This window comes from Gobius niger, assembly GCF_951799975.1.
Source record: "Gobius niger genome assembly, chromosome: 6".
NCBI lineage: Eukaryota > Metazoa > Chordata > Actinopteri > Gobiiformes > Gobiidae > Gobius > Gobius niger.
Window position 1 is genome coordinate 25,261,851 of NC_136857.1, and position 133,370 is coordinate 25,395,220.

Consider the following 133,370-nt stretch of genomic DNA (forward strand, 5'->3'; position numbering starts at 1 on the left):
TAATTACGACACCACCTGAAGGCAGCATCACTCACAACATTTATTTTACGTTTCAGTGAGATGGTGAATAAATCAACAAATTGGGATATCTGGGAACACGACACATATACGTATAAATAAACAATAGAGACCAGAATAAAAAGAAGAACATGAATAAAAGTATGATGCACGTTCGCCACGCTGCGCTGTGATTGGCTGACGCGAGGGGCCAAGCACAGTTCAGCCCCGCCCACACGCCGTGTCATCCGTGTTGAAATAGAAAAGGACCGAGACTTCTGCCAGTGCACCTCCACCCTTCCGTGCAGCATGAATGCAACTTCACTCACCGGAATAACCTTGTCGATTCCACTATTAAACGCGCCATAGGGTCTCCTGCACGCTCTCCTGCACGCCGACCTCACTGCGGAAGTTCACGCCGTTTGTTTTTCCCTCGAACTGTTGGTTAGCATTAGCCTGTTAGCTTCTGTCTTGTGCAGGACTTGGCTCCACCGCACACGGGAATATTTCAACAGTGCAAAACCGGACTTGCCGCATTTTTCGAAGTCCTCGCAAACCCGGGGATATGCAGCAGCGAAGCCACTATCAGATGTTTGCGTAGTTTGCACGCAGGGGTTTGTTGCAGTCTCTCGGTCACAAGGAAGTGCACGGACGCGGATGCTGCAGCGCAAACTAGCTGTTAGCATTTGTTGGCTGCATTGATTCATTGTGTGCGAGTTATTGGGGGGGGGGTTTCCGTTCATCATAAAGAATAGGCATTGCTTCGGATATCAGTATCAAAGAAACCTGTGCCATTTTGTTTTTTCTTTTTCTTTGCAAGACCAGAAGAAGAACTGGCCAAAATGATTCCTGAAACGGCACCGAAAGAAGATGTGTATGTCGCCTCTGCAAAGTTTAGTAAAAATGCCCTCGTCCCAAGCTTTGAGAAATACAAAGAAATGTACATGAAGTCGATCGAAAACCCAGACGGTAAGTCTCTCAGATGTTATTGAGTAAAGAGGATTAGATGGCTATAATGTAGAAATGCTTACTTCTCATTCATTCAGCTGCACCAACATTCATTGGCTAACAAGTAAGACTGTTATCCTGTGATTACTTTAGCGCAATATTTCTGCTTGAAGCAATTAAAAGTACTTGATTAAATTGATGATTTATTACATTGATTTATTTTAAACCCCGATTTGATGGACTGAACTTGATCGATGCAAGCTAGTGTAGCCATCGCTGGAATTACTATTGATTGAACAAGGAAGGAATTTCCCCAGTGTGTCATGAACCAAGTACATTACTTAAAATTAAGCAAAAGGAATATTGGCCACTGTGGAGCTGTTTCTAGACAGTTAATTCCACAGATGTTGGAACCTAACCTATTTATTCAGTGTTTAGGCGTCTGTCGGATACATCTATGGCATAATAAGACTTTTTTTTTTATGCCACTGGTGTAGATTTTATTGAAGGGGTGACACGTTCATCTGGAAACCAGAACAAAAAAATCTAATCTTGACTATAACATGTTTAATTATTACAATGGCTCAATGTTTCTCCCTAGATTTATTTGGAAAATTGTCATTTCAAGTGCCTTTTTCTCAAAATGCATTTTTCTTTCACGTTGGTATATTTTGAAGTTTTTTTGTAAGGGATTTTTTTAATATCTAATTCCTAGCCTGATTTATTGAGTTTTGAATTTTTGAACAAATAGGGCAACGAAATAAAATCAATTTAAACATGGCTCAATCCATTATTCAGATTTCGTTGCCGAAAATATGGGGATTTTTGGGCATAAAATTTGTCATATACTTATATGAAAACATAAAATGACCACAAACAACCTTGCAATACATTTTTTCCCATCATATTCATGGCAGTAATCTACAGCAAAAGTTCCGAATTGATATCTTTGAATTTGAAAAATGCCCCTATTCACTTGCAGTGTCTCGCCATGACCAATTCAAAATGTGTGCGTGTGTCAGAGCTTGTCAGGTGGTTATTGAGTGTTTTAGGTTTTTTCCTTTGGGAAGAATTAACTGTCATTCGTTGTACACAGGTATGAAAGTTCTTGAAAGCGTGTGTAAAGTGGTCTGGCAGGTTTGTCCTGAATGAGCTGGACACTGGCTGCTGGACTCTGGACTGTGTGTGGGTTAGTCATATTTATGGCTTCCAGTAGACCGGTATTGTGAGTCATTGAGGGATGACGTTATAATGAACCACTGAAGATTGTTGGGCTGATGTTGAGAAATACTCAAATGTACAACAAGAACCATGCTAGGGGTTCTATGTGTCTGTAGAGGAGGGGTAGTGATGTAAGAGCCCTACAGATTTGCTCCACTTTGTGAATCTAAAAAAGACGGATGAATCAATATTAACTGTTATGTTTAATGCCCTTTCTTTTAATCCTGTGCAGAGTTCTGGGGCGACATTGCCAAAGACTTTTTCTGGAAGTCCAAGCACAGCGGGGACTTTCTGAGCTACAACTTTGACGTGACCAAGGGAGAGATTTTCGTCAAATTCATGGAGGGAGCCACCACCAACATCTGCTACAACCTCCTTGACCGCAACGTCCACGAGAAGAACCTGGGCAACAAAGTGGCCTTTTACTGGTGAGCTACAGGCCGTGTTCATACTCCACGCTAATGTTTTTGACCATAACATAGCCATGTTTAGCCAGCAGTAATCAAAGAGACCTTACAGTGCTGCTTTGGAGATGTATATTGTTGGAGGTGCTGCATGCAGGGTGATCATGATGAACATGGTTTTGTTTTTTTGCGTGTTCCAAAATAGTAGCCAGGCTAACGCCAGACTGCTGTGTGCGGTCGAATCATTTTAAACTGCACAGCAGTATGGGGACCATGGCTGAAATTTTCTGGCGGACCAATCACATCACGAGGAAGGACGGCAAGACGTTTGTTTACGAATAAATAAATAAAAAGTTTATTTACAGATCCAGCAAGACAGCAGCAGACCCAACGCCATTTTCGATCAAGCTTTAGACCGTGTTCTAAATAGTTTAGCTTCAAAGTTTACAGCGGGTACGATATCTGATACGATTGGCTGTGGCTTCGTGCAGACACATATGATAGACATTCATAGCGCCCAATAAACGGCTATGAACCATCATGAACCACGCCTCTCCTATGAGAAAATGAATTGGTGATCCGCAGACTAAATTTCACTTGTGATTTTAGTCTGGCATTAGCCAGGTTTCCAAAATAGTGTTATCCCTTGGTTAAATTTGTCTCCGACTGGTGCACGGTGTGCTCTGTGAAGGCATTGCAGGGATGTTGCCAGCCCCGTGCACAGGCCGAGGATCAGGAATAGAACGCGCCATTGCACGCAACTGCTCTGTATGGCAAACTGGTCCTGCTACGCAAAGATATCACATACCTTTGTCTAAGGTTGAATGATTTTGGAAAAAAAAAAACATTTATGTTTAAGATTTGTTTCATGTTCATGTAAATATTTAACATGCGGCATTAAAATAAAGAGACACTGAAGTGTTTCCGTGCTAGAAAGACAGAATAATCAGCTGCATTTCAGAACCGGCTCGTAGTTCTATACTACAGGGTTTATATAAGATCTCATGGATGTCTTGTTGTTGGAAACCCATTCCATTTTGAAATTTTGTATCGTTTGTGATCAAGTGTGCAACCCTTCATTTTTAATTTTGTGTGTTTTTATGAAGCTGATTACATCTTTGTGCTTGTGTCTACCTGTCATGCCTAAGTGTCTACAGTACATGCAGAATTATTAACTTATATTTAAACATCAGTTTATATAAGCATAGATATATTAAAGTGATAGTCTCATCAAATTTTTGTAAAGTCCCCCCTTCCTGGATCTCAGCAACTAATCAGTCTAGTATCCTCCCACGTTGACCAATGAGACGTGCTTTTCCTGTGAACCAGCCTGTCGGGTCCGATCAGGAGGGAGGGGAAGAGCTTGATCGTTTACTTTGATCGCTGACTTTTGAAAATTCTGTTCCTGCTCTCCTCATTTTTCTAAACAAAGAAGGGCTTTCTGGTTCCTTTCAAATTTCACTCTGTCTCCTGCCTTTGCAAACTTACAGACGATCACTTTAATTGAATACTGGAGCATGCGTCCCATCAAAACAATGAATTTAGATGATTAAAATAAAGATTACTCACGTGCCAATGAGCTGCCTAAGAATGCTCCAGAACACAGGAAATATGTTATTTTAAAATAAAATTCCCAGGGGAGGACCCCAGGTTTTGTTCTGTTTCCTACGAGACATGCACAAGCTGTGACTTCAGACTCAAACGAGAGTGGTTTACGCCGACTACATTATTTGATAATGTAGGGATGTGCATGGCAAAAAAGGAACAAACACGACAATGCACTGGGGAAGGTTTAATTTGCGCTTGTAAAATGTCCTGGCAAAGGATCCTGGGTAAAGTGTGCGGAACATGTTTAAGATCTACAAGTTTCCTAATTTACTTCCTTGAAATTCTTATCCTCCCATTGAATGTTTTTGACTTTCTTTGTCCTTATGGAGACAAAATTGCCCAAACCTCTTGCACTGTATGTTGAATAATTTTTAACAGAAATCATTTAAAGCTTTGTTTATTTGCCCATTCGGTTTCTTTTTCAGTAAATTCAACAGTGCTGCTGCCGGGTGGACTTGAGTTGGCTTTGGATTACAGCCAGAACAAGATCAATTTGGCAAACGATTCAAATTCTAATTTTACTCTTTGGGTAGTAATGTGAATAAATTTCCATTATATTTTTTCCCCTATTGAAAATTCTGTACGTCCACGTACATTTGAAGACATGCCCAGGAACCTTGAATTTTGAGAGAAGACATAATATGAGCTTAACTGATTTCAGAACTTGTTTTTAGAGGTCTTTTATGCTTCTGTCCCTGTGGAGACTAGATATCATTGTAATAAAGTAATTGCAGCTTAGACGACTTGCTAATTGTGACCATTCTTCACAGATTTAGATGAGTATTACGCAACCAGCATTTTAAGCCCCTATATATTTTACCACAATAGGAGAAGACGTTAAGGGATTCTGTGAATGAATGGTGACGCTCTCCTCTTCACTCCTTTGTTTCCCATCTCTTGCTCTTTTGTGCGCTCTCACTTTCTCTACTACAAGTGGATAGCTGCTGTGGTTTCAGTTTTCTTTGAGGCTGTCCCCAAGTAGGTTAAGTTTTCAGTTTCATGTTTGTTTTGTTTATGTTTTGATAATAGGTAGCATGATATCAAAATAAAGGTCTGGTAAAATAGCACAACCATTCTAATGCAGAACAACCTTTGCGGTTGCGATTACATTTCCCATTCTGTGCATGTATTCAGTATTGCATAGACACTGTCACTTATAAGCTCCGGTCTCCAAGAGGCCGTTAAACCAGTTTATCACTTCAGGCACTTTATCCTGAGTCTGTTCTCTTTGTCCCCATGTCTCCCTTGTCCTGTATATTTGCTTCTACTATTACTTCACTCGCAGCAAAAAAAGAATGGTGCGTGTTACAAATGAGGACGGACCAGCACGACAGCACTTAAGGATATTGGGCTTTTAAGTAAAGAATGGCAGAATTTAGTCCAATAGGGGAAAGTGGTTCGTGGCTGAACTGTGTAAGAGCTTTTGGTGCTTTGACATAACATAGTAAATGGAATCATAAGCAGAAGGTCGACCGATGTGGGTTTTTCAAAGGCCGATGCTGATTTTTTGGGGATTTTTATTGGCTTGCCCGATATTATCAACTGATGTTTTTGGCCTATTTTTCCAAGTGTCTGTAAAACATAAATACTTGGCCACTCCAGCAGTGGCGATTTTATTTTATTACTTTAGGTGATTCAATCATACTTTCTGTCCCTGCTTTGATTAATTGCCGTTAGCATTAGCATGTTGCTGTTAGCAGTAGTGTTGCTAGCAGCAGCATTTTGTGCAGCGATCAAAAATACCATTGTAATTCTCTCCACGTTCTGTGCTTCAAAATGACCATATTCACTGAGGTTTGATGACTTATATTTAAAGCAATACTAAGTAACTTGTTTACCTTAATAATACATCCTTTCCTTAGTCCCTCTGAGGGCAAGTGTTAATCATCTCCCCCTGGTGTCTCTGGAAAACCATGATTGCAACTTGACTGCCCCCGGACCGGAGGTACCATTACACCCTAGTAGAATCACAAAGAAGAAGCTAACAGGCTAACGGGCAAAGCTAACTGCGGGCTAGTGCCACTTTGAGCAGTATTTACAGCCAGGTTTGAGTGAAAACAATTATTTCCATTGTGTAACTGGATGTACAATATCCCTCTCTCTCTCCGCCTTTTCTGTCAGCGTAATATTAACTCTCAAAAAATCACAACTTGCTACGACGCCTGCCGTTGCACTTATGGCCTCTAGGGGCAAGACTTACTTAGTACTGTTTTAACAAGCTTGTAGCTAACCCAATTTTCATTACAATGTTTCTCTGTTCCCCTGAGGCCTAGGAAGTTGTGGGAGGACTCGTTTTAAAGCCCTGGCTTTACTCTTTCCAATGCCAATATTGTAAAATCCCAAAATATCGGCCCGATACATCTAATCATATGATCTTGCTTTAAAACGCTACAGGGTTTGAAACCTGCTATGACCCTGGAGAAAGAGGTTCATTTTAATGAAATCAAATTGCTGTCTATGGTCTGGAGTATGGAGGGTTTACCTTGTCATCGTGAGTATGGTCCAAATGGAGTGTTTTGTGAGTGGTTTTGGTCAGTGCATGGAGTCTCGAATGCCAATGCCCCTATTCGTTCTATTCGTTCTATTCGTTCTATTCGTTCTATTCGTTCATTAACTTTTCCTTAACCTTGAGAACGTAGCATGCGTGAGTGGAGTTGAGCCTGCATTTGAACTGAAACTCTTATTAAAATCAATGTGCACTTTGTAGCACAACTGAAGAGTATTGTCAGGCAGAAACAGCGGAAATTGAATTAATAAATGCTAGCCCAATTTGCAAAACCGCAGAAACACTTGAATGCTTTATGCAAAGCTGTGTAGACAATGCCACCCATTGTACATAAATGTTAACTGGATATGGCTTTTTTGTTGTGTTTGCAGGCTAAGGTCAGAGAGATATCTGAAGCCAGTCTAGAAGTAGCCCTCTACTGTTGTGTGTATTATTAGCCTTAGCTGTCCTTGTATGCTGTTATTATCACCCTGGGTTTGCAAATAGACTGGCACACTGACCGCTGGTTCATGCAAGAAATAGATGGTGCAATTCCATGATATATCTACCAATAGTAGCTTCTGCTGTCACTTACCGTATTATTAGTCTGTGCCTCTAGAGCTCAGCCATCCTGAACACAAGGCTCTTGACTCTCATGCATTGATGGTCTTATCTAGCTCTTTCCCTTGCTGTATTCTATGAACGTGACGCAGTGTATGAAGCCAGGCTGATTGTCAGGATCACCTGGCTGGTGGATTCATATATTCTACATGTTTTTAGTGGTAGGGGAAACCGGAGTTCCCGGAGGAAACCTGTGCAGATGCATTGGGAACAGGCAGACCTTCTAGCTGTGATGCACGAGGGCTAGCCGTTGTGCCACCATGTGTTTTGGTTCTTCAATGTGTATAGAGGGCAGATTCAGATGAACTCGTTGAAACGTGCAGCACGGATCCTACAGAGATTTTGGATGTGATGAAGAGAAAGTGGTGCGTTCCACATGTAGAACCGGCTCTCTTTGAGCCCATGCCTATCACAGTCCCAGTGAATACGAGCCATGTTATGGCTACATTTTGCACAGTGAGTTGTTGGCGTGCAAATTATCCCATACCCACTTTCTGAGGAACAGGTTCTGTCTGGCTCTAACTCACGAGGGCTGACTTTAGGCATAAAATGAGCCTGATAAGAGCCTGCCAGAGTTCACGCTGAGGTATTCATTATAATAATGTCATAAATATCTTTGTGGCTGAGCACTGACTTAGTCTGTCAAAAAATAAAATTTACATTGATACTGGATTGAGCACGGGAATTGAATTTAGGTTGCAGTGTTTCATTTTTTCTGCTTTTGCTTTTGTATGCACAGTACTGCTGAAAACAAACACATGCTGTAATTTGGAAAGTGATTATTATACAGCTCAATTGAGTGGAAATGCCCTAATTGTTCCATGTCATGGTAGAGTTGTACATTTATCTTATTAGTAGCATTAGTGTGAAAGCAGTCAGACCCCACTCATGGGTCATGGCGACCTCAGAGCTATGTGTGCAACCGGACCAACCGCTCAGCAACAAAGAAGGCACAGTAATGCTAGCTACTAACTTCATACATTCTAAAACTCGCCAACGTTATGCAAGAAGTGGAAGGTGGGGCTAGTCTGTGTGCCAAGTTGTTGGGAAATACACTGAAATCATGTTGCTGCACAAATGACTGAAAGTGTGAAAGCTGGATGTTTTGTGTTTTCACCATTCTGCAGATAGTGCAGTAAGATACAAGTTTCTTCTTAAATGAGTTTCCCTGGCAGTTCTGTAATTTGTACATCTTCCCATTGATTCAAGCTAATATAAACAGCAGGCTTGTCTGATCATGTAGCTGTCCAAATGTCATTTATTATCATGCACAAAAGTCAACTGTCTTTTGTGTTACAATGTTGTTCCCTCATCCAAATCCAATATCCGGAGTTGTGTTTTGACTGAGTCATTTATGCATGCAATCGCAGCAACTATTAAAAGGTGGGGTATTATGTTTTTTTTACTGAAATAACTATGCTACCCACAATTGTTTGGAAAATTCAGCAAATATCAAAAACAACTTAAAAGAATTTTCCCTCATAGCAACACTGTTCCTTCTCTTTAAGAAACTCCGTGCCTGTCTGGCACGCTCATGCGCATTCACCCTTCAGTACGTTGTTTTTTAAATTTCTACTTTTTTATGTGTATAGAAATGAGCACAGACAACATAAGCCAGGGGTTTCTTACAAAAGTCTTTTAAATCGATCAATTAAAAGCTAAATCTGCAGGGGAGCGTGCTGTGGGTTGAACTGAGGAAGAGAACATGGGAGGGGCCTCATCCCCAGGCGGAGCCTCGTCCCCTCCAGCAAAGATTTCAAAGAGTACTCAAAAATACATTAATCAATCTGAGCAATACTGGAGGTATGTTTTTCAGGAGGGAATGACACACTAACATAATAAAAAGCTTAAAGTGATTTTTACATAATACACCCCCTTTAAAGTATTGTGATGCCACCCTTGTTTTGTAAAGTACTGTACAGAACCAACCAGTTTCTACATGGCCACTCCCTTAGCCCTACCTGACCAGAAACCCCTCTGCTGAACACGAGTGTCATAACCCTCTGTCTGATCTGCACGCCCACAAAATATGACACTCAATCGTTTTAGCTGGTCTTCGCTTTGCCTTTTTTATTTTCCCAGTTCGAGTGTCTTTTGATTTGAACTGACAGTTGAGGTGACGCTCACTTGGTCCAGGGCTGTGCTTAGTAATGTGGATGGGCAGAGATGTCACAGCCCATTTCCCTCTCAGTCCATTGTTATCTAATTACCGTAATACCATGTCCTTACAAAGCTCTGAGGCCTTGCTTTGTAACTGACTCTGAAGGTGACCCAAACGGCAATGACAAAAAGGGAGCTATTTTGAAGTGCCTTGCATAATCTGGCTGAAATGTACTTGTTTGAGGAGAAGTTTGTTGCGGCTGCTTTACTACTTTGACAGCACTGGAGGCTATGGATGTTTCAAGAATATTGCTCCGTACAATTTCCAAGACCCAAATTGCCTTTGTCTAATTTATGGATTCAGGGAAATTTAATGTTAAAACCATAACATTTCAGTACTGTTCCGCAGATTGTGGCCGTCAGCTGAAGCCATGTGAACATCATAATTTACTCACTGACTCACACACCACATAAACAAGGTGGGCTTAGTGTCAGGTGGAGAGATGCAACAACTGTATGCCTGGTCAACATTTTGTCTCGGCCTGTGTTTTTGCATGTGTTTTATGCCAGGCGTCCCTCCTGAGACCCCTTGGAGTATCTCAGCATCTCAGTTTCTGACCTTGTTGATGCTCAACATACAAATCTAAACAAGTTAGTTTTAAATGTCACGGTGCAAAAGACAATATACAATAAAACAAATGTATACGGGCTGCAGAGAGAGGGAAGCTTCCTGACAGCCTGATGGTAAATGAGGCAGTCCTTCAGTCAGTTGAACCTGGCACAGATGGAGACTACGCAGTCTAATCCTTGATTTCTAGGACTAAAGGGGCTAAACATGCATAGAAAACTCAACTGAACCATCAAAACTACATGTTAGTAGGGATGTCCCGATCAGGATTTTTGGCCCCCGATCCGAGTCCGAGTCATTTGATTTTGAGAATTGCCCGATACAGAGTCCCGATCCGATATCTAATACATTATTTTAAAAATTAAGAAAAAAAACTATATTATTCAACTTGTTTTCATTCATGGTTTTGGATATAGAGAGTAACTCTACTGTGTCTGTTTTTTCTCAGGTAAGCAAGACTATTAGTCTTTACAGCGTAATATAGTTTTACACAGAGAGGCTGATCTAAAATCCCATTCGTTATTAAATGTGTTTGTTGATTGGCAATGAAAACAAAACTGCAATGTAAAAAACTCTGTGGCAGCACAGAAAAAAACACTGCAGTAATGTGGCAATATATTTGGCCAAAAGCTAAATGTGCCATGTTAAACTGATTACAGTCTCTTTAATAAGTAGATGTTGGGTGACCACATTTCCCAGCCTGAAAACCGGGACGGGGTCGAGGTCCGTGCACCGTCCACCGAGCTGTGCACGCGCGCCGTTCGCCGTGGCTTGAGCGCGGGTCACCTACTGTGGGCGTGTACAGAGTGTGTGTGTTTGACTAAAGGTTTAAGACAACCAGGAGTGACAACAAGTGCTTCAGTTCTCCTCCTGAACATAGCGCGGGGAAAAGTGAAGAGAGGAGGCAGTGGTTTTCAGGTTATAGAGACGAAGTTTCCCCTCGTCTTTCAGCGTTTGAGCACGTATGAGCGCAGCGGGCCATCACGGACTTTTAAACATCTCCGCAGAAAAGCGAGGGTCTCTCTGCTCAGTGCGGGTCTGAGTAGGCATGGTTTAATCACATGTAGCGGTAATAGCGATGAAAACAGCTGTACTTCTTACCGCTCTCTCCCCGCCCTGTCTTCCTGTCCGTTCTCACTCCTCTCTCCTTGCTTAGCCTACAGTAAACTCTGCACGCGTTATCGGAGATGTTGTTATTGTTCTCCTGCGCTGGCACTTGTGTGGATTTGGGGATTTCTCAGACGAAGGGGGGACACGGACTGTCCGATGGTGTGAGTGGTTTGACGCAGCAGGTGGAGTGAGTGACATAGGCGCTGGGACAGAGGGAAAGGACAGAAAGTGGTTCACGGTAGCTCGAAATCTGATCAAAAGTAACGAGAATGGACACGCATAAATATCCGAGTCCTGATAGGGAGGTGTTGTCCGATTCCGATCGAGTCTGTAACCACGTGATCGGGCCCGATTTCCGATCACGTGATCGGATCGGGACATCCCTACATGTTGGTGCTAGATTTAGCCCCCCTCTCCAAGCAAAAGTAGATATTAGGTAGTGGACCAGTGGGATTCCTCAAGGATCGATCCTGGGACCCCTCGTATTCACTCTATACATGCTTCCATTGGGTCGGCTAATACAGACCAATAATGTGTGCAACCACAAATGTTCTTTGACTTAAATGTTTGACTTAACAATACTGACTGGCAGTGTTTGTTTGTCTGCAGGGAAGGCAATGAGCCCGGTGATGAGCTGACTGTGACCTACAGAGAGCTGCTGCAGAAAGTCTGTCAGTTTGCCAACGTCCTCAAGTCACAAGGTAATTTATACGCTTGCTTCAAAATACCTTGCCTGCCGCAGATCATCTGTTTTTGATTTTTTACACATTTTGTCAATCCAAAATAAATTTGTGCAAACTAGGGGTGAAGAAGGGCGACCGTGTGTCCATCTACATGCCCATGGCGGTCGAGCTGGTGGTCGCTATGTTGGCCTGTGTGCGCATCGGAGCAGTTCACTCCATAGTGGTGAGACATTATCAAGACAATGTTATGATGTCACTGGCATATATTTAGTGTATCCATGGGTGACGGCCACAAACTGTCAAGAACCAAGAAGAAAATAACCCTTACCTACAATCCGGCGTGGCGTGTTTACATGCATGAGACCCATATGTGTTCATTAACATGCACTGTCCCGACCAAATAAAGCAAATTAACGGGAGATCTTCCCATTCCCAGACAAACTTTTTGTTTTTTTCTCATTTGAATGTGGCTCTACTCATGAATTAGCAGCAAGACATATGCAAATCTTTAAAAATGAATCCAGTTTGACTTGTTAAAAAGGTGTATTGTAATTCATACTGTTCACTTTATTCTTTTTTTAGTTTGCTGGTTTCTCCGCTGAGTCGCTGTGTGAAAGAATCATGGACTCCGAGTGCTCGCTGCTCATAACAGCAGGTGAGGAAAAACTCAAGAAATTGCACAACTTCTTATGTACGAGAATTTTGTGCTGTAGCTGGTATCTTTATAAATGAGAATAAATAATGGAATTCATTCATTATTTACTGTAATAGCTTGACAGGAGGTTAGTTGTTTGATGGGCTTGTGTTGCCTTAATGTTTGCAACTTTGTTTTGAATGATTAGCCCCATTTATCTCTTATTTCAATAGTACTTCTATATTGGAGAGTCGTATAGAGTTCAGACAAAGTGCTGAGTTGTAGCCCCTCATTAAAGTCCTATTAGGCGGATTAGGGTCTGGGTCTGTAAACCTGTTAATCCCGTGGCTAAGGGGCTGGGCAAAAACAACATTTCATGCAGAAACCCACAGTAATCCAGTCTCATCTGTATTTAGACCTAATGACATGATTGTTTTTTTGCGCTGAATGTCAAATTATGAATCGTTATGTCTTGATAGCTCAATATTGTGTGTGTGTCCAACCATGACCGGTCTTCTTCGTACAATAAGACTTAAGGCCTGAAACACACACTCAAACGGTAAGTAAAGTTCATATGCCGGTTTACAGGCTACATAGGAACACAGGCTTATTTAGTCTTTGAGTCACGTTTCTGAAGCATGAAGATGCCAGTGTGTTACAGCAGGGCCATGGGTATATTCTCTCATTTCACACTGGGCTAAATACAGCAGTTTGGTGTCCTGTGATGGCATAAAATGATGCAAATACAAGTTGTGAGTAGAGGTCGGCTGACTGATATAAGATAAGATAAGATAAGATGGTACTTTATTGATCTCACAGATGGAGAAATTGCATTCGATGAGAGAGCATCCGGCAGCAGCACCCATTCAGTGCGCACCACTCTTTTTTTTTTTTTTTATTCTTTGGTGATATATCAGACCCATATTTGGGTATTTTACTTTTACTATGGGCTGATCTGACATCTATTGAAAAAAGCCATTTGTGGCATTAAAATTATTTTGGGGGTCTTAAAATGGCATCAAAAAGCAATACATTTTGCTTGCTACTTCCTGTATAAACCCTGGTTTATGATTTGAGACAATAGTCTATATATTATTACCTTTTCATTTTTACTTACTAGGAGGTCAATACAATATTAACATACGAGTCACACTAATCTCCTATTCTGTGGTCGGTTGACCTGCTCTGTATAGGTGTAACTCCAGTGTGGCTTGAATGAAAATCCAAGTTCCAAAAATGCCTCAACTTTCTATACTATTCCTCTCCTTGATTGAAGTGTTTGGGAAACTTTAACTTAACAGTTCTAAACACAGATTGCAAAAGCAAATTAAATTCATGGTCTTCTTACTGCGCACAACAGATGACCCACCCACCTCCGCCTTCCTATTCTTAGCACAAATGCAATAATACGACGTGTGTCCTCTCTTACCTGCCTGCTTTATATCAATTAATGTCTTGGCTTTTCAGACGGCTTCTACAGAGGAGACAAACTGATCAACCTGAAGCTTTTAGCCGACGACGCACTTCAGAAATGCAAGGACAAGTATGGCACAGTCTTCTTGGCAAAGGCTGGTTTGAATTCGATAAATGTTGAATTGGTAGTGGGAGTAACGTACATGTCCTTGGCCTGTTTCCAGAGGGTTCACGGTGAGGAAGTGTATCATGCTCAAGCACTTGTCCAAAGAAATAGAAGAAGGGTCGCAGTCGCCGCCAGCCAAACGCTCCTGTCCTGATCTGCAGGTAAATTCAATATACAAATGAAACACACTTTTGTCATTGAACAAAGTTTTAGTAAATTATAAGTTGAGTTTAAGTTTTATTCAAATACAGTGGGATTTATAGACTTTTACTTTTTTTTGCTGCTTTTACTTTTTTTTTTTCTTCCCTTAGCTTTTACTTTACTATTTGCGTTTGAGTAAAAGAGTTGTGTGCGATGTCCATGTTCGCATTGGAACCAAAAGTCAAAAAGCTTTTGTTGGTTAGCATGATCGCTTTAACCAACTGAGCTACTTGTCCCACCAATCAAAAATATTGCAGATAGATATGCCCAACATCACACGTGGAATATTTTGTGAAATCTCTAACATAAACTTAAATATTTGTTTCCAAGCTTGTCTAATTTTTACAAGAGGTTGTTAATCATTTGCATTGACTCACCGTTACTCTGCAGCGGCACAGACTCTATTTGAGTTTCCTTTGCATCAGAGTGGCACCGTTCTGACAAAGATTTCTTAAACTTAAGTGAACTGGAAAGTCTGATGCACTGGATTCTTTCTGTTGTTTCATTCGGTGGTGAACACTGAATAAAGTGTGAACTCGTAGTCCATTCATTTAGAACAGGAAGTTATTTTAATTCATATAGAATAGTAATTAATGCCCACATAAATAATCTGTATACTTCCATTTGTTAAGTAATATAATGCAGGCTGCTTGTTTCTGCTCAAAATTATGTAATTTATACAAATATGCAAATGTACATTACATTTCAAGCAATACAAAACATGCTCCTAATGACCAGCTATACACAGAAAATGCTAGATTGCAGTGTGTAATCAAAGAATGGCTTTGGATGAGGACCTAACCTACTGTAATCACGTATGGCTGCTTTAAGTCAACATCTCCATGGAGACGAGCAGGACACGTACCCACTCCCTATAAAGTTAGTCTGGTTTTAGGGGAGGCGAGCCGTTCATATTTTAAACTTGTATTTCAACAATAAAAATGTGTGTAATAAATATAAATGCTTGAATTTTATTCTATTTATTGGGTAAAAATGTTACGCGGTGTAGCTTTAAGATAATTCAAAACATAACCACTAAAATTTTACACTTTTGTTGTTTTTGTATTTCATCAACATGGCCACTGTATTTTGCTACATCTCTCACTTGGAGATGTTATTATTGTTGTATCTTATTGTTTTCATGCGTCTTCAACCCTCCTGTGCCTCCATGTTGGGTTGAAGATGTCATGGTACTCCCTTGATTTGGTTTTTTCATCATCATTTTGGGTTAACCTCTTTCCTATCATTAACCTGTGCTCCTCCTCCTCCTCCTTGTTTCCGTGGCAGCAGGAGGGTCAAACAGGCAGAGTAAAGAAAAGGCGCCCGGTCCCCCAGGTATTATGTAACCCCATAACGACTTGTTTTGGTTTCTGCCTTTTTCGACAACGAATTCACTCTGAATCTGCCCCACACTCACTGCTGTCTCGTAAAATGAACACATCTCTATTTGTTCTTTCCAGTGCATGGTTTGTCACATTTCTGGATATTGTCACTTCACGTTGTTCATTTTACCAAAATGGCAGTTTTATTCCTCTGATTTCAGACCATTCGGCAGTTTCTGAGAGCATAAAAGTACAGCATTTGAATTGTTTTATTTCACTGTGAAGTTATTTCAGAGTAAAGTAGGTTTGAATCTATTAATTTAATTAAGTGGATAGTTACATTAATTAAACAACAAAAATGTACCCTATTGTGCTTTCAGCTGCTGCCTTTTCCGTCTGAAATGGGAGGGATAAATGTGTATTTAACAGTAGTCATAGTAGTCGTAGTAGCAGCAGTAGCATTAACATTTTCTCTTTGTCTTGTGACTGTGTCTGAATGTACAACATTCTTAACTATTTACTTGTATCGTGTGGACTTATGTGACCCTTCCCTCCAGAAGAGACCAAAAATCAGGAGTCCTTTTTCTCACAACTTGGCGTGCAACATGAACCTTTAGCGTCTTAGTCTCTCATTGACTCCTTTTTAAGCACTCTTCCTCTTACGTATTTATATGGCTTCTCCAGGATGTGAGCTTTTACTTATGCATTGTTTGCTCTCATAAAATACCCGCTGCATAAAGTAGAGCTGTAAAACTACTGCTTGAAGGGTTTAAGACTGAATACACTCTTATCCACAGTAAACCATTGAGTGTGTAGGTTTTTTTTTTTAAATTGCAGTTTTAAAGCAACAAGAAATACACCTGGGGTCTTTTTATTTAAAAGCCATACTGCATAACATTTCACCAAGGTGGGCAGACTCAGGCCCGGGGGCCAAACGCGGGGGCCAAACGCGGCCCATCTAGGCCTTCTATCCAGCCGATAAACTTTCTAATCCCCAAATGCATTGGCTAAAAGGATTGAACAACACCGATATAATTTCACTCACATAAAGGAATGTAATTCACCCCTAGCAAGCGCAAAAACCCAATGTGACCCATGCATCAAAAAGTTTGCCCATACAGGACCCAGTGATTGGAATAAAAATGCAAATACATATGATGATGCCGGTGTTTTTATTGGTAACAATACTTCAAAACATGTGTCTGAGTGGACTCACCTCAGTTATAAGACCCGCGACCCACTCTATGATCTGAGCCACTGAGCCTGACTCCTTTACTGGAAGCAGGGCATCATCAGCTCGGTTTGTGTTCTGTCTTTATTGAGATGATGTGCTGCTAAAAAAAAGCAATGTAGGTGTCTTTTATTATCATCAGGGAAGAGTCCAGTGGTTCTTGTTGTGACAATCAATGCACCTTGAATGTTTCAAACAAAAATCATCAGTACATTTCGAAAAATACCCATCTCTTGCATTTCTTATGTCAGTCAATAAACTTCGAAATGACCAGTGATCCAGGTCTCGTTTTATTGTATTTAAGAGTGCTAAATGTCTAACACTTTTCACTAATGGTTTGTCTTACTCTTTCCTTACTCTTTTCTAGCCAGTTTTGGGAGCATGTTTTGTCATACTTACTTTCTTCCACTCGAGTGTCTTAGATTGTTGTTTTTAATTCAGGGCATTTGTGAGTTTTGTCCCATGTGTGTCCCCGTAGCTCCCATGGAACCCGGAGGTGGACCTGTGCTGGCACACACTGGTTAAAGGCGCTTCTGACGAGTGTGAGCCGGAGTGGTGTGACTCTGAAGACCCGCTGTTTATTCTCTACACAAGCGGCTCCACTGGCAAACCTAAGGTAGAGTTCAGTCCTTTTCTAGCTTACATGGGATTTGCACAATAACACATTTTGGAGTCAAATAAATCAAAGTAAATTTTGAATGCTTACCGGCAGTGTTCCTTCTAAGCTGCACACGTGAGCAATTGTGCACTCCTCCCATGTTTTCTGCTCACTGCAATTCTGAGAATAGCTGTTAAATAGCTTATTAAACGTCCTAATGGTCAAACTTAGTAGACTGAACCATTGTCCGAGAGTAGTGCGAGACTGGCAGTGTCATCTGAGTATTTGAAGTATGTGGTTGTGTGGATGAAGGGCTTGTGTAAAGAAAGGGGCTGAGAACACAGCCCTGGGGGACTCTGGTGTTGTTGAATAGAGTGAATGAGGTGACTGAATATATCCTGACAGCCTGTGGTCCATTGCTTAGAAAACTGTGAATCCAGTGGATGTGTGTTTTTAAGTTATAAAATGCAAAATGTCCATGAGATTGATTTGCACCGCCCTTTTTTGGTTTTTGGCCAACTTCCTGTTAGCCAGTATAGTAACTATTTCGTGTAACTTTATCACCTGCGCTATGACGGTAAACTTTGCACTGCCAATGTTGACATGTTGATATTTCATATCCTGATCTAATTTTACTAGTTATATATTTTTATTCATTGTACATAAGATGCCTCTATTTACTATTCCTTGTTTGAACATTACCATAACTCTAACTATTTGCACCCCCTGAATGTTCCTTGAGAGCTGTTGTAACAAGAGATGAATAAAGTCCCATCTTATCTTTTATTTTACTATTTGTTGGTATTAATGTTCGCCTTTAGCTTTATAAACAGATGGCTCCTGAGGCGAGGTTTAACAACCTGTGTAAAGGTTTTATTACTTTGTTTTCTGCCACGTCCGGTTAAGATATTTATTTATTTCAACAAGAAACGGCTAACTCTCCATAGGAATATACACGAGCACAGGAAACTGTCGTTGCCCTTGGAAAATGGCAGAAAGTTGCTATGCAGAATTCCATGCACAAAGCCTTTCCACTTAAATCCATGTTTCTAGTGAATGTTACTTCTCATGCTAAGGTTGAATCCCCTTTGTTTTGTCCAGGGCGTCCTGCACACAGTGAGTGGCTACATGCTGTACGCTGCCACCACCTTCAAACTGGTGTTCGACTATCAGCCCGACGACGTGTACTGGTGCACGGCGGACATCGGCTGGATCACCGGTCACTCCTACATCACTTACGGACCACTGGCCAACGGAGCCACCAGCGTCCTGGTCAGTACGGCTTCATGTAAAAGGACTGTTTTGCCATTTCAGTGTTTTGCTTGCAATCACGTACGGTACAGCCTCTCAGCGACATTATTTTATCTGTACATACATTGTGACCCCAACACTTGCAGAATTAAATAAAGTTTAGGAACTATTAATATATTTTTTCTATTATTGAGACATCATGTTTAAGATCTATGTACCAGTGTTATTTTATTAGGAGAAGGTAAAATTCTCAGAAACCATGTCAACTTTTGGGACTCTTCACCTTTTGACATCGCACCAATAACAAATTATTGATAACATTAGACTGAAACCTGACACATAACCGCCAACAATAACACATTTCACTCTTGGATTTTAACCATTCAAGTCAAGTCTCTTCAATGCTTATTTTGTCATAAGATTTGTTTATTTTTTGGACAAAAGTGTGGTGTTTTTAAATGTACAGGGTCAGACGGTGTGATTGTCATACTACAGTAGAGTGGAGAATACACTCGATAAGAAATGAATGACATGACACTGTGGTTAGTGAAGCTTTTAAGCTGCCAAATTATGAGGAACATTTTTCATTGTGGAACTAGGAGCGGTGAGTCATTGTGAACCCTGCCACCTTTTACTGTTTTATTTCCTTTATCCAGACGTGAGCTAATCCTGTTCAGATAAACCCACTATATGTGTGTCAAGTCATTGCTGCTGTGTCAAACCACCCCCATGTCATTTATGTCGTAAATAGTGATATCAAGATTAACCGGTCTTACTATTACCGCGGTTATAAAAGCTGTAGGTTAACTGTAAGACTTTTAAGGCCTACAGTAAACAGTCTTGTGAGCTGTAGTGCATATTTCTGTGCCACTCACTGGTAAAGGCTGAAGAAACGGCGTCCAGTTTTAAAATCACCTTAAATCATCAAAAGTGCAGAGAGCAAAGAACATATCCAAAAGAAGAGTCCCCAAAGAACATGATTCTTTAGGGACTCTTCTTTTGAGTATGTTCTTTGGGGACAAAACAACTTAAAGCAGTACTAAGTAACTTATTTACCTTAATAAATCCTTTCCGTAGTCCCTGTGGGGGTAATACAAGTGTTTATGGGATGATTGGAGGGTCTTTCATCTCCCCCTTGTGTCTCTGGCCAGAAAACCATGTTTGCAACTTGACTGCCACCGGACCAGAGCAACCAATACACACTAATGTAATCACGAAGAAGAAGCTAACATGCTAACGGGCAAAGCTAACTGCGGGCTAACGTCACTTTAAACAGTATTTACAGCCAAGTTTGAGTGAAAAAAAAATATTTCCGTTGTATAATTGGATGCACAGTAACCCTCTCTCCCTTCGCCTTTCCTGTCAGCGTAGTATTTACTCTCCAAGACAATTAATAAATTAAAAAATCGTAACTTGCTACTACACCTGCAGTTGCGCTTATGGCCTCTAGGGGGAAGAGTTACTTAGTACTGCTTTAAAAATATCCATATGATGTTAACATTTAGTCAGTACTGTAAAGGTTTGGCGAAATTCTCAGTATTTTCTCCCTTACTTTTTGATAATCGTGAATAATTGTATAATCGCAGTATTTTTCCTCAGAACAACCGTGACTCCAAAATTTGAAATGGTGACATCCCGTAGTCGTATTTTCCGGTGGTTCTGAACTGAGGAATTTGATTTGTGAATTGTGAATTGTATTTTGAAATTGCGATGATTGATTTGTGTGGTGGTGTGCGTTTTAGTTCGAGGGGCTGCCCACTTACCCTGACGTGGGGCGGATGTGGGAGATCGTGGACAAGTATCACGTGACCAAGTTTTACACAGCCCCCACTGCCATCAGGCTGCTCATGAAGTACGGCACCGAACCAGTGCAGAAGTGAGTAATCTTCAAGAACCACTATTCCTCTTATTATTCTTGTGATATTTAATGACATTTAATCAATTCATGAGGAGAAGATGCTCAAACATTAAACTTAAATTTTATCGAAGGCATTATCCAATCACACCATGTCTGCATAGCATTAATGGACATACAACGTCAAAAGTAGAGAGAACTACTTCTAAGAACTCCCTTGAAAGTGCTTATCTAATCTAGTCCAAATGGAGCTTATCAGTCTCGCCTTGAACAGTCTCGCCTTGAACAAATTGTATGTTTAGTTCCTGAAACATGCAATTTAAATTTGAATTTGATTTAGAATAGGATTTTGACCTGGATAAAAGGAGGCAAATTCACGTAATTGTAACATAATTTTCTCCTTATATTGAAATGAATTTTTTTGCAGTGTTGTAGTAGTATTTTTGTTTATTTTTTCTGCAGACACAAGCGTGACTCCCTGAAGGTGCTGGGCACAGTGGGGGAGCCCATCAACCCTGAGGCGTGGCAGTGGTACTACAACGTGGTCGGGGAGAAGAGGTGTCCAATCGTCGACACCTTCTGGCAAACTGAAACTGTGAGTAAAACGTACAGAGTTTGTAAAAGTTGTCTTTAAGGTGATGCTCAAATTATTTAATATAGACGTTTTCTGGGAATGCATGAATGCAAATAAATAAATAATTCTGTGACGCGTTATCGTAGAGTAATCAGTGCAGAATTTTTACCAGTTGAAAAAGGAAACTGATTTGTATTTGTGTGTCTTACTGCCATAATGAAATAACCATAATTGAGAGAGGTCTGAGAACATTCTGTGCACTGTGTTGGCTATTTCGAGCCTTGTCTGCCCTCTGGTGGCTCTCGCTGTGAGCTGCACCTCCTTCACAAGATTTAAACAGTGATCTCACTCCAATTAAACTTCAAATGCAAATGTAAAGATGACAAGCTTCAGGTTTATAGCTTCATTTTCAACAGCTGCAATATTGTGTTTTTCAGGGCGGACATGTACTGACGCCGCTTCCTGCAGCCACGCCGATGAAACCTGGATCAGCGGTGAGTTTGAATTTACAAAGAAGTAAACGAAATTCTCAACTCGAGCACTAATTTCAAGTTTCCTTTTCAGACGTTTCCTTTCTTTGGCGTCGTGCCAGCCGTCTTGAACGAGTCGGGAGAGGAGCTGGAGGGACCAAGTGAAGGATATCTGGTCAGGAACTTTTTACTTTTCAAATGCAGCGTTATATATTTAGAACTTTCAACTCTTAACAATTGTTGTTGTTGTTTTGTACTTCATTTCAGGTGTTCAAGCAGCCGTGGCCCGGTATCATGAGGACGGTGTACGGAAACCAGCAAAGATTTGAAACCACGTATTTTAAGAAGTTTCCTGGATACTATGTCACAGGAGACGGTAGGAGAATGAATTTGACTATAAAACGATGACAAAAATGTTAATTAAAAAGAAATAATGTCAATCTTGTGTCTCACAGGTTGCAGGAGAGATAAAGACGGTTACTACTGGATTACAGGGAGGATAGACGACATGCTGAATGTGTCGGGTAAGGCACAAATGATGCATTTATAAAAACATTCCTTTGCTGCGTTTCATTTGGAAATTCCACATATACAAGGTAGTTTATGTAAAAGATGATTAACACGAGCAAGTACGAATTTTTAGTATCACCTGATGAGCACTATCAAAGATGATGCCTGTTGTATGAAATTGTTATGATTCCCACATATTGTCATAGTGGTTGGGGATGTCCACATCCAATATTTTGACACTTCATGCTGGCAGATGCTGATCTGATATAGTCGATATTATGAAATATTGGATATTATATTATATTTGATACTAGCTGAGACCCGGCCTTCGGCCGGGCCTCGCTAGGCTCCACATTTGATATTCTAAGATTATGAGTGATTACAAAGAAATGTCCAACCCGTCACACAGTTCAGCTGTAGCCCAGTGGTTCCCAAGCCATTCCAAAAACTATGGCCACTACAAATGTGTAAAATAATGAATGCTAAAAATAATTTCAAACAAACAGCAATTGGAGTGTTTGATGCACCCGTGCTCCTTTCTTATTAACTACAACGACAATATGTTCGCTAAACTCAGGGAGTAGAATTCAAGAGACAGTGGAATAATTATGGATAAATATTAGTGGTTCAGCTCTAACGGTTTGGTTCACGGTGCAGGACCGGTGGTTTGTGCATGACGGTAGTTTACAATCAAAATAATAATAAGTAGGTTTTGAACTGAAATAGCCTAATGATCGTTGTTAGACAGTATTTATAACCTTACAATAAAATTGGCAATGCTTTCCAAGCTGCTTTAGAATAAAATGTACCTCTGGGCTCACAATACGTGAAAGCAAAATAGAAAAGAAATGGTCCAGCAGCAAAGTAAAAAAAAAGAAAAAAACTACGCAGTGCAGGCCTTGCGCTCGTTAAGTGGTACTTTCATTTTCGCTTTTACTCACACGGAGGATAAGTCAGTCGGAGCAGCGCGTTTGATTAGAGGCTCGTGTTTGAGCAGGTTTTGGGCAATGTTTTGCGTGTACTTTTTTTCGGAGACAAAGCTTTGGAGACTGAATGCGGCCAGGATTGGATCTTACGCACTGGATCTATAATGAACCACAGCAGTGACCACAGCCTCGGTCACACACACACACACACATCGCCCTGTTTGGATGCGCGCACACGCACGGCAGTCAGATCTCGTGCACTCGCGTTGTTGTGACGGCGGATCAGCCCCCAGCACCAACCACGCACAAACTCACTACTGTCACCAGGCTTCCTGGTGTTCCCAAACGGTCTCCCATCCCAGTCCTAACCAGGCCCGTCCCTGCTTAGCTTCAAAGTCGGTATGGGAAATAAACATGGCGGCGCCCAGGCGGCGGCCATTGAGATTGCGTTTTCTATTATAGATATTAGTCTATTACAGCCCTTTCTTTAAATATGTAAGAAGTTTTGGATTTTGCTTTGAATGTTAAATTGGAAGGTATTCTTGGGTAATATAAAGGCTAAAAGGGGCATTTTACATTAATACAAAAGCAGTTTTATATTTCAGCATTGTAAACCCCTTGACTAAACAACAGCAAAGCAGTAGATATTATAATTTCAGCTCTATCTGATTCTAAAGGCCATTCAGGTCTATTATTTTTAGGGCCTGTAAAAGACATAAACACGGGACCACATGGCTAATTATTCTGCATAAGCAAAAGTGCGCAGCTACGAGAACACCACCTCCGCTGTTTGACTCAATTCTTTCTGGCTCCTCTGTAAAAGCTAATGACAGCACTGTGAAGGTAACAAGGACGTTTTCCCCGCCATTGATATGTTTTTAGTGGCTGCTGAGGGTCCTCAGTGAGTGTCTAACCTGCAGGTGTTAGTGGAGGTTAGCGGTAGTAGCTTAGCGATAGCATTGTGTCTGCGGTCCAGAATCTGCAGCTCCAGCCCATTGACAGTGGATTTCTAAATATACTGTCAATGCTCCAGCCAGCAGGTTTACCACAATGGTGAACCTGCTGGCTGGAGCTGCTGCAGACTCGGGACTGCAGATTCTTTTGGGGGATTGGATCGAACCCAGTCATTGAATCTCTCTAAATGCCTGGATCAGCTACTGATACCAATACTGAATATCAGATCAGTGGTACAGCAAGCAGTGGTTCTCAAACCTTTCACACCACGAATCACCTCATAATATAATGTTTGACAGTAAGACAAGTATTGAATTGTTACTGTATGTTGTGATTCTAATAATGGCTAATTTGGCTGCTAAAACGTAAGGTAATTTACCAGATGTAGCTTACAGAGCTGCGGCTTATTTGTTAATGAACCTTATACCCTCTCTCTCAGGGCACTTGTTGAGCACAGCAGAAGTGGAGTCGGCGTTGGTGGAGCATGAGTTCGTGGCAGAGGCAGCGGTGGTGGGACGCCCTCACCCAGTCAAAGGAGAGAGCCTGTACTGCTTCGTCACCCTGACAGAGGGGGTCAGCTTCTGCCGCACTCTGGAGGTCGAGCTCAGGAATTTAGGTACCAAACGATTCCCGGACGTGTGGGGCGCATCGGTGTTTGATCGGACTTGTCTAATATCATGTTGTTTTTTGCAGTGAGGGAAAAGATTGGTGCCATAGCAACGCCAGACTACATCCAGAATGCACCGGGGCTCCCCAAAACGAGATCCGGTATGTGCAGTATTTACATTTGTAGACACCGTACTAGAGAAATATGTATGTTTACGTTTACGAACCGGGAGGGAGACAAGGAGAGAGATGGAAAAGGGCTTTGGTGGTGCCTGTCCGGTAAACTTGACCAGTGTCTGGGTCGGGTTGGGACTCGGGGTCCAATAAAGGCCAGGTTCTGGGTTGGGGATCCCTGGTCTAGCGGGCTGACGGACAAAACCAAACCTAAACATTGAAACTACACATGCAAATTCCCATACCGTGTTTTTCTTCCATTTTAGGTAAAATAATGCGTCGCGTGTTGAGGAAAATCGCGAACGGTGAGCGGGAGCTGGGGGACATCTCCACGCTGGCAGACTCCTCTGTGGTGGAGCAGCTTTTCCAGAACAGATCCTGCACTGCGTGATGCCCCCCCCTTTCCCTTCTGGACACTCACGGGGACCTACAGCTACAGCTGGCCACAGAGGTTTCAGAGGAAGGAAGCGCGGTCCGGTTTGCTCCTGACCAAGATGGCCGACGAATAGCTGTGTCCTTATTTCAAAACGTGTATTATTGACTGAAAGCATTACCAGCGTTGAGCCTGGTATTTCACCTATTAACGCAGAAAGGAATAATACTTTGCTGATTTTTAACAAAGTCCATGCAAAGACTTGCGGGCTATTCAGGTAAAAAAAGACAATGCAATCGTATCTAAGAAGAAGCTACAGTGCTGTGCAAGAGTTTTAGGCAGGCAAGTTGTGATATTCTGCTAAATACATATTTTTAACTAGCCATGGTATAATGGGGTTTGCACTCGTATTTTGGCTCATGCAAATACTGTATTTCAACTTCAGAGGTCCTGGTCCTTCAGTTTTTTCATAGTTCCTTCATATTTAATTGTTAATCGTGGTCCAAATTTATTCCTAGCTTTCCTAACAAATTAGTAATGCCCCGTTTTGCTACTTTCAGAGAGCAATACTGTCACAGTAATGTAAAGAACAACTTCCCTGTTAGTGCATGATGGATGAAAAGGCTTTATAATTATATGCGCAGTAGGGCTGAAACAACTAATCGATTAATCGACAACTAATCGATTACTAAAATAGTTGTCAACTATTTCAGTAATCGATTAATCGTTTTCTAGTGAACACAGACTAAAATAGAGCAAAAATGACATGACAATTATGTATTTTGGATGAAAACCTACTTTATTTTTAAAGTTAGGGTCTGCAGTGTTTTGTACATTGTAAATTTCATAAATATCTGTCTTTGCCTCGTCCAATCAGAAAGCAGAATTAGCCTCCTACAAATGTTTACTTTAAGTTTACTCCATCAACATGTCCTCAAGCGGCGCCACTTTAGCTTTATGTGGTCAAAATTAAAAAAAAAATACAATTTCCAAGCACCTTTCACAGCCAAGCGATTAATTGATTAATCGATTAATCGTGAAAATGATCGGTAGATAAATCGATTATCAAAATAATCGTTAGCTGCAGCCCTAATGCGCAGTGCCCACAAATGTTTGCCTTTGCAATATAATATAACTAATTTTATTCCATTCCATTACTTTAAAGCCTCTTGATAATTGTTGTTCACTGTCACGCAGCTACATCTTAGCATCATGTTGACCGTAGCCGTTCTAATTAATTTCAACATGTTTCACTCCCCACTGTCGCCAACAGAAGGCGACAGACATTGAGTCTAAGCGTCCAAATGGAAAACCACGGAAAAGCGGCATAAAATACGAATGCAAATGTACAAACATCCTAGACTAGCTTAAATGCTAGCTTTTGCACTTGCGGGAGCTTCAGTTTTGGCTAAAGTCTGTTGTTACACATGTCGAAATGCTACAAACCTCTCCCGAGATGTTGGCTAAAACTCTCGCACAGTCCTGTACCTGCGCACGGCTAACGCTAACTTGTTTGAGCGTTGAGGCCGTTTTCAGTTAGCCTACGGGCTAATGCTAGGAGAAATGCTAGGTGAAGCCCTCTTGCCCTTTGCTTCCCTTTGCAAAATGCCATAGAACTGATGTAAACACTGAAGTTGAGCTTAAAACGTGCTAGTTTTATTTCTATGGATTTTTTTGGTTCTTTTTAGGTAAATATGTAGCTTCGTGCCATGTTTTTGTCGCATTTTTTTAAATATAGGATTTGTTCCTTCTGTTCATGTGTCTGCATGTTAATATATCATGACCGTAAGTGAATGTCTAGCTTTACACAGCCCGAACTTTTATTAAGCCTTGGATAATTTCAAGAAATGTGGTCATTGCAACAAAAATGCTGATTAAAGACGTGTTTGTCAAGCATCGTTTATGGCTAAAGATAAATAACAAAATCACAGAGATACTGGATTAACCGTCGGCTTCACAGCAATTTTGACCTATACACGAGTTTCAGGTTATATAATCCATATTAGGACTGTGGCCATAGCGTTAAAGCAATTGAGTCAAAAGTCCTCCAGTATCCGGTATCAGCTCTGCCTTCATAACAATTGTACAGCAGTTCTAACTGAAAAATATGTAAGTCTATCCATGGATTTCTATTTTGCGATTGATAAATGTTAATATTTCCGTGTACACGAGAAATCTGCAGCTAAAAAAAATCGTTTCCCCCGATTCAAAAGGTACTTGAATAATTGCCGTGAATTATAACAGCCCTTCTTTGTAGACTTTTCCCACCCCATTGTGTTCCACTGTCCGTCATTGTGCCAACCCATGTAACAGTCAAACCAGCTTTGATTCACTGATCTGTAAAGCCATCGTTTATGTATCTGAGTTTGGGTGAAGGAATGAGCTTTGTTTGTTTTTTTGTCTGTTCATTTGCGGTTTGCGATGTCTCGATGCCATGTTTGTATCAAAGTGATTGCATCAACAGTAAAAAGACTTAACTACTGCCTCTAATGTGTTGTTCCAGTCATTCAACAACTTTCTGAAGAAGTTGTACATTTATCACAACCTTTACTTGAGTTCTAGATGCACCACACATAAAAGTAGGCCGAATAAAATGGCTTAAATGTGACATTATGCAAATAATGTTGCACAGCAGCCTCACTATGGCTTTAATTAACTACATGAGGCTCGTCACCATGATTATGTAAAACTATGGGCTAATTACTACTGTATAGATTTTGTTTTGTTTTGAAGTGTTTGAGGCTTTTGATCAAATTGATAAATTGATCAAAACAATGTTTCTCATCTTCCCTGGGGTTGGTGAACCTTTTTGCACAGAGACCCACTTATCTGCACTTAAGGGTGGGCCCCACAGCAAGTTAACATTTATTACAACTAAAATTCCCCATTTATCTTAATGTATTTAATGCCAGAAAAGGCAGCTTTTATAATTGATTCTGTTGTTGTGCAAGCTTCAATCATGTCATATTCTGTCATTGATATTTTATAGGCAATCATTTCCGAAAGATATGGTTGGAATGACTTGGGAAATTTCTAAGGAATTTGCTGAATTTTTAGCGTTTTTCAACAGTATTTGGTCACTGATGTGTGTAATAATCTTACTCAAAATCATCAAACTGACATTTCCACTTGTGACACTAAACACCGCCTTATATATGATCAGACTTTCCAAGTACCACCTCATTTGACCCTCCCACCAGGCCAAGATCAAAAACAAATCAGGACTGAATAATGTTTATCTCCAATTAAAATGAATAGAAGATGAATGAAATTGAAGATGACCCTGAGCGAAGAAGCTTCAGCACCACCAGACGACGGTACATACCACAGTTTGAGAACCTCTGGTCTATAGCCTATTACACCTGCTTATACTCCCCAGACTGCATTTACTTTTGAGGTACCAAGCAAGACAAGTTACACTAGCATTAACCAAAGGTTTTTTTTCGATATCAGAATGTTAACATTTATTTATGTGTCGTGTGTCTGAGTCACTTACAAAACACAAATCAATGCTTTCATTGTTTTAAATAATATATGCTCAGTTAAGCTAATCCTGGTATTTTTCAGTCATACTATTGTGGCTCACAATGCAATAAATGAATTAATTCAGTTGCAAAAATGTTTAGGTCAGTCCAGTTCTCACTATCCCCACACGGTGGCATCAAACACCACTTCACTGGCTAAACTCCTGATAACAGAATCTGACCTGTTCTGCAGTGATCCATGAATGAACTATGTGAGCCGATAGTGCATCTGCAATATCCATTGACCCATCCTTTCCTGGTGCTTGTTTTCCCATGGTGCACAGCTCCTGTGCCCTCCAGCGCTTTGCTGTGCCAGGGCTAGTGAACATCAGGCAGCGGCATTAGTCACCGCTGTTATGTAACTGTTATGTGTGTTTAGTATGAGCGCGGTGGTGGTTGATAAGTGTAATGTTATGTTGAGGGGATGGGGTTAAAAGAAGGGTGTAGTGTCTTTGTTGTGTTCTACAAATGTGTGAATGAGGAATAGAAAGATTCAAATATTTTGTCATATTGTAGACGTGCCCTTTAAAATACTGTTTCACAATGATCAGAATTTCATAGAGTTTTGTCATTTTACTATTAATTGCGGCATGAAATACAGCATGACATGTTGAAGTGAGTGAAATCACTCATACTCCAATCATGTATGCACTGCAGCTCCACCAACACATCGTAAATCTGACATTTTTAATTTTAAATGCCTGCATATAGCTAATGCAATGTGGACACATCCAAGAATAGCAGAGATTGACTTAAAGTATTTTGTAGCATATTGCTACAATGGTGATAATCTGTTTAAAAGACAATTATTTTAAACATCAGAAATGTAATCGCGAGTAAAAAAATACTTAAAATCTTTAAAATATTACTCTTGCTTTAAAAAAGGCGATTTGAACTTTATATAGGTTTATACTACTATTAACCGCTCAACCCCCACTTAAACCGTGCGGATTTTCTCCAGTTCGGCTTTATCCAAATCAAAAATCTTCTTGACTGGAGAACACACAGCCTATAGGTCAGTGTAACGCCTCATTTGAAAGCTAAGACCTTCAAAACTATTCTGGTAATATGTGTAAGATATGAGTGAGTAAAACACAAGTCACAGGTGGTGGATGTCAGGTAAGAAGGAAGAGTCAGATCTGACCATGTTGTTGGGTCACTTACACCATATTTAACCGAGGCCCTGTTTCTGTAATATGGGGTGACCTCTAGGGGGAGATAGATTCCGCTATATATCTATTCAATATATCTTTCCCCTCCAATTCCACCCTCCTTCAGCTCTCTCCCAGCTCCTATTATTACCCTGCAATGCCATGTCTGCAGCCCCATCTAACCCAATGTGGCATTAGCCGCCCCCCCCCTGTCCGATTACCTCGCAGTGATTGGCCGTGTCTCGCCCTCACGCCTCCCCTCATTGGCCGTTGACACTTTGTTATGAAACATCCGTAGTGGATTATTTTCTCCTGGCTGATCCCTAGCAGTGACACTATCCAGGCAGGATCAGACCACCACACACCGGTGGCACCGAAAGGGCTAAATATACCCCATGACAGGGTAATCCCCCCTCGCCCACACACACATCATGGCAGATCATAACGCGGTGATTTACTGAGCTACTAATGAGCCCCGGAAAGGGATAAACACAGTGGAATAGATACAATGGAAGCCCAGCTAATGGAATTGGAGTCTGTCAACCACCGGAGTACAAGGTTGATAGGGTGATAGAAAGGCCTCGCACAGTCTGGGAATCAAACTTGCTTCCGTCTGTGAGAATCCTGATTACATAGTGGGAATAATAGCTTCTTAACCCCCACCTGAACAAAAAATAAATAAAAAACACAAGTCTAAAGACACGAAAACATGACAGAAAATGGACAAAAACACAGACAACGCAACTTAAGAAACCCCGAACAATTTTGTAGGTCTTAGCTTTCAAATGAGGCATTACACTGGCCTATTAGAATATGATGTTGTTTGCAGATGATTTTGTACAGCAAGCGGTTGCTGGTTGGCATGTTTGCTTGGTGAATACTGCAACCTGATTTTCTTTCTCGCTTTGCGTTGCATGTGACCTAACACGGAGTTTTGGTGGGACCACTCCGTGAGAATTTAAAGGAATCAATAGTATTTTTTAGATATCTTTAAACAGGTATTGAGAGTGTGATTGTATTTTGGAACATTTTCTTGGGTATATTCTATGCTGGAAGGCCAGACAAGAATATTAATGTGTTTTTGTTTCCACCCTATAATGCATTGCAGGTCCTGCTGCTTCAAATCTGACTGAAGTCATTATTGTATGTTCTTGTGTTCAGTGTTGTTTGTATGTAGGCTTCGTGGAGAAAAGGAAAACAAGGAATCCAAGTTGTTTTTCTGTCTAGTTTAGCTTAGTAGAGATGCTAGTCTTTATCAACTAATTCTAAACGTGTTAGTTTAATTTTAGTCAGCAAAATATTATTTCGACTAAAATTGTAAAGATGAAATGGTTTAGGGCAGGGGTGTCCAAACTTTTTTCCTGTGGGGCCGCTGAAGCGTACACAGGGTGAAGGGCCATAGATCGGTGGTTAGTGCCGCAAAACCTTTGACTAGCAGAGGTTTAAATTGCGTCCCACACCTTTATTTATGCTCAAAACCTTCATGCCAGCTCTGTCTCACAGTAAAAGGTTAGTTGTTTGGTTAGAATTGTGTAGAATTATTACATTTCAAATAAAAAGGACTATCTCTGATGATGTGTCCCGATTCAGCAAGAAGGCAGAGGGCCACCAAAAATTGGTCTGAGGGCCGCATTTGGCCCCCGGGCCGCACTTTGGACACCCCTGGTTTAGGGTTAGGTTTAGGTTTAGGCTTAGGTTTGGGGTTTGGGGTTTGGGGTTAGTGTTAACATTTGTAAATTGCAATTTCGATTTGATTACTTTGTTATGAAATTCTTATCATTGTCAAAGATGTAATACGCATTTGATGAATATAGGGACTTGTATCATTAACCTCTTAACCCCACCTTAACTGAGGGCATTTTCTCTAGTTCGGCTTTACCCAAATCTAAAAGCTTCTTGACTGGAGAGTTTATCCTAGAGGCCAGTGTTACTGCCTCATTTGAAAGCTAAGACCGACAACACTGAGCTAAGATTGTTCCTTGTGTCGTTGCTGTGTCACTGCTTCTTTGTCACGTTTCTCTTATGTTTTTTGTGGCTATTCTTTGCCACGTTTTTGTGACTTTTTTGTTGAGTTCGGGAATGTGACGTCATATCGCTAAGCATTATGGGATTAGCAGCAATTGTAAACTAATGGAGATTTTAGAAGTTAAATTACTGGAGTTATTGTTCACATTAAAACACTTGGACACCACAGTGAGTTAGATGTATTTACCAGCAGTAACTCAGCCGCTAACGGAGCTGTTCCACGGCTATTTTCTCCACTTTTTATACTGTTTTTAGCTAATGTTAATCAATGGAAATGTATGCTAACAGCTGCAAAGATGGCCGATCTCCATGGTAACTGTAGACCTTCCTGAACTCTATTATCTTGTCTATTTTGGTGTCCTTTTTGTGTTGCCTTTTTGTCACGCTTTTATCTCTATTTTGTCACGTTTTTGTCGTGTTTTCATCCTCGTCTACGTCTTGTTTTTGACATGTTTTTTTTTTTTTTTTCAAGAAGCTTTTAGATTTGGGTAAAGCGGAAGTGGAGAAAATGCGTCAGCTGTTAAAGTGGGAGCTAGCAGGTTATTGTGTTTCTAAATGAGGTCATGGTGAGTAAATCCCGTGTTTTTACAGTACACTACGCTGCAGTTTCCTCTTATTTACATTCTCCTCGTGGGCGTTTACAACCGCGGCCTGCGTCGTGACGTCACCCGCTCTGCACCAATCCCGCCGTGGCTGGGCGTAGAGCGCTCTCACGCCGGGTAAAAGGGATTTGACAGCGGCTGCTCCCGGTCCTGGCGGGGGAGCTGCTTATCCCGTCTGTGTCGGCTTCGGAAGGTGGGGAGGAGGAGGGGGGACACACAAAGCCATGGCTGCGGCCGCTACCTGCGAGCAGCCCGGCGTCCCCGTGAGCGGCAAGAACCGACGGAACCGCGAGACCTCCAAGCGCAGGCAAGCCGCTCTTTTGTTCCTCAGTAACATCTCCCTGGACGGACGGCCCGTTCAGAGTAGTACCCAGCATGAGGGCGACCGTGGTGGCAACAACAGCAGCGGCAGCGTGTGCAACAACAACAACTACGGGACTTTTGCGTCAGACGTGCTCGCCGCTTCTCCCTCTGCCGCAAGGGTCCTGCACATACCGCCGATCCTGGTGCTCCCGTCGGACTCAGCGGGTCAGGGCGATGCGGAGGTGCTGCTGGGCCGTCGCCGCGGATCGTTCCCGTCGCCCGGGGACAGCACTCACCTCCTGTCCGCCTCTCCCTCCAACGCCAGCCTGCTGCCCTCGCCCCTGGGACCTCGCAAGTCGTCCACGCTGCTGTCGGTGCAGAGCTGCAACTCGGTGTCCTCCTCCGACACGAGACAGAGGTAAAAAAAAAAAAAAAGTTACAGATGAGCTGCAGATGTTTACTGGCTTGGAGTTTTTAAAGCTTGTTTTTTGATGGTTCGCATTGTTAATACACGTGGTGTTACTATCTTACGACGTCTTATTTCTGACACTGTGGTGATGACAAAGTGACGCACACAGTTTTGGAAAGTTTCTCCAGTGATGCGTTTGTATTGGACGTGTGAAAGCGTGTCCTTTAATGAGCTACAAGTATGTTTCCAATGAAGTGCGTTTTTTAAAAGTGAAATTTAAGCTTGAAACATCCGACTTAACCGAGCACATGTTCTCCAGTTCGGCTTTACTCAAATCGAAAAGCTTCTCGACCGGAGTTTAAAGTCTGTAGGCCAGTGTGTAACGCCTTATTTGAAAGCTAAGACCTACAAAACTGTTTTTTTTTTCTCGCGTTATCTGGTGCGGTGTCTCTTTTTTTGTCCCTTTTTGATGCCCTTTTTTGTTGTTTTGTTTTTTGTTTTTGTCATCGCTTTTTTGTCGCCTGTTTTGTAGTGTTCTCCCCCCCCCCCCTTTTTGTTGTTTTTTGGTGCGTTCTCATCCTCGTTTACGTCCAGGGGCGGACTGGCCATATGTCCATTCTGGAAGAGCACAGAAGGGCCACTGGCTCTAAGGGCCACCGGTCCCGCCTCAACCGAGCTTTACCCAAATCTAAAAAGAAAAGCATCAAAATAGCGAGAAAAAGAGGATGAAAAGAAAACAAAAATGTGCTGGAAAAGCGACCAAAAAGTGACAAAAAATGTGATGAAGAAAAAACAAAAATATGAGAAAAATGACGTGACAAAAAGTTACCATCACTTTTGTAGGCCTTAGCTTTCAAACTAGGTGTTGCATTGTTGCTCTCCAGTCGGGAAGCTTTTAGATTTGGGTAAAGCCCAGTTTAAAAAAAAAATATGAATCTAAAAGGAATGCCGTGGAGTATGGTGTACCACAAGGTTCAGTTTTGGGACCATCATTATTTATTATTTATATTAATGATTTTGCTTCTGTTTCTACGACCACCTTTCCAGTTCTTTTTGCTGATGATACCAATAAAAAATAAAAAATAATAATAAAAAGTCGACCTGGAGAAAATGCACTCGGTTAAGGCGGGTGGTTAGAGGTTAAAATATGTATTTGTGGAAGTGCACAATTACGCTAATTTGGGCCAGGCTGGTCAGAGTCCAGGGCTGTTTTTCAGTCCCAGTCCACCCCTGTTTACGTCTCGTTTTTGTTGCTATTTTGACGTTGTTATTTACGAGAGAAGCTTTTCGATTTTATTAGACTCAAACTGGAGAAAATGTGCTTGGTTAAGCCGGGGGTTAAAAGGTTAAAATATCATTAAATAATGTGTTGAGGCAAAAAGGGACAATTAAAGCGAGAGACTGGGCTGGTCAGGATTTCATATTGGCCTGGAGCGCTCTCTACAGGCAGTAGTGGGAGTGACGGCATGCGAGACGGCATAACTGCTCACAACGGGTCACGTGACGGGTCATTCGCTCCCAAAATGTTTGTGCTCTGCCTATGACGCAAGAAAATCAAGGAAATAATGAGTGGGGCACTTTAGCAGTAGAAGAAGAAGCAACCAAAATGAACAGGGTTATAGACAGACGGCATCTTGTCATAGAAGGGGGCGTGGCTTCGCCGAGGGGGAAAATAGAATCTTCAGAGAAACACAATTTTTCACTCTTTTAAGCCATTTTCTGGTAGAACATGAACTTATTTATCACATAAATAAAGTCAAGTGTTAATCGGGTCCATATGGATATTTTCTCACAGCACATTGTTCAGTAGAAGTGAAAAAAAACGGCAGTTGTAGCTCGCTCTAGCTAACTGTTAGCATTAGCCCGATACTAACATGCAGCATCAAGTTAGCATTCTCCGTTTTTTATGTATTTATGGGCTGTTGAACCACTTTGCTCCTCTCCATGTCTTTGTATCTTTCTTTAGTAGAAAACTATATTCATAATTCAGCAAATGTTAAAGTAGTTTTTGATAATTAGAGAAAGTTTAGATTTTTCTTCAAATTGTTTTCCCCCTTAACTGTTTTCAAACATGACCATATATGGGCGGTTCCAGAGATGCCGTCTGTATCTATTCAAAACTGCAAGGAAAGAAGCGAAATACTACTTCAGATGATTTTGATGAGGGAATGACATTACAACATGCTTAAAAAAAAGGAGATTTTTCACCAGTTGTCAAGTTTAAAGCCTGTTAAATACATAGTGTATATAGTTAACACATGTGGTATTACTGGCTTACAGCACAGTCTTTCCTCATTTCTTAAATGATGTGGATGACGGTGCTCTGACACATAGTTTGGAAAGTTGGCTGTTTCTCCAGTGATGCATTTCTATATTAGACGTGTGAAAGCTTGTCGTCTAATAGGCCATAGTCTCCAATTAATATCTCACTGTTCAAAAAGTCTATAGTTTTGCAAAAGATAAACTTTGTTGAGCTTCCAAAAAAGGTTCTCTTATGAAAAACATATCTGTGGTTTTGTTTTGTTCCACGTTTGAGTCAAATTTCATCTTTTTCCTTTTCAAGAACCCGAAATGCTCTTGCAGCGGCTTAATAAACCAGTTTGTCTTAGGGCTGTGGGTAAGCAATGTCAAAGGGGCTCCACCGGTTTTCATTCTTGTCGTGGAGTGAAATCGGTTTTGCCCTTTCGTGTTGTGTCTGCAGACCTTTTTGAGGGTCCACCGCGTTTCGCCTGCAGTGTATTATGAGTGACCGTGAACCCGGAAGTTGCATCGATGCTAAAAACAATTGGCCAAGTGGAGGCTGATATTGTTTACATTATTGGGTCACCCTTCTACTGGAAAACTATGAAACAGGCTTATAATCTGATCGCCCAGAAAAATAGACACTAGGAAATAGGAATTTGTTAGGAAAAGGGAATACATTTGGAGCGGATCAGGCCTGACCATAAAAAATCTCAATCTCAATTTTTTTGTTTGTTTAAAAACTGGAAAAATAGTAGCCTTTAAGCATCTGGAAAGGTACAATGCATTATTATTATTATTATTATGTTTCAAAAGCATAATTGTCACGGCCAATGTTTACGTCAGATGTCTTACATTTTGTAGCCTGGCCATCCATACTATTTACTGGTTATTCTAAACGGGGGATTTCGAATATATTTCAAATATAAAGAATCTAAGCGAGTTTAGCTGGTCAGGCTATCCTTTTTGACGATGTAATATTTGTTTGTTAGTGCTAGTTGTTGTGTTTCTATGGGTGACCTCACCAGCATCACTGTCGTGCAGAATTTGGTTCCATGTTAGAGATTTCATTTACAAATTGATGGGTCAACAAACATACAAAATACTAGGGCTGGGACAGAATATCTGATCACATCGCATTCCTTTGGCTGCAATACAGAGTATCGATACTTTATCAAGTATCGCATTTTTTTCAGTACTTGTGCTGTGAGGCATTGTTATCCTTCACTCCTTAGTTTTCCAGTAACAGTTACACGGCACTTCGTTACATTTTGTGTTAATGCACTTTTCAATATCAACACTTGAATAAATGTCAAATGGCTTTTGATTTATAAACTTTGGACACATGACTGTAAGTAAGTAAACGTATTACTCATTATCATAATTACTTACTGTATCGCAATACTTATCAGAGTTAAAATACTCCATGGTGGTACAAAAAAATAAATTTCTACAAGAAAGTAAGTCAGGTGCACCAGATTCCAAACCAGAACCCACAATAGCATAACTGTTAAAACGTCTCCAGGAGGTGGGGGCGTTCCTAGGAGGACTCAGGCAAACCTATCCATGAAATGGCCGCCATCAGAGTTTTTACAGATTACTCAAAAATACGTGAATGTGCCAAGGAAACACTTCAGGCATGTTTTTAATGAGGGAATGACATAATAACATGATGCAAAGCTTGAAAAAGTCAATTTTGCATAATACCCCCCCTTTAAGAACTGAATTGCAAAACACGGTGTAAACACATTCCTTTATGACTACAAATCGCATGCCCCGGGAGTTATTTCATTTTGAAACCTTTAAAACATTTTCAAACAGCACTTTGCGACTGATTTTCTGGCACAACAACTGTACATGTCAGTGCATGCCACCGTTACAAATAACCTTTAAAGTCATCGGTGAAGTTACTTTATAGTGAGAGCTGGAGGCAGGCGGGTGACTCATCAGACTTAGTTTGTGACAAAAGGCTTCTGTAAGTGGAACTATGTGTTACACATTAAGAGGTAACATCATATGTGTGTAAGTGCTTGTTCATACTGTTGTTATAGTCAGTGAGTGCTACATGCCAATGACATAATGTGTGAACAATAGACATAGCAATACAGTTACGTTTGGATGCAGAGAGTATTGCTTAAGGAAAAAAAGATGGTTTATTATGGAAAATTGGCTATTTAGTGCTTTCATTCTACCACTGTGTAATGACGTTCCCTTGTAAAATTAATAAATAAATAAGTGTGTTTTGAGATGCATCATGTACATGTAATTTGCAGCAGATGTCGCACCATTATACAGCGTTTCCTAATCAAAGGAATGTAGAATACATTAAAATTGTGAACAAGATGTGCTTTAAATTATAACAAATACTTGAGAAAAGCCTTTTACCCCCCTGCTTGAATAAAGCCTGAGTATTTTCAAAAGCATTATTGACAAAATTGATGATGCCGGGCCCGGGAGAGGGATTAAGCTTTACTGCCTGCTGTGCTGGGCTTGTTTTTGCAGGCTCTATTTGTTTTTATTGTCGAGCTACAGTAATTGTCAGACTTAGACATTTCACTGTAAAGCGTGTGTTTGAAGTCAGTCTTTTAAGTTTTGAATCAATATTGTGCTGTTTTTCATACCTGGGGTGGCCGTTGTTTGTGGAGATGAAAATGTGTTGTTTTCCAGAGTTTCTCTTCTGACTCTTGAATGCGTCTTTTGTATCTATTGCTAGTTTTAATAAAGTTTGATTTGGCAACTATGGCTTCCATGCTGTACCCATTGCAGCTTATTGTAATGGCGGTTATTTGTTTTCGTAGTAGGCACTATTTTTAGCAGTACACTCCGGTTTGCTATCAGAAAGCTGGGAAACATGTGCATGAACTCATCCCCAGGAAGAATCAGTATAGCATCCCCTTAGAATTATAATGTTGGACCTGCGTTCTGAATATTTAGGCCTGTCAAAATAACATAATGTAAAGTTCAATATACTGAGGCAGGAAACTAGCGTAATAAGCGATATTATTATTGAAGACCTTGTAATGCAAAAGAAACTCGAAAGCTTAAAAATGACAGCTTTGTTTGAAAAGGACTGAATCTTAAAATACACCTTACTATGGATAAAAAATAAATTACTAGGCCTTTCAAATAAAGGAGGAATAATACAAGTCTATTGATTTTGGGTTTGGGTTTTGGGGGTTGTGGCCCGAAAATGTTGGGAACCCCAAATTGTTTGAATGAAAAATCGATATAGTAGTTTATGTGACAGCCCTTAGGTTTATCGGTAATAGTTTTGTCCATTTATAAAAACAAAATGGATATGGGTAATGTGTTTTTCCTCATAAAAACCTCAAACAATGCACCAAACATTAATGTCGTGTACAGAATAAGTCCAAGAACAAGAATAACTCAATTTTGAGCAAAATGTCAGATAGCAACAAACCAAGGCCGAAATCTTCGCCTTGGATTTGGGGGCAAGACGATGACGCACTATTCGACATCAGCTTGTAGTTTGTTTACGGATCCAACATGACAGCAGGAGACGCAAAGCCATCTTTCGATCAAACATACGTCATCGGGTACAACTGATACGATTGGCTATGGATACGTGCAGACGCATAGATAGACATTCGTAGCGCCCAGTAAACGGCTATGGACAATCGTAAACCACACCTCTTCTACGAGAAAATGAATCAGTGGTTCATTAGCCATGCCCTGATAGAACCTAATTCGAAGGGGATATGGCGCCTTTGCTTTCCGTCCAGGTTCAATTGTTTTAAGGGTTTCTGGTAGGTGTTCACTGCTCCATGGTTGCACATATGCATATATTCCATCCAGAACACATCCCCTCTAATATTAAATTGTTTTGTTTTGCATAAAAAGTTCCATAATGTGCCTTTTAATATTGTCTGTGTTCTGACTTAAATGTTTATGTTTAAGGAATTATCTGACACAGGAACTGGTGGCCTTACACGGTTAAAGTGAGGAAGTGACAGCCACAAACTGCCAGTGAGAAACCACGGCACCACATGAAACCAAGACGGTTAGCAGCTGCCGGCGCCGTCGACTGCTTAGACAAAAGACGTGCAGGTGCTCAGAATAAAAGATCTTATGTTAATTTTCCTCCATTAAATTTACTTTTTAAGTCTCATTCTGCTGAAATAACAGAACTGTACCAATTTACTCTAGTTAAGCAACAAATATGTTAGTCTTCAGCAGTAAGAACTGGATTGCGCCCCCTGCTGGCCTGTTGTATAGCTACAGGCATTTAATTTCAGTTACTAAAATACCAAGGTTGAGGTGTCCAAAAGTAATTTAAATGGCCTGAGTGAAGCATTTGTACAACCTAAATGATAATATTTCAAATTCTTCTTTGGTTTACTTGAAAATTAACGGGGAATTTGTTCACAAGTCCAGTCTCTTTGATTGGTTAGAATTGGATGGACCTCCCTTGTACTCACTTTGTGCTTGTAAACACTTTCTCGACAAGTACCTGCCACGCCATGTTTACTCTCCGTAAAAGGGGAACACATGTGAAGCCCTGCCAACTTTTTTTCCCCTCTAATGTTGACTCTACTTCCGACTTGTAAACTGGTCCAGAGGTTGGCTTAGGGTTTGTTTTTATGTGCTTGTGTCTCTCGTATGAACACGTAGGTGGAGCTCTGCTTCTTTCTACCCATGCAATCAGGACAGGCAAAATGTACTTGGTTATTTGTTAACTTTACTTTTAAATTGGGGGGTTTGCCACTGGGAGTAAGTCGCACCCAGACGCAGGGAGAACATTGGAACTCCACATTTAAGCCTCTTTCAGTGGGAGGAAATAGTATGTGAACCCTTAGGAATTTCTTAAATTTCATAAAATGTGGTCTAATCTTTAATGAAACCACAAGATTGAGTAAACAGTGTCTGCTTGAACTAATACCACCCAAACAATTACATGTTAAAGAGGGGGTATTATGCTTTTTTCAATCACATAGCACCAGTCTATAGCGCACTACAATGATGACGAAACCTTCTGTTGGTCTGTAAATGCAGTAAATTAGAATAACTGCCTTGTATAAAATTGCTCTCTCAAAATGGCTGTAGCGAATGTCTTGAAATAGGCCTCTGTCTCTTTAAGAACCTCTGAATCTTTCCGACACGCCCCCTCCACACGCTGTCTGTGGCATCAGCGGGGAGGGGGTTCTGCTGAGGAGCAGTGGTTGGTTACTCGGCTGGTGACGAAAGCTCGGAGGCGTCTCCAGGAGGTGGGGGCGTTCCTAGGAGGACTCAGGCAAACCTATCCCTAAAATGGCCGCCATCAGAGTTTTTACAGATTACTCAAAAATATGTGAATGTGCCAAGGCAACATTTCAGGCATGTTTTTAATGAGGGAATGACATAATAACATGATGTAAAGCTTGAAAAAGTTGATTATGCATAATACCCAACCTTTAACATATTTTTTATTGAGCACAACATGAACACATTCTCAGGACAGGGAGGAATAAGTGAGTACACCCTTATATTCAATGGCCGGTTGACCCTCCTTTGGCAGCAATAGCTTCATCCATCATTCCTGTAGTTGCAGATTAGGCGCTCACAACGATCAGGGTGAATCTTGGACCGTTCCTCTTTACAAAACTGCTGCAGTTCAGTAAGATTTCTGGGATGTCTGGTGTGAATGGCTTTCTTTAGGTCACGCCACAGCATCTCAATCAGGTTTAGGTCAGGACTTTAACTGGGCCATTTCAGAACACGTATTTTATTCTTCTGAAACCATTCTGAAGTTGATCTGCTTTTCTGCTTTGGGTCATTGCCTTTCCTGCAAAATATCTTGTGAATTTATTTTTCTATTGATGATAGCACGTTGTCCAGTCCCTGAGGCGACAAAACAGCCCCACACCATGATTCTCCCTGCACCATGCTTCACAGTGGGGATGGGGTTTTGGTGTTGGTTTGCTGTTGCTGCTCCATTCTTCCTCCACGCATGACGTTGTGTGTTCCTCCCAAACTATTCAACTTTGGTTTCATCAGTATTCCAGGAACTGAGCATTGAGCCTTCTTGCTGTGCGAGCGACAACAATGTTAGCCACTCAGCCACTGTGCTGCTTGGGAAACTGCTGCTTGGGTATTTTACAGTTAGAGGACGACTGTGGATTGATGCACTGCCGATATTTTTGGCTGATATTTTGAAAATGTCTCATCTATAATCATCTATAATACAGATTCAGCTGAAGATCATGACCATACTGCTCATGAAAGGTATATTTTGACAGCAAAGTGACCATATCTTGGAAATCTGAAAGTGAGTGTCTAGTTTAGATGCTCGTTTTAGTATCTGGGTCTTGATTATTATTTGTGACAACTCTAAGTACAGTATTTTTCCGGTCATGTATGCTCTATTTGGTTTTGTTTTTCCGGTGTTTGTGTATTTTATGTACAAAGCACTTTGGTCTGCCAAGTGTTGTTGTTAAGTGCTCTAGAAATCGAATTGAAACGGGTGTGATACAGCCACAAACTACCGACGTCAGTGGCTCTAATTTCAAAGGCGTGCCCATCCCGCGCTCGTCATTCCTGTACTCCTGCAATTCTCTTTCAGTAAAAAAATTCAAGCTGACCTACAGAGCCGTTACTCATTAGTGCGGAGGAATGATTTAGGTACAGTCAAACGTTTGTGCGCAAGAGCTCATTAAAGATGCATGAGTCTGGCTGCAGCGGCTTTGTAACAACACTGCTCTGACTTTAATGTTTGTTTCAGAGTGACATTTAGTGGACGTGGCGTGGGTGGATTCCCTGAGCGGAGAAAGCCTCTGCCTGTTACCTACAGGAGAGGAGGTGTGATTCGCGAGCCGCTTGTCGTATTGCAGCTACATGCAAATGCAGTCATATATGTGAAAATACAGAGTCTGAAAACTGATGTTTTAGTGAAATACTGCAGGGCTAAAACTCTAAACAAGATGAGTCAGAAAGATCACATCCCCTTTTGTTAAAGGTTTGCTGATATCTTTTTTCTTTTTTATGTATTTACTGTCACCTGTGAGGCCTGTGTGATCATTGCAAACACTTCAAAGACAATTGCAGTTTGATTTATTTTGGAGAATGGTTGAAATAGGTTTATGTGTTTACCTGTGTGAATAAACACGTTTGACAGTAGAATTGTTCTTGGCTTTACGCCGTGTTTGTCCCTAACACAGCGTTTTATTATAATATAATAACATTTTTTATTGCCCTAAACCTTAGTCATTATTTTTTCATTTGTTATTTATTCATTCGTTTGAGCAGAAAAGTATTTGAAACATTTTTTTGCAGATGAAAAAAACAAAACTATTGTGCTCAAAAGGAGTAGGAAGATGTCAATCAATCCATCAATGGTTTTGTATAGCCCAATGTTACAACAGGAGGTGACTCACGGGACTGCACCAAGCATTACGGCAATATAACAGAACAGTAAAAAAGTTGTCCCTTATTCATAGTAACATCACATGAACTTTCAGCATACACCCATACAAGAAACAGATGCATGATGAGTCTATGCTTGTGCATTAATGTAAATCGTTTATAATTGTACAAAAAGGGTTCATCGTTTAAATAAATGCACCATAATGGTACTTAAGATTTATACCAAGGCACATCTCTTTTCACCTCTCTATTCCATTCTGACCATATAAAAATATACACATATATTATACACACACTTCAATATCACTCAGCCCTGCTGTACCAAACAGAGGAACAATAGAGAGCATCCTGACCAGCTCCATCACTATGTGGCACGGCACCAGCACTGCCTCCTGCCGAAGGAACCTCCAGCACATCGTGAGAGCAGTGGAGAAGATCTGCGGAGCCCCTCTCCCCTCTATTAAGAAGTACTTGACCCCCCCCCGTAAAGCCATCAAAATCGTCAGGGACCCTTCGCACCCATCACACAGTCTCTTTAAGGTCATGCCTTAAGGGAGGAGACTGCGGAATCTACGGGTCAGTCCCAGTCGACTGTGGAACTGTTTTGTACACAGGGCCATCGGGAAGCTGAACTCCCTAACCTCCGTCCCACCCCTCTTCCCCCTCCCTCCACAATCAAGGATGAGAGAAACATAATTTCAAACCATTCACATGGTTTGACAAATAAAAAATATTTAATCTTGAATCTTGAACCATTACTTTGGCAAAGGTAATAAAGCCAGACGAGCCGGCCCATCCTTGTTCCCTCAGACATACTGTATGTACCACCTGCTTCTTCTCTCAGTGATTCCATGTTTGTTTGCCTGGGCGTGTGATTGTATAAACATGCCTCTCCAGGGAAAGTAGCGGTCCACCCCTCTCCACACCCTTTAAATGCAGACAAAAGATCCGTCCAGCTCAACTGCACATACGCACCCTTAACAAACCGGATTTCTACTAACAGATTCGCTCATTTTGGTCTCTTGATTTCATTTCCTGTCAGACAAAAGGCGTATTTCTCATTTTGGCTTGTAGTGACCCAAATAGTTACTTTAGTAAAGTAGCAAAGTGTACACTCCTGCTTGTATATTGGATGATGTCCCTATGCTTCCTTGTGTCTTAGCAGTTACAGGAGGTATTAAGGACTTTGAACACTTTGCTGTGACGAGAACAGAGCAAATGGGTCATTGGGAGTATCTAATTTAGGCCTGTTTTAATGTTCTAAAACTATGTCGACCGAATTTTATTGCATTTCAATTTGACCCGCTTTATTTTAAGAGGGAATTTGTTAATACTTTCAAACGTATCTTGATCACGATCCTTTTGCTATATCCGTCTAAAACGACTTATTGAATGTTTCACTTGGTTTTACCTCCATCTACGTATTTTTCACTGCTGTCCCTTATACCTTCCTCTTCTCGCTCCCCATGAAAACGGTTCTGGATGTAGTGGACTGTTGAGGAGGTACAGTATGTATAAAAAGAGTCATGGGAGATTCAAAGATTATTCAAATTTCAGTTAGCTTTATTGTCAAGAGGGAATCAATTGTGTTGCTCCTAAACCTTTGGTGTGAAAAGACAACAGTTAAGATAACCCTGCTCGCGCCGCTGCTCGAAAACCAGTCAGATGGGCCCTATCCAGATCATTGTTGTGTCAAAATACGACAATCTGAAACATTGGACTGAGAAGAGCGCAGTCCCGCTTGACTCTGATGGCCTCGACAAGTTTGGACAGGCGGCCATTGTTTACTGTCTAACGTTTTCTGTCATCCCACTTGTAGTTGTTGAGACCTGGAGCAGATCTCTCTATGTAGTTTTCTTAAAGTTAGGGTTGCATCAGTCACAATACACATATTGTTATTGTTTTTATTCACTTGTTGTGGTATTGGACTGGTACTCGGTATGGGATGAGAAAAACTGGTATCGCCGCAACACTACATAAAGTGATACTCTGTAAGTTCGCAAAGTGAGGAGAGATAGAGTGAAATTGGAAAGTAAACAATCAAATGCCTCCGCTCTAACCCAAAAGCCCTTATGTGTTCCAGGCAACTGGTAACTGGTAAATTTCCCACTAACCACTTGGGAAAATGCCTTGGAAAGCCACTAGATGTAAGGAGAGCAGTAACAGAAAAGTAAACTATCAAGCTCCTCCCCCTCCTCTCCTAATTGGACCTGACAGGCTTGTTCACAGGAAAACCCCGTCTCATTGGATGATGTGGGAGGGAGGGACTTTACAAAAATCGACAACATTCCCAAAACATCCCAAGGACATACAGACCTACAAAATCACAACAATTACATTTTTACCATGAAAATATAACTGAAAATGTATTTAGAAGTTAGTTGATGGAGAGGCTCATGGTGGTGGATGCGCAGTACAGAATTGGCAGCCTGAAGGAGAGGACAGAGAATGACCGGTTGAGCTAATTCTTTGAGTGGCGAATGACTTGTCCACTCTGACCCAATGACCTTTTTGTTACTGTGTCATGAGTGATCCTCTTCTCTTTAAGACACACGCACGCACGCACGCACACAAGTGCACAGTAATCTTTCACATCCTGTTTGCACAACTATGTGACATTTAGGTATCTCTAAATGGAGCCGCAAGTTAGCCACTATCCACTTATAAGCATGACCTGTCGGCTGATAGAAATGAAAGAATCCGTAGATCTATTTTAAATCATGATCAAGTTTTGACTGTTTAAATTGTCGTCAACTTGCGCAGATTCTGCTTTATATGGGTTCTATAGTCGTACATCTTTGTTTAGTTATGTTTCTATAGGCTTAAGGTTTTAAAGTGTATATTTCAGGTAATAATAAATGAATGATTTTGCTCACTACTAGAACAGATTGATTTCTACAGTAGTAGTACTTGCTCATTCGGCAAATTTAGTATGATTGATTGACTGCGGAATTCTTCCGCAGTCAATTATTGGTTTTCATGTTCTTTATTATTATTCCTCTTCCATCTTTTTCCCGATTTTCTCCAGCTTTCAGCACCTTCATGCTTTGTGCAATTTATGCAAGTTATGCATCAAAATGTTCCGCATGTTGAGGAGAAGGGTGCTATTACTTTTGGGACTTCTGCAACTTACGTTTTTTCCGCAATCGGCCGAAATTGACATATAATGGGGCTGCCGCAAATCCATGCTTTTCTGCACTTTTTTCTGCATTTTATGCAATTTCTGCACTTTGTGCATGTTCAGCTTATGCAACTTGTGGGTTTTGAGAAAAAATTGCCTTCTGCAGATTTCCAGTTTTTTTATACGAGAGTTTGAAATGTTTGCATTGGTGTGTATGGGGGAATCCAGCCAATGGGGAAACTCCAGGACTTTCAGCCATTTGTGCAGCTTCTGCCAATCAAGCCCTGAGGCCATTTCAACAGTTTGACCAGTTTATGGAATATTAACAATTTAAGCAAATTAACCACTTTATGCATTTTAAACCGTTTATGCAAATTAACCCATTCATGCATTTTACCACTTTATGCAGTTTATGCAACATGACATTTTATGGATTTTACCAGTTTATGCAAATTTGATTATGCAATTTGAAGAGTTTATGCAATTTCTGCATTCGCTTCCCGCATTTCCGCAGTCAATCGCAATGGCGCAGCCATTGCATTTCTAGTTATTAGTATTACCAGATCTGGTTTTATATTAGAAAGTAACATAAATGAGTGTTTATTTTTGAAGTAATAGTTCATATTGTCAACCTCATAGCAAGTCTCAAGACTGGAGTCTGGAGTGACTTAGACAGAAACAAAAGCAGCAATACAAAGCTTTATTGACACACATGAATATAGGTTATTGTGCTCAGAAGACATAGTAGGTGTTTATGTTAATAAGCTTGAGCTGGTTAGATGAGTGTTAGGGATGTCTGGACACTGGTGGTGCAATGAGAGGCTGGAGAAGGATGACCGATGGGCAGAGGCAGTGACGGGGTAGAGGTGGGTTGCAGCACCGCTGGCTTGCAGACGAGGTCGTGAAGGAAAAGGGTTGAATCCCGGAATCCTGGGCAATAGTTGGCTGAAGCGGAGGTGTGGCTGGCGCAGAGCTGTCGGAACATATTTTGGTTAGGGGGGCTGAGGGACAAGATCGCCCACAAACATGCCTTTTCTGTGCTTATTCCCTATTTATGTTTGTAATTTTCTGGTCAAACTGAGATTTTTGTTTCATCCTGCTCTTTTAACACTGCTGTATCCATGAGTATCATTGGTTATATGTCCTCTGCCAATTAGAAAACTTGTTACAACCAAAGAAAAAACCTCGATGTGATCTTCATGAGGGTTTACAACTGTTTTCCAATTGTCTCCAAAACCGTAAAACACAGCTTTGGCAAATATGCTTAGAGTTATACAAAGAGCACTTTTTTTTAATTTTACATATACCACAGTTTAGCCTTTGACTGAAATACTGACTTTGGTGAGTAATTGGTGTTTCCAGCAGCAGAAGGAGTTGCTTAATCTGGTGATGTAAGTGGTAGCTGCTAACTGCTGTGTAATCTGTAATCTGTGGACACGAGCCACTGTGCTGACACTCTGCAGGACTGAACGCTCTGCTGTGGTTTGTGTGTTTGTTTGTGCGTGCTTGCGTGCCGCTGCCGGGGATTAGAATGTGGTGGAATTAAAGGCTGCAAGAGGAAGATTGGAAAACATCACGAGAAACGGGTGCTTGAGGAAAGGGCCTTGCTTTGAAGATAGGGCTTGCAATAAATTAGAAAAAAAAATCGCAATTGTGTTTTCCTATAGCGCATTGACTGTGTCGGGTGAATAATTAAGTTGGAGATTTGTTTTTGTTTTTTTTTGCTTCTAGATTTAGGCGATGAACCAAAACCAGTTCATTTCTGGGTAAATAATCTGTTCTCAAACTGTGTTGTGTGAAATGTCGTCATCATGGGTTTAATTGATTAGTTAGGGTAAAATAAATGTGCGAATAAGCGTAAATGTGGCATATGTTGGAGTTTACAAACCTATTTATTAATTGTGTTTTGGTTAATAATTATGTTTAACAATGTTTCATGATTATTACTGGTAAAAAAATAAAAGCATGTTTACAATATTGTTGAAATCGCTACGACGACGCAAAGCCGGTGGTTAACAGTTGATCATTAATCGTTAAATCGATAAAGTTTCCAATCAATCGGTTAATGAAAGTGAGCAGAATGTGCTTCCCTACTCTTTGGTGAAAATGTCTCCTGAATCTGCCCACAGCTTTTGTGTTCTCAAACCAAACTCCAAAATGTACTTGAATGTTAAGATCTTTAAATACCTGCAGGGCTTATAACCCCACAATCATTGTAGGTCAGACCTCTACAAACGTTCTTGTGTATTAGTTTAGTAGTTCATCTCTCAGTTCTTCAGCCGGCTCTAAAGTAATAATGTTCTTGGAAAGGTACAGGTATCGGGGTGTTACTAAGGGGCGTGGCCTAGCAAGGAGAAACAAAGCAGACTATAAGCACAGTTAGCAAACAGAAATAAAGTCAAGTCAACATCGAGTCATCATGAATGTTTTTGCAGAGCAGACTGTCCAGTAAAAGTGAGAAAACAACACTTGAAGATATGCTGCGTTCCAGGAAACTGGTACAATGTCAGACCTACGGCTATAGGAAAAATGCCATGGAACGAAGCTCAAAGATGTAATTGCAACATGTTTAATACGAGCGATCGCGACGTCGTCACATCCGTTGGCCGTGGTCGGCATTTTACATTTTCAGATTATTATGATTATTATTATTATTTTATTAAAATCCTATAATCAGCAAAAACAATGTCCATAAACAGGGCGTTGCTTCTCTTGCGCTGTAACAGATCCATCATTTTATAAAACCGAGTTAGAGGCCTGGATGCATCAGCTGGTGCCGACCATTCACCAAAACATCCGGCGAATATTTGGGAAGTAAACAATAACAGCGATTGCTCGTATCGGAGTTGTCCAGACTGCTCTGAGTTCAGATACGAGATGAAGAAGGCAGCAAAGACGGCCTCCAGCGGAGAAATGTAGCTAATAAAACTTTTTAAAAAACACTGCATCACTGAAGTGAATATTACCTTAAAGGGACTAGATGCAAGTTGGTCATGTTATACTCACTACTGCCACCTCAGGTCTTACGCATAACTGCAGCTTCTATATTAAGCTTGTGCATGACGGACCCGAATAAACACCTTTTTGAGTGACAGTGCAGGATTTTAGAGGCAGTTGTGGTGAACAGGTCTGAGCTCATTCTACACATTAGGACATGGCTGGAACATGTAGGGGGAGGAAAATACTTGGTTTTAACATTTTAAACTTCGTATTGCCCCTTTAAGTACCATGTTTTCAATCATATCTGGTTTAGAGAATCGTTCATTTAACATCTTATTAGTTAACCTTTTGTAGCGTTAGCCGCTTTGTTTACATACGAGCTTATTCAGGTGAGACTCTCTGAGGTCGTAATTCGTCATGTTCAAGTGGGAAAAACCCCAGTTGCCTGGAATGCAGCATTGGTCTTTAGCTTGTAACATGAAGCTAACGTTTGCATTATGGTTCGGAAAATACAGCATTTGTTAAAGTAGTGGTGGAGCAGTCGGTGAAAGAGTTCTTCTTAATTTTCCCCCTTAACGGTGGCCCATTTGTGGACCTTCCCTAAGATGCAGTCTATCTATAAAAATCGCATTACAGGCGGAGCAGGCCCTCAAAACTCAAAAGTAGATGAATCCATCTGACAACTGCAACACAGACCCCATTGTTTATTCAAATTATACAAACACCATTCTCTACCACAAAAGTGAAGTACTAGATTCATTCTCGATCTTTCTGCGAACTGCCTTGGTGACCACAGCGAGAGATGTGTGAAATAGCTGTGATAATGAGAACGATAATAATGTGCGGTGCCGTGGGCTGAGGACGTTTGCACATCTCGACTTTGCAGTGACACTGTTTTCTCGACGGATTGTGACTCAGAGAGAAGCAGACAAAAGCCATGGTGTAATAACGTTGCTCTTTTTAAAAAATAGTCTTCTGTCAGCATCTACTTATTTTTTTTCGGTTATATTTTACTGTCAAACCAAGAAACTGTTATTGTTGTTGCAAATTCCAGTTTTGAAAGTTTTGTTCCCCCTTGTCCTTGGCTTGAAAATGTGGGATTGTTTTCTAAACTCTGGTCCACCACGCGCTAGTGGACTGGTAAAGTAGTTTCTGAATAATGTTGTGATTGGATTTCCAATTTATTGTTTGCTGTCAGGTTATAGAACACAAGAGAAGACACATATTGTGTGCACGGAGAAACCTACACAACTGCCCAGTTAATATAAAAATCCCATGCCTTTTAGAACATGTTTAAGCCATACAGGGTTATTTATGGAGATATTGTCTAGTGTTGTCAGGATGCTAACATTTAAAACTCTATTTTGATCAAGAAACAAGCAATACTCTTTACCAATTTGGATGTAACAGCAAAAAAACATCAATGTATTAGACCAAAATGATGCATGAAAAGTCTAATTTTGTCCAAAGCCGGTTATAACAAGCTGCAATATTCATGGCCCTATAAAGTGGGTTACGGTTGTCTACTCAGATGTTTTTTTGTGTGATTCAAATTGAAATGTTGCTACGATTACAGTAAATTATGCAGCCCTGCTCTTGTTTTACTTCTTGGTACTTCTGGATTTCTTCCTAATCTCCTCCAAACAGAAGTAAACAGTGCCTTGCGAGCCCTGGCCTTCTTTGCCTTCAATTTAGCCTTACATGTCAAAAGGCCGCAGTGTATTTGATGTTCTTCTTTTCTGCTTTACGATAAGGAAGGGGGGGGGGGGCTGTGTTACAGACAGGGAGGGCCAGGTCGTGCTGAGACTACTCAATGGTACAGCAAAGAAATGGAAGCGGTTGTATTTTCTGGACATTTAGTTCACTTGCAATGTCTTCAGGAAATAAAAATGATAGTTTTTTTTCTGCTCAGGGGAAGGTGAGCTCAGCTGCTGTGAGGCTGTGAGTGCCAGATGAAAGGGCAGTAGCCAAACCCGATGCAAATGTGATGCAAACGCGGTAATCTCTGGTTTTCTCATCTACTAGAAACGGGGCTTTTGAACAGAGGCAAAGATCAACGTATGAGTGCGATTTGGAGGAGGTAATGCTTTAGCGCAGCAAAATGAATCGAGCAATATCGCGGAGGAAATACAGTAGGCCCTCCTCGGCAAATAAAAACTGAACACATCACGCCTGAAGCAAAACCTGTTGCTGTGCCCCTTTGTCCTGTCTTCATTGAACCTAGTCGAGCAGCTGGACTCTTTGCGTTAAAGTGTTCAGCCTCACCCAGCTGATGTATAACACCAAGTCTATATTCTCAGAAGTTCCATTGTAACATCCTGTATACTCATCTTCTCTCAAAAGCTAATTGGTTTTAGGCTTCTGTGCCATATTCTCCCGAGCTGGTCTTCTTTTCTCACTTGTTAGTGTTTCAAGTTGGAAAATATTTCACCAACCACTGCACACCGTATCAAGTGCACATTAGTTCAACACAACACAACACAAAAAAAATCCCCGCTAAAATCAGTTCAACACATCTTAAAGCAGTGCATACGATTTTTTTTTTTGTTATCATAAAGCCACCATACTCTAATTCTAAGCTGTCAGGGAAACGGTATTTTTCCATTCCCGCAGTGAAAAGTTCCCAGCGTCTGGTTCTCAGAGCAGACAGAGATAATGAGTCAGATCTCGAGTTTAGATACTGCACTGCTGGAGACTGGAGTTAGCTTTTACCAGTGAGTTCAAATGAGCTGCTGTTTACTGTGGGCTATGACAACAAGCTGCTAATGTGCATTCCTTTCAAGAACCCATAATGCGGCATACTGACATTCTATGACCCGCTGAAATTGATAAACATTCATTAATTAGGAGATTTGAATGGTCAGAACTATTTAGGCTACCTGACTCCACGGGCTCTTTTTAAAAACCTGCTAATCCTGTAGTTAAGACCTTTGTTCTGAAATGTATGTGATTCTTGTATAACTAAAGTTGTTTTGAAGTTCTCTTAATTCTTTTTGACCGTGAATGTTCCATCCCATTTAAGGGGAGACACTACAGGCAAAACTCAATTTTTTCAGTTTTCAGGTTTTGGGCCAAATTGGTCTCTGAACATATAAGCTTTCACCTGGAAACAGAAAATATGACTAATCTTCACAATAACTTGTTTAAATATTGCGCTGATTCAATGTTTGCCCATAGACTTATATGGGACAATGCAATTTCAAGGGCCTTTTTCTCAAAACACATTTTTCTGTCATTGTGGCGACACTATGTCCACGTCAGTCGGACCGAAAGACTTCACATTTTCCAGCCTTGGACTGAACAATACTTGGAAGATTTTTTCAGAGGGATTTTTTATTATTTAATCCCTAAGCACCATTTATTGAGTTTTGAATGTCAAAAAATAAGGTGAAAATTAAATTTTAGCTAATTTTTCCACTAAATTTTTTTTTATTATTTATTATTTTAAAACTAAGATATCCAAAATCCCCTCTGAAAAAGTCTTGGTAACTCATTTGTCAATAAAATGAAACCATAAATTTGAATGTAGCTCTATCCGTTATTCAGATTTCGTCGCCGAAAAGATGGGAAATTTGGGGCATTTTTAGGCATAAAACACCTTTTATGCCATGACATTTATGCCAGTGATCTACAGCAACAGTTTCAAATTGATATCTGTAAATATACATTTTTTCCCTATTCACCTGCAATGTCTCGCCTTAAGACAGGAAATAAAAACATTCATTTTGACGTTTGTAGATGGTGGGGGGAAATGGTTTTTTTTTTTTGAATAGCCTATATTTAAAAAAGATGCTTAAAAGCCTTTTACAACAGGTCGAATGCTAACTTTAGCTCTGCTGCTAGCGCAAATGTCCAAACCTTAAGATATTGCTGTATTAAGTTAAGTTATACTTTATTAATCTCTGTAGAGAAATTAGTTAGTTTTCTGCATTTGACCCATCCTCAATGTCGCATGGCGACCTGTAGGAGCAGTGAGCTGCCAGCGTGGGCCAGCGCTCGGGGACCCATCTCCATGATGTGGAGCCAGGCTGGTGGTCAGAAACACCTGGCTGAAGGATTGACCTATTGCACATGTTTTTATCACTAGCCTATGCAGACACGGGGAGAACATGGAAACTCCTCACAGAAAGGCCCCGTTCAGGACCTTCGAGCTGTGAGGCACGAGCAGTAACCGCTGTGCCCGCATATTAGCCGACTTGTTTGTTCGTACATCTTTCTCCTTAACAAAGTCGGAAGATTTATTGTTTGATATCCACTGTTTATCTATTTCACGCTGCAACAAGTGGAAACCTGGCTTTGATCAGACTTGTCCTTATCATAAACACGCTGCTTCCCCTCTTTTTTGTTGTTGTCACCGAATAAAGTCAGGCTCATTAGCGTTACAGCGGCACTTACAATTCATGAATTTGATTATATTCTTGTTATCGTTGGTCACTTACATTTCAGAAGACCAGTCGAAGGCCATTGTAATGTTTTCCTAATTACGGTGTTTATCCATTGGGGACGTTCCCATTCCCACGAAAGGGATACATTCAGGAAAAAATCCAGAACATTCCAGAGCCCTGTGGAATGGCAGTTCTTGTGGAAATAGGGTGAGAATAGTAACTGCATTTATTTGAAACACTAGAAGAAAAACAGGCGAGGGGAAATAAAAGCACTGGATATTAATAGCTGCATTTGACAGAAGACATTTTTTGTGGTTGCTCTACTTTTCCTGGGCAGTTTGATATTTTGATCTAAAGTTGACTAAACAAACGGATTCAAACGGCACAATGTTTCCCTTAGTAACAAAATTTCCATGTGGAATCCAAACATAAGAATGTAGTTCCGATGATCCTTTTATAAAACCTTTCTGATTGATGCATGAGATTGTTTTTTGTCAATATTCTGCATCTAATTATAGACATTGCTTCAGTTATTATTATTTTTTAACGTGAACCGAGCACATTATCTCCAGTTTGGCATCTAAAAGCCTCTTGAAAAAAAAAAAGTAAAAACTGCGACGACAAACTGATGAAAACGCATTTAAAAAGTGTTAAAAAAGCAACAAAAAAACAACCAAAACCTACAAAAACACAACTAAAAGGGCTCACTTCTTTATATAGTAGTTGGTCTAACTGCCTTAATCTCTTAACCCCCGCCTTAACCAAGTGAATTTTCTCCAGTGACAGCCTATAAGCCAGTGTAATGCCTCATTTGAAAGCTAAGACCTACAAAACTAATCTAAACTGATTTTTTTTCCGTGTTGTTGCAGCCTTTTTTGACATTTATTAGGCCCGAGCGGCTGGCGTCGCAAGGGCCTATTGTAATCGCAATCGCAATGCAGTGCGCGCAGCTGTTTTTGAGTGTTTGAGAGGAGGGGAGCGCTTCACGCTCGTTTTATGTGCGCTTCGCGCACTTTGGGGGAGTGTGCTGAGCGAAGCGGAAAACCATCTCATATGCAGAGTCAGTGTCAGGGATGAACATCCCAGCTCTGATGGCCAAGGTCCATCAGGGCTGGCCCTTCGCCAGCCCTGATGGCGAAGGTCGGGCCTAAAAATCTGACCTTTCTCTAACTATTCAGAAAGTACTTTAACAAATGCTGTACATTTTTCCTCATGTTTATGTCACAAATCTACAGCAAAAGATTCATGTTGATATCTCTAAATGTAATTGTTTTCCCTGTTCATCTGCAGCATCTCACCTTAAATATAAAATTAATGATATTGTGACTTTTGTGAAGCGTCTCATCAATATGATTAAAAAAACAGGTTTATAACATATCAAACCTGGGTGTTCACCTCAACAATAAACTGGACTGGTGAATGAAAAAGGTGATTCATTGATTTTCATGTCAATCACTTAAGACCACATTACAGAGTCGTACAGTGTTTGTGCAGGAGACTGTGAGGAGGGCAGTAATATCACACTGACTGAGAGAGTGGGGGAAGAGTTATCAAGTACAAGGACAAGTCGAGGGTATGCAGGATTTTTGTCCATATTTTATTCCATCACCTTATTCTAATGTGTATGTGTAACGAGGTAATTTCTCCTCAAAGGAACTTGGATAATTGCTTGGATAAGTAAACCCTAACCCCCTTCAACCCTAAGCAAAATTTTAAAATATGCTTCAGTTTGCAGATATAGGGTGATACAAATTCATACACCACGCTCCAAATTATTATGCAAATTGTATTTCAGTGTCAAAAGTTTTATGTCTCAGGGCTCTTTGAATCACTGACATCAATCTCAGAGACCTGGGATGATTAGTTTTCAGGTTAAGCCCAGTTAAGGGAAAAACTACTGAAAAAGGACGTTCCACATTATTAAGCAAATCATCATTTTCAAGCAATAAGGGAAAGAAAAAGGGTCTCTCTGCTGATGGAAAGCGTGAAATAGTTGAATGCCTTGGTCTAGGTATGAAAACCTTCGATATTTCATGAAAAATGAAGCATAATCATCGAACTGATAAGAGATTTGGGGATGATTCAGACACACACGGGTTTGTGCAGATAAAGGCACAATGAGGACGGTTTCTGCCAGACAAATACATCAGATGAATAGAACAGCAGCTACAAAACAATTATTTGAAGCTGCTGGTGCCTCTGGAGTCTCCCAAACATCAAGGTGTAGGACCCTCCAGAGGCTGCAGTTGTGCATAAACCTTCTATCCGGGCCTCCCCTAAACGGTTAATTGAAGCTGAAGCAGAAACGGCTGCAGTGGCCATCTTAGGTACTTTGGTAAAGTCAATCTGGAGAAATGTGCTCAGTTCAGGTGAGGGTTAAGAGGTCAATACATGTTATAGTAGTGTAGTTTATTTCAGATAAGTTTGAGAGAGGGGAGGGGTGGAGAAATACTGGAACTAAAGTATAATAGTAAGTTAAGACCATGTTTAAGCCCACAGATTTTGTCATCTGCAATTATTCCCTATTTAGAACAGATTGGTTGAAAACTAAAAATACCATCCACACAACATCTGTCGAACGAGCTAAACGGAGCCCACAGCAGGCGGAACCAATAGCGGGTGAAATTGTTTCCGCGGCCTGATAAAGAGGAGCATTAAGCCTGTGTGTTGTTGACTGAACTCACAGCAGATGCTTCCAATAGTCCCTGTATCTAAATCATAGCAGCTTTATGATCACGTGGTTCAGTTGTGTAACAGAGTCAAATCTTCAAACGTTTTTCTTTTTTTTTTTTTAGGTTGAAAGTTGGGTTAGTTCAAGGTAAATCCTGCTTTAATCCTACGTCGCATTTTGCAGAATCCAGGTTCAGTGATTGTCTTAATCTTTTGCACACACGTGAATTTGTCGATTTATTTTTAAGCATGGACTTACTTTGCACTGAAAGGTCAGAGGTTGACTCTACTTTTAACCTCTTAGCCCCGAGCATTTTCTCCATTTTCTCCAGATTGGCACTACCCAAATCTAAAAGCAAAGCGAAAAAAGCGAATTCAAAAAGCACAATAAAATTTCCAAAATGTGATGAAAACGTGACAAAAGAGCGACCAAGGCATGGTGGAAAAAAGCAATAATAACACAACAAATAAAACAAAAACATGAAAAAAGAAAACTGGACTGAAATACAATGTAAAAAGTGACCAAAACATGACAAAACACAATAAAAATGCTTAAAAATGTGGCAAAAAAGTTACCATCTATTTACCTTTTTCCGTTCCGCCCACTTTTTCCGCTTTTTGCCTTGTCTCGGCACTTCCGTTGTCTTGACACTTGACACAATAATAATAATAATGCCTTACACTAGAGCTGGCCGATGTCTTGCCGATGTTTTTATATTTAAAAATTCTGTGATTTTTTAAATAAAAAACTAGATTTACGATTCGATTCGATTTCTTTCCCAGCCCTACCTTACACTTGTATTGCGCTTTTACAATCCTGTATTTCCAAGTTTCTCAAAGCGCTACACTGTCGTCACTATTCATTCACTCCTTTCTCGATGGTGGTAAGCTACTGTTATAGCCACAGCTACCCTGGGGTAGACTGACGGAAGCGAGGCAGCCAGACTGTGCCATCGGCCCCTCCGACCACCACCAACCACTCACTCACTCACTAGATTCGCATGGCTTCCTGTTGTTCCCAAACGGTCTCTCATCCAAGTATTGACCAGACCCTTCCCTGCTTGGCTTCTGAGATCTGACGGGATTGGGCAGAGTAAAGGCGGTATGACCTATTAGCAAAGTCGTACGGTCTCAGTAATGAGAGAAAAACAACAAAACAACCGTGTGGCTGTACTGAAGCTGTGGCGAGTGTTTTTTACTCCACGATGAAAGGATTAAGCTTGGCGAGTGATCGAGAGGTGCATTTCCCAGATATGTAAGACCTCGGAGGAGCATTGGAAAAACAGAAGGAGCTTTTTTGGGGGGGGGGAGTATGTTTTTTGTGTGCTGTCAACACAATGCTCAGAATAGCCACTGGTGAAGATCCAAAGATTACTCAAACATGCGCGTGGGGTATGTTTTTTGATGAGGGCACAACATAAAATCTCTAAAAAAGGGTCCAATTTGCATTTTATTTATGGTTTTATTTTTCTATAAAAGATATAGGTGAAATCTCTGGCAAATTACTTATGTGAGAGTAACATTACTTTGAAATATTTTTTTACTCGCTCAAGTGCAGTGGTGGAAAGTAACAAAGTACAAGTACAAGCAAAAAGTACAAATTATTGGTATCTTACTTTTCTTTAGTACATTTATGATGCATGAATTTTTTTTTACTTTACTTCACTACAATTTAGAGCCTCTATCTGTACTTTCTACTCCACTACATTTTTCAATTGGGTTAAAAGTGAAGTATTTTATTTCCAAATTGACCTCTTTACGGTGAACTGGTTAGACTCAATTTAGACTTTGTTTAATGGTTTAACCCTTTAAACCTTGTTTTAAACCTGGGTTTAGACCTGATCCAATGGTTTGCTCCTTTAAACCTTGTATAGACCTTGTTTAAAACGGACCCAAATGATCCACAATGCATGACTTAACACTCTTACTTAAGTCAAAATCACATCTTATATACTTTTACTTTTCTTTGTCTCAGTGAGTCAGACAAACAACAGTATTCAGTGTTTTTTGTTTTCGAACTTGTCAAATTACAAGGCCATTCATTTTCATTGTCGGGAACCACTGATTTGACAATAAGCCTAATATCCCGTTTCCATGTGGCTCTTGTTTCTGCTCACCCTAATTTTAGACCAGTCCCTGTGGTCTCCTCCCCAGTGCTTACGCTCCCCCGCTGCGGTGTTTAGAACGTGCATTGTGAACTAGATATCGATCTTAAAACATAAATTACTAATCCAATCACGCAGAAATTGTTTCCAGTTTCCAGCGCTCGATGCCCACATCTCTCTGCTGATGGGTTTTGTTAGACAGCGTGCGGGACAGAGGGGGAGGCGCGCCGCGGTGAGGCCAGCTGTCTGCGAGGTTAAAAGTGCTTATTGCTCGCCGTCATATTGTCCTTCAAACGGGACCACTCAATATCAGGGTCTTATGTAAGTCCCATGATGCAACACTGGCTTTGCGGAGGGATTATTGCCAATATCAGTGCTGTTGTTCATAATGCAATAGCTAATGTCGCCTCGGTGTTTCCAGGAAAGGTCACAGATGAGTCGAACAAATGGTGATGATGGTGATTGGATTTGTGATTTATAGATGAGATTAAATCGGCAGTTTACCTTTTAAAGATGTCCAGGAGAATTAACCTTTGAGAGATGGCTGCAATATGAACGGATCAGTAAAGTCCCTTGACGAATCACCGAACAAATTGAAACCGAAAGAGAAATGTTTGCCGTTTCATCCGTGCCAAATACTACAGTCATGTCATAAAAAGTCAGAGTACACATATATTGTATATATATATATATAATATTTTTTAATGATTTTGAAAATATAACTTAGAAGGATAAAATCAGTGGTAAGTAGTAATTGTTAGAGGATTACATTAAATCGCTATTTGTCATAATGGGTCAGGCTGTACAGTCGTACTATCTCTGTCATAGCCTTGACTGTGGTGCTCAGACTCTTGCGTATCAGTGTGACGCTCTGAGAGGGTATTTATCAGTGATAGATACAGACGGCATCTCTGGAATCGCCCATATACAGTATGGTCATTTTTGAAAACAGTTAAGGGGGAAAACAATTGTAAATTTTCTCTAATTATTCAAAAACTACTTTAACAAATACTGAAATATGAACATAGTTTCTACTAAATAATGATACAAAGACATGGGGAGGAGCAACGTGGTTCAACAGCCCATAAATACATGAATAACGGAGAATGCTAACTTGATGCTACATGTTAGCATCGGGCTAATGCTAACGGTTAGCTAGCGCTTGCTACAACTGCCGTTTTTTCACTTCTACTGAACAATCTGTTGCGACAAAATATCCATATGGGCCCGATTTACACTTGACTTTATTTATGTGTGATAAATAAGTTCATATTCCAACAGAAAATGGCTAAAAAGAGCGGAAAATTGTGTTTTCAGTAAAAGTTTATTTATATAGTACTTTACAACAACACCAGGAGGACCAAAGTGTTTCACAGAAAGATAAAAACAATAAAAAAACCACACCAAATGTTTACAACCTGGACACAATTCAGTGTGATCTAAGTATTAAAAGCAAGTTTGAAAAGAGGAGTCTTTAATCAGGATTTAAAAACGTGTAACATGCTGAGTGCTTACAATAAATGGTGGGGGCTGACAGATTAAATTTGCGAATTTATAGAGTTGTGATGGAAAATATGCTTGTGTTACTTTGTTTATGTCCAACCCAAATACACAAAATGTCACTGTTGCTTTTGTTTTGAATCGCGCTTCAAACCCGCGAATCAATTCACTTCCTGAGGCTTCGAACGTCACCACACACGTGATCAACACACGCATCGATACGCGCTTCAATAGACACTCCTCTAGATTACTCGGCTCACGCTTCGAAGCCTCGACACGATCGGCACATCACTAGTATTTATCCCCTTTCTGTGGAAGCATGGACAGACTTGAATGGTAGGACTAGCGCAATGTCTCGAGTTCATGTCTCCGGGTCCCGCACCGATGGTTAATAAACTTCTCCTGTATAAGACATCCAGACTGCTGCCTATTCTTCATCCATCCTCTCGAACACCATTGTTAATTCTCTAACAATAATAATCATTTAATTTTAGTGAAGCAGCACTTTTAATGAAGAAATGTTGAGCAGAAACATGGATCTAAATAATAGAGATCAGCAGGTCCCATTCAGCCCCATTCACAGACCATAGGTGTGTGTGAAATTAACATAAGATAAGATAAGATGATCCTTTATTGATCTCACAACAGAGAATTTTACTTGTTACAATTGGCATTCAATAAGATCACTCAGGTTGTGCAAAACAGACAGGAAATGTGCAAACAGTTAAACAGTAGAAAAACGAGGTATCTTATGTATAATAAGTAAAAGCAAAAATCTTAAGGGGCGGAATTATGACAATAAGGAAATGAGAATAAATAAAATAGGATATAACTTAGAACAGAAGAATATCGAGGTGCAAAGTTTCAGTCCTAGTGCAGGTTGTCAATAAGTGATGCTGGAACAGGGAATTAAGTGCAGCTGATACAGAGATTATTGCACATAGTTTTGCTAAGGGGTTATTGCACATATTGCTTCACAGTCTTGTTGTACAGTCTAACAGCAGTGGGGATGAAGGCCCCGCGGTACATGGCTGCTCACACTCCTCCTACGAAGCCTGTTCCTTAAAAAGGCAAAAAGGGGGGAAGCCCTGCCCTCACTGGGCGGGCAGTCTGGCTACGAGCCTCCACAGAGCCCCAGAGCCTGTCAATCATAGACTTAGGCTTCCACTTTTTATTGCTGATGGACAAATGGTTAAAAATACGATACATAGCCCAGCCCAGCATTGTCACATGAGTAATAGCAATTAAAAAACGTAAATAAAACCCTCTTTGGAGCCAGGATTTTAAGCAGTTTAAATGAGGCCCAAAGCTACATAGGAACCCTGTTTCCAAAGTGTCTTTTAGAGTCGCCCCTGGCCACCAGCAATGTCAGCTCCCCATCAAGAGGACCATAGAGAAGGCCTTTCCTCGCCCATTGGACTGAAAAGTTATTTCTATTTTTATAGAAATATATATTTATATATATATTTCAGCAGGAGATTCATATGAAGATGCGCTTTTTTGTTGTTGCTGTGTTTGTCTACGGAAAGTCAACTGTTTGGACCCAGAAGTAGCTTATTATTGTGTGTTATGCCAAACTTAACAAACATATAGCAGTTTGACTCACTCATTTCCCATTGGCATCACATGGTTGGCACGTTTAAAATAGTTTGCTTCTAACTATGTCACTTCCTGTTTGTGTCCAGTGAGAAAGTGAAACTATAAACATCACAAAAATGGTCAAACTAAAGAAAGCTGCGTAAAATGTTAAGCACAGTCTTAAATACAATTGTGTTATCTATGTTTTAGCAGATAATGTGTCTAATATTTATATGCACTTTAAGTCTACATTTTCACCTTAACTTAACACTTAATTATTATCATTATCAGCACTTAAATATGACTAAGAACACCAATATCTACACCAAAGAATCCAAGGCGACCTCTTCCTTCAAAACCATCCCCACAATTTGTCCTAAATGCCCTGCTGTACATTTAAAAAGCACCCATTTCAAAAACCTGATATGCGGCTGGACTGTCCCCGCTGGTTCAGCCTGGAAACATCTGCTGTTTCTCTCAAATACGCGAGCCAGCAGACACGATGTAGGGGTAAGTCACTCGATGGCGGCCGATATGAATTTTCTTCCCTCCAATAACGTGAAGTGAAGTTAATTCAATCATGGGGCGGTTCTTCAGTCTCTTTCTAATCGCCGTTTTATGCTACTCTCCTTCCTTTGATCAGATTTAGCACGAATTTTTGTCAAACGTTTTCACCTAATTTACGATAGACTACAAAGGACTGCGCTTTTGCATTATAAGGTCTTATGCATTCGAGGTGCAGCACAGATCTGGATGCCGTTGGTTGCTGTATAAAAACCACATGCCTGAGTTTATCCAGTTGATCCTGTCCATGAATCATATTAAGAGCTTATCGCACAGTAATCCATTCAGTGAAGTTATTGTTCCTGGTACGGTGGATGAATGGTGGACTTTGACTTATGCGACTGCGGTGGAGCTGCTGTGCCTCCCGCAAAAAACCTGAAAAAAGATCTTTACAAACTGACGTGAAAGAAAAAGATGACAGCACCTTCCTGTGTGGAGTTTGCTTCCTGTCTTTGTGTCTGGGTGGGCTTTTGTCTGGAATGCTTTGCTGTCTCTCCCAACAAACCTAAAAATGAGGCGCTAATCCTCCTGCTAGGTGCCCTCGCAAAGCTCGTGGTTCAAAGGTCGTCGCCAACTGATTCAGGTCAGGCCAGCAACTTTGAAGACTGGGTCGAGCGCAGAAAGGTTTACAAGTTTGTGATAAGTGATACTAGGGTAAGTGTCACTGTCAAAATCAGAATGAACGCTTCTGAATACTTTTGTTTTCCTAAAAGCTATTTCGTCATCTATTGTTGTGTTGTCTTTATTATATATGATTTCTTATCAAATAGAGGAAGGGAGAAGTACTTCCTGGACTCTTTGGAGCGGTGAATTTAAATGCCTTTATTTTTATGTCTAATTAGACAAACATAGCCTCAACATGTTTGAGCCTAAAAGGAAATCATCACAAACAGAATTAAAAGAACCCACCAATAGGGTTCCTCCACCTTTAACAGGAAGAGAGACCTGTGCTTGCATACACTCAGAACCAACACTAGGTGGCAGTGAGAATCCCCTCCCAGAGAACAATAAATAACAATATAGAAAAAAAATCTGAGTAGATAAAACTTTAAAATCCATGGCAAGGCATGTTTATTTGTGTAGCACATTTCATGTTGCCTCACACCAACACCAAACACGCAAACACAATCGAAATACAATTAAAAAAAAACAATAAAACAAATCAACCGATCTATATATTAAAATGGGATCACAATCAATTGCCATAGGCAGCAGTAAATAACCATGCTTTCAGCCTGGACTTAAACATAGTCAGAGTTGAGACCTGTCTCACGTCCTCACTTAGGCTGTTCCTGATCTTTGCTGCATGAAACTGAAACGCAGTCTCACCGTGTTTAGTGGTAACTCTGGGAACCACCGGTAGACCCCTCCCTGAGTATCTCAAGGCCCGGGGTGGTTCATGTGGCTGTAACATGTGTGTCAGCTATATACTTTGATGCCCGACCATGAAGAGACTTATACACAAGCGGAGCTATTTTTAAGTCTATTCTCTGAGTGACAGGAAGCCAGTGCAGGGACCGGAGCACTGGACTAATATGGTCGTATTTCCTGGTTCTGGTCAGGACTCAAGCAGCAGCATTTTGTACTGCAGCTAAATAAAGTTCTTTTTCTTCTTCTTCAGTTGTCTAACAGCTCGTTTGGAAAGACCAGTGACAAGGTTGTTACAATAGTCTAACCGACTGGAGACAAACGCATGAAAAAACGCGTCTGGTTTCGAGACTATGGGCCCGATCTTGTGTTTCTAAACGCAGACTATAACGCAACCTAGTTCCTCCAACCAGACTCCGAGGGCAAGGGAGAGGGAAAGGGGGAGGGAGAGAGGGAGTGGGGGTGAAGACGTGCTTTTGTTTGGGTTGCACACGGCTGAGTGCAGACTTTGGCACTCTAAAATAAGACCTACAAAACTTATCTAAACATATCTTTTTTCCTCGCAATGTTCTGGCTTGCGTTTTCATCGCTTTTTGTCATGTTTTTTTTTTTTCGCTCTTTTGTTACATTTTCATCCTAATTTTTGTCATTTATTTAAATATCACGAACTTGCGCGCCTGTTTTCCAGCATTTCTGTCAAAGTCAAATATTGGGAAAGTTGGGTATGAGATCTAACATTTTAGTTTCGTGGCTTCCTCTTTCATTGTTTGTAATAAAAAGACAAAACAGGTATAGTGCCTTTAATTAATTGGAAAGTCCATTACAGCGTAAAACTTTCGAAAAACCTGCCCCCATTTCCTATATTAGGCTTCAGCAGCTTATAGTGATGCTACGTCCATTTTATTTACAGTCTATGGCCTCAACCTTTGAATACCATCACAAAAAAGTGACATGCTTACTTTGAAATACTAATATTAATAATGATAATGTAGCATTGTGTATTTAGCCGCTCTACTCCTTATCTCAGTACTATCCAACCTTTAGTTTTTAGTGGCGACCTCCATAGTGCATGTTTTCCATTCGAACTACATAAAAAATTATTCTCCCACATGATCTAGTGGCCCCCACGGAGGCCCTGACCCCTAGGTTGAGAACCACGGCCTTATCTTGTTATGACCGCTGTGCGTGGACTCTGGAGGCATGCCGTAGGCTCCATAACATGTTGTTTCACATTGTGAGTTGGGGACGTCTGCTGCTGTTACATAAGCGCCGTGATGTCAGTGTCCTGTTTTTACAGAGACCAATGTCGTTTTCATCTCTAGAGAACTAAAACAGACTTCGTACAAAAAAAGATGTCCAACCACTTTTAGTAAAATAATCCCATAAACAAGAAACATTTCTTATGGGCCACATCTGGGAACACCATCTGCAGAAGTTTCCGGATCACTCGTTTGTTGACAATCTACATCCTGGATTATCTTTATAATATCCGACTGGGTATGAAAAACATTCCACAGTGACGATTCCGTTTGAGATTTACTACAAATAAATTAATATAAATCACTGGAGGCTACATCACAATACAATTTTAGTCCTGGTTTACGTCATCACATAAGTTCACGAAAACTGAGTAATCAGTTTAACAATAAAAAATAACCCCTTAAAAATACAGTTTTCTTTCACTTTTCTTCTATTGTTTTTGCTCTAAAATGCAAAAAAAGGGAATTCAGTTCAGACCTTTCTTGGCCAATCAGCAACTTTGCAATGATCCAAAATAATGATTTTTTAAATGTATTTTGTCTATGAAATCATGTTTTCTGATGCTTATATCGGTCTATTTTATTTATGTTTGTGTCCAGGACGAGGAACCTGTCCGGAGGCTCTCCCAGACCACGACACGCAAAGAAGACACACTTCATCAAAAACATGAAGCAGTACGACACCAGAGGGAGCAGGTCTGTACAGAATTCTGAATGATGCACAATATGAGAAAAGATTCAACAACAATATAAAGGGGTCGGCTCTGAGTGTGTCTCATAAAAATTATTATATAGATTGATAGTGGCGCTGTTTTAACATTCGTTAATGTCAAAATAACATTAGCCTTTAGCTCATGTGCTAAAACAGCTATAGTTATAAACACACAGGTTTCCTCCGGAAAATTATTTACATCTTATTTACATAAAATTATTTACATCTATTTGTATATCAGCGAGACACAGCTAATTGACTCTGTGCATAACGCTAAAATCAAGCTAACGGTAGCTCAACAGCTCAATCCAGCACGCAAGAATAAAAGCACACAGCTCGTTTCATTCAACAGCAGGTACTTGTTACATTACGAGAATCAAATTAAATACACACATTTTAAAGCCGTACTAAGTAACTTGTCTATCTTAATAAATCCTTTCGTAGACCCTCTGGGGGTAATACAAGTGTTAATGGGATGATTGGGGGGGTCTTTTATCTCCCCCTGGTGTTTCTGGCCAGAAGAAGCTAACAGGCTAAGGTATAAAAAATAATCTCCATTGTGTGGATGTACAATCCCTCTCTTCCTTGGCCTTTCCTGTCAGCGTAGTATTTACTCTCACGGACAATTAATAAGTAAAAAAAATCACAACTTGCTACGACACCTTTAATTGCGCTTATGGCCTCTAGGGGCAAGAGTGCCATTGTAATGCTAAGGAGACACATGTCCGCTATGACTTTATTCGGTGATAAAAATAAAAGAGGGGAAGCTAAGCAGTGTTTTTATGATGAGGACAAATGGGCCAAATCATCCAAAAATATTTTTCTTTCAAGTGAGAGATTAAATGTGTTTTGTCTGTTAATAGTTTGGCATTAAAGAAAGCTGAACTAATGAATAAGACAGTGCTTTCATTCTGGCGTGCTGGATCGGAACCGGAAATCACTGTGTGGGCTGTGGCGCTAGCGCTAGCTTGATTCTGACGTAAACTCTTTGCAGGAATGAAACTTATCCGAGGAAGTTAGCATCATGTCGCTAGTTCCGTGAACAACTCAACCCGTGCAGAGTTTCCAGGTCCTTTTAATGGGGTTTAGCCATGTTAAATATGTTAAATATAAAGTAATTCCTTGTTTATTAATAAAACCCCATGTTTCAAATGTTAAATTCAAGGTCATCGGGGCTGCTTTATTTGTGTGAGAGAAAAGGAGGCTTGTGTCCAAGGGTGTCCAAATCCATTTACAAGCCTAAATAGTGAATTATTTATGAGGCCTTTAATCAGCAAAAACAACTATGCCCAGTTTTATATTATCACAGTTGCTTGAAAAATCTCCAGAGAGTGTGTAATTCTGTTGATACTGCAGTTCAATAAGTCCTCTCTGCTGCTCTAATCTCCCCCTATCTTCACTCCTGACCGGCCTAAGTGCCCAGGTGCAGCGCGAATGAAGCCAGTGCCGTTGGGTCAGCGGCCTCTCCATTGTTTGCTATTTTTAGACTCTTCCTCTCTCTCACACACACGCAGGATAAATCAGGCAACGCACTACTAATCTGATAATAATAGACTGCACTCTGATTGGTCTAAAAATAGGAGAAAGATGTTTTGGAGTTTAGCCAAGTCACATCTAGTAGCACTCTCATAGTCTGGAGAGCGAGCGAGATCCAAAGGGAAACTATGTCCCGTGGTTATTTTGGAATAACTGATTACATTCACACAAGGAGGTTTTGGGACCAGAACCTTCATCATACGGCACCGCGATGAGGCGAGGCTGACGCACATTCTTTTACACGCCACTTCTAGTGACAGAAAAGCTTGTGAAATAATTGCCAAAATAATGAATTTGACTAAAATGTAATATTTAATTATCAGGGACAAAATTTCGGATCGCAAAACTAAGTATTGGTAGTTTATCAAGTATCGCAATACTTTCAATACTTGTATTTTTATCCTACACTCCTTGACTCCTTTGTTCTCCAGTAACAGTTACACAGCACTTTGTTGCATTTTGATAATTACTTACTGTATCGCAGTACGTATCGAATCGTGGTACATACCGGATCGTGACGAAAGTGGATCGTCCCAGCTCTATTAATTATTGTTTTTAACTCATTTTGCAGACTTTGTGTTTAGTGTTGACCCGATGGTCCTAATTACTAGGACTGGGACGATAGCCCTTTGTTCCAGTAGCATACAACTCCCGGTACAGTGGGTCCAATATGGCTGGGTACTGTTAGATATTTTTTCAATACTGGTGCTTCTTTTCGATACCTACACTAAAATATTTGTCATCTACAACCAGAGAACAGAACAATAATGTTCATTTAGTCCATACATTTAAATTTGTATCATAAAAACAACTGGTCTCTAAAGTTGTTGTTTCTTCTCTGTACCTTAGAAATGAGACCCCAGATGCGTTTGAGAAAATGACCCAATACCTGCAAAATGCATAACGCTCTCCTCTTTAATATTCATAAAGTCTGGCTTGAGTGGGATTGCGACGGCCGACCTTCCAGCGATAGGAGGACTGCTGTATGTTTTAGAGTCGCTGCGGTCACGTTGCCCGGTCAGACCTTTTATGTTTTGAAGAGTGTATCTGGCTGAACCCAAACCTCAGCGGCGATAGTAGTGTGTCAGCAGTTTCCACTCCACGGTCTCTGGTGACTTCCTGCTCTGCCGCTTTCCCACGACACGTTCGAGCGCCGCGGGAGCCCCCAGTGTCCACACAAACAACAACATGCGCTGATAATCACCAGCTAAAATCTGTCCCCGAGGAGGAGAGAAAAGCAGCGGTAGATATTTTTAGGACGTTCGTCTCAATGGACTGAAGGTGTGCTTTGAGTAATGTTGCTTATTCAAGAAGGCTTTAGCGCAGTGGCCCCACTCTCCCGTCATCAGTGCATGATCCCATTCTGTTGTTTGAAGACTTTTTTTGAGACTTTTCAAACATCTTTATTAAAAAATGAATCTGCCTCATGAGAGACAATGAATAACAAACCTGGGGTGAAATGGCCACGTTCTTATTTGCCTTTTCTACACGATTTTCTAGAGCTGAATAAGGTGAAGAGACATATTTTTTTTCATAACAGAAGTAGATTTCCCAACAATTACCAGCGACGCTTTAGTGTATTGTGCAGAGTACATTGCCGACACGTGATTTTGTCGTGCAAATATATTAATGTTATCAAACGTTAATGCACACCGGACTAAAAATAGATCAGAACTGTATGTTCGTTCATGGTACCACTCGGGATTAAGTCTGACCTACTACTGCTGGGTAGGGCTGTACAATACGAACACAACATTAAACATAAAAACACATAACACAGAGTTTAGATAAAAATAAGCTATACACTTTAAACTATAAGGCTTTAGGGGCATGCATAAGAATATTAAAATAAATAAGATAAAAAAAGAGGTAAAATATGGTAGACGACAACAATTGACATAGAACAACGGGATTGTTTTTACATATGGTGCATAAAGTGATAAAGTGATATAAAGTGATAAGTGGGAGCAGTGGATCTAAGTGTGGACACACCACATAGTGCAATAGAGCAGATTACAGTCTGTACTGAGTCATTAGGTCTCTTTATCGTTCATGAGTCTGACGGCGGTGGGGAAAAAACTGTTCAAGTGGCGGGATCTGTGGTCCTTGACAGTGCAGTATGTAGTAACTAAACGGTCTGCGATAACACATACTGCCGTACTGCATGCTTTTGTACATCTTTGCTGTGGTTTGGTGGATTTGTTTACTTTGAGAGTCCAAAATGGTCCTGAAGAAAGTAGCTTTTTAAAAGTAAACAAACAGCTAGCTTGTCAGCTAAACCCATTTGAGACCTACATATTTCATCTTCTGAAACACTGAAGAGGCACCAAGAGCCCCCACACCTGCAGCACAGTGGAGGCGTCACAAGAGGAGCTGCAGGAAACAAAAAAGGGACAAACGAGGAGATGGTGAAAGACTGTTGTGGAGGGGATGGAGCTGCAGGAGGAAGAGGAAGGAGGAGGAGCTGACCAGTGCAGGACACCACACTGAAGGCAGCCAGGTTTCCTCCGGGTGCTACGGTTTCCCCGACCTCCAAAAACACGCAGACCCACATTGGTCGTGCGGCTCAGTCGCAGCGAAACCTGAACACAATTTCGTTGATGATCACAGTTTGTCTATTTACAAAGCAGAGCTGATCAATTAAATTGTTTAGATATTTTTTAATTCAGCCTTAGAAATTAAGTATACTGAGAGGATGAAAAGGCACCAGTTGGGTACCCCTGTTCTCCAGTATCGATTCTTGCCAGTAGTGACATCTTACCCTCTCTTTGCCGGAAAAGCACATGTTTTATATGCTCCGAATCTGATCAAATATGTTACAAAATCGGAAATATCAATTCTACGGCGTCCATGAGATTTTGATTAAAACAAAAACCCGAAGAATGTAGCTGCCTCACCACAGTGACTCACTCCTCACTGTCCTGCTGGGTTCCTGAGCCAGCGTTAATGAGTGTCAACAGACTGTCCATAGAGACATGCACCAGACGTGCACCACACAGTTTCAAAAGGAGGCCACGGTCTGTCCCGGGATGTGCTGTACTGTCATCTCACAAATACATCCAGCCATACCCTTTCCCTTCTCATTCTCCAAAGTTTTAAACAGTACATAATCTCTTTTCTCTCGATGAGCATTTCGGCGTCTGACGCAAATCTAAACTAGCACCCTCCGCCTTATTTCTGGAGGCCCTTCATTAGCCCATGGGAGGAGCACCCTGGTGTTAGGCTAACCACTGTTGTGCTTGTGTTGCAGGATAGTGCTGATCTGTGCCAAGAGGTCCCTGTGTGCCGCCTTCTCCATAATGCCCTACGGAGAGAGCTTCTACCTCAGGTAACCTCACCTGCACACTTTTCTGCTCCATTTATTTCTGACAAGTTCTTCTTGATTAATTATAGAAGTTTTTTTATTTCCTTTTCAAGACATTTCTGCCTCATGTTCATGTTATTGTCATTAAACCTGTTAGAAATATCTTAAATCAGTCAAATTGTTCGATGTAAGCTGTCCCAAACGTCTGAATGCCTGCCATTTAGTCAAAAATTCTGTCCCATATTCTTGACAAGCGTGTTTTTCGCCCTTCTCAGTGACCCTACGTTAAACCACCCGCGGAGGAGACACTCGTCTGGGAACATTTCCACTCTGGAGATGCTGCCGGGGCTGGAGGGCTTCCACCTGGACACATACGGCAGGGTATGCTCTCCATACGTTTGATTATGCAAACAGTATGTGAGTAATTATATTAAACTGCCAAGAATAGACGCACACAGCATTATGCAAGGCGGCGTGGCCAAACCAGGGGGAAGGAAGTTTGTTTTCACTCTTTTTAGACGTTTTCTGGCGGACTATGCACATATTTAGCAGACATCAAAAAAGGCAGGTCAGAATCGGGTCCAAATGAATGAATGAGGACACAGACACTAGAGGACGTGGAAGGAAATGCAAATAATAAGCTCCAATTTGCATTTTATAATGGTGAAATATGAGCCTTAAAGCCGGGGTACCTGACTCATGGTTGTTGTAGAGTAAATTTACTTTTGCCACCTCCAGTTATGTTGTAAACACAGCAAAAAACAGACCTTGTTGGCTTGTCGTGGAAGAAATGGAAGATGGAAGTAGAATCTAAATTACTGCAATTTATGCGGCTTCAAACCTGTACATGGGCATAATTCATTTGTTTGAATAATAATTCTGATGTGCAGAAGGCATTGTGAGACCGAGAAACGAGTTTAGGCCAAAACTAAAAATGTCATTGTTTGAGCAGGTACCCCAGCTTTAATGATCCTCCTTTTGAGACTTTTACTTTTAGGTTTTAACAGATTTTTGTTGCAAAACTCATGTTCCATTATAGGTTTGGCTGAATGTGTCCTGTAATGTCAGGTTTTTCCCTATAACATAAATAATAGTTAGGCTCAGTGTTGTAACGTATTGCAAAAGTATTAGTTATAAAAATATATAACTTTTTACAGTAACTAAGGAATATAGCATATTACTTTAACAAAATACGGGAATATATTTGTAATGTCAATTTAAGTAACTCAAGCTACAAGTGCATTTTTGTTTGTATTGATGTTCAAACCAAAAAATACCAAACTCCCCCCAAAAAAACAGCATCACACCAAATCATGTTGGACACTGGTGAATAAGATCTGCAGTTGTGTGTTGCTAAAATCGTGGGGAAAGCGAAGGAAAAAGAAATCTTATATACTGTATATATTTTGCCGAAAGTAAATAAAAAAGTAGTAACTTGGCTACATTTTGAAACTACATTACAATTTTAGAGTAACTTGCCCAACACGGGTTAGGCTATAGAGATCTCTTTAAACACAATGTAAAAGAAAATAACAAAAAAAATTGGAAAATAGGGTAAACATTAGGCGAAAAAAAAGAAAAATAGGGAAGAAAACGTGGGGAAAAAATATAATAAATCCTCCCAACGTTTTTCCGATACCAGACTGGTATCGTTTAACGGTACCCAGCCCTAGTAATAGGTGAAAGAGTACTTCTTTTCCTCATTTGCATATGCGTCTATCGTTCCGTTTACATTTCTCTCTCTCTCTCTCTCTCTCTCTCGTGTTTGTCAATGCAGTCAGTGTCGTACGCCCAGTTCCTGTACCCCACTAATGCCCTGGTGCGGCAGAAGCCCTCGTCCACGCTGGAGCTGAGCCAGACCCTGCAGCTCCCCATGTCCAGGAGCGCCCTCAGCATGCCCAGCCGCAGCCACTCGCCCAGCCGCATCAACAGCGCCGTCGGGCTGGACCTAGGTGACCACCCTGGAACCATTACCTTTACCCAAATCAAAAAGCGTTTTTGTGACCAATTTTGTCGCCCATTTTGTTGCGTTTTTGTTGCATTTTCATGACTTTTTTGTCGCCCGCTTTGTCGCTTTTTTAATGCCTTTATTGTTGCGTTCATCCCCATTTACGTCTCATTTTTGTCGCTATTTTGGGGAAGTCAATTTTATTAAAACTGTTAAATCACATAGAGATTGCAGTTCCAGCTGCTCAAGTGTCTTTATTTTGCCAGATCTGTTCAAACAGAGACAGCTCGGTGCCTTTAAAAACTGCCCGTACCCCCTTTCATTACCACCGGGCAGCTGTGGGGTATTTTAGGCTCCTCTGTGCGTCACTGATAACACTCTTCACAACCTGCATCTGCCGCCAATTTGCATCTCTGTTATTTTGAGTCGATAACTCTCTGTTTTTTTTTGTCTGCCAGTTTATTTGTGGTTGTTTACGAGTGTCTGCCCCCTTGTGGCTGGAGTTAATATCTCTGTCCATATCTCAAAGGAACTATATAACTGCTAAATGAGGATATCAACAAAGTCATTTTAGATTGATAATCTGTTGATTTTTGTTTTTAGGAGTGGAGGATTTCTTAGACTACGACCCAAACGTCCTCAACGACCCCCAGTGGCCTTGTGGGAAACATAAAAGAGTGCTGATATTTGCTTCCTACATGGTAAGTTGAAAACCGTGCTAGGTCCTGTGTAGGGCTCGGTACTCGGGGAAAAATGTCAAAGATCATCTATATTAGTGCTTCTCAAACTCACACCAAGCACCACCTCATGAACATCGTTTTCACACATCGGATCGGCCGCCACTGAGTCCAAGATCTTAACCCTGTTGCGAATCTTTGGGATGTGCTGGGGAAGGCTTTGTGCAGTGGTCGCACTTTCTCATCATGCAATAAGATCTTGGTGAACGGAACACTGGATCTTTTAGCATTGCAGAAGCTTTTTGAAAGAAAAGCCACAGCGAATGTGTGCTGTAATTAACTAAGTCTTAACCCCCACCTGAACCGAGCACCTTTTCTGCAGTTCGACTTTACCCGAAACTAAAAGCTTCTTGAACAAAGCGTCAAAATAGCGACAAAAACAGGGGTGAAAACGCAACAAAAGAACGACAATGAAGCAACAAAAGAGTGACAAAAACACGTCTCAAAAGTGACGAAACAGCCACAGAAAACGTGCCGGAAAAGCAACAATAACGCAGCAAAAAAAGCGACAAAGACACAACAAAAAAAGTGATGAAGACACGACAAAAATGCGTCAAAAAAGCGATGAAAAATCAACAAAAACATGACAAAAAAATGTTTTGCATTACACTGGCCTACAGGCTGTAAGCTCCACTCGAGAAGCTTTTAGATTTGGATAAAGCCGAACTGGAGAAAATGTGCTTGGTTAAAAGCTAAAGGCGGTCCAAGCACCACCAAGATCAAGATCAATTTAGGACTAAACCAGGTCTTAAAGAGTTTCAAATTGACCAAAGTAATAATCCGGAAGTTTTATGAAGCGTTATTTTATAAAATGTGCAAAATCGACCGCCTGGCCTTGCATTTTGATTTAAAGTCAGTAATGATAAATACCTTTTTATACTTTTTCTTTTTGTAAGATCCCTCCTTCCCGGATCTCAGCAACTAATCAGAGTCTCGTATCCTCCCGCGTTGACCAATGAAATGAGCGTTTCCTGTGAACCAGCCTGACAGGTCCAATCAGGACGGAGGGGGAGGAGCCTGATCTTTTACATTTGAAAATTCTGTTCCTGCTCTCCTCATTTTGCAACCTAAGAAGGGCTTTGCGGTTAAAAAGCAGAGGAATTTGATTGTTTACGTTCAAATTTCACTCTATCTCTTCTCACTTTGCAAACTTACAAACTATCACTTTAAAGGTGCATTATGATATTGTGATATTTGTGTGTATTTGACCAAAACGTTGAATATTACCAAAAACATAAATCTAATTTTTACAGTGGAAATATAGTCTAGTCTACATCGAGTTTGAGAATAACTGTGAAAAAGACGGTCGCTCACTCTGTATTGCGTACTATAACTTACTGTATGTACTTTCAGGGTCACTTTTTCGAGCCACTTCCGCATAAATGCTCACAAAAACCAGCCGGCAAGTTCGCAATAGTGGATACAAATCCTTTGCATGAGTTATTTTGATTTTTATAGTATTGTACGGCTGTCCTCCAGTGTACCACTAGAAGGGTTAAGTTTTGTTTAGTTCTAAAAAGGCGTCTCATTTATAGGCTGCAGTGGTTCAAATATTATGACAAAAGGCGGCTTTGATGATAAACCAAGTGTCTGTACTTTCTGATGCACAGTCCTCTTACAGCAGAGCCAAGGACGATAATATTTACCTCTTCAGTGTTTATGATCAGATGAAGGACATTTTACACTCACAGACTACATTTTGATAAAAGCCTGAGATGAAAAAGGGAAAACATTTACTTACAAATGTAGCGACTGTGATTGGCTTGTAGTAGTGACATAAGAATTAAGAGAAGCCTTTTCTTTTGCAGACCACGGTGATCGACTACGTGAAGCCGTCCGATCTGAAGAAAGACATGAATGAAACCTTTAAGGAGAAGTTCCCCCACATCAAACTCACGCTCAGCAAAATCCGCAGGTAACGAAGATGGAGCGGTGTTGCTTTAAAGGAGTTCTCCCCAGTACGCTGAGTGTGCCGTGTTTTGCAGCCTGAAGAGGGAGATGAGAACTGTGGGGGAGGACTGTGGTCTGCAGGCCGTCACCATCGCAATGGCCTTTGTCTACTTCGAGAAACTGGTGCTCCAGGGACGACTCAATAAGCAGAACAGGTAACGTCAGAATCTGTACAAATATGAACTAGGGATAATGCAAAGTCTGGCATTCTAAACATTTTTTTGGCCCGTTAAAGATACATTTTTAAACTGTTGCATTTTCCCCGATGGCTCCTGTGCACTTGCTCACACTGCACTACACTTTTTGAGCTCTCTCCCAGAACTTCTCTGGCTTATCACGCTCTGAGCCTGATCTTGTGCTTCTAGACGCAGACTATAGCGTAACATTTTGCGCTTTGTAGGAGCGCACTTTAAGATCTTGCCACTCAAGACTTTGCGCTTTTTAGTGGGAAGAACGTGGGGTGGAGACTGACCAATGATGTTATGTAGAACGGACTCTTTCCTCCAACCAGACTCCACGGCGGAGAGGGGTTGTGGGGGTGAACATTGTTTTGGTCTCGGTAATGCATATATGACCAACCTGCGCCACAGCGGGACTGACTATTGATACATTGTCTAGCTCACGATGGGGTTAAGGTTAGGTTATGCTGTCCTTGCGCCAGGCACAAGATCTGGACCTCTATTTTATTTCAAGCCACTAGACGGAGGCCGAGCTTCCTCATCTTTACCCAAACTCAGTAGTTATTTTATGTCCATCCATCCATCCATCCATCCATCCATCCATCCATCTTCTTCCACTTTTCTGTGGCCGGGTCTTGGGGGCAGCTGTTGGAGCTTCCCAAATCACATTGGCTCCTCCTGCAGGTGGTGGGTCCAAAGATGGACGGCCTCATGGTTCTAACCGGGCCTGTTGGTCTCTCATAAGGGGCTTCTGAACCGCTCTTTGTCTGACCCATCACCTAGTAGGACCTGTTTGCCATGACTATATTTTATAAACAAGGGGGTCTGGGTGTTATCCCCAAGAATATTTTTTAAAGGAATTCATACTATAGTATTATAGTAGGGTTATCTTTCTCAAAAGGATCTGAGGGGCCATAGAAAACCTGCTGGAATCCCAGATTTGGCCCCCGGGACTGACGTTGCCTACCCTTGCTCTATCAACATCTTATTACAATGTTCAAAGCTATTGCCTCATATGAGTGAACAGTCAAAATACAAACATGCTGTGTGTTGTTCTCCTCTGAACAGGAAACTGGTGTCCGCTGCCTGCCTCCTGTTGGCCGCTAAAATCAGCAGTGATCTCAAAAAACAGGAAGTCAAGCACCTTATAGATGTGAGTGATTCCAGCTTCTCATACGTATGTACAAGTCAAGAAGATAATGCCGTATAACACCAATAACGTTATGGAATTTTCTCAATTAAAATTAGAGATAAATCTGTGTATGTGGTTGTTAATTGCCCAATAAAACTGGTGCCTTTCGCTTGCACAGAAGCTGGAGGAGCGTTTCCGCATCGGTCGCAGGGAGCTGATCTCGTTCGAGTTCACTATCCTGGTGGCCCTGGAGATGGCGCTGTACCTCCCTGAGAGCAAAGTCCTGCCGCACTACAGACGCCTGGTCCAGCAGCAGCCTCTATAGCAGCCAGCCGGTAGCCTGTTCATCAAGCCTGTAGCACAAGGAAGCTAGTAAACCCACTCACTGTGCCGGGGCCACACCAAAACAATGACATGAGCAATGACATGACAACACTGTGATGTACTCGATATTACTTCCTAATGCACCTTACTGCAATAGAACTGAGTACCTGTGGCCATTTTACATTCAATACATAGGCCTGGATTCATATTTTTGCCAAATGTTGGACAATCGTTTTCTATTGTGGTTAGCAATAAAGTGAGCTGTAAAACAATATTACGAAAAATAACGACTATTATTCTACAAACAGCGGTGAAGAGAGACTATATACTTTGATGATGCACATATTTTTATACTACGTGTTACTTGCTGGTTAAAATCTACTTTTAATTGAGTACATTTTGGACATTGAGCACATTTTTTAAAGGTTTGCACCCACTTAAAGTTGATATAGTGCAATAATGTAAACGGAGCTCCCCCTGGTGTCCGTAGTCTGGAAGTGCTGCCTAAACATCACATTTATTTTCATATTTGCTTTTGTATATAACGACTATATATTACACTATCTCAAGTAGATGAAAAAACAAGTAGTTAATACTACAACTAGAACTCAACCCACCATCGCTAGTGCAAGGAACTTATACACAAAATGCCTGCCATTGTACTTTGACAGTTCCTCAGTCTAAAACTCTTCTTGAGTAAATATAATTTTAACTATCCTCTCATGCAAAAGTATTTTATGAACTATTATTGCCATCAAATATTGACTTTTATTTATTTTTAATGTATTTATTTTTTTACTTTTAAACTTGTGACTTTAAAGCATTTACCATTTTTAGCCAAATCATGTGACTTAACGCAGTAGTATATCAGAATAACAAGAGCTCATTTTATTATAATTTGTATGTTTTGACGTGCGGTCATGAATGTGGCTGAACTTCCTGCTCTACTCTGCACTGTGGAAAACATTTACATAAAAACTACTGTATCACTGTATCAAAAAGTAATGGTCATGTTTATAGCACCTGTTTTATTCCTCGGTTGATTTTTATTTTATTTTATCAAAGTATTATGGCGCAACATATTTTTCTATTTGTCACATGTAATAATTTTTTATTTTGAAAATGCTTGATTATTTTTTGTTGTTATTTATCACTCAAAATATTTCAAATCAAGAGTCATAATTGTAAATTGTGTAGAAATCTTTACCTGTGCTAACTTAAAATACCCGTCACATACAATAGAACAAGGTCCTTTGAAATTTGTGTTATATTTTTGCACAATTTTATATTTTTATTACATAAATGTATTTAGATCATAATCTATATGTATTTATTTTGACAATTTCTTTGACAATAATCCCATCAGTAATTTGTGAACTAGAACCTTGAATCTAGCACTAGATCTAGAATTTTCTAATTTGATCAAATTAACAATGTTGACCTTTGACCTATTGGCGTAATGTTGTGTTGCCATCCAGTCGGCCTGTGGCGTCACCAGTCGGCGGGTTGTAACGTCATATGGATTTAATTTTGAAAATACTTCATATATTCAGAAACAAGCCCTGTTCATTTTTTCAATTCTCCAGTGAGTGTGGCTTATTTTCCTTATTTGGAATGACACCGTATAACTTCCTTGTTATGTTTAAAGCGTGTTAAGCTCATTGCACAATATTGATTGCACAATATTTCTCTATATTAGAGATTAGTGACATCTTCTATGCAGCATTTCTGTGTTTTGATCCTGGTTTTCCTTTTGTTTTTACCTATAAGTGCTACTGTACTGACTTTTTTATCTGGACATTATTTGGATTATTATTATTTGTATGTAAAGTACAATCATTTATAATGGTCTTCCATGTTATTTTTAATGTACACTTTAAAGGCACACTATGTAGGGGAGAGTTTTCATTCATCTGTATGATGCGTCTCTCAGCCTTTGGGAGGGACAATACATAGCACAATACTGACAATCTATACTTTTTATTTCATATAAGTAGGATACGCTATATGATTGTTTTTGATCTTTATAATCATTCATACAGTTTAATTTAATCTCACGTATAGAGAAATAATTTAAAGAGGTTTGAAAGCTTTCAGAAACACAGTACTTTCTTTCAGATTGAATTGTTTTGCAGACACTATGTTGGCTTAACGACATTGGCTGAAGCGCTGCATAGTGTGCCTTTGATAGTTAATTTATTTGAAGACAAGGCGTGAGCTCCACTGCACTCTTGTTTTGTATGGACAATAAACTTATGTCAAGCTAAGCTTCTTTTTCCCTTTTTTTCCCCCCCATAAATGAAATTCCATTATTTGATTTGCAGATATGGTGCTTTAACCACATAAATATAACACATTTATAAAAGATTGTTAAATTAAAAGCAAAACTACAATTTAAAATGACAACATACTTATCCCTCTCTTTCCTGTGACTTCGCTGCCCTCTAGTGGTTGAGCTAGTCGTTGATGAAGGCAATGTTAAGATTCTTTATTGACGTTCACAGATCAAAATCTTCCTTTTACAATTAATTGTAGGTAGCACTAAACCTTTAAGAATAAATTATAAGTAAACATGAATATAAACAAAGAAAATATTCCTCTGGTATATTTACAGTGAGTGCTTAGCTGTAACAGTAGCAACTGACCAGTTAATTGTGCAATGGGTGGGAGGGAAAGTCTTGGTCAGAAGCCTAGTAGGAGGATGGGACTTCGTACTGTACACAGATCTTTTGGAAATGGAACCTGAGACACTACTGCTGTACACTGAGAATGTTAACTACTTTACTCACCCCTCAGACACTGTCTTCAGGTTGAAATAGTGACTGAGGACAACAATTGAAGAGAGAATGATTCATACGGTGTGGGCATCAGGCTGACACATCTCAAAGTAAAATGAATCATGAGTAATCATCCGGATGACTGACTCAAAAGCTCAAACAATTATTCATTTTGATGACAAATCTATGGGGGAGAAATCTGCGGATGACAGAGTGTGAGGAAGGAAAAGGAAGAGGTTCTCACCTGGGGCTTGGGACCCAAAAGTGGGGCACATGATTATGTTCAGTGATAGTAAAACTTGCTAGTTATTAGTTTATGTGCAATCTTTGGGCCAATGCTTGAACCACAGAACCCTCTCAGAAATGCTGGTGGGACCGTGGGCTCTTGACTCACAGCTAGAGGCTCCTGTGCTTGATTCCTGGACAGTGTTGGCCTTTCTTTGTGGAGTTTGTATGTTCTCCCTGTGTCTACAGTGTGTGTGGGGTGTGAACAGTATTGACTTGGCTCACACTGTGATCTCATTATTGCAATACATTTGTCACTACAGGCTGCCAGTCTCCTCCACCATGTCAACAAAAGAATGGGTTATACAATGTACTTGTTACTGGTTCTAGGACGATACCATTTTGTCATGATCCGATGCGTATCACAATACCCGGGGGCCTATCCGATACGTATTCCGATACAGTAGTAATTATGGCAAGTAATATGTTTATCTTAAAATTTTGTGCATAAAAAGCCCAAACTGTTCAGTAACATTTCTCCGCTCTTCTGAACCGAGTGCCTCACAGAAGGAAAAACTCCATATTTGGTTTACAGCGTCATCTTGGACACCCTTCGCAGGACAAGTGGATATAAAATGTGTCAATATTAGCCACAGAGATGTTGCAGCTTCTTCAAAACATCACAAAATAAGTATCATACAGTGTAAGTTTTGACAAATTTGATACTTGAAAACTAAAATGTTAAGGGAGGAAAATCTCCACTTCAACCACTGTGTGAAAAATCAATACTTTAATATAAGGAGATTAAATGTATGGTTTAATTCATGGTTTAAATGCATGGTTTTACTTTGTTGATATATTTTTGTGTATCCGAGTGCGTCAGTAATATGAAACTCACTAACCCGTCTCGATTTGGATTTGTTTCCTGCGTATTTTAGATGTTCATTCAACTCTGTTTAATGACATCAAGCATTTAATATAGGCCTCAGTTACCAGGACGAGCTGTTTCAAAGGAAATAAACAAAAGTAAAGCCGTCAGGTAAGAAAAATGATGCTAATGTGACCAGAAAGCAGACGTAGACTTATCAGAATCAGAATCAGAAATGTTTTATTTGCCATTGTTAATGAACAGGTTCACAACCAGGAATTCTTTCTGGTTCAATCATGCAGCATGAAACATAAAACCTTTAACACATAACTTAGATAAATAATAAACTATACATATAGTGCAATAGTGCAATAGAGCAGTGCAAACTCATCTTCATGAGTCTGATACAGAGTTATTGGGTCCTGTTATCGTTCATGAGTCTGATGGTGGAGGGGAATAAACTGTTCATGTGGCGGGAGGTATTAGGTCTGAGTGGCCCGTAGCCTCCTTAAACCCAAGGGGTTTAAGTTTAAGTTTAATGGTTTTGTATCGCCCAATAACACAACAGAAGTCGCCTCAAAGGGCTGCACCGAACATTAAGGCAATAAAACAGCAATAACTCAAAAACCCAGCGGGACAAGAGAGAAACCTTGGGGAGAACCACAGAAGGAGAGATCCACTCCCGTGGACGGACAGGCTATAGAGACCCAGGGCCGAAGGAACCCCCAGAAGATGGGCCAAGACTGCAGTCCTCAGATTCCAGAATGCAGGGTTCCACCGTTCAGCCGAGGTCATCTGTTCGATGTTGACAAGCAGGGTGAATAGTCCATGTCCAGGGTGAGAAGGGTCAGCTGTGATCCGACCCACACAGGTTCTGGAGAGGTGGGAGCTCACAGTCAATCACCTTCTCAGCAGAGTCAATGCTGGTCCCGGTTTATGGCGCCGGGAACCACGCGGTGATGGAGGAGGAGATGAGGATGGTTGGCAGGTTAAGATTCCTCAGCTGCCGCAGGGGGGACATATTTGTTTGTATTCTTTATATATAAAGCAAATAAGGGAGGAGGGGAGAAGTTCCGGGGGCTGATGGGAGTCCCTCTGTAGGCGGGGCCAAGATCGCGGTGAAAGAACGTCCAGTTGTCCACATCTGAGGAGCGTGATGTTCAGCGATGAGGACACACAGGGTCTGCTTGAGGACAAAGAGACTACAGGATCTGTTGGTGGGAGAGAGGAGGTCTGTGGATGAGAAACGAGATGGTTTTCAGGAGAGGATGGATGACAGGAGTGGAGAGAGGAGAGGACGGGGGAGAAAGAGAGAAGACAGGAATGGAGAGAAGAGAGGGGGAAGAACAGAGAGAAGGGAAAAAGAGAAAGAAAATCACACATCCACACTCATTCATACACCAGCGTCAGACACTGGAGGCAAGGCGGGTGAAGTGTCTTGCCCAAGGACACAACGACAGTGTGCGCCTACAGGACATTCCGCTTAAGCGACGACCCAGCGCCACTGTCACCCCAGAAAAAGAAAAAAATGAAAGAAGAGAGAGATGGGGGAGAGAGAGAAGGGGAACTGGTAAATGGTCCCATATATGTATCACCTTTTGTACTTGCTCTGAGGCACTCAAAAGGCTTTACATCAAGGAACCATTCACCCATTCACACTCATTCATACACCAGCGTCAGACACTGGAGGCAAGGCGGGTGAAGTGTCTTGCCCAAGAGAGATCTGTCCTCCTCAGACCTCGAGAGAGATCTGTCCTCCTCAGACCTCGTGGGATATCCGTCCTTCTCAGACCTCGTGGGAGATCCGTCCTTCTCAGACCTCGTGAGAGATCTGTTCCCTCAGACCTCGTGAGAGATCCGTCCTCCTCAGACCTCGTGAGAGATCTGTTCCCTCAGACCTCGTGAGAGATCCGTCCTCCTCAGACCTCGAGAGAGATCTGTTCCCTCAGACCTCGAGAGAGATCTGTTCCCTTCAGGCCCAGTGACCGTTTCTCCTCTAACCCTGCTCTTCCTGGCGTCTCCTGTTAAAGCCATTTTGCCTCCACCGGCCTTGAACGTTGGGCATGTTATGGTCTGAATCGCTCCTCTGATCGCTCTGTCTCCGGTTCCTGTAGTCTTGAGAGGCGTAGTTGTTGGGCATGTTATGGTCTGAATCGTTCCTCTGCTCGTTCTGTCTCCGGTTCCTGTAGTCTTGTGAGGCGTAGCTGTTGGCCCGTGTGTCCTGAGGTGCTGTGCTCCTCTCTGGCTCCACGGTTTTCTGCAGATCTGGTGGTTTTTCGTTTGTCTCCTGCTGTGCGGTTGCTGCCTTCGCTGCCTTCTCATAAGCGATGTTTTGGCGTAAAAGGCTAATGTTATCTTTCCGAAGTGCCTCTATGTCGTCCTTCATTTCCACATAGACGTTGGCGGCGTGTTCCAGATTCGCATAAATGACCTTATTATTTATCTGGAGAACCCTGGCTTCTTCTCTCAACTTGTCCGCCTCTTCCACGGCCTTATCACGGTCTGCCTTCATTTCTAATTTCTCCTCTTCAAGTTTCTTAAGGATCAGGTTGGTTTCCATATTCGGCTGCAGCTGCTGTTGGAAGTTCTTTGATTTTTCCAGCTCCATCTTGGCCTCCTGGAGCTGGGTTTCCAGCTGTAATATGGTCCCTGATGTTTGCATTTTCGACGTCTTTAGCTCTTCTGAGAGGACGCATTTTTCAGACACAAGCGACTTGTTTATTTCTTCAAAGTGGCTGATTATTTTAACTTTCTCCTGAAGATTTATCTGTAGTAGTTCTCGGTCAGCTGCAGAAGAGTTCAAATTCTCGTACAGTTTCTCAACTTGTCCACGGAGAACGTTTGCTTCTTGCCTAAACCTGTCTGTTTCTTCGTTAGCCTTGTCACAGTCCGTCTTCATTGCTAATTTCTCTTGTTGAAATGTCTCGAACATACGATGAGACTCTTGGAGAGCGTGGAGTCTGTCTCTCACACTCTCCTCCAGGTTGTCGTACTGTTGAGAGACTTCATCTTGGAGCACAAGGTTCTTTTGTTGCTCCTCTATCAGTTTTTGACTTGTCTGATGGACCTGGTCTTGTATCTTCTTGCAGGAGACCGTTTTTTTGTCCAGACTCAGCTGCAGAGTCTGGTTCGCTCTCTGCTGTGAGTCCAGATCTTTATTGACGACTTCAACCTCTTTCCTCAAGGCAGAAATGGTCTCCTGAGCTTCCTCTGCGGCGGTTTTATTGGCCTCCTTCATGGACAGCTGCTCCTGTTGAAGTGTCTTTATTTCCTCCTCCATCTGGTGGACGTCCTCGTTCAGGGCGACGTGTTTCATCTCAAGCAGCATAATCTGTTCAAGCTTGAGACGATTCTCCGCCAGCTCCTCGTCCTGCCGCTGTAGCAAAAGCGATTTCTGTCCGACCTGGTGTTCCAGGTCTTTAATCTTCTCACGGAGACTCGCGTCTGCTACTTTGAGCTGTCCGTAGTTCGTCTTCAGGGCGTTGATAACCAGCATCATACTGTCTGTCTGGTTATCCTTTTCCTGTTGAAGGAGGAGAATTTTGGCATCTTTCTCCGACACGGAGACTTGAAGCCTTAAGTTCTCCTCGTTCAGACCCTGGTTTTGGGCATTAAGAGCCTGGACATCAGCTCTACTCTGCCTCAGGGCTTCTTTGGCCACGTACAGCGCGTCCTGTGAACGAAGGGTTTTGTCGGCGAGGTCCCTCGCTAACGAGGAGTTTACTTGACGCTCGCTCTGCACCTGCTCCTGCAAAGAGAGATTGATCCTCTCCGCTGAACAGAGCGCAAGCCTGAGCTCCTGAATGAGCGCGGCGTCGGAAGAACGCTTCTTCCCAAACATTTTCATGGCTTTTTTCACAAATGCTTTAGTGAAAAAAGCAGAAAAATGCGTTAATACACGACAAAATGTGTCGGAGAATGTGGCAGATGCGTTGAAATGCTACAAAATGCAGTTCAATGCGTCGAAAACCGTCAAAATGCGTGGAGATACGTCAAGGTGTGTCAAATGCGTCGAAAGGCTCGTGGGTGTGTGAAGGAATGACTGACTGAGGTATGAGGTCATACAGAGATGATGACATCATCACATTTAGAACAGCTGTAAACATTCCACACAGCTGTCATAGAACTCTAGGGCGTTGCCATGGTAATCCATTGGAACCCATATAGATCTACAGTAATACAATACAATACAAGGGGGAGTGGCCTAGCCAAGGGGGCAGAAAACCTCTCATGGGAATCACAATTTTTCACTCTTTTGTACAATAAACATATTTATCACACACCAATATAGTCAAGCCAAAATAAGGTCCATATGGATGTTTTTTCATGTTCCTTCCAAAAATACATTCAACTGAAAGGGAGAATGAAGAAAGGGACTATATGCAAGTTATTATTTTTATACTCACTACTGCCACCTCAGGTCTTATGCACAACTGCACTTACAGTATGTCTTACATTAAGTGGTAACGTATGATTCCATTGTGAATGTACTATACGTTATTACAGGTTGTTACAAAGCAGATTACACTGTATTTATTTTAGTGAAAGTGTCAAAGTTAGTGTAAAATAAAGTGTATCAAAAATTGCACTTATTTCTAGATGACTTTTTGCTGTGAAATAGTTTTATCTTGAACTCAAGGAGTGAGAAGAAAATTATGAAGACGACGCAAAAGTCCACACGCTCACACACACACATAAACGCTACCACACATGCTAACACACATATTAACACACACATTAACACAAACGCTAACACACACGCTAACACACATGCTAACACACACGATAACACACATATTAACACACACATTAACACAAACGCTAACACACACACTAAAACACATGCTAACACACACGCTAACACACACTCTAACACACACGCTAACACACACGCTAACACACACGCTCACACACATATTAACACACATATTAACACACACATATTAACACACAAGCTAACACACACGCTCACACACATGCTAACACACACGCTAACACACACGCTAACACGCACGCTAACACACATATTAACACACACGCTAACACACACGCTAACACACACGCTAACACACCCGCAAACACACACGCTAACACACACGCTAACACACACACTAACACACGCTAACACACCCGCTAGCACACCCGCTAACACACACGCTAACACACACATTAACACACACGCTAACACACACGCTAACACACACGCTAACACACCCGCTAACACACACGCTAGCACACACACTAACACACACGCTAACACACACGCTAACACACACATTAACACACACGCTAACACACACGCTAACACACCCGCTAACACACACGCTAACACACACGCTAACAGACACACTAACACACACATTAACACACACGCTAACACACACGATAACACACCCGCTAACACACACGCTAACACACACGCTAACACACCCGCTAACACACACGCTAACACACCCGCTAACACACACGCTAACTCACCCGCTAACACACCCGCTAACACACACGCTAACACACACGCTAACACACATGCTAACACACCCGCAAACACACACGCTAACACACACGCTAACACACCCGCTAACACACACGCTAACAAACACACTAACACACACATAAACACACACGCTAACACACACATTAACACACCCGCTAACACACACGCAAACACACACGCTAACACACCCGCTAACACACACGCTAACAAACACACTAACACACGCTAACACACACGCTAACACACACACTAACACACACATTAACACACACGCTAACACACACATTAACACACACGCTAACACACACATTAACACACCCGCTAACACACACGCTAACACACACACTAACACACACGCTAACACACCCGCTAACACACACGCTAAGTCACACGCTAACACACCCGCTAACACACCCGCTAACACACCCGCTAAAACACCCGCTAACACACACGCTAACACACCCGCAAACACACACGCTAACACACACGCTAACACACCCGCTAACACACACGCTTACACACACATTAACACACAAGCTAACACACACGCTAACACACCGCAAACACACACGCTAACACACACATTAACACACACGCTAACACACACGCTAACACACGGCTAACACACACGCTAACACACACACTAACACACGCTAACACACCCGTTAGCACACCCGCTAACACACACGCTAACACACACATTAACACACACGCTAACACACGCTAACACACACATTAACACACACGCTAACACACACGCTAACACACCCGCTAACACACACGCTAACACACACACTAACACACACGCTAACACACACGCTAACACACCCGCTAACACACACGCTAACACACACGCTAACACACACGCTAACACACACACTAACACACACGCTAACACACACGCTAACACACACACTATCACACACGCTAACACACACACTAACACACACATTAACACACACGCTAACACACACGCTAACACACCCGCTAACACACACGCTAACACACCCGCTAACAAACACGCTAACACACACGCTAACACACACACTAACACACACATTAACACACAAGCTAACACACACGCTAACACACACATTAACACACACGCTAACACACACGCTAACACACCCGCTAACACACACGCTAACACACACCCTAACAGACACATTAACACACACGCTAACACACCCGCTAACACACACGCTAACACACCCGCTAACACACACGCTAACACACACGCTAACACACATGCTACCACACCCGCAAACACACACGCTAACACACACGCTAACACACATGCTAACAAACACACTAACACACGCTAACACACCCGCTAACACACACGCTAGCACACCCGCTAACACACACGCTAACACACACGCTAACACACACGCTAACACACCCGCTAACACACACGCTAACACACACATTAACACACACGCTAACACACACGCTAACACACGGTTAACACACACGCTAACACACACACTAACACACGCTAACACACCCGCTAGCACACCCGCTAACACACACGCTAACACACACATTAACACACACGCTAACACACACGCTAACACACGCTAACACACACATTAACACACACGCTAACACACACGCTAACACACCCGCTAACACACACGCTAACACACACACTAACACACACGCTAACACACCCGCTAACACACACGCTAACTCACACGCTAACACACACATTAACACACACGCTAACACACACATTAACACACACGCTAACACACACGCTAACACACACACTAACACACACGCTAACAAACACGCTAACACACACACTAACACACGCTAACACACCCGCTAGCACGCCCGCTAACACACACGCTAACACACACATTAACACACACGCTAACACACACGCTAACACACACGCTAACACACCCGCTAACACACACGCTAACACACACACTAACACACACATTAACACACACGCTAACACACACGCTAACACACCCGCTAACACACACGCTAACACACACGCTAACACACACACTAACACACACGCTAACACACACACTAACACACACATTAACACACACGCTAACACACACGCTAACACACCCGCTAACACACACGCTAACACACCCGCTAACACACACGCTAACACACACGCTAACACACACACTAACACACACATTAACACACACGCTAACACACACGCTAACACACACATTAACACACACGCTAACACACACGCTAACACACCCGCTAACACACACGCTAACACACACGCTAACAGACACATTAACACACACGCTAACACACCCGCTAACACACACGCTAACACACACGCTAACACACCCGCTAACACACACGCTAACACACACGCTAACACACATGCTACCACACCCGCAAACACACACGCTAACACACAAGCTAACACACACGCTAACAAACACACTAACACACGCTAACACACCCGCTAACACACACGCTAACACACCCGCTAACACACACGCTAACACACACGCTAACACACACGCTAACACACATGCTAACACACCCGCAAACACACACGCTAACACACCCGCAAACACACACGCTAACACACCCGCTAACACACACGCTAACAAACACACTAACACACGCTAACACACACGCTAACACACACACTAACACACACATTAACACACACGCTAACAAACACATTAACACACCCGCTAACACACACGCTAACACACACGCTAACACACCCGGTAACACACACGCTAACAAACACACGCTAACACACACGCTAACACACACACTAACACACACATTAACACACACGCTAACACACACATTAACACACACGCTAACACACACATTAACACACCCGCTAACACACACGCTAACACACACACTAACACACACGCTAACACACCCGCTAACACACACGCTAAGTCACACGCTAACACACCCGCTAACACACCCGCTAACACACCCGCTAACACACACGCTAACACACCCGCAAACACACACGCTAACACACACGCTAACACACCCGCTAACACACACGCTAACACACACATTAACACACACGCTAACACACACGCTAACACACAGCAAACACACACGCTAACACACACGCTAACACACACGCTACCACACACGCTAACACACGGCTAACACACACGCTAACACACACACTAACACACGCTAACACACCCGCTAGCACACCCGCTAACACACACGCTAACACACACATTAACACACACGCTCACACACACGCTAACACACATGCTAACACATACGCTAACACACCCGCTAACACACACGCTAACACACACGCTAACACACACACTAACACACAAATTAACACACACGCTAACACACACACTAACACACACGCTAACACATACGCTAACACACCCGCTAACACACACGCTAACACACACGCTAACACACACATTAACACACACATTAACACACACGCTAACACACACACTAACACACGCTAACACACCCGCTAGCACACCCGCTAACACACACGCTAACACACACATTAACACACACGCTAACACACGCTGACACACACATTAACACACACGCTAACACACACGCTAACACACCGCAAACACACACGCTAACACACAAATTAACACACCCGCTAACACACACGCTAACACACGGCTAACACACACGCTAACACACACACTAACACACGCTAGCACACCCGCTAACACACACGCTAACACACACATTAACACACACGCTAACACACACGCTAACACACACATTAACACACACCATAACACACCCGCTAACACACACGCTAATACACACACTAACACACATGCTAACACACCCGCTAACACACACGCTAACTCACACGCTAACACACACATTAACACACACGCTAACACACACATTAACACACACGCTAACACACACGCTAACACACACGCTAACACACACGCTAACACACACGCTAACACACACACTAACACACACGCTAACACACACATTAACACACACGCTAACACACATTAACACACACATTAACACACACGCTAACACACATTAACACACACGCTAACACACATTAACACACACATTAACACACAGGCTAACACACATTAACACACACGCTAACACACATTAACACACACGCTAACACACGTTTTGATTTACTCACCGCACTGTCCTGGCCGCTCCATCGGGTGTTTACATTATGGGACTTAAAGTCCAGATAGAGGTCCTTTCCAAATAAGTGTCAACAACAGATGGAAACGTGCCCCGGGCGTCCCTCATCCTCAGACTCTCCGCCAGGGCAAGGCAACACAAAAAAAAACCTGGGAGAAAAGAGAAACCTTGGGCAGAACCACAGAAAGAGAGATCTACTCCCATGGACGGACAGGCTATAGATCAGGGGTCCTCAAACTTTGTTCTCTGGGGGCCACATTATTGTTCCTGACTGTGATGGGGGCCGGGCCGGGCCGGGTTGGCTATAACATAGACTTGTATGACCCAGACCAAAATGCAGCAGGCCTCATTGTGAAGTAGAGACTTCATTTACCACGTGGCTATAATGTGTTTATATCCTGATCTCTTATGTCAGTGCCCTCTGCTGGACACGTGTGGAAATCTTTTTTATTTATTTAAGTTTCTCCCTAATGGCTGAGTATATTGGTTACTTAGTTAAAAAAAAATCATAGCTCCACACAGGAATGGGCGAGAGACTCTTTCTTTTTGACATACTCAGTGATTTGTGCTCTACAGGTCAGGGGTTAAATCATGTAGGTCTTAGCTTTCAAATAAGGGGCTACATTGGCCTATAGTAATAGAAAGTATTTACATCCAAGTTTGAGTGAAAAAAAAAGATCTCCATTGTGTAATTGGATGTACAATATCCCTCTGTCCCTTTGTCCTTTTTGTCAGTGTATTAACGGACAATTAATGAGTAAAAAAAACATAACTTGCTACGACACCTGCAGTGGCGCTTATGGCCTCTAGGGGCATGAGTTACTTAGTACTGCTTTAAACAATAAATGTTCAATATGATCGCCTCTGAGGCTGAAACTCCCCTGACAATTATATTTAAAGGGACTAGATGCAAGTTCGTCATTTTATACTCACTACTGCCACCTCAGGTCTTAAGTGTATCTGCAGATTCTCCAGGCTTTTAAGCAGTGCAAACGACCAAAGAGAAGAGCTTTCCTCACCCGTTGGTTTTCATATAAGAAAAAGGCATTTTGTGCATAAAAAGCCCAAACTGTTTGGTAACATTTCTCCGCTCTTCTGAACCGAGTGCCTCACAGAAGGAAAAACTCCATATTTGGTTTACAGCGTCATCTTGGACACTCTTCGCAGGACAAGTGGATATAAAATGTGTCAATATTAGCCACAGAGATGTTGCAGCTTCTTCAAAACATCACAAAATAAGTATCATACAGTGTAAGTTTTGACAAATTTGATACTTGAAAACTAAAATGTTATGGGAAGAAAATCTCCACTTCAACCACTGTGTGAGAAATTAATACTTTAATATAAGGAGATTAAATGTATGGTTTAATTCATGGTTTAAATGCATGGTTTTACTTTGTTGATATATTTTTGTGTATCCGAGTGCGTCAGTAATATGAAACTCACTAACCCGTCTCGATTTGGATTTGTTTCCTGCGTATTTTAGATGTTCATTCAACTCTGTTTAATGACATCAAGCATTTAATATAGGCCTCAGTTACCAGGACGAGCTGTTTCAAAGGAAATAAACAAAAGTAAAGCCGTCAGGTAAGAAAAATGATGCTAATGTGACCAGAAAGCAGACGTAGACTTATCAGAATCAGAATCAGAAATGTTTTATTTGCCATTGTTAATGAACAGGTTCACAACCAGGAATTCTTTCTGGTTCAATCATGCAGCATGAAACATAAAACATTTAACACATAACTTAGATAAATAATAAACTATACATATAGTGCAATAGTGCAATAGAGCAGTGCAAACTCATCTTCATGAGTCTGATACAGAGTTATTGGGTCCTGTTATCGTTCATGAGTCTGATGGTGGAGGGGAATAAACTGTTCATGTGGCGGGAGGTATAGGTCTGAGTGGCCCGTAGCCTCCTTAAACCCAAGGGGTTTAAGTTTAAGTTTAATGGTTTTGTATCGCCCAATAACACAACAGAAGTCGCCTCACAGGGCTGCACCGAACATTAAGGCAATAAAACAGCAACAACTCAAAAACCCAGCGGGACAAAAGAGAAACCTTGGGGAGAACCACAGAAGGAGAGATCCACTCCCGTGGACGGACAGGCTATAGAGACCCAGGGCCGAAGGGTCCCCCAGAAGACGGGCCAAGACTGCAGTCCTCAGATTCCAGAATGCAGGGTTCCACCGTTCAGCCGAGGTCATCTGTTCGATGTTGACAAGCAGGGTGAATAGTCCATGTCCAGGGTGAGAAGGGTCAGCTGTGATCCGACCCACACAGGTTCTGGAGAGGTGGGAGCTCACAGTCAATCACCTTCTCAGCAGAGTCAATGCTGGTCCCGGTTTATGGCGCCGGGAACCACGCGGTGATGGAGGAGGAGAGGAGGATGGTTGGCAGGTTAAGATTCCTCAGCTGCCGCAGGGGGGACATATTTGTTTGTATTCTTTATATATAAAGCAAATAAGGGAGGAGGGGAGAAGTTCCGGGGGCTGATGGGAGTCCCTCTGTAGGCGGGGCCAAAATCGCGGTGAAAGAACGTCCAGTTGTCCACATCTGAGGAGCGTGATGTTCAGCGATGAGGACACACAGGGTCTGCTTGAGGACAAAGAGACTACAGGATCTGTTGGTGGGAGAGAGGAGGTCTGTGGATGAGAAACGAGATGGTTTTCAGGAGAGGATGGATGACAGGAGTGGAGAGAGGAGAGGACGGGGGAGAAAGAGAGAAGACAGGAATGGAGAGAAGAGAGGGGGAAGAACAGAGAGAAAGAAAATCACACATCCACACTCATTCATACACCAGCGTCAGACACTGGAGGCAAGGCGGGTGAAGTGTCTTGCCCAAGGACACAACGACAGTGTGCGCCTACAGGACATTCCGCTTAAGCGACGACCCAGCGCCACTGTCACCCCAGAAAAAGAAAAAAATGAAAGAAGAGAGAGATGGGGGAGAGAGAGAAGGGGAACTGGTAAATGGTCCCATATATGTATCACCTTTTGTACTTGCTCTGAGGCACTCAAAAGGCTTTACATCAAGGAACCATTCACCCATTCACACTCATTCATACACCAGCGTCAGACACTGGAGGCAAGGCGGGTGAAGTGTCTTGCCCAAGAGAGATCTGTCCTCCTCAGACCTCAAGAGAGATCTGTCCTCCTCAGACCTCGAGAGAGATCTGTTCCCTCAGACCTCGAGAGAGATCTGTTCCCTCAGACCTCGAGAGAGATCTGTTCCCTCAGACCTCGAGAGAGATCTGTTCCCTTCAGGCCCAGTGACCGTTTCTCCTCTAACCCTGCTCTTCCTGGCGTCTCCTGTTAAAGCCATTTTGCCTCCACCGGCCTTGAACGTTGGGCATGTTATGGTCTGAATCGTTCCTCTGATCGCTCTGTCTCCGGTTCCTGTAGTCTTGAGAGGCGTAGTTGTTGGGCATGTTATGGTCTGAATCGTTCCTCTGCTCGTTCTGTCTCCGGTTCCTGTAGTCTTGTGAGGCGTAGCTGTTGGCCCGTGTGTCCTGAGGTGCTGTGCTCCTCTCTGGCTCCACGGTTTTCTGCAGATCTGGTGGTTTTTTGTCCGTCTCCTGCTGTGCGGTTGCCACCTTCGCTGCCTTCTCATAAGCGATGTTTTGGCGTAAAAGGCTAATGTTATCTTTCCGAAGTGCCTCTATGTCGTCCTTCATTTCCACATAGACGTTGGCGGCGTGTTCCAGATTCGCATAAATGACCTTATTATTTATCTGGAGAACCCTGGCTTCTTCTCTCAACTTGTCCGCCTCTTCCACGGCCTTATCACGGTCTGCCTTCATTTCTAATTTCTCCTCTTCAAGTTTCTTAAGGATCAGGTTGGTTTCCATATTCGGCTGCAGCTGCTGTTGGAAGTTCTTTGATTTTTCCAGCTCCATCTTGGCCTCCTGGAGCTGGGTTTCCAGCTGTAATATGGTCCCTGATGTTTGCATTTTCGACGTCTTTAGCTCTTCTGAGAGGACGCATTTTTCGGACACAAGCGACTTGTTTATTTCTTCAAAGTGGCTGATTATTTTAACTTTCTCCTGAAGATTTATCTGTAGTAGTTCTCGGTCAGCTGCAGAAGAGTTCAAATTCTCGTACAGTTTCTCAACTTGTCCACGGAGAACGTTTGCTTCTTGCCTAAACCTGTCTGTTTCTTCGTTAGCCTTGTCACAGTCCGTCTTCATTGCTAATTTCTCTTGTTGAAATGTCTCGAACATACGATGAGACTCTTGGAGAGCGTGGAGTCTGTCTCTCACACTCTCCTCCAGGTTGTCGTACTGTTTGGAGACTTCATCTTGGAGCACAAGGTTCTTTTGTTGCTCCTCTATCAGTTTTTGACTTGTCTGATGGACCTGGTCTTGTATCTTCTTGCAGGAGACCGTTTTTTTGTCCAGAGTCAACTGCAGAGTCTGGTTCGCTCTCTGCTGTGAGTCCAGATCTTTATTGACGACTTCAACCTCTTTCCTCAAGGCAGAAATGGTCTCCTGAGCTTCCTCTGCGGCGGTTTTATTGGCCTCCTTCATGGACAGCTGCTCCTGTTGAAGTGTCTTTATTTCCTCCTCCATCTGGTGGACGTCCTCGTTCAGGGCGACGTGTTTCATCTCAAGCAGCATAATCTGTTCAAGCTTGAGACGATTCTCCGCCAGCTCCTCGTCCTGCCGCTGTAGCAAAAGCGATTTCTGTCCGACCTGGTGTTCCAGGTCTTTAATCTTCTCACGAAGACTCGCGTCTGCTACTTTGAGCTGTCCGTAGTTCGTCTTCAGGGCGTTGATAACCAGCATCATACTGTCTGTCTGGTTATCCTTTTCCTGTTGAAGGAGGAGAATTTTGGCATCTTTCTCCGACACGGAGACTTGAAGCCTTAAGTTCTCCTCGTTCAGACCCTGGTTTTGGGCGTTTAGAGCCTGAACATCGGCTCTACTCTGCCTCAGGGCTTCTTTGGCCACGTACAGCGCGTCCTGTGAACGAAGGGTTTTGTCGGCGAGGTCCCTCGCTAACGAGGAGTTTACTTGACGCTCGCTCTGCACCTGCTCCTGCAAAGAGAGATTGATCCTCTCCGCTGAACAGAGCGCAAGCCTGAGCTCCTGAATGAGCGCGGCGTCGGAAGAACGCTTCTTCCCAAACATTTTCATGGCTTTTTTCACAAATGCTTTAGTGAAAAAAGCAGAAAAATGCGTTAATACACGACAAAATGTGTCGGAGAATGTGGCAGATGCGTTGAAATGCTACAAAATGCAGTTCAATGCGTCGAAAACCGTCAAAATGCGTGGAGATACGTCAAGGTGTGTCAAATGCGTCGAAAGGCTCGTGGGTGTGTGAAGGAATGACTGACTGAGGCATGAGGTCATACAGAGATGATGACATCATCACATTTAGAACAGCTGTAAACATTCCACACAGCTGTCATAGAACTCTAGGGCGTTGCCATGGTAATCCATTGGAACCCATATAGATCTACAGTAATACAATACAATACAAGGGGGAGTGGCCTAGCCAAGGGGGCAGAAAACCTCTCATGGGAATCACAATTTTTCACTCTTTTGTACAATAAACATATTTATCACACACCAATATAGTCAAGCCAAAATAAGGTCCATATGGATGTTTTTTCATGTTCCTTCCAAAAATACATTCAACTGAAAGGGAGAATGAAGAAAGGGACTATATGCAAGTTATTATTTTTATACTCACTACTGCCACCTCAGGTCTTATGCACAACTGCACTTACAGTATGTCTTACATTAAGTGGTAACGTATGATTCCATTGTGAATGTACTATACGTTATTACAGGTTGTTACAAAGCAGATTACACTGTATTTATTTTAGTGAAAGTGTCAAAGTTAGTGTAAAATAAAGTGTAGCAAAAATTGCACTTATTTCTAGATGACTTTTTGCTGTGAAATAGTTTTACCTTGAACTCAAGGAGTGAGAAGAAAATTCTGAAGACGACGCAAAAGTCCACACGCTCGCACACACACACGCTAACACACACGCTAACACACACACAAACACACCCGCTAACACACACACAAACGCTAACACACACGCTAACACACCCGCTAACACACACATTAACACAAACGCTAACACACACGTTAACACACATGTTAACACACACGCTAACAAACACGCTAACACACATATTAACAAACACAGTAACACAAACGCTAACACACATATTAACACACACATTAACACACACGCTAACACACATATTAACACACACATTAACACACACACTAGCACACACGCTAACACACACACTAACACAGACGCTAGCACACACGCTAACACACCCGCTAACACACATATTAACACACACACTAACACACACACTAACACACACGCTAACACACCCGCTAACACACACGCTAGCACACACGCTAACACACACGCTAACACACACGCTAGCACACAGGCTAACACACCCGCAAACACACACGCTAACACACACGCTAACACACAGGCTAACACACAATTTAACACACACACTAACACACACGCTAACACAAACGCTAACACACACGCTAACACAAACGCTAACACACACGCTAACACACCCGCTCACACACACGCTAACACACGCGCTAACACACACGCTAACACACCCGCTAACACACCCGCTAACACACACGCTAACACACCCGCTAACACACACGCTAACAAACCCGCTAACACACACGCTAACACACCCGCTAACACACACGCTAACAAACACGCTAACACACCCGCTAACACACACGCTAACACACCCGCTAACACACACGCTCACACACACGCTAACACACCCGCTAACACACACGCTAACACACCCGCTAACACAAACGCTAACACACATATTAACACACACGCTCACACACGCTCACACACCCGCTAACACACACGCTCACACACACGCTAACAAACCCGCTAACACACACGCTAACACACACGCTAACACACACGCTAACACACCCGCTAACACAAACGCTAACACACATATTAACACACACGCTAACACACACGCTCACACACACGCTAACACACATATTAACACACATATTAACACACACGCTAACACACACGCTAACACACATATTAACACATATATTAACACACACGCTAACACACACGCTCACACACACGCTAACACACAGGCTAACACACACGCTAACACACATATTAACACACATATTAACACACACGCTAACACACACGCTCACACACACGCTAACACACAGGCTAACACACACGCTAACACACACGCTCACACACACGCTAACACACATATTAACACACACGCTAACACACACGCTAACACACACGCTAACACACAGGCTAACACACACGCTAACACACACACTAACACACGCTAACACACACGCTAACACACACGCTAACACACACGCTAACACACACTCTAACCCACCCGCTAACACACACGCTAACACACATATTAACGCACATATTAACACACACGCTAACACACCCGCTAACACACACGCTAACACACACACTAACACACGCTAACACACACGCTAACACACACATTAACACAAAAGCTAACACACATTAACACACACGCTAACACACACATTAACACAAAAGCTAACACACGCATTAACACACATATTAACACACATATTAACACACACGCTAACACACACGCTAACACACACTCTAACCCACCCGCTAACACACACGCTAACACACACGCTAACACACACATTAACACACATATTAACACACATATTAACACACACGCTAACACACACGCTAACACACACGCTAACACACACACTAACACACGCTAACACACACACTAACACACATGCTAACACACACGCTAACACACCCGCAAACACACACGCTAACACACACACTAACACACGCTAACACACACGCTAACACACATGCTAACACACACGCTAACACACCCGCTAACACACACGCTAACACACACACTAACACACACGCTAACACACACATTAACACACACGCTAACACACATTAACACACACATTAACACACACGCTAACACACATTAACACACACGCTAACACACATTAACACACACATTAACACACACGCTAACACACATTAACACACACGCTAACACACATTAACACACACATTAACACACACGCTAACACACATTAACACACACGCTAACACACGTTTTGATTGACTCACCGCACTGTCCTGGCCGCTCCATCGGGTGTTTACATTATGGGACTTAAAGTCCAGATAGAGGTCCTTTCCAAATAAGTGTCAACAACAGATGGAAACGTGCCCCGGGCGTCCCTCATCCTCAGACTCTCCGCCAGGGCAAGGAAACACACAAAAAAACCTGGGAGAAAAGAGAAACCTTGGGCAGAACCACAGAAAGAGAGATCTACTCCCATGGACGGACAGGCTATAGATCAGGGGTCCTCAAACTTTGTTCTCTGGGGGCCACATTATTGTTCCTGACTGTGATGGGGGCCGGGCCGGGCCGGGCCGGGTTGGCTATAACATAGACTTGTATGACCCAGACCAAAATGCAGCAGGCCTCATTGTGAAGTAGAGACTTCATTTACCACGTGGCTATAATGTGTTTATATCCTGATCTCTTATGTCAGTGCCCTCTGCTGGACACGTGTGGAAATCTTTTTTATTTATTTAAGTTTCTCCCTAATGGCTGAGTATATTGGTTACTTAGTTAAAAAAAAATCATAGCTCCACACAGGAATGGGCGAGAGACTCTTTCTTTTTGACATACTCAGTGATTTGTGCTCTACAGGTCAGGGGTTAAATCATGTAGGTCTTAGCTTTCAAATAAGGGGCTACATTGGCCTATAGTAATAGAAAGTATTTACATCCAAGTTTGAGTGAAAAAAAAAGATCTCCATTGTGTAATTGGATGTACAATATCCCTCTGTCCCTTTGTCCTTTTTGTCAGTGTATTAACGGACAATTAATGAGTAAAAAAAACATAACTTGCTACGACACCTGCAGTGGCGCTTATGGCCTCTAGGGGCATGAGTTACTTAGTACTGCTTTAAACAATAAATGATCAATATGATCGCCTCTGAGGCTGAAACTCCCCTGACAATTATACTTAAAGGGACTAGATGCAAGTTCGTCATTTTATACTCACTACTGCCACCTCAGGTCTTAAGTGTATCTACAGATTCTCCAGGCTTTTAAGCAGTGCAAACGACCAAAGAGAAGAGCTTTCCTCACCCGTTGGTTTTCATATAAGAAAAAGGCATTTTGTGCATGAAAAGCCCAAACTGTTTGGTAACATTTCTCCGCTCTTCTGAACCGAGTGCCTCACAGAAGGAAAAACTCCATATTTGGTTTACAGCGTCATCTTGGACACCCTTCGCAGGACAAGTGGATATAAAATGTGTCAATATTAGCCACAGAGATGTTGCAGCTTCTTCAAAACATCACAAAATAAGTATCATACAGTGTAAGTTTTGACAAATTTGATACTTGAAAACTAAAATGTTATGGGAAGAAAATCTCCACTTCAACCACTGTGTGAGAAATCAATACTTTAATATAAGGAGATTAAATGTATGGTTTAATTCATGGTTTAAATGCATGGTTTTATTTTGTTGATATATTTTTGTGTATCCGAGTGCGTCAGTAATATGAAACTCACTAACCCGTCTCGATTGGGATTTGTTTCCTGCGTATTTTAGACGTTCATTCAACTCTGTTTAATGACATCAAGCATTTAATATAGGCCTCAGTTACCAGGACGAGCTGTTTCAAAGGAAATAAACAAAAGTAAAGCCGTCAGGTAAGAAAAATGATGCTAATGTGACCAGAAAGCAGACGTAGACTTATCAGAATCAGAATCAGAAATGTTTTATTTGCCATTGTTAATGAACAGGTTCACAACCAGGAATTCTTTCTGGTTCAATCATGCAGCATGAAACATAAAACATTTAACACATAACTTAGATAAATAATAAACTATACATATAGTGCAATAGTGCAATAGAGCAGTGCAAACTCATCTTCATGAGTCTGATACAGAATTATTGGGTCCTGTTATCGTTCATGAGTCTTAAACCCCAGGGGTTTAAGTTTAAGTTTAATGGTTTGTATCGCCCAATAACACAACAGAAGTCGCCTCACAGGGCTGCACCGAACATTAAGGCAATAAAACAGCAACAACTCAAAAACCCAGCGGGACAAAAGAGAAACCTTGGGGAGAACCACAGAAGGAGAGATCCACTCCCGTGGACGGACAGGCTATAGAGACCCAGGGCCGAAGGACATATTTGTTTGTATTCTTTATATATAAAGCAAATAAGGGAGGAGGGGAGAAGTTCCGGGGGCTGATGGGAGTCCCTCTGTAGGCGGGGCCAAAATCGCGGTGAAAGAACGTCCAGTTGTCCACATCTGAGGAGCGTGATGTTCAGCGATGAGGACACACAGGGTCTGCTTGAGGACAAAGAGACTACAGGATCTGTTGGTGGGAGAGAGGAGGTCTGCGGACGAGAAACAAGATGGTTTTCAGGAGAGGATGGATGACAGGAGTGGAGAGAGGAGAGGACGGGGGAGAAAGAGAGAAGACAGGAATGGAGAGAAGAGAGGGGGAAGAACAGAGAGAAGGGAAAAAGAGAAAGAAAATCACACATCCACACTCATTCATACACCAGCGTCAGACACTGGAGGCAAGGCGGGTGAAGTGTCTTGCCCAAGGACACAACGACAGTGTGCGCCTACAGGACATTCCGCTTAAGCGACGACCCAGCGCCACTGTCACCCCAGAAAAAGAAAAAAATGAAAGAAGAGAGAGATGGGGGAGAGAGAGAAGGGGAACTGGTAAATGGTCCCATATATGTATCACCTTTTGTACTTGCTCTGAGGCACTCAAAAGGCTTTACATCAAGGAACCATTCACCCATTCACACTCATTCATACACCAGTGTCAGACACTGGAGGCAAGGCGGGTGAAGTGTCTTGCCCAAGAGAGATCTGTCCTCCTCAGACCTCAAGAGAGATCTGTCCTCCTCAGACCTCGAGAGAGATCTGTTCCCTCAGACCTCGTGAGAGATCCGTCCTTCTCAGACCTCGTGGGAAATCCGTCCTTCTCAGACCTCGAGAGAGATCTGTTCCCTCAGACCTCGAGAGAGATCTGTTCCCTCAGACCTCGTGAGAGATCCGTCCTCCTCAGACCTCGAGAGAGATCTGTTCCCTCAGACCTCGAGAGAGATCTGTTCCCTTCAGGCCCAGTGACCGTTTCTAACCCTGCTCTTCCTGGCGTCTCCTGTTAAAGCCATTTTGCCTCCACCGGCCTTGAACGTTGGGCATGTTATGGTCTGAATCGCTCCTCTGATCGCTCTGTCTCCGGTTCCTGTAGTCTTGAGAGGCGTAGTTGTTGGGCATGTTATGGTCTGAATCGCTCCTCTGCCCGTTCTGTCTCCGGTTCCTGTAGTCTTGTGAGGCGTAGCTGTTGGCCCGTGTGTCCTGAGGTGCTGTGCTCCTCTCTGGCTCCACGGTTTTCTGCAGATCTGGTGGTTTTTCGTTCGTCTCCTGCTGTGCGGTTGCTGCCTTCGCTGCCTTCTCATAAGCGATGTTTTGGCGCAAAAGGCTAATGTTATCTTTCCGAAGTGCCTCTATGTCGTCCTTCATTTCCACATAGACGTTGGCGGCGTGTTCCAGATTCGCATAAATGACCTTATTATTTATCTGGAGAACCCTGGCTTCTTCTCTCAACTTGTCCGCCTCTTCCACGGCCTTATCACGGTCTGCCTTCATTTCTAATTTCTCCTCTTCAAGTTTCTTAAGGATCAGGTTGGTTTCCATATTCGGCTGCAGCTGCTGTTGGAAGTTCTTTGATTTTTCCAGCTCCATCTTGGCCTCCTGGAGCTGGGTTTCCAGCTGTAATATGGTCCCTGATGTTTGCATTTTCGACGTCTTTAGCTCTTCTGAGAGGACGCATTTTTCAGACACAAGCGACTTGTTTATTTCTTCAAAGTGGCTGATTATTTTAACTTTCTCCTGAAGATTTATCTGTAGTAGTTCTCGGTCAGCTGCAGAAGAGTTCAAATTCTCGTACAGTTTCTCAACTTGTCCACGGAGAACGTTTGCTTCTTGCCTAAACCTGTCTGTTTCTTCGTTAGCCTTGTCACAGTCCGTCTTCATTGCTAATTTCTCTTGTTGAAATGTCTCGAACATACGATGAGACTCTTGGAGAGCGTGGAGTCTGTCTCTCACACTCTCCTCCAGGTTGTCGTACTGTTTGGAGACTTCATCTTGGAGCACAAGGTTCTTTTGTTGCTCCTCTATCAGTTTTTGACTTGTCTGATGGACCTGGTCTTGTATCTTCTTGCAGGAGACCGTTTTTTTGTCCAGAGTCAACTGCAGAGTCTGGTTCGCTCTCTGCTGTGAGTCCAGATCTTTATTGACGACTTCAACCTCTTTCCTCAAAGCAGAAATGGTCTCCTGAGCTTCCTCTGCGGCGGTTTTATTGGCCTCCTTCATGGACAGCTGCTCCTGTTGAAGTGTCTTTATTTCCTCCTCCATCTGGTGGACGTCCTCGTTCAGGGCGACGTGTTTCATCTCAAGCAGCATAATCTGTTCAAGCTTGAGACGATTCTCCGCCAGCTCCTCGTCCTGCCGCTGTAGCAAAAGCGATTTCTGTCCGACCTGGTGTTCCAGGTCTTTAATCTTCTCCCGAAGACTCGCGTCTGCTACTTTGAGCTGTCCGTAGTTCGTCTTCAGGGCGTTGATAACCAGCATCATACTGTCTGTCTGGTTATCCTTTTCCTGTTGAAGGAGGAGAATTTTGGCATCTTTCTCCGACACGGAGACTTGAAGCCTTAAGTTCTCCTCGTTCAGACCCTGGTTTTGGGCATTAAGAGCCTGGACATCAGCTCTACTCTGCCTCAGGGCTTCTTTGGCCACGTACAGCGCGTCCTGTGAACGAAGGGTTTTGTCGGCGAGGTCCCTCGCTAACGAGGAGTTTACTTGACGCTCGCTCTGCACCTGCTCCTGCAAAGAGAGATTGATCCTCTCCGCTGAACAGAGCGCAAGCCGGAGCTCCTGAATGAGCGCGGCGTCGGAAGAACGCTTCTTCCCAAACATTTTCATGGCTTTTTTCACAAATGCTTTAGTGAAAAAAGCAGAAAAATGCGTTAATACACGACAAAATGTGTCGGAGAATGTGGCAGATGCGTTGAAATGCTACAAAATGCAGTTCAATGCGTCGAAAACCGTCAAAATGCGTGGAGATACGTCAAGGTGTGTCAAATGCGTCGAAAGGCTCGTGGGTGTGTGAAGGAATGACTGACTGAGGTATGAGGTCATACAGAGATGATGACATCATCACATTTAGAACAGCTGTAAACATTCCACACAGCTGTCATAGAACTCTAGGGCGTTGCCATGGTAATCCATTGGAACCCATATAGATCTACAGTAATACAATACAATACAAGGGGGAGTGGCCTAGCCAAGGGGGCAGAAAACCTCTCATGGGAATCACAATTTTTCACTCTGTTGTACAATAAACATATTTATCACACACCAATATAGTCAAGCCAAAATAAGGTCCATATGGATGTTTTTTCATGTTCCTTCCAAAAATACAGTCAACTGAAAGGGAGAATGAAGAAAGGGACTATATGCAAGTTATTATTTTTATACTCACTACTGCCACCTCAGGTCTTATGCACAACTGCACTTACAGTATGTCTTACATTAAGTGGTAACGTATGATTCCATTGTGAATGTACTATACGTTATTACAGGTTGTTACAAAGCAGATTACACTGTATTTATTTTAGTGAAAGTGTCAAAGTTAGTGTAAAATAAAGTGTATCAAAAATTGCACTTATTTCTAGATGACTTTTTGCTGTGAAATAGTTTTACCTTGAACTCAAGGAGTGAGAAGAAAATTCTGAAGACGACGCAAAAGTCCACACGCTAACACACACACACGCTAACACACACGCTAACACACACACAAACACACCCGCTAACACACACACAAACGCTAACACACACATTAACACACACGCTAACACACCTGCTAACACACATGCTAACACACCCGCTAACACACATGCTAACACACCCGCTAACACACACGCTAACACACACATTAACGCACACATTAACATACACGCTAACACACACACATGCTAACACACCCGCCAACACACATGCTAACACACACGCTAACACACACGATAACACACCCGCTAACACACACGCTAACACACACACATGCTAACACACCCGCTAACACACATGCTAACACACACGCTAACACACACACTAACACACACATTAACACACACATTAACATACACGCTAACACACACGCTAACACACACACACGCTAACACACACGCTAACACACATGCTAACACACCCGCTAACACACCCGCTAACACACACACTGACACACACGCTAACACACACACTGACACACACGCTAACACACACACACACACGCTAACACACATTAAAACACACACGCTAACACACACGATAACACACACGCTAACACACACACGCTAACACACATGCTAACACACACGATAACACACACATTAACACACACGCTAACACACACGCTAACACACACAATAACACACACGCTCACACACACATTAACACACACGATAACACACACGCTAACACACACACGCTAACACACATGCTAACACACACGATAACACACACATTAACACACACGCTAACACACACACACGCTAACACACATTAACACACATGCTAACACACATGCTAACACACCCGCTAACACACATGCTAGCACACCCACTAACACACATGCTAACACACATGCTAACACACCCGCTAACACACATGCTAGCACACCCGCTAACACACATGCTAACACACCCGCTAACACACATGCTAACACACCCACTAACACACATGCTAACACACATGCTAACACACCCGCTAACACACATGCTAGCACACCCGCTAACACACATGCTAACACACCCGCTAACACACATGCTAACACACCAGCTAACACACACGCTAACACACACACACACGCTAACACACACGGTAACACACACGCTAACACACACATTAACACACCCGCTAACACACACGCTAACCCACCCGCTAACCCACACATGCTAACACACACGCTAACAAACACGCTAGCATACCTGCTAACACACACGTTAGCACACACGCTAACACACCCGCTAACACACACACACATCCCCTAAGCCTAATCTTAACCCTAAAACCACACCTTTACCCTCAAACAGTTCAAATAAATGGGAACCACCCAAAATGTCCTCACTTTTCAAAAATGTCCTCACTCTGTTGGTTAAAAACTCAAACTGGTCCTCACAATGTCATAAGTACAAGAACTCCTAATATAGCATTGGATCTAGCGGTGATTGGTTTGCCAGCGGAAGTGCGTACTACCACATACGCATCAACTCGTCTAAGCTAAGGTAAGAACATATCTCAGTATTTAAAAATGGTGGCCTGTTCCTTTAAACTCGGCACAGTCTGATCACACTCATTGCATAAATGATCTAAATCTGGCTGCCCTCCCCTCTCACCACCATGACAACAGTGTACACATGTCAACGGTTCCCAGAATGACACCAGATAAGAACCACTGAACGATTAACCCAACAACCTCTACTTTTATACCGTGTATTTCAGCATGATAAAAGTGTTTTTAAAAAGAGGCGTGGTTTTGTTTTTTACCCTCTCCAGTAACTTCCTCCCTCTCACCAACTTTTATATCCAGACCAAACCTTGCAGCCTATTGTTCAAAGTATTGTGGGTTTGTTCTTTGTTGCTTGGAGACAGCTACATTTTTATTGTATGTATTTTGAACTTTGGCCATGTTTGCAGCAGATCTCTATAGAAAGAGTACAGAACCGGTGGATGGCATCATGAGGGAGTACTTGATGAAAATATTGATCGTTGGGGATGGAAACGTGGGCAAGTCTTCCTTCGTCAACCGATATGTCAGCGGACAGTTCAACAAAACATACAAGACGACTGTTGGAGGTACTGTGTATTTGTAATATTACTATTCCTTCTACTTCCATGACTATGCTATTTCTATACAAACCTTTTGATGTATTGGTGGTAACTATTATGAGTAATAGTACAAGTAAACCACGTATTAAACTACTGCTACAAAACAACTTTTTTAACACTGTTATGAATCCTGTTAGTGCTGTAGGGAGCTTTGATTTTTATAAAATATTGGTAAGAAAGTGGTTCACTTAGATGCATTTTAGTTGGAATCATGGGGCCTGTAGTTGTTTAACATTTATTGCAAAAGAAATTCAATAAAAAAAGGTCATAACGAAATAAATGCCAAGTGTCATAAGAACAAGCGTCTTTATAAACTTTGTGCAAGTGCAATTATAACCAGCAATTGTGTTTATAAAGATATCTTGAGCTTTTGACTATGTTATATCCTCATTCAGTAATATACGCTCTCTCTGTTTGTTTGTGTTTTTGCTTCAGTGGACTTCTCAATGAAGATCCTGCACTGGTCTGACAAAGAGAAGGTCAAACTGCACCTCTGGGACATCGCAGGTACAAAGCAGTAAATGTACAGCTGCTACTACTACTACTACTACTACTACTACCATTCAGAGACCACTTTGAAACCCTTCCAGTCGGTTTTCAAGAAGACATTAAAAACTCTCAACAGCTTGTATATTATCACTACTGTCATATCTTAATTCAAAGTTCATATTTATTTTAGGTTTCCTTTGGTATCATCTGCTGTTACTACTAATAATTTCTTGACTAATACAATTACCGAAACATTCTGTCCACAGGTCAAGAGCGGTATATCTCTATGACCCGAGTCTACTATAAAGGAGCTTTGGGCTGCATCGTGATTTTCGACATCACAGACTCCGGGAGTTTCCTCAGCTGCCGACTCTGGAAACAAGACCTGGATCTTAAGACCTTACTCCCCAACGGACAGCCTATCCCATGCATCCTGGTGGCCAACAAGGTGAGGGCTAAATGGGACTAAAGCAGGATTAAGCCAGGCCGGAATCAGGACGTGACAAGAGACGTACCAATTAAGCTATTTATTTATTTATTTTAACTTCCAATACCAATACCAATACGTGAGGCTATATCATTACCAGTTTTCTCAAAGACCTTCAACAGTGGCATTTTAGGTGACCCAATCATAGCTTCCATCCTGTCCCAGTCTTGGTTCGCTAATGATGCTGTTTGCTGCAGTATTTTTCACCGATATGAAATGCCAATATCGGTATTGGTGGATCCCGAGACATAATAGGTACTCAAAGCGCTTTATAGCAAGGAACCACTCACCCATTCACTCTCTCATTCATACACCAATGTGTGCGAACTGGGATTCGAAGCCCCGACCTTCCGATCATGAGACCGGCTGCGCCGCTGTCACCCGTAAAATAAACCGGGACAAACACCCAAGACTGAATCAGGTCTAAACTAGGACTAAAGCAAATGCTAAAACTAAACTTCCTGCATCCTTCTTGCAGTAAACCAGAATCAAACCAGGATTGAACCAGGACTAAAGCTGCTGCTAAACCATCGGTAAACTAGAACAAACCAGGACTGAACTGTCGGACGAATCCATTACCTTTGCAAGACTTTTTGCTATAACTTCAATTCAAATGTTTTTTCTGTGAGTCAGCCTCCGAAGCAGCGGATTAAGCATTGTGCCTTTGTGACATAACAACTGACACGTTCATTTTTATATATTTCACAGGTGATATCGCAATGTTTTGGCCAGGCTTGTAACATTGCACCTGCATCTTTTTTTTTCTCCATCTGTGATTCAGACGTGATAAATTGTTGTTTTAAAGGCAGCAAATTCATCAGCAAGGACCAGACCCCAGCAGAAGATGTGATCAAATAATTTATTGACAGTGAGCAGAAGACTGAGAGAGGAAATATTGGAAATAAAATAGATTATGCTTGATGGAGATTTGAGATTATGGCGAATGTAAGAGGGATCGGCCCGGAAGAATCAATGACGGACGATCTGAATTAATGGTAAAAGAGGCCAGACCTCGCTGTAGAAGCAGCTTTGAAATGAAAAGAGTGGATGGAGTCCAGGGTCCAGGAATCGCTCTGAAATGTCGAACCACAATCTTCTCTGTTTGGTTAGAAACAAGGGATCATGGGCAGAGCAAATCAAGCGAGAAGTAACGTTTTGTACTAAAGCAGAGGTACGCAAGGGCGAATATTAGAGTTGATTCAGAACGGATGGATGGGGATTAATATGGTCTCGGTCTTTAGTGGGTTCAGACGACCTTGGATGGATGGAGTCAAAGACACTGTTCAGTACGTTGGCGTAAATTCAGAACTGAAGAAACCCAAGAAAAGCCAGTAGGAACATGCACTCTCAAGTGAGGTCGACCGCCCAGTCCCCAGTAGCCGGAGCGTAGATTTGCGGATATGGTGGGGCAATCGACGCCAGCTGCAGGTTTGAAAAGAGGCTCTATGCACCCAAATGACACATGATTGCCGAGTGCGATCACCGGACGCTGCAGTCCTTAGTCTCTCGCTATTTTCCCATTAAGGATTAGCGATGTCTTGCACAAATCTACGAATAGTTCAAGAAAACATCACTGACAGTAAGATACAGATGGGAAGTCACTGGCTACGTGGTAAAGGAATAGGCCACCGTTTTTACATACTGAGATATGTTCTTACCTTAGCTTTGACGAGTTCTTCAGGACCTGTCTGATCTTCACCCGTGCCTTCAGTCACGTAAACACAGCGCAGACGGCGTTAGCATTTAGCCTCTCCCTCTCTCCTCTATAGCTCCAAAACAGGTCAAGATAGAAGCTACCAAGCTCTTCCACGTTTTCCCCATTTAAATATGGTTACGTGAAGTGTTACACTACAAAGTATAATTACACAAAATTAAACAATGTGGATTTTCTAAGTGGATATAAGGGGGAACTATATTGTAAGGCGTAATAATACCAGGAGTAGTTCGAAATCCGCGCAGTAATCTTCACTTTACTGCGCAGTAATCTTCACTTTACTGTGCGGATGCCAAATTACTCCTGGTATTATTACGCCTTACAATATAGTCCCCCCTTTTATCCGCTTAGAAAACCCACATTGTTTAATTTTGTGTAATTATACTTTGTAGTGCAACACTTCACGTAACCATATTTAAATAGGGAAAACGTGGAAGAGCTTGGTAGCTTCTATCTTGACCAGTTTTGGAGCTTTAGAGGAGAGAGGGAGAGGCTAAATGCTAACGCCGTCTGTGCTGTGTTTACGTGACTGAAGGCACGGGTGAAGACCAGACAGGTCCTAAAGAACTCGTCAAAGCTAAGGTAAGAACATATCTCAGAATGTAAAAACGGTGGCCTATTCCTTTAAGTTGGATGTAGATTCTTTTGGTGAATACTTTGCTCCTGACGCGATGTTTTCAACATGACGCTAATGTCTGTAACTTACTGCCTGCCATGTAATCCTGAGAGACGGAGACAGGAAGAGATGAGATGAGACATAGAGTGGAACTGTACAGGAACTGGAAATGTGACAACACGGCATTAGCTAGGGAGCAAAAGTAGTAGCCCGCTGACGGTGGAACTGGAATAAGCAAGTGAGGACATGACCAGGCTGTATGAACAAGAACCTGCAAGAGAAGATGCTTGAGGAAACCAGCCCATGGCGCTGAGTGTCTGATCGGACATGACGAGATATGACAGGAGCTGGAATGCAATGGTTCGACGGGAACTGGGAATGTTTTTGTTGAGGATGTAGAATTATTCCACAGTCGAAACCTGAAAAAAGCAAGGAAAAGACCCTTTGAGTGAGCGCCGGTCAGTGTTTTCAAATTGGCTTGAAGCGCCCTCTGCAGATGGTATTGGAATGACACATGATGAAACAATTAATGCACACTTTCATTTTGCTAAGGGCATGCTGACAAATCAATGGCACTGTGATGAACACATTTTGAGCGCAGTCTGGTGATGGTTGTACAACTTTGACTGAAAATGATAATGTGTCTTTTTCTTCTCAGTGTGACCTGTCTAAGCGAGCCGTCTCCGCAGACAGCATCGATTCGTTCAGTAAAGCCAATGGGTTTGTCAGCTGGGTGGAAACATCAGTCAAAGAAAACAGGAATGTTGGGGAAGCCATGAGGTACATGTTAAATAAATACAATTTTAATAATAAGCGATTCATTGAGTCGTTCATTTAATATCAATATAAATAATTACATTTAAGTGTACAGTTGTAGCTGTTGTCAATGATTTTTGATAATGATATTTTTTTTGTAGCAACAGCAGTAGTAGTTGTATGTTGTCGTTTTTCACAATAATGTAGTAGTAGTAGTAGTAGTTGTAAGAGTTGATACGGGTACTGGCAGTAACATTTGTAGAATTGTAGTAGAAAGTAGTGGCAGCCTTTGTAGTAGCTTTTGATACATAAATATATGTAGTGGTTGGTGTAATTTAGTTGCAGCAGTAATCTTGTATGTGTGTACTTGCAGGAGGCTGGTTCAGGAGATCCTGTCAGTCCAGACCAGTCCAGACCCGGTTCTGCCCGCTCCTGAAAACTCGATAAAACCTGAGCCCGAGCAAGAAGAGCCCAGAGCCCCCTGCTGCTGAGGCAGGACGGCCTGGACATGCAGACTCACCGCTGTACCAGTGATGTATTCTGGTGACTGTGGCATTAAATGCGTTTTGAGGTGGCGCAAATGAACAGCAAGTGGCTGGAACAGAAAGTGGCGTTGTTGTGGTTATACTAGTGGTTCCACACTAATATTCAAACAGAATTATAAATCATGAAACTACCTACTGTTGCTGTGTTTTTGGTAATTAACCAGCGATTGGAAAAAATTCTCAATGCCCCATTATTGATGTTGCTCATAAACATGTGACGACATATAAACAAATCTGACGGCATGGGAGTATGGGAACTAATATCCTTGCGTATAATAAATAAAGAGGGCTATCGTTCTGGACTTACCAGGCTGGAGGAGTACTAACTCAATACTACCACTAAATAACTATTATGTCACTATAATGTATGTCATTTTATGTTTAAGGTATACTTTATTTTACAAATGTATGTGAGAAATTTTAATGCTCTTCTTTTTTTTTACTTAAATACCGACAACCAGAATAAGCAAAAGCAAAAGTTGTAGCAGAAGTAGTAGTAGCAGTAGTAGAAGCCTATTGTAGTAGTAGGAAAAAAAAAAAAGGTGTATCGTGTGATACAGTTGAGAAGTGAACAATCTGTGGACAATCTTTATTCATTTAAATGTGGATTCCCCTTCAACAATGGTGTCCGCCTCAAAACCAAGCACATTCAGACATCGGCTTGGTCGTCGGTGTAGTCGGAGTAGAAGTAGAAGTAGTAACATAAAACATTATCTTCAGCAATACCTGTAGTCCATAAAAAAATAAAAATATTAAATATATATAAAAAACAAAAAAAACTCATCCTCACCCTCCGCGGGCGGTCTCTCTTTTTCCTCCTGCTCGGGTCCTCTACCAGAGGCCTGGGAGCTTGAGGGTTCTGCGCAGTATCTTTGCTGTTCCTAGAACTGCACTTTTCTGGACCGAGATGTCTGATGTATTTCCTGGGATCTGCTGGAGCCACTCCTCCAGTTTGGGGGTCACTGCCCCGAGTGCCCCAACGACCACGGGCACCACTGATGCCTTCACCCTCCAGGTTTTCTCCAGCTCTTCTCTGAGCCCCTGGTATTTCTCTAGTTTCTCATGTTCCTTTTTCCTGATGTTGAAGTCGCTTGGTATTGCTATGTCGATCACAACGGCTTTCCTCTGCTCTTTGTCCACCACCACAATGTCCTGTTGGTTCGCCATTACCATTTTGTCCGTCTGTATCTGGAAGTCCCACAGGATCTTGGCTCGGTCATTCTCGACCACCTTTGGAGGTGTTTCCCACTTTGACCTTGGGGTTTCCAGCCCATACTCTGCACAGATGTTCCTGTACACTATACCAGCCACTTGGTTATGGCGCTCCATGTAAGCTTTCCCTGCCAGCATCTTACACCCTGCAGTTAAGTGCTGGATTGTCTCATTGGCCTCTTTGCACAGTCTACACCTGGGGTCTTGTCTGGTGTGGTAGATCTGGGCCTCTATTGCTCTGGTGCTCAAGGCCTGCTCCTGTGCAGCCATGATGAGTGCCTCTGTGCTGTCCTTTAGTCCGGCTCTGTCTAGCCATTGGTAGGATTTCTGAATATCCGCCACTTCAGTTATGTTTCGGTGGTACATGCCGTGTAGGGGCTTGTCCTCCCATGACGGGACCTCCAGCACCTCATCTTCTGTTCCCCATTGTCTGAGACATTCACTGAGCACGTCATCTGTCGGAGCCTTGTCCTTGATGTACTTATGGATCTTGGATGTTTCATCCTGGATAGTGGCTCTCACACTCACTAGTCCTCGGCCTCCTTCCTTACGGCTAGCGTACAGTCTCAGGGTGCTGGATTTGGGGTGGAACCCTCCGTGCATGGTTAGGAGCTTTCGCGTCTTAACATCTGTGGTCTGTATCTCATCCTTTGGCCAGCTTATTATTCCTGCAGGATATCTGATTACTGGCAGGGCGTAGCTGTTTATTGCCTGGGACTTGTTCTTGCCATTGAGCTGGCTTCTTAGGACCTGCCTTACTCGTTGGAGGTATTTGGCCGTAGCCGCTTTCCTTGTCACCTCTTCGCGGTTGCCATTTGCTTGTGGGATTCCGAGGTCCCATATATATATATATATATGCTTTTGCCAGCTGATGGCACTGTTCAACATAATCAACGTAAAATATATATATATATATATATATATATATATATATATATATATATATATATATGCTTTTGCCAGCTGATGGCACTGTTCAACATAATCAACGTAAAATAAAATATTTGATTGACAGTCACATCCTTCCCATTGTCAAAGTGTGCAAATCACGCAGTAATAAAAAGCAACAGGTGGCTATTTTTTATTGATTTAAACTTTTATGGTGTAAAAAATAATTCCACAGGGGTTCAGTCATAAATGAATGCCTTCAGTGAGAATCTACAATGTAAACAAAAGAAAATACAATACATAAAAAAGCATTTCCAAACTTTTGACCGGTACTGTGCCTTCGACTAATTTTTTGTTCATGTATATGCCTAATGCCTATTCATTCATTCATTCATTCATCATTCATTCATACAGTGGGGAAAAAGTATTGACCAAATCCTTTTTTTCCCGCTGTAGCTGCTTCAGATAGTATTTGAATGCCAGAAAAAAAACACAATATGGATTAACCAGCAGATTAATTAATTAGAATAGCCTGACCGAAAGGATTTAGGCTGAAGTCAAAACTTATTATACCTAACCTCGTATACCTACAGTTGTCACACTATGACCACACTATTGTCACATGATGAAACAGTTATTCAAACACTTCAGGTGCGATGGAGCAGCTGTTAGTGCTTATTTGATCCCCTGACGTCCCGCTGTGTGGAGTTTGTATGTTCTCTTCGTGTCTGTGTGAGTTTCCTCCATGTGCTCCGGTTTCCCCTACCACTAAAACATGTACAATAGGCCAATGGTGTGTATGTGAGAGAGAGTGAGTGGAGGGACTGATGGCGCAGATGGGCAGCCATGCTTGCATCAACCCTTCCAGGGCAGCGGTGGCTACTAAGGTAGCTTACTAAGCATGGAGTGAATGTCAATTGAATTTTGAATGTTTTCAGAGGGGCTTATACAAATGGGTGGCAGCGCACCGGTTAGCGCTCGATTCCCACTGGACGGGGCCTTTCTGTGTGGAGTTTGGATGTTCTACCTGTGTCTGCGTAGGTTTCCTCTGAGTACTCCGGACATGAAAAGACATGTACAAGAGGTGAATCCTCCAGCCAGGTGTTAATGACCATTAACCTGTCTCCACATCATGGAGATGGGTCCACTGCCGTCGCCCAGCAGCATCGAAGGATAGGTCAAATGCAGAGAACAAATTTCCCTATGGGGACAATAAAGTATACCAACAAACAAACCGTTCCTAATAACGCGTATTGCCCCCTTTTAGCATCAATCACAGCTTGGAGTCGGTTGTGGAGAAGGTGTGTATATAATTTAATAGTAAAGCGACCCATTCTTCTTGGCAAAAAGCCTCCAGTTCCTTTAAGTTCCTGGGCTGTCTTGCATGAACAGCGTGTTTGAGCTCTCCCCACAGTGGTGTAGTAGCACTTTTCATCATAGGCTTTGTTGTCAACAAATCCCCTGACCTCAGTATCATTGAACCACTGTGGGAAGATCTCAAACGCGCTGCTCATGCAAGACAGCCCAGGAACTTACAGAAACTGGAGGCTTTTTGCCAAGAAGAATGGGTCGCTTTATCATCAGATTATATACAGAACCATCTCCACGACAACCACAAAAGACTCCAAACTGTCATTGATGCTAAAGGGGGCAATACAGTATTAGGAACTGGAGTGTGTAAACTTTTCAACTGGGTCATTTTGGTATTTTACTATGTTACAGTGATTTGAAATGAGTTCACTGATTTTTTTCACAATTAATGGCTTCACAACATCACTGATCATGAGTGAAAAAGAAAAAAAGCTTTTGTGTGTTTTCTCATATTGGGCATATTGGGCAACACCAAGGCGCTGACAGACGGAGCCGGGATGGGAAAGCCTGTTTGGTGTGAGAACGAGGTGAAGAGCGTGTTCGGTGGGGGTGGCCTGATAACCGCCTCTAACCCCGTCGCTCCACCTGCCCCTCCATCATCCACACACGTCAGGACAGCTTCACAGGCCCACATGGCGTCCTCGTGGTGCGTAGGCGCGGCACATGGCCCCGCATGTGAAGCATCTCTTAGCACATGCATGGGGACGTGGCGAAAACTGTTTACAAAAATCTTCCCTATAGAGTTGCAAAATCTCTTGGTTTGAAATTATTCGAATTATGCGGGAAAAGAAAGTTCTCGGCTTTGGCTATTCTCATTTATTGTCAAATGGGGCTTTTTAATTGTCAGGTCGACAGTCTTAGAGGCCCCAGAGTTGATTTTTGTCCCCCGTTTACAAACAATAAGAAGAGCGAGCATGGAAATAGTTCAATTGATGTGGTCCCAACTCATTCCTAACTTTCCAAAAGCATTTCTAACACCCGAGTTCTTTACAAGGGTGATTTTATAAGCATGTCTAGAACTTTCGGGGAGCCTACTGTCACGGTAATGTTAAACAAAAGGTTTTATAATGAGATCTTTGTTTTCCAACTCCAACTTCCTCGTCTGCGTTTGAAAAAAGTGGATTATTCCGCGGCAGTTTTGTCAATGGCAAAGACGCCATTGTGAAACGGGCCTAAGCTCCATCTTAATTTTTGCCCTTGGGTCAGTCTCTGTTCAGTTTAGTTTCATTTGGTCCTGGTTTGAGCAGAGGTGGACTTTGTAGTTGGAAGACTTTTTTCCTGTTTTTTTGTTTTGTCTTACTTGCGCACTTTTGAAACTGTGCTGCGGTTTCATAATCATGAATCTGAAGGGTGGAAAAAAAAGCAACAGCACCTAGATGGAGCCAGAATGTTAGAGGCTGGCATGTTCCCTCCACTGAACATGTGTCAGCTGTTTGTTTTACTGGGGAATCGAGAGCGTCGTCCTATCTGAAAACGCTCATTTCCACCCCAATACTGATATCCATCCATCCATCTTCTTCCACTTGTCCGTTGCCGGGTTGTGGGGGCAGTCGTTGGAGCTGCCCAAACCACATTGCACCAGCCCCTTATGGCTCCTCCTGCAGGTGGTGGTGGGTCCACAGAAGGATAGCCTCACGGTTGTAACCATAAGGGGCTTCTGAACCGCTCTTTGGCTGTCCCGTCACCTAGAACCTGTGCCATGGAAGACTCTACCAGGAGCACCAAGCCCCCGACAACAGAGCTCCCAGGATCATTCAGGTGCTCAAACCCCTCCACCACGGTAAGGTGGCGGTTCCAGGAGGGGCCCCACACTGATATGTTCCTTTTAAAACTATTCTTATATGTTATTGTCGACCCATTTCAACCTCGAACCAAGCACATTTTCTCCAGTTTGGCTTTACCAAAAATCTAAAAGGACGACAAAAGCGAGAAGAAAATGAGGATGAAAACGCAGCGATAAAGTGTCAAAAAAGCAATGAAAATGCCCCAAAAAAAGAACATAAAAACAGTGACAACGACACACCTACAACATAAAGAAAAAGATGGTGTTAGCTTTCTAGTGACTGTAGTGCAGCGCTTTAAGATGTTTGTTAACGTTGTAAAGTGCAAAACAAATGCAACCCTTACTAGAATTAGACTGGAACTTGGAGCAGGGAAAGTAAAAAGGTAGAGGTTTGATAAGTGACGTTTTCTTCTTCGTTTATGCTCTGATAACAAGCCATCTGAACAGACAGGGGATATACAAAGCATCCTCCGGTGCCAGGTGTCTGGTCAGTGAGCCTCCGAACAGTTTGTCCAGGCTTTTCCAGCATGTGGTCCTCTGATTCACACACTCCTCTCTATGAATGACACCCTCACTGCTCCAAAAACTAAAAATATCTGACACCGATTTTTCATTTTTCTCAGATATCAGCAGCCAGATTGTATTTGGCTAATTTATCATGTTACATGGCGTGAAAAAGGGTCATTATCAAGAGCGACCTAAGTCTAAATGAAACCAAACTATAGATTTTAGAGATAAGATCTTTCTAGAGATAAGCGGAGACTGGTGTTGGTTTTCACAAGTTCCTCAAAAAATATTTCATTTTTATGGCAGGATGAAGCTCAAAGTCTCAGGTAACAAAACATTTGACTAACTCTCCTGTATGTTATTCGGTTCAAACTATATACAAAAAGCTCACTGGTGACAACCGACACTGGCACCGTGTTGGTCGTTCCAATGTTATGTTGATGCATAAAAATGTTTTATTTTTTACTAAACATAAGTAAACGTTTTTGTATCATTTTTTCATGTTATTCCAATGCTGAACATTTACTAAAATATTTTCACAGAAGTTTGACCATGTTTTTGAATATTTTACTATATTTTTTAACAGTGCCCCCTGCTGACAGACATATGATGAGTGTGACAACCAACACCGCTGTCCCCATTGGGGGTTTAACCTCTTACCACCCGCCTAAACCAAGCGCATTTTCTCCAGTTCGGCTATACTCAAAGCAACCTCATTTTAACACTAAGGCCTACAAACTGAAATCGGTGAATGTAGTGTGTGAGTGAATGCTTGGTGGTGGTCGGAGAAGCCGATGGCGCAGACTGGTAGCCTCGCATCCGTCAGTCTACCCCAGGGCAGCTGTGGCTACAATAGCAGCTTACCACTACCAAGTATAGAGTGAAGGAATAATGCAATCTAAAGCTTCTATGAGTGTCCAAAAAAGCACTATATAAAACCGATGCATTATTATGTTTTTGTTGCTCTTGTCACGCTTTTGTCACTTTTTTGTTGTTATTGTTGCTTTTCTGGCACACTTTTGTCACTTCTTTTGTGGCTTATTCATCGCTATTTGTGTTGCTTTTCTGTCATGTTTTTGTCACGTTTTTGTCGCTCTTTGGTCTCATCGTTTAAAGAGATTGTCTAGTTGGAGCTCTCAGCAGCTCGGATCCACGGAGCCAAACATGCAAATATCTCACAAATATGGAATTTGACTGCAAATGTCTGACTGCATGTAACAACTATGAATGAACAGTACATAATTATATGTATTCCAAATACAGTACAACTCTCGTCTAAATTTTACGTACTGTAACTATATGTATCAAATGCTATTTCTGTGGAGGTCACTGACGGAAGAAATCAGCAAATATTTGTCTCTTGTTTACCAGTGTTTGTGAGTGTTGTCTTTATTATTGTAGTTTTGTTTCCTTAAACTGTACGTTGACGTTCAAACGTATTGAGCATAACTGCTCATTTAAAAGACTCATAATCACAAAGGGTGATTCTAAATGACACAAAGCCTGCTTTCCAGTTTGAGAATCACTGATTCAACAGACGATCAGATTAACTTAAAGTATGTAGGATTTATATTATCTCAATGAGTTAAGTTATTCCAGAACGCTTCAACGCTAATGTAGAAACAAAACTGTTAATGCCTCATTCAACTACCCTTTAAAAACTGCAGACAAGTCATATGTTTTGTAAATGATTTATTTTGTCCAACACATTAACAAAACGGGGCAAATTAACTTTTTTTTTTACACTGCAAACTGTATTCTTGCCCCTTTTATGAAATACAAACACAAAAACGTGTGTGAAAGCACACAATAATGCACCACTTTTGATTCAGGAACAAAATCGAGGTTACTCAGTAGAATTTTAAAAAACGTATTGTTTGTGAAATGTAACATTGCAACAAAATATAGCAGGATAATAGGAAAATGGAGGATCAATTTCACCTACATGCAAATTAACTTGTCTGTGTAAACAAGGAAACGTGTGTGAAAGCACCATGCACATGCACAACCAAAAGGGGAAAACAGAAAAAGAAAAAAGACATTCCTCATGCAACACACTTTTAGGCCTGACCACTAATCGCAAACAAAATGGGATGTTCTGCCTTTTGTTTTTCTTCTTTTCCCATTTCTATTTCTAAAGTTTTTACAAGCAACTTACGTCCGATTACTCTATTATTGTAAAATCTGTCAAAAATAAGAATATCACAGTATAAAAAGTGAAAACAATCAAGGTGTGAACAGAGACACATAAATACCTCCATTTATAATCCCAATTGGCAAATGTCAACTGTCTCTATAAATATTCATTTCCAACCTCCGAATGTTTTAGTTTCAACCTCTACAATCTCAAATCCACATTTCTGAAGTATCAGTATTCAGCATTCTCTCAAACGCCTAATACTCCTGTGCACTGAATCTTAACCTGGGGGAAAGTAAACAATAATTTAGTAGTTGGAAACATTTTTCAACATTGTTCTGCACCATCATCCTTCCCTGAAAGGCACCAGTACCATAGGAGCAGCGCTTGCACCTGTCGTATTGTTACATGGATTTAACAGTGGCCGAAGGCTTTCAGTGAAACAACACTCTGTGAAAGAGTAGATGAGGCTTTCTTTAAATGTGTCAAAGAAAGAGACCACGCCCTCATCATAATCCACAAACACTCCCACCTTGAATGGCGAGCACCTCTTAGGGCAAGTGACCGATTCGTTCTCCTTTGCTTCATACATCCCATCACCTGAATAATAAATGAGCCAGTATCCATTCTCAACATCTTGGGGGTTGCCGTCTTTTCTTCCCACTGACTCTTTAGCCACTCCTAATTCCCATTCAGTCTTTCCTTTGACCTGAACCTCAAAATAAAATTTCCCGGACGAGATCTTTTGTTTCCCTAAAACGCTGTACCACGTAGCAAACCTCTCAGGGTTGTCTGGGAGATTTGTTTTCTTATCACTGAAACTGACCTGAGTGAGATCTTGAGACAGAACTAAGTGTGAATTTGCAGTGTCTGGATCGAGAGTCACTTTTCCCTCAAATTCCACTACTCTGAAAAATTCACTCTCAAAGATTAAGTCCATGGATAGAGCAAGATCCCTTTCCAGTTCAATCAAAGCCTTTGTCAGTCTTCCCTCAAAGGTGGGAGCCCTGGCAGTCTCCTTTGTCCAGTCATTGAGCTGTGGAGCAGGTTTGGCTGAAGTGAATGTTTGTACGAACTGCAGGTGGTCTCCTGAGCTCCACTGCTGCTCCATTTCCGCCTCTCTCTGTTCCAGCACAGAGAGCTCTGTCTCAATCTTCTTTATCAGATGTGCTGCCTCCTCCTGGATCTTGCTATGTTTCTCCTCAATTCTTTGTTTGAACGAGTCCAGACCTTGTTGAACACTCTCCATCAAAGTGTTGAAGACTCTGATGCCTTCTTGTATTTCTGTGTCTGCATTTTTCTCACTGAGGTCCACTGAGCTCCGGATCTCCTCGATTTTTTTAAGTCTTTGTTTAATCTGCTCCTTCACCTCAGTCTGCTGAACCACACACTCCTGCTTCAGGGGAACTGACTTGTGATCTTTATGGCCAGCAGTACAATCCAGACAAATGAAGTGCGAGTGGTCCTTACAGAGGAGCTCCAGGGGTCTGTCGTGCTCAGGACACACACGCTCCTCCAGGTTGAGCACTGCCTCGATCAGCTGGTGGTGTCGTCTCAGACGGGGGTTGGTGAGGTGGGGCTGGAGGTGGTTTTGACAATAGGAGGCCAGACACACCAGGCAGGACATTAGGGCTTTGAGCCTGGGCTCAGGGCACACGTCACAGAGAACCTCTCCTGCTGGAGCAGAGACGTCACAAACCTCTCCTTTTGGAGCAGACTTGGGGTCTGAGCTCATTAGTCCCATCTCAATATCAACAACCGGCTTGTTACTTCTGAATTCAAAAGTCAGCTCAGCCAGAACAATGTTGACTTTCATTTGAGGTCTTGATCTGAAATCCACTTCACAGACGGGGCACTTGATGCCATCACTGTTGTCCCAGTGCTGGTTGATGCAGGCCCTGCAGAAGCTGTGTCCACACGGTGTAGTGACTGGAGCAGAGAACACCTCCAGACAGATGGAGCACAGGAAGCGTTCCTCAGAGATTGTGCGGCTCACAGAGGTCATCGCTAGAACAGGACAGTGAGAGAACTTGGTTCATTGCAGTGTAGAACAAACTTGAAGGCAATGAAAAAATCATGAGTATTTGAAAGACCAAATTGTGGTCAGTAGTTCTCAGTTTTGTTTATGACAATTTCCCCCCCCCCACTTGTTACGAGTAAATTCAAGTCCTATCCAAGGTTGCCCAGGCATGTATTTGCATTATCATTATGGATTATCAAATACACATCATCTTTTTATTTTACTCACTGGAGACTTGAGATTGAATTAATAGATGATTTATAGAGGGTTTGATTCCTTCATCCAGACAGCTGTGCTTTTGGTTTGCCTCAATCAGTTTTTATGCTGCAAATGTTACTCCAACTCCAAATTACTTCCTGGTTCGTTTCAAGGCAGCCCCTTTTTCAGACAATTCTGAAAAAACAGAAACAATAAATGCAATGTAAGACTTCAACAATTAAACAAAAGGCCTTTGCATGTGTTTCCAATGGCGACACATCGAATGATAGCTATAGTGCCATTTTGAGGACGAAGTAGAACAAACATGCTGTCTGCCTGGGGTAGGTTGATAAACAAAATATCAGTAATGAGGATAAAAATAAGAAGTGTCTCAAGTTCAATCAGTAAAGACGCGTACCATGATACAAGTACTAGCCAGTGATCCCGAAGATGGCGGCCATAACAATAAAGCCATGAGACTGAAACCAATGTCTAGAATTCTAAAACAGACTGGAGTTTTCCCTCATCTCCCTCCCACCAAAAAGTTCACCGCCTTGAGTATGAATTCCTTTAAGTTATATAGTGCATAAAGTCGATCTCCGTCTCTTTTATTCCATCGACTGTGCGATTCTCTAATTTTGATGTGGTTGTAACTTAGGTTGTGTTATTTATGAGGGAGCTCTATTTTTTGGGGTTGTGTGGCAGTTTTTTTTTTTTTTTTGTAACTTTCTTTTTATTGTTTTTAAGTTTTGAACAATACAAACATGGGATACTTGGGATATTAAAAGTAAAACTTTACCAACAAAATGGTTTTAACAATGTGAAGTTGAAGCGAAAATTGTCCATTTCTCCCATTTTTCTTGACACTGCTCTTCTTGAGTCCTCAGTCTATGGGTCAAAATCTCCATCTCCAAAATTCCTTTCACTATTTGTAGACAGTCTTTAGTTGTAGGTGGTTCCATTCTGTACCATTTTTTGGTAATAGCCTTTTTACAAGCTACTAACAGTATTTTAAGTAAATATTTCTCATTTTTTTCCACATTACCCTCCATGAAATAACCAAAATATAACAGTAAACATGTTTTAGGAATTATATAGCCCAATATCTTCACAATTGTTGAATATACATCTTCCCAAAATGATACGAGTTTTGGACATAACCAGAAAACGTGCGCATGATTTACATTGACCTCTCCACATTCTCTCCAACAAGGTTGAACCCTGGATACATATTTGGCCGTAATTTTAGGCGTGATAAAAAATCTAATTATATTTTTCCAGAAATGTTCCCTCCAAATTCTCAAAGAGGTAGTTGATTGTTGTGTTCTCCAGATATATATCCATTGCTCTTCTGAGACAGCAAATCCTAGTTCTTTGTCCCATTTCTCTTTTATGTCCAAAGTGTTACAAGCCCTCCTCCCCAGCAAGTGCTTGTAAATAGAAGATATAGTTCTATATTTTTTAGAATGGTATATTCCGACAATCATTTTAATAAGATCATTATTATTGTGTTCGACAATGTGTTTTATTTTCTTACCATAAAAGTCCCTTAATTGTAAGTACCTGAAGTGGTCTTGATTTGTTAAGGCATACTGCTGCTTTAATTCTTGAAAACTTTTAAAGTAGCCATCCTTAATACGCACCAAGATGTTATCCCTTTATTAACCCATTGTTTAAATATCAGATCCTGAGTACCATCCATCCATCCATTTTCTTCCGCTTTATCCGGGGCCGGGTCGCGGGAGCAGCAGTCTCAGCAGAGATGCCCAAACTTCCCGATCCACACACACCTCCTCCAGCTGTTCTGGGGTTCTGTTCCTGAGTACCAGGAGTACAATTTTTATTATAAGCAGGCCACTGAAGTATAGGGAGTTCTTTTTCTAGTTTGTATTTCCGTATTACACTTAGCCACATTCGTAACGTAAAACGGGTCACTGTATCTACTTCTTGGTTAAGCATATTCTTTATTGTATCAGTCTCTGCAATAATACTTCTCTTCCTTGTATCACTTGTTCTATATTTTTCCATTTCGAAACATAGTTAGCATCACACCAATTTAATACTGGAGTAATTTGAGCTGCGTAATAGTACTCTTTAAGATTCGGCAGTGCCATGCCTCCCTTGTCCTTTCCTATTTGGAGTTTTTCAAATTTTATTCTAGGTTTTTTACCACTCCATATAAATCTTGGTACGAGTTTGTCCCATAATTTAAATGTGTGGCAGTTTTTAATATGTTTAATATGTTTTTAATATGTTGTGAAACAGAATATCGTGGCAGAAAAGGAAATTTAGGAAACAAAAAAATAATAAAAAAGCGTGATTCCCACACTTCCGAATTAACCAGCCTTGGTGGAAATAGGCACAACTAGGACTGTACAATTTGTTCTGGGCTGCTCAGGGCCGCTGTGTGCGTGTAAAGATGTTCTGCATGGAACATGTTTGCGAGCCAGTGATTTAGCAGTGTTATGACTGAGGTCCACAGATACGGTGATGTGCAGGAGGAGAATCCGGATTTAGATTTACTTTATTATATTAGGACATGTTATTCTTGTCTTCTGTGCTGTACAGACAAAGAGTAGGGGGCAGTTCGCCCACCCTTCTTCTGAGGGTGACTCAGATGTGCCTCATCGTCAAAGTAACAATTCCAAGACAAGAATATCCACAACCACACTAAAATAACCCTCTCCATGTCAAGAGTCAGGTCAGGTCTTTTTTTGTTGTTACCATTTATTGGGCCTGTGTCCTTCTCCTCTGATTTTGAGGGCCCTTAGTATTGGACTGATAGAGCAGGAAAGATAAAGCAGGAAAAAAATTAGAAAATTGGTTTGTTTTCCTAAATTGTGACCATAAGCCAAAGACCTACCAACCTCTCACACCACTACTGTTCCAACCTATCTGAGGGTCATTTCTGATTCCGTTACTGCTACCACCTCTAGGGCAGGGTATTGCTAACAACTTGTATGTGTATTTCTCAAATCAGTGTCCATAATAGTTGCATTCAATTGTGCAGCCCTACTCAAAAGTACCTTTATCACTACTCAGAGTGGTAGTGGAACTTTCTAAACCTTTTCGGAAGGACATCTACAACAAATGCATCATTGTTTACGTATGTATCCACTGTGTGCGAGGAGCAGTGACATAGGATAGGGCTGTGACGGTGGGACGTCCCACATGGAGTGATGAGAAGGTCATAGTAGTGAGCGTAGTGAATACGCAGCTTATCTCTTCGTAAGAGAAACACGGTCAGTGCAGACACGCTTTGAAAAACACCAGCCACTGACGAGGCCATGACACAATGTGGCCTCCAGAAAGGCCAACAGTAGATATGCTGCATAAGACTTGCTTTCATGTCTTTATATTTCAAATGGTCAACACTATTTTTGGACAACTTACCATTTGCGCAAATTCTCAGTTGTAGTAGTATTGGTAAATCCTCGAGGATGGAAAGAGAAACTAAAAATTCAGGATAAGCCCCCGAACATTTTGACATGGTTTAAAGCTCCAAAGTTATGAAAAGTTGTCTTTAAATATTATTGCATTATGCTATTAATCTTTTTATAAACAGCAGTTTGAGCAGTTTATTCAGTAGATTAGCCAACAATGGAGCAGAAAACCAAAAGTAAACTGAATCGGGCAGATACCAAATCTAGTGAATCCGCATCACTTTGACGTCACCAAAATATTGAAAAGCGCACATTATATCATAAAGATTGTTTTCTGCCTCCTCCCCTCTCCGGCGCAACGTAACTGTTGCGACATCAGAGTGTAAGCAATGAGCATCATGGCACTAGTCAGTGATGAATTGAAACCTGCCTTTGTGGGATGACGTTGCGAGAGCAGACGGTGGAGATGGCTCTGATGAAGGCACTTGGGGAGTCAGCTAGGACTGCTCACGTCTCAGTTAAACAGCGCAGCATCCATCTGGAGCGAGAGAAAGATCACTGTCAAAGTCAGGCCTGTGGGCTTTGTTTTGTGAAAGAGAAATTTAAATTACATAAAAAGCTTTTTAATTACTGTTCAAACCCTTTGCAATGGCGTTGAAATATGGGCCTATAACTAGAAGATAGAAACAAATCTACAGTAAAAAGTCTATTGTTTGGGCTTAGAGGTTTAAATGTCAGGAATAGAATGGAAACTTCTTGTGTAAAAGGCTACTTGGGTGGAAAGTATGCAGTTGTTAGAACTGGGGTAAGTTTTAATATTTCTTTAGAACTCAAACATCAGTAAAATAAATACTTTGAAATAATGATGAAAATGATTGAAGATCATTAATACTACAACTTTGAATGCAGGGATTTTATCCTTCTTTGACAGCATGGAGAGCCATGGCAGCTTATTCACAACTAGTAGGTCCCGAGTTCGATTCCGGGCTTCTTGTGGCTGCTGGCGGGTTGCGAAGGGTGTTCTTCAGATCCAGGATATAAAGAAGTGTATCCTGTCACTGCGATATGGCTTCCCTCTGCCGCTGAGTCAAGAATGGAAGAAGAATGCAGAACAAATTTTCTGGCCCACTGACAATTGCACAGCCACAGCAGCCACAAGAGTAGAGTCAGAACTCTGGCATTGGGGAGCAAGTGATGCGCGGGTCAGCTTTTTTTTTTCAGCCTGCGGAGCACGTATTTGCAAACTAGCACACAGATGCACATACCGTGGACATAGAGTGTTCTCTGGATCACAAGCAGCAGAAAATCCAGTGCTGTAAAGTACTGTAGCGCATCGGTGAGTGCTCGTGCTTCACAGCTAGAAGGTCCAGGTTCGATTCGCACAAGGTACACGGCCTTTCTGTGTGAAGTTTGCATGTTCTCCCCGTGTCTGCGTAGGTTTCCTCCGGGTACCCCGGTTTCCCCTACCACTAAAAACATGTACAATAGGCCAGGATGAAAGATGTGTGCGAATGCATGGTGGTCGTGCAGTCACAACAATTTTTGTGTCACCACCAAGTATGGGGTGAATGTCTCATGTAAAGCCCTTTGTGTCTGTGAAAGGCGCTATAATGTTCTTCTTCTTCTAAAGATGCTGTAAAGATGACAGAATGAGTTGTGGCTGAATACAATGAATGCGCGACCTGTATTTTCTTTAACCCAACCCACAATCAAAGGAGGATTTTATGAGCCGACCTGATCCAGGACCACGGGGCAACCCTCACATCACTAACGGGAGCGCTAAAGTACGACCGTTTGTCACACATATTAAGTAGCCATGTGCTTGGGGCGTGTGCGTAGCTCCAGACCTTTAAAATAATACAGGTTTTTATGTTTAATTCTACTTCAACAATGATGGTAATTAATTTGTATTAATTCAATCCAAAAATATGACTTGCAGAGGCACAGGCTTACCTTTTAAACAAGATGATCCTGAGTTTGATCCCCACACACGGTTCTCCCTTTAACTTAAAGCACAGGGTCTGGAGAAAGGTTCACAAATGTGGCTGCTGGTCCTGGATCCAGAAGTGCAAGACAAATTTCCTCACGTTCAGAGACAAGTATCTAATGGCGGTGTGAAGCACCACGCAAGAGGACAAGCTGTAGAGACAGAGCAGTTTTGGTGCGTTTTTGTAACAATTTGTAATTTGCAAATAAGGCCACATTGGTTCGCCCACATGAACAGCTGAACTAATAGTACCTCAAAATATAGCATGAATTTCAGAACATGTTGGTGGAGTGTTTGTCAATTGCAATTAATTGTGCAGCCCCATCTGCAAACATTCAATTCTGACTCCCCAAAATGGTGCAAATGCCTAACACTTTATTTATTACATGTGGTTATACTTTCGAATATGATCTGTATTTAGAATTGAGTCGGCAACAAGAAGCAATTACCGTTAACAAAATGCTGCTAATACATCATTCTGTTCCTTCACATTTCGATCTCACCCAATATGTCAACACCTTGACTGCCTTGCTGCTCTTGACATGGCCCCAGCAGGCGTGTGGGTGCCAGATGTACGAGGTGAGAGAGCTGGATAATAATAACACTTATTGAGTCAAACTGAAGCAGAAGGGGCAAATTCAAACGAGTCTTACAGCAACTGAAAGATGCCATGTAAATGTTTGAAACTTTCAGTGTGTGTGGAAATGCTGCTGGCCAAGAAGGCAATTTGGTTTAATTATGAAATTGCCATCTTTTCGAGATGGATACTGATCAGTTTTTGCAAACTTTCAGTCCATTGAAGTTATCTGTTAGCTCTAAGATAAAAGCTCCTACCTTACGACCGCTGGCGTTTCCTTTGGGGCAGGAATCACAGTGAACATGTTTGTAATAGTTGCTGTGACTGTCCATCAGTAACTCGTTGTCCTTAAAGGAATAGGCCACCGATTTTACATACTGAGATATGTTCTTACCTTAGACGAGTTCTTTAGGACCTGTCTGGTCTTCACCCGTGCCTTCAGTCACGTAAACACAGCGCAGACGGCGTTAGCATTTAGCCTCTCCCTCTCTCCTCTATAGCTCCAAAACAGGTCAAGATAGAAGCTACCAAGCTCTTCCACGTTTTCCCTATTTAAATATGGTTACGTGAAGTGTTACACTACAAAGTATAATACACAAAATTAAACAATGTGGATTTTCTAAGCGGATAAACGGGGGGACTATATTGTAAGGCGTAATAATACCAGGAGTAATTTGGCATCCGCACAGTAAAGTGAAGATTACTGCGCGGATTTCGAACAACTCCTGGTATTATTAACGCCATCTGCGCTGTATTTACGTGACTGAAGGCACGGGTGAAGACCAGACAGGTCCTAAAGAACTCGTCAAAGCTAAGGTAAGAACATATCTCAGTATGTAAAAACGGTGGCCTATTCCTTTAACCTGATCCTGAGCTATCTAAGTACAGCGTCTGGCTTACTGTCCAGGATGACTCACGTGGGGAAACTGTGCATATAGCCTTTCCAAACCATTTTCCTAACTTTAATTTTTTCCCTTGAAGAATTATAAAATATATATAAGGTTTTATACTGTTTTTTATTCTTATTACTGTTTAGCTTGACTTAACAAAATGTATGCGAAGTATTCTCAGTTCTCTGTTACAGCGGAAAAGTACCAGAACACCAAAGTGTGTGAGCACAAAACCCCCGTGCCCCAAAAGTAAGATAAACAACTGCCTTCCTCCAGAAGGATCTTATCAGTTGCAACATTCCATTGAAGTCATAAAATTGGGGGTCGCGGGGCGGAACTATGTGATGCAGCAGAAGCACTGGAGCCAAATGGACCAATGAGATTTAGTTTTAGGCTCATGAATATTCCAATGTTTAATGTGATACAAATACTCTGCTTCCTAGTAAAAAATCCAGTCTCCTATGGCAATGGACAGCTGGTAGACTCGATGTTAGGGAACTAGGGAAGCAGAGCTCTGTATTAGATGACCTGTTAGGGAAATAAACCTTTGTGATTTAATCTTCTGAATCCTGGGTCATCTGTGCTGGTATGTGTTATTAGCTGGTAGTGTAGCGTTGTTTGTCAATAACTCTTCTTCCAGTGTTGAACACGCTTGGTGTTGTCCGACGTTTGGGTAATTAATTAGGAAGTGGACAACACAGGAGAAGGAGTGAAAAACTCCTTACTCTTCAGGTGGTGACCTCGGACGTGCTGCAGGATGAATTATAGACAGACAACACGGGACGCGGCTGAGGTCCGGTCTCCTTAAAACTATTTGCGGTAGACATACCAGACATTCTTTTCCACATCCAGCCATCAGCGATTTCACGGACGTCCAATTAGATTAAGGTAAGACGACTTTTGACTTCTACTAAAATGTGAGTCTCAAAGTACGTCTATTTGGCTATTTTCCAAAGTTTAGTTTAAAGATTTTTACTGAAATCGACTGTTGGCTGGTATAATCTGTGAATTGATGGTGGAAGGAATAAGGGACACACGTTAAAATTATAAACTGTTGAAAATAAAGTAGAGAAAAAGTAGTGAAATGACAAAAGAAGTGAGAAATAGTGAAGAAGAAGAAGAAGTAGAGGACTGCACGCTGGGTTTTACCCTTTAAAAGCCGAAAGGTGCGTAGGTAGGACCTCCCAAGCCCACGGACGCGTGGACTAAAATTAAAACGTTGAAATAAGTCGTTGACGGATTTGGGGACCGTCTAAAATAGTGGGTTAGAGTCCCAAATAGCAGAGAAAAATTAATTAAAGAAGTGTGAGAAAAAAGAAATTAATTAAAGAAGTGTAAAAGAAGTGTAATAATGTGTGAAGTGAATTACAGAGATACGTGAAGTTGTTTTCGCGGAGAGAGAAAAAGGAATTAAAGGTAAGAAAAAGAAAAAGAAAAAGAAAAAGAAAAATCGACTAGAAGGTAAGAGAAATGTCGAGAAAACATGATTGTGAGAAATGGGTTATGTGGTTGTGCCAGGGAACGGGCTTCCTGAAGGGAAGGTCAAAGAAAGAGGTAAGGAAGGCAACAGAGGCGTGTGCACAAATGTATGAAGAACAAAAGAGAAATCCTAAGGAACCACATGATTTAGGAACACTCTGTGGAACGCTGACGGCGGGAGTAGAACTCTGCGCTATGGAAATGCAAGATGCGGAAGCAATGAAGAAAACAAGAAAATTGGGTAAGCAAGACCTAAAACTTACAGACCTCACAATAAGAAGATATTTTAAGATCAAACAAAGAATCGAACCGGTCTTGGAGGCTGCCGTATCTAAATGGACAAAGGAAAAAAAGATTTTCTCCCCCACTTCGGGGGGCGGGACAAAACAGCCCCTCCCACAGGGAGGAGGCCCCGTCTTGGGCCCTTTGGCCCCCCTTTCATATGAGGCGGGGAGAGCTGGTGGCTCTCTCTACCCTCATAAATCACTTCACGGACTTCTGGATCTGGATGTGGCTCCATCAGACCAACTAACGAAAGGAGAGGCACGAGAAGCCTTCGATAGAATTCAGAAAATGACCAAAGAAGCGCATGATACAGCATTGGAAAGACAACGAGAACTTTATGAAGACCAGGTTAAAACAATGAAAGAGGAAGCAGAATGGAGGAAAGCAGAAGTTGATGAGCTTAGACGGAAACTAGAGGAATTCACACTTAAAGCCAAACCAGACCCAGTGGCAAGAGGAACATATCCCCTAATTCCCACTGGGGCGCCAGCGGTGGGAAATGTTCTCCCTATGGCATATAAACCACTTAAATGTACAGAAATACAACAGATGAAAAACACCCTGCCACCCCTACAGGAAGGGGGCAGGAAGTGGTTTCGCACTCTTCAAATGCAGTGCGCAAATGCCACATTAGCAGTAGGAGATTTGAGGGGCCTGGTGGCGTCGTGTGCTCCTCCGCACGCAGTGGATCAACTCCTGAGAACATCCGGTTTGGACAATCTGCCCCTGCATCAACCTTTTGACCCACATGTGGAAGGCTTTTTAGCGGTGGTGGAATTAATGTATCCCCCTCCACACCCGCAGCCCCTAACCTTTTTCGCCTATTTACCTGGGATGTGCCCTACTAAATTCTTGGAAGAATGTGTTCAGGTTTATGTTAGCTCAATGCAAACTCACCCATATAGAAACCCCCAAACAATGTGTCTGTTCCTCCAGGGGGTGTTGGATGTTTTGCCGGAACCAATTAAAACAAGCCTGATGAGTGTTCCAGGATTGTCTTCGGACTCAACTCTCTTTTTGACACATTTAAAACATCACGCCGATCTGTATAACAAAAAACAACGCGAGCGTGAAACAAATTTTAAAGAAATGCAAGAAGAATTGCTAAAATCTTAGCTGAACCAAGCACGGCAACAGGCCACAGCTGCGAGAAAAGACTGAAAAAACAAGGCCCAGGGGCAAATGGTGGCAACAACCTCGACAACTGAAATAGCAGACACGCCTGCCCCATCACCCGCAAGCGCCTTATACGCCTCCCAATCACAGCCCTTAGGGCAACATAACCCCAGCATGCTCCCACCAATGCCCCAAACCCAAACACACATCCATTTACATGGGAACCAAAGTGGGAGGGGCAGAGGGAATAATAGGGGACAGTTTAGCGGCAGAGGGTTCGGCGGGCAGGGCTATGGGGGACGGCAGCAACAAAATAACAGAGACAAGTCATGTTTCCAATGTGGAGGAACCGACCATTGGGCCAAACAGTGCCCTCAGTCAGGATGTTACAATTGTGGAGCCACAGATCACTGGGCTAGAGACTGTTCCTAACCCCCAGCCCAAGCTAATCCAGGAGGACGAGGTGGGTCTCCTCTGAGAAATCCAGCGGGAGGGCCTGGCCCTGCACCGTGGAGGCGTGGGGGTGGAGGAAATAACTACCCTGTGTACGACACCCAAGGATGTTTTCCCTACGACAGGGATGACCACTGCTAGGGGTGCCCGGTGAGTCCTGGCCCCACCCCAGAACCGTTTGTTCCTGTAGAGGTAGGTGGGGAAAAGTTGATGATGCTCGTGGATACGGGTGCTATGCATTCTACGATGAGGAAGGCTGCCCCGCACATGCTAAGTGATAAACACATCAACCTTTCAGGGCTCACGGGAAAAGCGACCCCTCTACGGATGACAAAGAAATTGAAGAGACATTTTACAAGCTACGGGAGCTTCCATCTAATGCTCCCCGGACGCAATGCAGGTCACATGGTCTAATGGACAGAAAATCACCTGCACACCTTCAACCTCTCATGGACTTTATGTTTTTCGAAAGGACCCTGAATATCCTGGTGTTTCAATCTACTGGCTCCTCCTTGAACCCGATACCCCACAGAAGAATGGAAACCATGGTTCTCGATGCTGCACCCATAAGCCCCTCCCAAAGACCCACTGCATTGCACTCTTTTATATAATAGAGCATTAGACCCTCAATATCAGTTAGATTTTGAAAAAGAGTTAAAGGGAAACGCATATACGATAACAGCCACCCATTTCTATGTCCACAAAACGGGAGTTGTTGCCCCAGTTGTCCTGCCTGAAATTGTGAAACCTTTTTATAAAAGAGACTCGCTTACTGACCCACATATCTATCTATTCTTAGGCTCTGGTCATAAAGCGCGTGAACTAGGGCCTCTGACTTATAAATTGAACCACACCCTGGAATGGGAACAGACCGGACTTCTTGGCATAATGTATAGTCCATTTGAAAAAGCTTACAAAGTTGACATTGGTTCTTGTACTGATGCAGTTGTAGTCTCACGGTCACACGGCTGTGAATTTACAGATCATGAGGGGACTGCTCAAATGCTGGCTGGGTTCTCAGGAGAGCTGTGGGCGGAAGGGCCCGCTGACATTGGACATTGTAATAAAGTTGATCCAGTGGTTCTAACGGTGCTCCCTGGTGCACATGTGTATGTCCCCAGAGGCCATTTCGCCATGATAAACAGAGACAGGGCATAGAACAGGCCTTAACAGAATTATGGAACTCTCCCCGTTACTTAGGACCTTTTGAAGTGACTCAGAGGACTGCTACAGCAGTTAAAGTGCAGGGAAAAGACAGCTGGTTTCATTGGACACATCTGAAACCTTGCTCGGACAAGACCGGCTACCACTGGTCCCACACTTTGCCTAATGATGGTGAAAGTGGGTCTGGGAGCCCCACTGAAGGGGGTGGGCAAGCAAACCCACAAACCCATAAACTTGAACTAGAGACAAAGAAGGACAAAAGCTCCTCTCTAAAGTCATGGCTACAAAAGCTAGGCCCACTTAGGTGCCCATACGGGGTGTGGGGTGTAATACTAGCTCTCTGCATACTACTAATATTAATGGCTTTAAAATTAGAAGATCAAAACAATTGTGACAAAATGGTTGAAGGTCAATCAGTGAAAGAATTAAAACAGACACTGTATAATATGTGTAAAAAAGTAGGCTAAAAACAAGGTGGAAATGTAGTCATTTATTGTAATCAAATCGGAATGATACTGGTTAAAAGGCGAGGAGCAGTATCCAACCGCCACACTTATAATGGGTTACCCATTATACAGAAGAAGCGATTGAAACTTGGAATAAAAAAGGAAAATACACACACCCAGGTTGCAAGGAGTATGCTAACTATGATAACCTTTCAAACTGGGTAAATCCAATAAATTGGACCGCAATTAGAGATAAGGTGAGTAGACTCAAGGACCAAAATCCACAATGGACTTGGTTGAATTGGCTAGAGTCCGGTTCCTGGATCCACATCCTTCAAAAAGTGAGTATTATAATAGGTGTTGTGTTACTGTTATGTTGTGTTTTGTTTTGTTGTGTTGTATCTCTCATTCGCAGCATGATAACCAGGGCTTTAGCCCCTTCAGGAGGGATCTTTGTTGTCAGTAGTGATTCCCCTGAGGATCTGGAGATGGGTTTTACAGAGACGCCTGAAGGGGGCGTCTAAGATCTGTATACTGAAAGAGCCAGAATGGCGTTTAAAATCGATTGGACCCAGACGAAGGCTATGATGGAAAATGTGGAGGAGATTTTATCTAACCAAACATTTAAGAGTGTTGTTTTGTTTTGTTTTGTTTTGTTGTGCTTTGTGTTGCAGGAATGTTTATTTTTATAGCAATACGTGATGGTGCGCGAGGCACAGAAAAAATAAAGTGTACTGTTGACCTTGGTACTCCATCGCTGACCTTTCGTTGGGAAAGGTTGGTGAGTGGAGACTACGTCTGGGAGAAAAAAGATGATTTTGAAACTCCTCAGGAACTGATTGAATATGCTCAGATGAAGATGGAGACCTGGTGGTGGTTTTTATACTCAGAGAAACGGTGAATCACTGTTCAATCAAGGTTTTACATTTATTAATTAAGGGATTTAGTGTTTTAGTTGATCTCTATCGAGATCAGAAGGGGGAATGAAGAATTATAAAATATATATAAGGTTTTATACTGTTTTTTATTCTTATTACTGTTTAGCTTGACTTAACAAAATGTATGCGAAGTATTCTCAGTTCTCTGTTACAGCGGAAAAGTACCAGAACACCAAAGTGTGTGAGCACAAAACCCCCGTGCCCCAAAAGTAAGATAAACAACTGCCTTCCTCCAGAAGGATCTTATCAGTTGCAACATTCCATTGAAGTCATAAAATTGGGGGTCGCGGGGCGGAACTATGTGATGCAGCAGAAGCACTGGAGCCAAATGGACCAATGAGATTTAGTTTTAGGCTCATGAATATTCCAA

The 133,370-nt window shown here is 42.0% G+C and overlaps 3 protein-coding genes across 5 annotated transcripts; all 3 read left to right on the top strand.

The window, feature by feature from the left end:
• Window positions 1-252: 252 nt before the first annotated feature.
• On the top strand, window positions 253-25,702 carry acss2 (acyl-CoA synthetase short chain family member 2). Of its 3 annotated transcripts, none has more exons than XM_079558022.1 (19): window positions 253-966; window positions 2,399-2,594; window positions 11,732-11,823; window positions 11,925-12,028; window positions 12,388-12,460; window positions 13,907-13,982; window positions 14,077-14,179; window positions 15,507-15,554; window positions 17,251-17,388; window positions 18,472-18,642; window positions 20,364-20,497; window positions 20,939-21,071; window positions 21,488-21,544; window positions 21,615-21,695; window positions 21,788-21,896; window positions 21,976-22,044; window positions 24,350-24,526; window positions 24,604-24,678; window positions 24,957-25,702. In XM_079558022.1, exons 1-19 carry the CDS (start codon window positions 840-842, stop codon window positions 25,079-25,081), a joined length of 2,088 nt encoding a protein of 695 aa, XP_079414148.1. In that variant the 5' UTR covers window positions 253-839; the 3' UTR covers window positions 25,082-25,702. The 3 variants fall into 3 exon arrangements, with proteins under 3 accessions (XP_079414148.1, XP_079414149.1, XP_079414150.1); XM_079558023.1 differs by having other exon boundaries at window positions 15,510-15,554; XM_079558024.1 differs by lacking the exon at window positions 15,507-15,554.
• A 6,762-nt stretch (window positions 25,703-32,464) lies between these two features.
• Window positions 32,465-76,772, top strand: cables2b (Cdk5 and Abl enzyme substrate 2b). Its single transcript, XM_079558038.1, has 10 exons — window positions 32,465-33,086; window positions 64,768-64,863; window positions 69,666-69,743; window positions 69,995-70,100; window positions 71,497-71,671; window positions 72,271-72,368; window positions 74,213-74,319; window positions 74,390-74,509; window positions 75,602-75,686; window positions 75,844-76,772. The coding sequence occupies exons 1-10, from the start codon at window positions 32,590-32,592 to the stop codon at window positions 75,988-75,990; spliced, it is 1,509 nt and encodes a 502-aa protein (XP_079414164.1). The 5' UTR covers window positions 32,465-32,589; the 3' UTR covers window positions 75,991-76,772.
• A 28,636-nt stretch (window positions 76,773-105,408) lies between these two features.
• Window positions 105,409-110,112, top strand: LOC306964303 (ras-related protein Rab-7L1-like; the record flags this gene model as incomplete). Its single annotated transcript, XM_079558294.1, has 5 exons — window positions 105,409-105,526; window positions 105,995-106,066; window positions 106,315-106,496; window positions 109,524-109,645; window positions 109,995-110,112. The coding sequence occupies 5 exons, from the start codon at window positions 105,409-105,411 to the stop codon at window positions 110,110-110,112; spliced, it is 612 nt and encodes a 203-aa protein (XP_079414420.1).
• Window positions 110,113-133,370: the final 23,258 nt, after the last annotated feature.

Excerpts from the sequence above, each read along its gene's own strand:
- acss2 (XM_079558022.1), top strand. The coding sequence starts at position 840 with ATGATTCCTGAAACGGCACCGAAAGAAGATGTGTATGTCGCCTCTGCA. Across the intron at positions 12,461-13,906 it reads CTCGCTGCTCATAACAGCAG|ACGGCTTCTACAGAGGAGAC; the intron begins GTGAGGAAAAAC and ends TTGGCTTTTCAG. Across the intron at positions 14,180-15,506 it reads GCTCCTGTCCTGATCTGCAG|CAGGAGGGTCAAACAGGCAG; the intron begins GTAAATTCAATA and ends TTTCCGTGGCAG.
- cables2b (XM_079558038.1), top strand. The coding sequence starts at position 32,590 with ATGGCTGCGGCCGCTACCTGCGAGCAGCCCGGCGTCCCCGTGAGCGGC. Across the intron at positions 33,087-64,767 it reads TCCTCCGACACGAGACAGAG|GACGAGGAACCTGTCCGGAG; the intron begins GTAAAAAAAAAA and ends GTTTGTGTCCAG. Across the intron at positions 72,369-74,212 it reads TGATATTTGCTTCCTACATG|ACCACGGTGATCGACTACGT; the intron begins GTAAGTTGAAAA and ends TTTCTTTTGCAG.